The sequence below is a fragment of the Salmo salar genome, chromosome 13, assembly GCF_965601325.2.
Source record: "Salmo salar chromosome 13, fSalSal1, whole genome shotgun sequence".
NCBI classification, from domain to species: Eukaryota; Metazoa; Chordata; class Actinopteri; order Salmoniformes; family Salmonidae; genus Salmo; species Salmo salar.
Window position 1 is genome coordinate 23,851,082 of NC_138303.1, and position 143,798 is coordinate 23,994,879.

General features: G+C 44.0%; 7 protein-coding genes and 1 non-coding gene across 12 annotated transcripts in view; 3 read left to right on the top strand and 5 right to left on the bottom strand.

Moving 5' to 3' along the window:
• st1s3 (Cytosolic sulfotransferase 3) overlaps positions 1-1,793 on the bottom strand; it is a 9,028-nt gene extending 7,235 nt beyond the window's left edge. The window contains 4 exon segments of the mRNA NM_001141353.2: positions 1-75; positions 404-532; positions 653-791; positions 1,662-1,793. The exon segment at positions 1-75 is cut by the window's left edge and continues 26 nt beyond it. Of these exon segments, the coding sequence (NP_001134825.1) occupies positions 1-75; positions 404-532; positions 653-791; positions 1,662-1,670 (352 nt within the window). The 5' untranslated portion in view covers positions 1,671-1,793.
• A 6,432-nt stretch (positions 1,794-8,225) lies between these two features.
• On the top strand, positions 8,226-16,798 carry wdr46 (WD repeat domain 46). Its single transcript, XM_014134844.3, has 14 exons — positions 8,226-8,334; positions 8,862-9,020; positions 9,120-9,200; positions 9,343-9,455; positions 9,549-9,636; positions 11,558-11,619; positions 11,786-11,890; positions 11,996-12,146; positions 12,364-12,599; positions 12,814-12,967; positions 15,373-15,520; positions 15,653-15,843; positions 15,970-16,083; positions 16,228-16,798. Exons 1-14 carry the CDS (start codon positions 8,233-8,235, stop codon positions 16,345-16,347), a joined length of 1,824 nt encoding a protein of 607 aa, XP_013990319.1. The 5' UTR covers positions 8,226-8,232; the 3' UTR covers positions 16,348-16,798.
• A 2,405-nt stretch (positions 16,799-19,203) lies between these two features.
• LOC106566633 (uncharacterized) lies at positions 19,204-25,594 on the bottom strand. Its single transcript, XR_001319910.3, has 3 exons — positions 25,404-25,594; positions 24,375-24,609; positions 19,204-19,723 (listed from the first exon to the last, which is right to left on the bottom strand). It is a non-coding gene; the product is annotated as an uncharacterized LOC106566633 (transcript).
• Positions 25,595-29,097: 3,503 nt separating this feature from the next.
• Positions 29,098-46,305, top strand: nr2c2 (nuclear receptor subfamily 2, group C, member 2). Of its 3 annotated transcripts, none has more exons than XM_014134840.3 (15): positions 29,098-29,246; positions 30,636-30,810; positions 31,530-31,628; positions 31,871-32,071; positions 32,187-32,292; positions 32,374-32,553; positions 33,850-33,997; positions 36,541-36,631; positions 36,761-36,906; positions 37,043-37,220; positions 37,363-37,484; positions 37,705-37,844; positions 37,979-38,116; positions 43,538-43,643; positions 43,791-46,305. In XM_014134840.3, the coding sequence occupies exons 2-15, from the start codon at positions 30,751-30,753 to the stop codon at positions 43,963-43,965; spliced, it is 1,890 nt and encodes a 629-aa protein (XP_013990315.1). In that variant the 5' UTR covers positions 29,098-29,246; positions 30,636-30,750; the 3' UTR covers positions 43,966-46,305. The 3 variants fall into 3 exon arrangements, with proteins under 3 accessions (XP_013990315.1, XP_013990317.1, XP_013990316.1); XM_014134842.3 differs by having other exon boundaries at positions 43,547-43,643; XM_014134841.3 differs by having other exon boundaries at positions 30,716-30,810.
• A 2,086-nt stretch (positions 46,306-48,391) lies between these two features.
• Positions 48,392-53,837, top strand: mrps25 (mitochondrial ribosomal protein S25). Of its 2 annotated transcripts, none has more exons than XM_014134839.3 (4): positions 48,392-48,622; positions 52,422-52,528; positions 52,740-52,827; positions 53,558-53,837. In XM_014134839.3, exons 1-4 carry the CDS (start codon positions 48,489-48,491, stop codon positions 53,745-53,747), a joined length of 519 nt encoding a protein of 172 aa, XP_013990314.2. In that variant the 5' UTR covers positions 48,392-48,488; the 3' UTR covers positions 53,748-53,837. The 2 variants fall into 2 exon arrangements, with proteins under 2 accessions (XP_013990314.2, XP_045549004.1); XM_045693048.2 differs by lacking the exon at positions 52,422-52,528 and adding an exon at positions 52,273-52,370 and having other exon boundaries at positions 48,394-48,622.
• A 141-nt stretch (positions 53,838-53,978) lies between these two features.
• Positions 53,979-69,639, bottom strand: rbsn (rabenosyn, RAB effector). Of its 2 annotated transcripts, none has more exons than XM_014134838.3 (13): positions 69,477-69,639; positions 68,535-68,808; positions 68,275-68,409; positions 67,927-68,027; positions 67,605-67,650; positions 67,346-67,468; positions 66,871-67,142; positions 66,729-66,799; positions 66,531-66,617; positions 58,086-58,188; positions 57,786-57,890; positions 57,365-57,628; positions 53,979-57,221 (listed from the first exon to the last, which is right to left on the bottom strand). In XM_014134838.3, the coding sequence occupies exons 2-13, from the start codon at positions 68,695-68,697 to the stop codon at positions 56,406-56,408; spliced, it is 2,286 nt and encodes a 761-aa protein (XP_013990313.3). In that variant the 5' UTR covers positions 68,698-68,808; positions 69,477-69,639; the 3' UTR covers positions 53,979-56,405. The 2 variants fall into 2 exon arrangements, with proteins under 2 accessions (XP_013990313.3, XP_013990311.3); XM_014134836.3 differs by having other exon boundaries at positions 67,307-67,468.
• Positions 69,640-69,709: 70 nt separating this feature from the next.
• Positions 69,710-74,610, bottom strand: si:dkey-93l1.9 (Ninjurin domain-containing protein). Its single transcript, XM_014134834.3, has 3 exons — positions 74,232-74,610; positions 73,074-73,317; positions 69,710-72,924 (listed from the first exon to the last, which is right to left on the bottom strand). Exons 1-3 carry the CDS (start codon positions 74,292-74,294, stop codon positions 72,728-72,730), a joined length of 504 nt encoding a protein of 167 aa, XP_013990309.1. The 5' UTR covers positions 74,295-74,610; the 3' UTR covers positions 69,710-72,727.
• Positions 74,611-78,807: 4,197 nt separating this feature from the next.
• Positions 78,808-81,365, bottom strand: trh (thyrotropin-releasing hormone). The gene is given in 4 exon segments (NM_001141172.1): positions 78,808-79,094; positions 79,440-80,035; positions 80,831-81,042; positions 81,288-81,365. Coding segments are annotated over 2 exon segments (777 nt in total). The 5' UTR covers positions 81,024-81,042; positions 81,288-81,365; the 3' UTR covers positions 78,808-79,094; positions 79,440-79,451.
• Between the last annotated feature and the right edge of the window lie 62,433 nt (positions 81,366-143,798).

Below are 143,798 nucleotides of genomic sequence, written 5' to 3' on the forward strand. Positions count from 1 at the left end.
TGGGCACCAACTGGACTGGGAGGTGAGTCTTGATGAGGCGAGGAGAGGTGGATAACTTGTCTGCCAGCTCCGTTCCTGTGTGTACAGAGGGGTGAGGATCTGGATAGGTTACTTTATGGAGTTAAGGATGATTTTTACAGTAAAACTGCTTATTGTCATGTAGCTGGAATATGTGATTGGCACAACTTCTCACAGTATAAGATTTCAAGTCATTCAAAAAGTCCTTCAACTTCGTGACAGTAAAAAGGCTGTTGATGAGGACTTGGGTTATTGTATTGTATGTGGTGTTTTCCGGATTCAGTTTTCAAGCATGACAAAGATTTGATCTCCGCATACTTTATTGATGTGTAATCAAGATAAAGGCTTCACAGTGTGTGGAGTTATATCAGAGTTGTATTCTAACCTGGAGGGAGAATATGGAAGTCACTCTCCAGGAAAGGCACTCTCTCATAGATAGGCAGTGAAGTCTGACGCTCAGGGGCTGTCTGACCAAAATACAGCAGGTCTAGAATGTAGGAGACCCATGTGGTACCTGGGAGAGAGAAAGAAGGGGGAGGGAAGATGGAGAAATGGGGAGAGAGAGGCATGTCAAAGATTTATCTTTACAAAATGTTGACAACACACAAACACACACTCAAACACACACACAGACCTGCTTTGGGGTAAGTGGCGATGAGGATATCATCTGGCCTGGCCTGGAAGTTTTGTATGTTCTCCCAGTTGTCAGTGAAATAGTGGGTCATGGAGACTCCATGGAAGTCAAAGAGTTTTGGTCGAGGTGGCAGCTCCATCTGTAACAACAACACAGTCCACCGCTGATCAGAGAGATATTATCAGGGAGAGTTACAATAATCAACTATTCACTAATATTCTTGCTTCATTCAAGGATATTCTACAGGTGACAAGAGGTCCCAGTTTCCACTTATAATTCCTTGACAGTTCCCTTGTCAAAATACATACAGTACAGAAAATGATAGACTGTAGATGGTCACGATAACTTTCCAAAGCACAACTAGTTGACTATTAACATTGTATGTTTCCAACATAATGAGCCTGATATGTGATCTATAAAAAATAGGTTGAATAGGCCATTTGATCCTGTCTCTACAAAAGTAAGAAGCTGGTTATGTTACGTTAAAGGGAAAAGGTCTGCAGGTTTCCTGGCATGGTCTCTATAGGTAGATGGTCAGTAATTTCGGGCCAAGATCTTATCTGTACAGACTTCAAAACCAGAGCACAAACACTTTCAGACTTAGGCATGTAAATCCTTTTTCGGTCTCATGGAAAAGATCTAAGAAAAGGCAACAATCTCTTCGATTCTATCGAATAGTAAAATGTACATTTGAATACATTTCATAATATTTGCATTGGTGTCAGTAAAAATGTTGAATAACTTAAACAACTTTCTGCTTTATAACAACTTCCTTTTGACCCTTAATGAACTTAATGTTCACCACAGTCACATTTATTCATGCTAAATTACAAAGCCATCATGCACAAATACACAATAGAAAGCCATCTGCAGTAAGACAACACAATTTGTGAGCAGAGAAAATAAATAAGTCAGTTACATTACACTCAAAATGTTGAAATATGCAAATAAAATCATAAGATATCAGCTACTGGCACAGAACATTTCACCAAAAAAAAGAGAAGCTCACATTTTCCATGTTGAATGGAATTCAGTAGTATCCTGTTTGGCCACTCTTCTCAGCTTCTCAGTCTCTTCTGGTCTCTGTCCATGCATTCCTTCTGTTTCTCCTCCTGTTCCTCTCTCTTCCCTCACTACAGTCAATGTATTTTCTCTCTTGCTTTGGTTTTTATTTTCCAACCCAGCTTCGCATTCTTATCTTACCTCCACTCCTTCTTACATAAGTTCAGAACTCTCTCTCTCCCTCTCTCTCTCTCGTTACTGCAGTCACAGATGTATTGTGTCAAGCCACCCCCTCCATATCCTTTTATTCCCCCGTTAGTGACCACCCTCCTTCTGCTTCACACGCACACATACACTCACTCTGATACTTCTTTCTTCGAATGGTTTTTAATTCTTCTTTCCAGTGTGTGGGTTGGTTTTTATTTCATGCACACATGTATGTGTGTATTAGCACTCCTCTCACAAATTATGTCACAAAATGGGTAAGGTGACAAGAGCATAAAGCAACTCACTTCAATAAACACACATGACCCTGAGAACTGGTTTTTAATATAAGGGTTTCAGCTCTTTTGAAGCTCCCTAGAACATATGTTGTCAAAGAAACTGGAGAATACCCATTTTCTCAGTCCTTGATTCATTCCACGCCTGCTCTGATTGGTCAGGCTAGCAGATATGAGCAGATTTCAACAGCACAATGGATCCCCAGAGAGATGCGTAAGTCTGCATGGGTCTGGTTCTAGATGACCTCTCCTCTCTCTTGAAGTAATGCACTGGTTGGATCCTTTGTGCTCTGGGTCTGTGAATTACCACTTCACCATAATGTTCTTTAATCCTCAGGTACTTTCCCTCTTAATGTCCTTGTTAAGCCTAATTTAATTTGCCGCCCTCGTATGCCCTCTCTTTTACCCCTCGGCCTCTAGTCCACTGGGACACATTGTTGGCCCCTTTTCAAGTAAGCACTTGCTTTCCGAAACACTGGACCAAGCTACCCTCGAACCAAAGAATTTATCTACTCAGAGGAGGAGGGATTTGTGCAACCAGTTCCCATAAGATGTTGTCTACAGGCAACAGTATATGTTAAGGTGATTGCATGTGTGTGTGCGTGACACAAACTGAAAGTGGGAGTATGAATCTCGGAGGTATGTGCGTGACAGAGAGTAAAGGGTGGAACAGAGTGAGAGAAGGAGGGGCACTCTTCCACCACTCTCATGCAACAGAAAGATAAACTATTTAAACTCTTGCATGTCAGAGAGAAAGAGAATGTGTGCCTGTAATCAATCAATCAATCACATCTATTCATAAAGCCCTTTTTACATAGGCAGATGTCACAAAGAGTTTATACAGAAACCCAGCCTAAAACCTCAAACAACAAGCAATGTGGATGTAGAAGCATGGTAGCTAGGAAACACTTTCTAGAAACGTAGGAACCCAGGAACAAACCTAGAGAGGAACCAGGCTCTCTTGTACCCCTCTGCCTCTAGTCCGCTGGGACACATTGTTGGCCCCTTTTCAAGAAAGCACTTGCTTTCCGGAACACTGGAACAAGTGACCCTCGGACCAAACAATTTGTCTACTCAGAGAAGGAGGAGGGATTTGAGCAACCAGTTCCCATAAGATGTTGTCTACAGGCAACAGTATATGTTAAGGTGATTGCATGTGTGTGTGCGTGACACAAACTGAAAGTGGGAGTATGAATCTCGGAGGTATGTGCGTGACAGAGAGTAAAGGGTGGAACAGAGTGAGAGAAGGAGGGGCACTCTTCCACCACTCTCATGCAACAGAAAGATAAACTATTTTAACTCTTGCATGTCAGAGAGAAAGAGAATGTGTGCCTGTAATCAATCAATCACATCTATTCATAAAGCCCTTTTTACATCAGCAGCTGTCACAAAGTGCTTATACAGAAACCCAGCATATAACCCCAAACAACAAGCAATGTGGATGTAGAAGCACAGTGGCTAGGAAAAACTCCCTAAAAAGGCGGGAACCTAGGAAGAAACCTAGAGAGGAACTAAGCTCTCTTGTGCCCCTCAGCCTCTAGTCCACTGGGACACATTGTTGGCCCCTTTTCAAGTAAGCACTTGCTTTCCGGAACACTGGAGCAAGCTACCCTCGGACCAAACAATTTGTCTACTCAGAGAAGAAGGAGGGATTTGTGCAACCAGTTCTCATAATACGTTGTCTACAGGCAACAGTATATGTTAAGGTGATTGCATGTGTATGCGTGACACAAACTGAAAGTGGGAGTATAATTTTCTGAGGTATGTGCGTGTAAGAATGTTCTAAGATAAATACACAATGCAGCGGACTAGAGGTCAAGAGGGCTAGAGAGCAATAGAAGTGTTTTTCAGTTCAACATCTGTTTAGGATCTGTGTAGGAATTTCAGTCCGGGATAGCTACATGTGGAAGGTTTTCATTGGTCCAAATTGTCTATACATTGAACCTGAAATGGGATACTTGGTATTTGGCCACTGGCTCAATTTTACTGCAAGGAATTCTAATTGGTCAACCACAGGCTAGGCCTGGGTAGAAACTACATCCTGTCTCTTTGTTCAGTGGAGAAAACACTGAGGACAGGGAAGAATAAACATCTACTTTCCAGCATAACTATGATTTGTTCTCTTTCAATAAATATATTTTTCTACTCCTGATTTTCTTTGGTGTCTGTGTTACTGAAGAATAACATCAACTGCTAAAGTGCGACAGTGAGTAAAAGGTGGAACAGAGTGAGAGAGGGGCACTCTTCCACCACTCTCATGCAACAGAAAGATAAACCATTTGAACTCTTGCATGTCAGAGAGAAAGAGAATGTGTGCCTGTAATTAATCAATCACATTCATTTATAAAGGAGTTTTTACATCAGCAGCTGTCACAAAGTGCTCATTCAGAAACCCAGCCTAAAACCCCAAACAGCAAGCAATGTGGATGTAGAAGCATCGTGGCTAGGAAAAACTACCTAGAAAGGGAAGAACCTAGGAAGAAACCTAGAGAGGAACCAGGCTGTGAGAGTTGGCCAGCCCTCTTCTGGCTTTGCCGGGTGAAGATTATAAAAGTATATGGCCGTTAAAGCCAGATTGTTCTTCAAGATGTTCAAAAGTTTATAGATGACCAGCAGGGTCAAATAATAATCCCAGTGGTTGTAGAAGGTGCAACAGGTCAGCATCTCAAGAGTAAATGGCAGTTGGTTTTTCATAGCCGAGCATTCAGAGGTCAAGACAGCAGGTGCAGTAAAGAGGGAGAGAAAGAGGGAGAAGGAGAAATAGGGTAGAAAACAGTAGGTCCGGGACAAGGTAGCACATCTGGTGAACAAGTCAGGGCTCCAATAGCCGCAGGCAAAACAGTAGAAACTGGATCAGCAGCATGACCAGGTGGACTGGGAATGGGGACAGCCAGGATTTATGAGACATGGTCCTAGGGCTCAGGTCCTGAGAGAGAGAGTGTACTTAAGTTCACACAGGACACCAGATAAGACAGGAGAATTTCACCAGATAGGACAGACTGACCCTAGTCCCCCAGTGTCACGGTTGTCGTCTGGAATGGAGGACCAAAACGCAGCAGGAATGTGGATGCTCATCTTGAACACCAAAATAACGACCGATCAACAAAACAGTCTTGTAATGCTCACACACGCAAAACAAGAAACAATCTCCCACAAACACTACACAAAACAATTACCCATATATAGGACTCTCAATCAGAGGCAACGAGAAAGCACCTGCCTCCAATTGAGAGTCCAACCCCACATTAACCTAAACATAGAAATACAACTAACTAGACTAAACATAGAAATACATTAACAAGGAACAGTGCCCAAAAACCCCGGAATACATAAATCAAATACCCTTCTACAAAAACACCACCCCGAACCACATAAAACAAATACCCTCTGCCACGTCCTGACCAAACTACAATAACAAATAACCCTTATACTGGTCAGGACGTGACACCCAGCACATAGACTATTGCAGCGTAGATACTGGAGGCTGAGACAAGGGTGGTCTGGGGACACTCTGGCCCTGTCAGACAATACCCCCAGATTGGGCCAACCAGGCAGTATATAACCCCACCTACTTTTCCAATGCACAGCCCCCACACCACTAGAGGTATATCAACAGACAACTAACTTACTACCCTGAGATAAGGCTGAGTATAGCCCACGAAGATCTCCACTGCACAAGTCTGAAGGGGCTTCAAACCGGACAGGAAGATCACGTCAGTGACTCAACCCACTCAAGTCGAGTATTGCAAAAAAAAGCCTGGCACAACGTGACACACCCCTCCTAGGGACGGCATTGAAGAGAACTAGTGAGCCACTGACTCAGCCCCCCGTCATAGGGTCAGAGAATTCCAGTTGAGAGAGGGGAGCAGTCCAGGCAGAGACAGCAAGGGCGGTTCATCACTCCAGTGCCTTGCCATTCACCTTCACACCCCTGGGCCAGACTCAATTATAGGACCACCTGAAGAGATAAGTCTTCAGTAAAGACTTAAAGATCGAGACCGAGTCTGCTTATCTCACATGGATAGGCAGAGCATTGCATAAAAAATTAGCTCTATAGGAGAAAGCCCAGCCTCAAGCTGTTTGCTTAGAATTCTAGGGACAATAAGGAGGCCTGCATCTTGTGACTGTAGCGTATGTGTAGGTATGTATGGCAGGACCAAATCGGAGAGATATGTAGGAGCAAGTTCCTGTAATGCTTTGTAGGTTAGCAGTAAAACCTTGAAATCAGCCCAAGCCTTAAAAGGAAGCCAGAGTAATATGAAAAAAAATGTGGTTCTGGTCAAGATTCTAGCAGAGGTATTTAGCACTAACTGAAATGTATTTTGTACTTTATCCAGGTAGCTGGAGAGTAGAGTGTTGCAGTAGTCTAATCTAGAAGGGACAAATGCATGAATGAGCTTTTCTGCATCATTTTTGGACAAAAACTTTCAGAGTTTTGCAATGTTACGAAGATGGAAAAAGCTGCCCATTAAATATTCTTGATATATTCATCAAAAAAGAGATCATGGTCTAGAGTAATGCCAAGGTCCTTCACAGTTTTATTTGAGACAACTGTACAACCATCAAGATGAATTGTCAGATTAAACAGCAGATCTCTTTGTTTCTTGGGACCTAGAACTAGCATCTCTGTTTGGTCCGAGTTTAAAAGTAAAACATTTTCCACCCTCCACTTCCTTATGTCTGAAACAGACTTTCGGGGTTGGCAATTATGGGGCTTCACCATGTTTCATCAAAATGTATAGCTGTGTGTCGTCCGCATAGCAGTAAATGTTGACATTGTGTTTCCGAATAACATCACCAAGAGGTAGAATATATAGTGAAAACAATAGTGGTCCTAAAATAGAACCTTGAGGAATTCAAAAACGTATCATTGATTTGTCAGAGGACAAACCATCCACAGAGCCAAACTGATATCTTCTGACAGATAAGATCGAAACCAGACAAGAACTTGTCCGTGTAGACCAATTAGCGTTTCCAATCTCTCCAAAAGAATGTGGTGATCGATGGTGTCAAAAGCGTCACTAAGGTCTAGGAGCACAAGCACAGATGCAGAACCTTGGTCTGACACCATTAAAAGATTATTTACCACCTTCATGAGTGCAGTCTCAGTACTATGATGGGGTCTAAAACCAGACTGGAGCATTTTGTATACATTATTTGAGGTTCCTAGGTGTGAGAAGTGTGCAGAAGGGCATGAGACAAAGGAATGTGTAGCATTGGGGAAAGTAGTGAGGCTGGGGATCAGAAATGTCCCGTGGAGGTTGAGGTTTCCAGGGTTAGAGTAGTGCAGAAGTTGTCATATGCTGAGGCAGTGAAGAAAGTAGAGGAAGATGGGTAAAGGGGGAGGGATCCTGAGAGGAGTGGTGTGGGCAGTAGATCTGTACCAGTACAGAGGGATAGGCCAACTAGTGATATATGTTTCAGTAAGATTGGATTTTTTTGCATTTATAGCAATGGTTATCAACTGTACTGCAGGGATGGAACATAAGTCGCAGAAAATTGCGGTTGTGGTGGCAGCTGCAGAGAGGTATTTGGAGGTGCGAGACTTGACATCAGAAGAGTTACAGTGTATGTTAAGTGGTGATGTCCCATCCTTTCAGGTTGTTGGCATGAGGTAGGACTAAATATATTTAAATAGTGGAGTGTTTTTTATTTTACCTTTTATTTAACTACGCAAGTCAGTTAAGAACAAATTCTTATATTCAATGACGGCCTACCCAGCCAAACCTTAACCCGGGCGATGCTGGGCCAATTGTGCGCCACCCTATGGGACTCCCAATCATGGCTAGTTGTGATACAGCCTGAAATTGAAACGCGGTCTGTAGTGACGCAGATGCAGTGCCTTAGACCGCTGCACCACTCGTGAGCCCCTGATATGTAGGGTGATATTTAATTTAAATATTTTTTAAATGTCATTTTTGGTTGAGTGTAGTGTTAGATGGTAGGGTATTTGTTTATTTTATTTTTTTCAAGCAAAGTATAAGGGAGTTGTACTCCAGTCTAATAGGTGTCGGTAATGCAACATATTGGATGCCAACCGCCCTTAAAACTCATCGAAGAAGAAGTCAGCCGATTCGTATGACGTACCAGTTCTTACCGGAAGTTAAAAAGTACACAACAGAGATGGCGGCGTCCAGCGAGAAAATGTTGAAAAAACCACACGTGGGGAAAAAAAGAAAGGTAAAGTTCTACATTTACCATAACACGTTTACAAATAGATGACTTACACCTGATCAACTAATGTAGCTATATTCTACTCTCGGTCCGACTTTTTGGATCCCGCAACGCTGATTAAAGGCTACACACTGATTGTAACCCTGATCCCCTATCCAATTTTTCTCAACGCTTTCAGTAACATTACACTGCGAACGATTTAGTGACTGCAGCAGTTTCTCAAAACGTGTTGTTTGCTAGCCAGTTTGTTGATACGTTTTCATTTGTTTAGGATAGAGAGAATACTACTGAAATCCCTTTACTTTTAGCTAGCTACTCTGTCTTCTTGAGGGCTAACGTTAGTAACGTAAGCGTCCATGCCGCTACTGTCTGTCTAGCTACCACTGAAACTGGTGAAAAGGCATCTGAAAAAGTTATCTGTAACATATTAACCTTTTTCGTAATATGTATAATGGACAGCATGCAAAAAATCCAGCCTGCTCCAATTAATGTGTTATTTGACTTGATGATTGATATGTTTGTTCTGCAATCAGCCTCCAACGAGATACTGGGAGGGCACAGAGGAAGACGGGAAGAATGATGGAAAGAAACAGAAAGAAGGGGATAACAACGAAAAGACTCCGCAAAAAAATAAGAAGAGGACAAAGGGAGGAGGAAAGCGAGGAGGAGCAAGAGGAAAGGTCATATCAGGGGTAAGTGGCCAGTCAATCTGTAGCACTGAAGATTCTTGAAATGTTTCACCCTATCCTTTAAGAATGCGTTTTTCATGAATGTTTAATTAAATCCCGCAGAAATCAGATCCATTCCCAGGCTCAGCGCCTGTCCCTGAAGAGAAGTTGAAAAAGTTCAAGAGGGGAGTGAAGGGAGAACTGGTGAGGCATGTTTGAATACACATTTACCAAGACATTCTGCCAGAATAAGGTCAATTACTAATTTTGAAAATATACCATTGTTTTGTACATGTACTGTAACTTTAGTAAGTTATAAGGTTTTTCCCCATCCCTCTCTCCCCAGCCCCCTCGGCCACAGTACAAGCTCAGAGATGTGGTCATTCGATCAGAGGCAGCCTCAGACCTGGCCCAGAAGCAGAATGCACGATATGACCTTATGCTCCCAGAGGATGCTGGGTAATGTCAATACATTTGTAGGGCCAAGTTTAGTAGACCAAAATGGCTATCCCGCTATCATCTCTGCAACTTTCTGTTTTTCTCTGGTCTTAGGTTCCTGGAGGGAGACGAATATGAGGACACATGCACCATCTCACAGGATGACATCGCTGATGCTGTGGATATTACTGCCGGGGCAAAGGTGAGACACTGAAGGGGCAATACCTAGGTTTCCATCCAATTGGTGACAGATTTTCATGCAAATATGCCTATTTTCACACCAGTGCTGTGTTTCCACTAAATGGACTTGTTGCAGATAAAAATCAGTGCGTGATGATGTAGTGCACACAAAATGTACTTTTTCGCTTACGTTTTCATGTACCGAATAAAAGTCTAGATTTCAATGTATTTCCATCGCTTTTTCAACTCTACTAATAGTTTTGTCACAAAAACGTGCATTAAATAGCTAATGTGCATATCTGGTCTTGGCACATGCGCTCTAGCCAACAGCTCTCAAATACGGTGCGGGAAGGCTAGTCTACATGATATTATTATTGATATAAGAGCGAGAATATTCTTATTTGTGAAACGGTAGTCAAACATCGATCATCATGTCACCAGAATAAGACCCTTGATATTTATTGGAAAGGAGCATCGAGCTCATCACCAATCAATCAATCACATTTATTTATAAAGCCCTTCTAACATCAGCTGATGTCACAAAGTGCTGTACAGAAACCCAGCCTAAAAACCCCAAACAGCAAGCAATGCAGGTATAGAAGCACGGTGGTTAGGAAAAACTTCCTAGAAAGGCCAGAACCTAGGAAGAAACCTAGAGCGGAACCAGGCTATGAGGGGTGGCCAGTCCTCTTCTGGCTGTGCCGGGTGGAGACTATAACAGAACATGGCCAAGATGTTCATAGATGACCAGCAGGGTCAAATAGTAATAATCACAGTGGTTGTCGAGGGTACAACAGGTCAGCACCTCAAGAGTAAATGTCAGTTGGCTTTTCATAGCTGATCATTCAGAGTATTTCTACCGCTCCTGCTGTCTCTAGAGAGTTGAAAACAGCAGGTCTGGGACAGGTAGCACGTCCGGTGAACAGGTAAGGGTTCCATAGCCGCAGGCAGAACAGTTGAAAGTGGAGCAGCAGCACGGCCAGGTGGACTTAGTCCCGAGGCATGGTCCTAGGGCTCGGGTCCTCCGAGAAAAAGAGAGAGAGAATTAGAGAGTGCATACTTAAATTCATACAGGACACCGGATAAGACAGGAGAAATACTCCAGATATAACAGACTGACCATAGCCCCCCGACACATAAACTACTGCAGCATAAATACTGGAGGCTGAGACAGGAGGGGTCGGGAGACACTGTGGCCCCGTCTGACGATCACCAAGCACTTTCACCACCCTGTAACTTATTTATCTGTAGCCTAATAAACTGCATGGTTTCCAGAGTCGTAGTGGGAGGATCACATATCATCATGTGACTCCCAAGTTCCTTCGATATAATGGTTATTATATTAATATTTGCACATAAAGCAGTTTTCACCACCATTTCTCACATAATACATTTTACAGTCGCAAAAAGATCCAACCACGTCAAACAAACAAAAGATCTTTCTACATTTATAAAATTGTACCGAAACGTGCTGTTTACATCACAGCTGTCGTGATTTTTTTTCTCATATATATAAACTGTGGATGAAAATGTGTTTGTCATTTCAATTGCCCACAGGCAGAAATGATCTGAGTTCTCTTTTTTTATAACGATGGATCTGTCTGGGGGTGGTGGTAGCATTGAGTTTAGAGAGCCAGGCCAGTAACAAGGGTTGCCGGTTTGAACCCCCAAGCTTCCTGGGATGGAATCTGTAGGGAAGGATCCGTCAGCCGGAGGGTTACCAGCTTCAATATCCCTGTATACTACCACCATTGAGCAAGGCACTTTACCCCTAAGTGCTCCAGAGGCGCTGCTCTGCCACAGCCCCTGTGCTGCTCCCTGTGTGTGTGTCTGTCAGTCAGGTAGGGTACTGTGACAAAAATAAAGAATATCCATGCAAGTGGACCAATAAATCAAGTAGTATTATTATTGTTTTCTAACTGTCACTCTCTCTCCCTCCACAGTACTTTAGCCTGACCCTGTCTCAGTTTGGGCCTTACCGACTGGATTACAGCAAGACTGGGCGGTCAGTTTCATGTTCTGTTTGTTGACTGTTTTCTGTGCAAGCACGCCAGATATTCTGTTTGTGCTTTTATTGTTAGAGCTGGATTTGCTGGGTAAATTCATTGTGATTAGTTGTTTTAGTCCTGGGAAGTCTGATGTTTTGTATGTGTGTGTTCCCTCTATTCCAGACACCTGCTGCTTGGTGGCAGGAGAGGTCATGTGACCTGCCTGGACTGGCAGTCCAAACAGTTGATGTGTGAGATGAACGTGATGGAGACAGTCAACGACGTAAAGTGAGTTCACACTTACATTCACACACTCATTTACATTCAGTTTTAGGCATAATTTCCTCCTCCCATTGACTCATCCTAATCTGTATTTTTCTGTGCATCCACTAGGTGGCTCCACAGTGAGGCCTTGTTTGCAGTGGCTCAGAAGAAGTGGCTGTATATCTATGACAACAAGGGCATCGAGCTCCACTGCATCCGCAAGTTCAACGATGTTCTCCGCATGCAGTTTCTCCCCTACCACTTCCTGCTGGCTACAGCAGTGTGTAAACTTATACTAACGTTGTAATATGTGTGTTTGTGTCAGATGTGTCAGGGGAATCAATTGTGTAATGAGTGATATGTGAATCAAGATGTAGGCAAGCTCTGGGGGTTACACAAGTCTTCAGGTCTCGGGTTACTTGTCTCAGGTTACTCAACACAACAGGTGAGTGTAGTCTCACCCGTGAACTCATCCTGTCTCTCCCTACCTCCTCCAGAGTGCGACAGGCTTCCTGCAGTACCTGGACGTGTCAGTGGGTAAGGAGGTGGTGGCCATCTGTACCAAGGCTGGCCGGCTGGATGTGATGGCCCATAACCCTCACAACGCCATCATCCACCTGGGCCACTCCAACGGCACTGTCACCCTCTGGACGCCAAACCAGAGAGAGCCACTTGTCAAGATGCTCTGCCACCAGGGAGGTGTGCGCTCTGTCGCCGTCGACAAGACTGGCACGTGAGTCCCAGTCAAAGACATGATATAGTCCTGGTTTTGTTATGAGTGGTTTTGGTCTCTCAGCCATTGAAAAGGTGGCTATGTTGTGCAGTGTAGCTGTTGTATTCAATATGATATCCACATTTGGGTCAGTGTTTTGTGATTGGTCTTTTCCTTGTGTACTTCCCTAAAATGTCCAGCAGGGGGCTGTCCTGTAACACTTCTGTCTGTGCAGGTACATGGTGACCTCTGGCATGGACAAGAAGCTGAAGGTGTATGACATCAGATCCTACCGGCCCCTGCAGTCCTACTTCCTGCCTGCGGGAGCTTCCTGCCTGTCTCTGAGTCAGAGGGGCCTGCTGTCCGCCGCCACAGGAGACATAGTCCAGGTCATACATGCTGCTTATAATTTTGTCTAGGTATTTGTCCCATGCCTTTTGTATTTTCCTGTGGTCTTCTTGACACTGCTATTCCATAGTTCCATTCCAGCAAGCCATGGTAACGCCTCAGAACTATATTGACCTATATTGTCCACTGAATCTAGATCCAAGCATACTAATGGAATTGACAGAACTGGAACCGGAACCCAAATACTCATTAAGAGGGAGAGAATGGATTGATCTGAGGCAGCAACATTGTGCCCAGCTCTAACGCTGTCCAAACTCTGTACTTTTCCTGACCCACTTTTTTTATCAATGAGTATTCGTTGGAAAAATCTACCCAAAACGCCTCATTCCTTTCATTTACAGTGTTAAATAACACTATGTGAGGAGAATATTTTTTGTGAACAAATGTTTCATTTTGGTGTTATTATAAGGTTGTTAGCAACATGGAACATCATTGTGGAAATCTGCAGCTCAAGTCGACTACAAAATCCACAATGCAATGCTCTCTCTCTGGGCTGCTGTCTTGAGAAATTCTATAGGAAGAGAGACTGCAAACTTTTATCACCAAGAATGATAAAGAGTTGACAGCTTAACAAACATAATCGGGTCTCTACTTTTATAGAAAAGTACAACCTCTTTTGTCTACGTTGCAGTTTAGCAGATGTGTGGAAACGGGTGGAACATTGTGTAAAAGGAGATTGGTTTGTCTGCGCAGATTAAGATGGTGCAAGGGCTCAACCGTATAACTGCATTTGTCACAGTTCACACTATAATGTGCTCCTTCCTGCAATGTTCCACACAGCTGACTTCCTGCAGATAGTAAACCCACGGGATGTCGCACCTAAACGGATCGTAGCTATACGCCCAGTCACACAGACACGTTTGTATTAGGTTAGAAAAAACACTAGCAGATAACGAGACTAAGCAGTAAAACACGGGATAGCATGACTAATTATGTCATTTTCTACAACACTGCCTAGCTAGCTAGCTAGAAAACGTTGCTACACACAATAATACCAAAGACAATATCAGCATGTAACGTAGCTAGTTATCAAGGAGTGAATGGGAGTCTATTGGGCACTAGCACAACAAACAAAAAAAACATTAGCACGATTTTCGTCAACACTAAGTACAACATTACAAATCTTTTCTGAGAATTGAGATAATGAACTTGCAATCTGTAGTATCGTATAGCTTTGGAATCGTGACATCACATACTTGAGGAAAATAGGGACGTTTCTCGACATATACACTGACTTTGAGAAAGGATTGCGTGACGATTAGCTTAGCAACCGCGTGACAACAACATGAACGCGATTGGTCGACAGTATGCTGGGTGCGGCGTTATACGTTCCTTCTTCATTGGATTCCTATCTCATTTCTATAATATCTCTGGCAACGGCACCATGCAATGCGCACTGGACTAGAGGCAGACAAATAGGAAAAAATGTGCTAGACCCTCCATTAAATAAAACATTTCTCGAGGTAGGAATATCGCAAAAATATGATCAATGCCACATTCAAGCGAAGACATTATGACAGCGACCAGTGTTTAAATCTGACATGTATGATATATGTTTTTGTGATCTAAAAGTCTTATTCCTATTAACTTCCAGTGTAGTGAGAGCGACTTTATCACGGTGCTAGTGTAACCGATGTGAAATGGCTAGTTAGTTAGCGGTGGTGCGCGCTAATACCGGTTCAATCAGTGACGTCACTCACTCTGAGACTTGAAGTAGGGTTTCCCCTTGTTGCGAGGGCCGCGGCTTTTGTGGCGCGATGGGTAACGATGCTTCGTGGGGTGTCAGTTGTTGATGTGTGCAAGGGTCCCTGGTTCGAGCCCGGGTTGGGGCGAAGAGAGGGACGGAACCTACACTGTTACATTGGTGCCGTGACCCGGATCATTGGTTGCTGCGGAAAAGGAGGAGGTCAAAGGGGGGGGGGTGAGTGTAACCGATGTGAAATGGCTAGTTAGTTAGCGGTGGTGCGCGCTAATAGCGTTTCAATCAGTGACGTCACTCGCTCTGAGACTTGAAGTAGGGTTTCCCCTTGCGTTGCAAGGGCTGCGGCTTTTGTGGCGTGATGGGTAACGATGCTTTGTGGGGTGTCAGTTGTTGATGTGTGCAAGGGTCCCTGGTTCGAGCCCAGGTTGGGGCGAAGAGAGCTACGGAACCTACACTGTTACACTACGTCATACCGGCTTGAACGCCAATCACTCAGATACACATGAAAACGTGAAATGACCCAGAGAATCGATAGAACATCCCTCAGAGATGCACAAAAATAATATAACATTCAAAATGGGTGAACCTTTCCTTTAATGTCTGTGTCTGATTGTTTCTCTGTTGGAACCTCTTGTGCTCATATTGATATCTCTGTGGTCACGTTGTCTGCTTGTCTGTGTGTAGGTGTACAGAGATGTGTGGGGCACCCCAGTGACCAAGCCCTACATGGCCCACAGGGCAAAGGGCTCAGTGTGGGGTGTGCACTTCTGCCCCTTTGAGGACGTCCTAGGGGTGGGCCATGGAGAGGGCTTCACTAGCATGGTCGTACCAGGTCAGAATTAAATTCCGACTCAAATTCAATCCATATTCTCCTTCCTGTGTGGCGTGTCCAATTGATCTAAATTCTGATTGACCCCAACCCTGGTGAACAGTCTCTAACTCCATGCTCTCTCTCCACCATTAGGTGCTGGCGAGCCCAACTTTGACGGTCTGGATGCCAACCCGTACCGCAGTGCCAAGCAGAGGCAGGAGTGGGAGGTCAAAGCCCTACTAGAGAAGATCCAGCCAGAACTGATTGGCCTGGACCCTAGCCAGCTCAGCCAGGTGGACCACTCCACCTGGGAACAGAGACATGAGGACAGGGTCCAAGTACTGGTCAGTACTACCAAGGGATGGAAGCAGTTTATCAGAGGGATATTGCATATTGAGAATTAAGATGGTGACAAATCTGAACTTTTTCATAAATCATGCATTGATGTTGTGTGTGGGGTTTGATTTCAGGGCTTTGACCCGCTGGCCAAGGAGAAGTTTACACCAAGGTTAAAGACCAAAGGTCGGAGTTCAAGTGGAAAAGTGGAAAAGCGCAAGAAGCAAGTGGCACATGAGGACCAGAGGGTAAGTTCTATTACTACAAAGACACCATGCAATTTATATGGAATTATGTCTTCATTATTTCATCTTTTGATATTTTACAAATTATGTGCATCTCCCTTGGTCTTTCTGCTTCCTACCCGCTCTTGGTGGCTTTCCTCCACTCAGGATGTGATCAGGCAAACAGTGGAAGACAGGATGAAGATAGATAAAGAGAGGAAGGAGAAAGAGAAGAAAGAGGCGGCAGCAGCTGGTCAGAAGTCTGCTCTGGACAGATTCAGGAAGTAAGACAGAGGGACCAGTGTGTGTGTGTAGACGCCTCTGTGGGAATGAGCGTTGACCTTTCAGATAAAGGGCACATTCTGAGTATGGGACATGTTCCTCCGAAGCCCAGACAGCAGGCTCCAACAGCCACTGCAGACACACAGAACATGCATACCAAACTGTATGAGATGACTTGGAACTGCATCATAATCGGTGCCCTGAGCTCATTCTGTGTGACATTTATAAACTGTCAGTGCATTTCATATCAAAATCTAATTTTATTGGTCACATACACATATTTAGCAGATGTTATTGTGGGTTCAGTGAAATGCTGTCAGTGTTTTTATGTCAGTTGGAAAGGCTATCATTAAGTATTATCGCCTTCTCTATTGTGACAATTATGATGGGTGTTTTCAGCACAGTTTAATACTGTTACTTGACAAATGTTTTATATATAAAAAAAAATTAAAAAACATGGCATTTGTGAAATAAAAAACAACATTTGTTCACAAAACAAGTATGTGTGGTGTATTGACCAGTCCTTTTCCATCAGTGGCAAAAGATTCCACATTCTACCCATATAATGTTTCAATTAACTTTAATGTAATGCTAGAGACGTGGAAGTCAAAAGTAGGATGAAATGTCGTCTATCCCCGTTGCTCTCTTTCGGTCTGCTGGAAAGCAAAAACCAACCATCAGTTTCATCTACACAAACCCTACTACGACTAAGACTACTACCAGCATGTCATATCAATGCGGCATACTAGCAGTTTTACCAATGTTTTTTTTTTAAACCACTAAACAAATGCATACTTATTGATATTTAGATTCGTCCACAGTCTGAGAACATTGGGATAAAATGTTCTGATATGAACATTCTTATTACTCCTTGATGGATTTTATTACTTTATTTTTTACTTTCCCTGGCAGCTTTCTCATGCGGGTTTACTAAAACGTGTGTATAAAGAGGGGGACTGAGCCCTGTCGAGTACATCATTTGGGAAGAGGCATCGTCTCAGAATGATGGGTGCTGTAGTTGTGCTGGTGTTGCTATTCTGTCTGTCTGGAGCACAGCCTCAGGGTGAGAATGAAACTACTACAACAACAATCCAAGTTGACTGAATCTGGAAAGAGCTGAGAGACTTGGTGGACAACCAGGGAATCACAGTGGCGGAACAGAGTGGAGCTGAGGAACATGGAGGTCAGACTCGGACAGTGGAGGAGCTGAAGAGAAACAATGCAGCCCAAGCAGCACACCTGTCAGCCATAGAGGCCTGACTGAATGCAAGTGAAAGCCAGGTGCTGGAGCTGAGTGCAGCTAAGACCGTACTGCAGTGCCACAAGAACAAGGTGGTGGAACTAGAGAGAATGCAGCCTTGGACTGGGTGACAGTGAGAATGATGTAGAGGAGCTGAAGAAATACAAAACACCCTTAGAGGCCAGTGACAGCCAGTGAGAGCCAGGTGGAAGAGCTGAAGAAAGAACACAGACAGATCACAAGTGGCATTCTCTGCTGGCTTGGGTGACAGCATTGCAAGCCCCTTCAACATTGAGACATCACTGGTCTGCAGCAGAGTCTTCGCCAACATAGGCACAGCCTACAACCCAACTACAGGTATCATCACTAGTGAAAGGAGTCTTACTTCAGATTCACCGCCTGCGATTGGCATGCTTCTGCTGTAATGGGTGTGAGGTTATATAAGAATGTCCAGTCAATGATTTGGAATGGATCAACCACAATGGGAGTAATGAGTTTGTGACTAGATACTTTGGAGCTGGAGAAGGGGAATGTGGTCTACCTGCATTTCGCTGAAGGCCAGGGGCTCACTGATATTCAAGACAACCACAACACCTTTACTGGCTTCCTACTCCTCCCTATGTGAGGGTAACACCACCTCTGAATAATACAATTGCAACAGAATTAAGCATGAAATGTTTGCGTCTCTTTGGGTTTTTGTTAACATTTCTCAGCAGACCGGTAAGAAGTGTGGTCTACCTCACTCAGTAATGTTTTTGTCAATGCTCATTGACATTGGTTGATTAATTGCATGCAGGTCTTGCTTCAAGCCTGCTTTCCAGCTGACCACTTATAATCAAGTGTTTGTTGTCACAAATGACAGAGAATATTACTAGAACTGGTTAAGCATATAATGGGTAGAATAAGATACCTGTCCCATGGTTGCTAGGCAACCACAAGGGAAGGTTATACCTGAGGACGGACTTTGTTTTGCTTAATTATCTTTCCGGCTCACTGTTTGCATTCCTCTTGTCATCACCTATATGCATCTACCCGCAAGCCTCTACTCACACCCAGCTGTAATTGTCCTATCCTTATCTTATCCTGATATAAAGGTTTCATAGTTGGACAGAAAATCAGAGGGGGCAAAGTCAACTGTTAAAGATTGTGAGAGGGTGTGAGTGTGTGAGAGAGAGAGTTGAGTAAATGGGAAAGAGAAATAGAGAGTAGGTTGTTTAATAGGTAAGAGTGACTGTTATTGCAGTTCCAAAGATATTCAGTCTGAGAAAGGGTATGATTGAGGGCTTTATTAGTGATCAATCCATTCTTGCACACACACATTTTCTGAGTACATTCACACATCCTTCATACTAATACATCTTCACAGAATACAGTACTCAATATTCATTCTAGGTGAGGGAGGAGGAAGAACATACATGGCTACCCGGATCTGTCTTTGTTCAAACAATGCGAATTACAATGTTTCAGTTCACTTCTCACCACGTTAGTATTGAAAAGGTTATTGGAAACACTCCCCAAATATACATCCCCCCCAAAAAAAATCCAAGAGATGTCCCTATGTCTACAACATACACTCATAAATAATGTTGTAAACTGCATTTTAATTTGTAATGGATCTCCTCAGCTGCATTTACACAGGCAGCCCTTTTCAGATTTTTTTCTCTCACTAATTGTTTTTTTGACTAATCAGATCAACTCTGAGAAAGATCTGACGTAAAAAGATATACATTTGGTGAAAAGACCAATTAGTGGGGAAAATATCAGAATTAGGCTGCCTGTGTAAACGCAACCCTCTTGACTACAGAAGAGCCCTCTGCAGCAGTGGACTGAATCCCTCTCTGGGTCAGACAAATCATTACCCTCCCGGCCCAGAAAAAACAATGCATGTCTTTTATTCACACTCTACTCGCTAAACATGACAGTTACATAAGTTATTGGAGCGGGGTTATAAATACCGCATCTGTGTGTTTGTGTGTGTATGTGTTCGCCTATGGCAGTCCATCTCATCTGGTCTTCTTCATGTCTTGAGTACTGCTGACTGACCATAGCGGTTGAACCACCAGGGAAGACGGGCTGACTGTGTACTGAGGTGCTCCCTTTGCCTCTGTTTCTTCTTTTGTTCCTTCAAGTTTATCTATAGAACTGCACAGATGAAAGCAAATCATCTATTCAGAATTCAGTTCAGATGAAGGACAGGAGTCGATGAGAGGAAACAATGAAAGAACCACTTGTTTTGAATTACATTTCAGCTGAATACATAATAGAGAAAATGTTTGGTACTACTGGAGTGATCTGGAGTGGGTGGGGGAAGAGATAAACTATCATTTACATTTTTACCATATTATTAAAGTGGAAGCAAGAGTTAGTTGCATTTTGGCAACTTCATGCATCGTTAGTGCTAATTTTTCATAACTGAGGTGAAAGCAGCTTGAGTCTACTTAGGCAGTAAGTAATCTTACATAGTAGCTATACAGAAGAGACTATATACTAAGTCCCTTTGCAGGTTGTTTCAGTCTTACAGTAAGCTGATTACCTTATGCTTGTCTTGTGGCAGGGCTTGCAAACTATTACAGACTACAAAGGGAAGCACAGCCGCAAGCTGCCCAGTGACACGAGCCTACCAGATGAGCTAAATCACTTCTACGCTCGTTTCGAGGCAAGCAACACTGGTGTTCCAGACGACTGTGTGATCACGCTCTCCGTAGTTGATGTGAGTAAGACCTTTAAACAGGTTAACATTCACAAGGCCGCAGGCCTGGACAGATTACCAGGACGTGTACTCCGAGCATGCGCTGACCAACTGTCAAGTGTCTTCACTGACATTTTCAACCTCTCCCTGACCGAGTCTGTAATACCAACATGTCTCAAGCAGACCACCATAGTGCCAGTGCCCAAGAACACTAAGGTAACCTGCCTAAATGACTACCGACTTGTAGCACTCATGTCTGTAGCCATAAAGTACTTTGAAAGGCCGGTCATGGCCCACATCAACACCGTTATCCCAGAAACCCTAGACCCACTCCAATTTGCATACCGCCCCAACAGATCCACAGATGATGCAATCTCTATTGCACTCCACACTACCCTTTCCCACCTGGACAGATGGAACACATATGTGAGAATGCTATGCATGACTACAGCTCAGCGTTCAACACCATAGTGCCCTCAAAGCTCATCACTAAGCTAAGGATCCTGGGACTAAACACCTCCCTCTGCAACTGGATCCTGGACTTCCTGATGGGCCGCCCCCAGTTGGTAAGAGTAGGTAACTTGAAAATAAGGGAGAGCCGCACACTCTAGGATCTCAGATGCAAAAATGTTTATGTCCAACGTTTCAACAGCCAAGCTGTCTTCATCAGGATATGATCACAAACACTGCGAGATGACTCGTTTATATAGTGTCAAAAGACACACAGGTGTCTGTAATCATGGCCAAGTTTGGCCTAATATCATTGGTTAATTCTTAAATATAAAAATGGCATACAAAGAACACCATACAAAAAAACAAATGGATAGCATACGATCATAGATTCATTTTAGACTACACGAGCTTACAATTACAATGGCAAAGTCACAATAATCACAAGAATGGCTTAAGATCAAAGTCTATGTTGAGACCGAAGGGTGCAAGGGTCTTTAAGTTAAAGATCCAGGCAGCCTCTCGTTTTAACAATAAATTATCAAGGTCACCCCCTAACCTCGGGAGGGTGACATGTTCGATGCCAATATAACGCAGAGACGAAATCGAGTGGTTTGCTTCCAAAAAGTGGGCCGCAACTGGGTAAGTCAAGTTTTTGCACCTAATGGTGCTACGATGCTCTGAGATACGTACTTTTAATTCACGCTTTGTTTTACCCACATCATTTTTTCCATAAGGACAAGTTATAAGATAAATAACTGCCTTAGTGGAGCACGTAATAACACCTTTGATTGGGATCTGTTTCCCTGTTTGTGGGTGTTTGAAGGATCTACATTTATAAGTGCCATTGCATTGAGCACAGCCATTACACTTGTAATTTCCACCCAGTAGGGCGCAAATAGAGTAGGTAACAACACATCCGCCACGCTGATAGTCAACATGGGGGCCAGTCCCCTCCTGTACTCCCTGTTCACTCATGACTGCATGGCCATGCATAACTCCAACACCATCATTAAGTTTGCTGATGACACAACAGTGGTAGGCCTGATCACTGACAATGATGAGACAGTCTACAGGGAGGAGGTCAGAGACCTGGCATAGTCACCCGGCATAGTCACTTTAACTCTACCTACATGTACATACATATTACCGACCTGGCCAACACAACAACCTCTCCCTCAACGTGATCAAGTCAAACGAGATGATTATGGACTACAGGAAAAGGACCACCAAGCATGCCCCCATTCTCATCGACGGGGCTGTAGTGGAGAAGGTTGAGAGCTTCAAGTTCCTTGGTGTCCACATCACCAACAAACTATCATGGTCAAAGCACACCAAGACAGTCGTGAAGAGGGCATGACAAAACTTATTCCCCCTCAGGAGACTGAAAAGATTTGGCATGGGTCCTCAGATCCTCAAAACGTTACACAGCTGCACCATTGAGAGCATCCTGACTGGTTGCATCACTGCCTGGTATGACAACTGCTTGGGTAGTGCGCACGGCCCAGTACATCACTGGGACCAAGCTTCCTGACATCCAGGACCTCTATACCAGGCAGTGGTATAGACTCCAGCCACCCTAGTGATAGACTGTTCTCTCTGCTACCGCACGGCAAGCGGTACCGGAGCGCCAAGTCTAGGTCCAAAAGGTTTCTCAACAGCTTCTAAACTTCTCAACTAACCATTGGTACCCCCTGTATATAGCCTCGGTATTGTTATTTACTGCTGCTCTTTAATTGTTACTTTTATTTCTTACTTATCTATTTTTTACTTAACATGTATTTCTCTTAAAACTGCATTGTTGGTTAAGGGCTTGTAAGTAAGCATTTTACTGTAAGGTCTATACCGGTTGTATTAAGCGGATGTGAAAAATAAAATTAGATTTTAATTAGTATAACATTCCATTATGCATTAATAACATTACTCTAAATTCTTACATTAATGGCAAATATCCTGTAGGTTATGTGTTTCCTGGTCAGTAATATTTACATTTCTACAGCAGTGTTTCCCAACTCCAGTCCTCCAGGACCCCCAACAGCACACCTTTTTGTTGTAGCCCTGGACAAACTCCCTGATTCAACTCAATGAGGGCTTGATGATTAGTTGACAAGTTAAATCAGGTGTGCTTGCCCAGGGCTACAACTAAAATGTGTATTGTTGGAGATACTGGAGGACTGGAGTTGGGAAACACTGGTATGTGTCTGTGTGTGTTCTAACAGTCTTAAATATATCTTCACACTAATTCCCTTCAACTACTGATTCATATTCCTTCAGCTTTGACAAAATGCCAGCATTATAACATAACATAAAATACATTCAAATATTCCTAAAAAGCTATAAAAAATAAAAGCACATTTTCATAGGGCACAGTGATTCCTTACCGTTCCCAATGAAATAGAGCGCTTGTGCTATTCACAGTATTGAAATCCTGGCAGAGGCACAGCCCCCAAAACACAATAGTTTCCTATCCACGAGGGCAACACCCCACTCACAGCCCCTGATCCACCCCCAGAAAGGTCCCCAGCATGGCCCGGACTTTACAGACCCCCAGGGAGGCACGCAGGCCCAGCCAGGAGCAGGGGGGAGGGGAGTGGATGTCAGCCCAAAACCGGAGCATCTCTCTGGGGGAGATGTGGTGGATGGACACCATGGCCTGGTAGCAGCAGCGCCCGTAGGGCACTGCGGGCCCACCAGAAAACAGCGGGCAGTGGGAGGGCAGCACTCCAGCCGCACGGGCACACAGACCCACAAACACGTCCTCGGGGGGCAGAGGGGTGGGCAGAGGTGAGGCAGCGGCCGTCAAGGAGATCTTGAGCAGGGCGGAGCGAGAGAGGATGTAGGCAGTGCCACTGCAGTAGTCAGGGAAGACAGATGCAGGGTACGCCCCTCTAGGGAGGTAGTGCTTACTGTCTGGGTCTCGGTCTGGAGCCACATGAAGGTGGACCCGGCCAAGGTACAGGTCCCCATGCTCGTAGGTGTTGGTCACGGTACTCCTGTTCAGGTAGCGCAGCAGGGCCCCGGGGTTGAACAGGACATCATCGTCCACCTTGGCCAGGAAGTGGGCCTGGGGGCAGAAGCGTCGGGCCCAGTTCAGCATGGAGAGGGTCTTCAGGGTCAGGTTAGAGTAGGAGTCCCAGAAGCGCCCTTGGATCAGGTCCCCTCGTTCCCGGGCCTCCTCTATCAGCAGCTTGGCTAGCCCAGGGTCAGAGGCCACCCCGACCATGAACAAAGTCATGACCCTATGACCCCTGACCTCCACCTCCCCACCCCACGTGTCCCGGATGGCCTGGCGGGCCATCTGATTGGCTGGGGCGGAGGTCACCATGGCGATGAGGTAGGGTTTGGCACGCTGGCAGACGAGAGGGCTGGGCATAAGGAGGTACTCCTCGGGTCTGGTTGGGGGGACACTTTGTGGGGGTATGATCCCCCCCTGCGCCTCTACCATTGTGTTCATGTTCATGGAGGTGGCCCATGACTCAATGGAGTCCACAAAGAGCAGAGCTAGCAGAGCAGCACTGACTATCAGCACACAGAGAGCAGGCACCACCCCGAACCGCCCCCGCTTACCAAAGCGGGGCTTACACACCCACAGGCCCCGTCCCACCATGACCTCCAACCTCCACACTGCAGCACTCAGGCAGCTCCACAACTCACCCTTTCTCTCTTTATCCTCCTGTCTTCTTTCACTCCAGCTCTATAACTCAGAATTCTTATATTTCCTCGTTTTACTTCCTCGCTGTCACTTGTATGTCTTTCTCAACCCTCAGTTGGTTGGTTGCAGATGACTCTCCAGATTGTTGGTGGGTGTTTCTGGGATGTTGTCACTCTGCAGGTGGCACGAGTTGTCCATTCAGTGCTGCATCACTGTATCCAGAGCAGGACAGGGAAGCTGCGCGTTATAGAGGCAAATAGAATCGGGTTAACACACACATTGCCTGGAGCTGTCAATGGCTTCATATCCCACAACACTGTGCGTCAAAGCGTTGTCGTTATTCTCAGCGCAAATGAAAACAAAAGAGAGAAAGTATTTCCTAAAGGAGGGCCCTGGCAAAGCTTCTGAATGAGCGATATCCTTTGTCGCTTAGACCGATCCTTTAAAAAAATATAAGATGTGTAGCAGTTGATTCCTGCTATATAAATATCCTGATCATAAACATCACACTAACCCATAAGCTACACGAATAGGCTACACATCCAACTACACATCCACCACCAACTGAGACATCGTTAATGATTAACCTAATCTTAAAAACTCCACCCAACCACTTACAGGGAAAACAATAAGACTTACACTACAGAACATCCCCTACGTATAAAAATGCAGTTTAACAGTATGCCATGATTTGGTACTGATAGGCTACTGTATACTAGCCTACAGTTGTCATGAGCGTTTTGGCAACAAGAGCGTTACGCACGCAACATTGAAATATACTACATTTATTTGTTTTAAAATGTAAATATGAAGTTACTATGATTGAAGACACCCCAATCCTGATCTTATATTAGGCTACAAAGAAATTGATACATATCGGATGCCTATTGCTTATCATCGTTATGTAGTTATCAACTGTAGGCTCCAGCGAATTTGGGACTTTGAATATATGTATTATTGCATTATTATTATTATTATTATTATTATAAATGGTGCCCACTCTATAAAATAAAAACGCAATAACATCAAACCTTGAATCCAATGAAGACGACTATGTCAACACATCCTGTCCATGGTTCCGTTATCCTCCGCAATATTGTGTGGCTTCAAATATTCCCCACTGAGCATAATGCAGTAACAATCTCGTCACATCCGGATGCAGGCTGTACCATGCACTTGATGTTGAAGACAGACTGATAAGGTCAATTCATGCAAATATACGTATTCTACATAGACTGCTTGTGGTCGTGCGTTTCTCTTTTTAATGTAGGACTATTCGTAGGCTATAGGCTTAGTTGAGAATATATTAGAAGAAGATAGATTTAGAATATATTATTTCATTTGACAATTCTTCTGGTCTTGAAAGTTGCATGACATCTTGTGGACATGTTTGTAAATGTAGCCTATTTTGTCAAGTATCTTTGACCCTTCTGAGCATTATCACACAGTAAGGGTTATGCTACACTACTTGTATGCCTATAATTATTGCTTTTTGATGACCATCAGAATCTCAACATATTACTTAAGACTTATGTTTGATCATAATGTGGCCAATATTTCTTTATTAGCCCTACTAAAGCGTTTCCCAAACTTAGTCCTCGGGACACCAAGGGGTGCACGTTTTGGTTTTTGCCCTAACACTACAAAACTGATTCAAATTATCAAAGCTTGATAATTACTTGATTATGTGAAACAGCTGTGCCCTACTAGTACTAATCAGTGCTAAAGCTGTGTATGTGACATAAGCTTTTACAAGAAGAGATGGTCTGCAATTGAGCAACCTTTTCATGCCCAAAATAATTCAGGCTGTTCTGGAGGCAAAGGAGGCTCCAAACTGTACCTAATAAACTGGCCTAATAAACTTAGTGTCTATCTACCTCTTACCAGTTCAAAATGTTTATGTGTACAATATGGGGAAAGGGGGATGCCTAGTCAGTTGTACAACTGAATGCATTCAACTGAAATGTGTCTTCCACATTTAACACAAACCCTCTGAATCAGAGAGATGCGAGGGGCTACCTTAATCAGCATCCACGTCATTGGCGCCTGGGGAACAGTGGGTTAACTGCCCTGCTTTGGGGCAGAATGGCAGATTTTTACCTTGTCAGCTCGGGGATTTGATCTAGCCATCTTTTGGTTACTGGCCCAACCCTCCTACCCACCAGCCACCCACCATATTGCCTTTACCTAGCATGTGCTTTTAGATTATAGTAGGTAAATAAAACTCCTTAAATTACAGTCAGATTACACAGTCCACACAGTGTAACAGTAGAATAACAGGCATGTGTGGGCAGAGAGACCATGTGGTGGTCAATTTCTGTATTATCAAATGAGGAGAGACAAACTTATGACACAAGTCAGAGTTATACTTAAACTGAATCTTTATTAGTGAGAGCTCTGCAATAGCGTTGGCTGGTCAATGAAACACCCTCCGATGATTTGTTGAGAGCCCTGACACACAGGATACAAATATATTTTATAGCAAAGATACACCCCCTGTCTTCATGACAAACAACATATATGTGGAATGGGTCACAAGGTGAGAAAGGAGTATCACCCAGCCAGATAGCATTTGCTATGAAGACTGTTCTTATTGTACAGAGTTTGGCACCTAAAACAAGGCTCCAATTTCATCCCTGGTACTTCATATTACAGAAACACCATTCTATGGCATACATTAATTGTCAACTCCAGATACCCCTAACTCAAGTAAAACCCATGGCCTTGACCACACGCCTAGATGAGCTCACTGAGGGGAGTGAGCCTAAGTCATACACTATCCCAGGATAGGTGCAACATCAGAGATGACGTACATCAGAGATGACGTCCCTGTGGCTCAGTTGGTAGAGCATGGTGTTTGCAACACCAGCATGGTGTGTGCAATGCCAGGGTTGTGGGTTTGATTCCCACGGGGGGCCAGTACAAAGAAGAAAAAAAATGTATGAAATGTATGCATTCACTACTGTAAGTCGCTCTGGATAAGAGTGTCTGCTAAATGACTAAAATGTAAAACAATGGTTCCAGACACTACCCCACACATCCTACACATCCTTGTGGAGACAAGTAATTGGTTCCCCATTAATCACGCCATCCCTTCACATGGTTTGTAATAGATTAAGATACATATGAAGACAATGTTCCCTATTGTCCTCTTCTCTTTCTGACATTCTGCATAGCAACAGGGACATGTGATAGGCAAGCCTGACTTCTCCATTCTCTGGGCCCCAGGTGACTGAGGCCCATATGAGGAAGGAAGTGCAACTGCCAACACCAGAGTCCAAAGAGATATAATCTAATAACAAGAGTTCAACAGTTTTAATCATATAAGCATTTGAAGCAGATAAGACATCTTAATTATCTATGTTACCGAGCTAATTCTGATTCTCCCGCCACAACCACCAACCTGTTTTTGAGAATACATATTCAGAAAACACAAGAAAAATAAAGTGCCATGAATGATGTTCTGTCAAATTCTTCGGAAACACATTTTTATTTCAACAACAATAACCAATGAAGCCTGGAAAAGCAATGTAAAGCCAGTTGAAATATATATATATGCACCACACATGAACTAGGGCTTATAGCAAGAACCATATAGGGTGAATTTGGAATAAGTTGGACACTTTTAGTATTTACAGCTTCTGTAACCTTTTTCGACATCTATCCAACATATTAGCCCAACACATGATACATTTCTGAAATCCTCAAGATGTTTCCTAATCACCCACACACACACCAAAAAAATATGATATCATATTCACAGGAGGCATGACCCACCCATTTGTTTACACTGAGTCAAAACTGGGACAGCAGGTGAGATAAACTGGGACACCATTATTATAGTCCTAATGGTACCCCACTGACAATTATATTCAATTTTGTGTGATTGGGAAACATCTGAGGATTTCAGAAATGTATCATGTTGGGCTAAACTGGATCTCTTTCCTCCATTGGAGAAGCATTTAAGACTGTCCCAGTTAGCGACTCCATGCTGTCCTACTTTAGCTAGCTATGGTTGGTAAAGCAGAATAAAAAAAGACTGAATTACAAAATGTAAACAATAGTTTAGATTTCCTCTTGTCAGACCAATAAATAAAAGCCTCAGGATTCAGAGATGGGCAGTATTTATGTAAAACCAGAAATAAGGTTTTGTCTAGAATGGATACAGCTTTAGTCAAATTTGACTTTTCATAGCAGGTTTAGGAGAACTATACAGCAGGTTAGGATAATTCATGTAGCAGGTTAGGAGAATTATGTTAGACATGACCCCTAGACATTTAAATTTTCACATACATTTACATTTTGGTAATTTAATACACACTCGTATCCAGAGTGACTTACAGTCAGTGCGTTCAACTAAGGTAGATAAACAATTACATTTCACAGTCATAGCAAGTAAAACGTTTCTGTTACCATTAATGAGAATGTTCTTGATATGCGGGCTGGCTACTTGCAAATGTATTTTACATGATGTCCCATTCTATCCGAATTCCCCCTAGGTGGAATTATTAGGCTTATTACAGTCAGATTTAATAAATGGTCAGATTTACACATCATACTCACCTCTCTCCTTATTCTAAGGAATATTATATTATAAAGAATGTACGCAAGGATTAGGCCTATAATATTGACAACAAAATCTACCAATCAGCTCCCCTTCGAAGAAGGCAGACAGGCTGACGTCAGTGTGTCTGGCTCGCGCCGCGCGCTAGGAGGGAGAAAAGCGCAGAACGCGCGAGGAGGAAGAAGAAAAAACTCCAAGCATGCTGGCAGAATGGGGTCACGAACTATGACCTTTTACAGAAGAAAAACAAAAACAAATATTTTTTTTAAATAGAAGACCCAGACCTAAATCTGCAATCTTTCATCCGGTGGTAAGTCTCACCCAAAATATTTAAGCGGTTTAATGCTAGTGAAGGCATAGTCGAGACAAAAAAAACTGGATATTTTGTTGTAGCTTGATGCTGTGCCGTTCGAGGGAGAGCTCTAGCCGGTGGTGGGCTTGGGTCTGGATGGTTGTCAATCGTGGGCAGTGCTGTCATCTCTCATCTTATTTCAACGTTTAACTTATTACGTCAGGCAATTATAATATCCATTCAGTGACAACGCCTTTGAAAACCATGTCCCCCGTGTTAAACTTTTGATATCAACGGAGATATAAACGTGCCAAAATAAAGCTCTAACGCCGAGGACAAAAGATGAGCTGTAGCTGTCAGTGCAGCCTAGTAGCTAGAATGTTAGCTAGCTAGCCGGCTAGTACTACCGCGCAGATGAACCCGACCCTTTTACCTTTGCCATCTCGGGGACAAGGAATTTTGTTTTGATTGCGTAATCATATGCAGGCGCTACGTTTTTTTTATGTCAGGGTTTTATCATTGCAATAATATGTTAAATAACGGTTATCTCATCGATATAAACATATATATTTTTACATTTAATGAATGGCTGCCTGCCGTATTGTTGGCGAATTGCCAGGTTCTCCATTTTGTTCGTTTTGCATGTCGGAAGAAATTCGTTTTTGATAGACTTGTCGTTTGGCTAGTGAGCGAACGAACCCATGGCCTTCCTCCATCCTTTAGCAAATGTCAGTCCTCACCGCGGTTCAAATCATAGCCTTTTCTTCCTTTAATGAGAGAGAGAGAGAGAGAGAGACACTCTCCCAAACACACACAATATGATTGGTAAAATCCACAACTGGAAAGTGTGATGTGTAATTGTGTACACTTACAGCCTTATGCCCTCCGCTCCTTAATCAAATCACTGAATAAGATGCCCTCCCCGGGATGAATTGTCCTCAGACAGACATTACATTCTCCTTCAGAGGACAAATTGGTCATGATTGTGCATCTCTGACGAGATGGCATTGCATGCGAAGAGACTATCACATATCTTTACGAGAAAATGCAACAATGAAAATAGAATACCTGGGAAATAGGCAAGATGATACCAACGGTAGCTCTGGCAGGGCATAACCCTCGCCTGACATATCATTGGGACACTGAGCAGCAAGGGGCCTCCAATCCACACCATGAAATCAAAGTCGAAAAAGGAGAATGAGGGAGCTGGCCTTGGTGCTGAATTGCATGAAGTCAAGGGGAGAATTCTATGATAAAAGCACTTATCTTAAAGTTGCTATATTTTGTGGCTGTAGACGCACACTCTTGTTACGATCCAAATATAATGTACGAAGCAAATTAGGTATTACCTGAACTTGGTTAATGACAATGCTCACGTTTGTTTTCTGTTTGAAAACACTTGCTAAGGTTTGTTCTTATTGAACGTAACCCTTCCTGCTGATATAAGAGAGGTTGCACACTGCAGTTGACAGATGTCTTTGGCCTAGCTCCAGACAGGCCCCTCTAATGACCTTACATCACCATGATGACCAATGTGGAGGTGCTTTCTCAGCAGATAGTGGCGTCTGAGAAGGTGACAGAGGTGAGTGACGTGTCTGTGTGTGTGTGTGGTTGTGTTATTATGGGAGAGGATGTGTTTGTGTACTGTAAGGTAAATTGTGCTTGCATGTTGGTTGTCTGTGTTTGTGTGTGTGTGGTTATTTTGTTATTATGGGAGAGGATGTGTTTGTGTGCTATGAGGAGGTAAATTGTGTTTGCATGCTGGTTTTCTGTGTGTGACTGTGTCTGTACTGTGTATGTGAAAGGGCACCCTGACCCTAACCCATCCCACGCTTCCTGTTCAAAGATTATTTACTTTGCGAGACAAAGGCGATACACTTCCAGACACGCCTGTTTTTGTCTGGTTCAATGAAAATCAATGAACTAAGTAGACCAGACCCAGCTGCTATTGAATTGGTGTCTATGGGAGACACCCAGTTAAGTAGAACTGAACTGACCATTTTCAATAGTAAACGGCCTCAGTGAACTATCTTAGTTCATCCACCATCTTTGACGTTGCTGCTCTGTGTGGTCCGGCAGGTCGCTTCTGACTCCTTGGTTGCCGTGGAGACAGAGGCCACTCTTAACCTTCAGAAGAGAGGGGTCACTCTGAGGGCACAGTCAAGCCCCTCCCTCTGACTAGCTGCTGCTGGCTTCCCTGCTGCTCCCACATGTATTTTGTGTGTGGGTGTGTGTGTGTGTGCTTTGTTGCACATAATTCTTAGGATTTGACTGTTAATATGTTTGTATTGTGTGTTTCAGGTGCAGACCTCTCCCGCTGACTTGTCAGTGATGAGTGGCTCTCCACAACGCTTCCAGATCATCTCCACTGAGCCCTCAGCCACACAGCAGCACATTCAGGTAACAATACCCTACATTATTGACATGCTACTGCTTGAAGTCACTGCCACCTATTGATGGCCTACACACATTGCACCCTCGTGACAATTTATAATATACACAGATTCAGACAAATCCCACTAGAACAAAATATTATTTTAAAAACTATTTGGATACAGCTTAAATAATTATAAGTGCTTCAATTAAAGGGATAGCAGTTGTTTGGCTGGATGTGGGATTATGACCCCCTCCCTCCCTCTCAGATTGTAACGGACCAGCAGACGGGTCAGAAGATCCAGATAGTCACGACCATGGATCCCTTCAGCGGGCCCAAGCAGCAGTTTATCCTGGCGGCGGCTGATGGCTCAGGAACGGGCAAAGTCATCCTGACCTCCCCAGAAAACCAGGGCACCAAGCAGATCATTTTCACAACCGCAGACAGCCTGGTACCCGGCAGAATACAGGTACTGAAGTAGCCATAACACCACAAATCTAAACCACAGCATTAGATGACACACTGTGTTACCTTTGACCCCCTCAGTGACCCCTCAGCGACTTCTACTCCTCCTGGTGTTCTAGATTGTGACAGATGCAGCGTCGGTGGAGCAATTATTGGGGAAGGCAGGGGATGTGGGCCGGCCTCAACCTATAGAGTATTGCGTGGTGTGTGGAGACAAGGCTTCAGGTACGCATGCACACCGCACACACACTCACAGGCCATTGGCCCATTCATACCACTAACCCCTCCTCTCTGTTCTGTGTCCAGGGCGTCACTATGGGGCTGTCAGCTGTGAAGGCTGTAAAGGCTTCTTCAAGAGGAGTGTGAGAAAGAACCTGACTTACAGTTGCCGGAGTAACCAGGACTGTGTTGTCAACAAGCACCACCGTAACCGCTGTCAATTCTGCCGGCTGAGGAAATGCCTGGACATGGGCATGAAGATGGAGTGTGAGTCACACCAACGCATGCACATGAAGATGGGTAGAATTTTCTTCCCATCCCAACGTCAGAAACTCTGTCTAACATCCCACCTAAGTCATGTCTGCTCACAAGGTACCAGTAGGGCAGGGGGAGGCAACTACATTTAGCCGCAGGCAGATTTTTGTCAGAGTGAAAGACCGGAACATAATTATAATAATTTGTAAACTGCAAATTAGTGCCGAGCGATTAACCAACATTTTGGTTATTTTTCATTTTTTTAAACAACTAATTGACCAATGTCTGTTCAATTATTGGAATTCCATTTTGTTCGTTTTTTTCCTGTGAGCTCGATGTGCAGTTTCTGTAGAGATAAATCAGATGAGGCCTGAACTGTGCGATGTATTAGTTGTAGTTTCCAACAGGTCAATATTCTACATAGTTGAGTGCAGAAAACGTGGTAATCAACTACAATGACCATAATCCATTGCGCTCTCACTTAACCTTGTCCAGTCTGTGCGGCGCAGACACAGATAGATACTGAGAGAAGAGAGAAAGGGATAGAAAGCAGTTGATTCGTGAGTTTGAAAATAAATGATCTAAAGTGATTGATAGTTGGTATTCAGCAGTCGTAGAAGTATGCCTTATTGACTTTGAAGAATTACAAAATAGGGATTTTGTCAGACAGTATAGGCAGCAGCTCTATAGATATGAGATTATGTCTTGGAATTAAATAGTAAAGTCATCAAATAAACATTTTATTAAATTGAAGTAATGTAAATGATGGTTAATAACAGTGATAAGCAGTAATGGGCAGTCACTACCATCATGGACTTTTATTAATAGTTTTATTCAGTGTTGTTACAGCATTCAACAATAGTGCATTTAATGTAAAAAAAGAATCAAAAATTAATCAAAACTGAACCGACTTCAAAAAGCACTAATCGCTCAATGCTACTGCAAATTGACCAGAACTAAGCCCAAAAATAGATTATATTTGAAAATAACAATAATTTCAATACTTGATTACATTGAGACGTTGTCACATCCCACTGGGCACACACTGGTTGAATCAATGTTGTTTCCACGTCATTTCATTGAACCAACGTGGAATAAAATGCCCAGTGGGATATGTCTCTTTTATATTTGCGGGAATACTTGGTTGGGAACAGATTTCCTAAGTTACACTAAATTTTAGCTGAAATTCATTATTATTTTTTTTGCTAATAACTTTTGGGGTCCAGAAAAAAATCAACCTGCCTGTTGCCGACCCCTGCTGTAGGGTTTTAGTGTTGTTGATGGTGTTTCTGTCCTGTGTGTCCTCAGCCGTGCAGAGTGAAAGGAAGCCCATTGACCTGCCCAGAGAGAGGCCTGTTAACTGTGCTGCGTCTACAGAGAAGATCTACATTAGGAAGAACCTGATGAGCCCACTCATCGCCACGCCAACCTTCATCACCGACAGTGATGGCTCCAGGTCAGAGACTGAGATTACGACTTTGATTGGTACTTTGGGATCAAATCAAATCAAATGTTATTTGTCACATGTGCCGAATACAACAGGTGTAGACCTTACCGTGAAATGCTTACTTACAAGCCCTTAACCAACAATGCAGTTCAAGAAGTAGAGTTAAGAAAATATTGACTAAATAAACGAAAGTAAAAAATTAACACAAGAAAATGACCTAACAATAACGAGGCTATATACAGGTGGTACCGGTACCGAGTCAATGTGCGGGGGTACAGGTTAGTCGAGGTCATTTGTAAAGTGACTATGCATAGATAATAACCAGCGAGTAGCAGCAGTGTAAAAACAAAGGGGTGGGGGGTCAATGTAAATAGTCTGGGTGGCCATTTGATGAATTTTTCAGCAGTCTTATGGCTTGGGGGTAGACGCTATTAAGGAGCCTTTGGTCCTAGAATTGGCGCTCCAGTACCACTTGCCGTGCGGTAGCAGAAAGAACAGGCTATGACTTGGGGGACTGGAGTCTTTGCCAATTTTTTGGGCCTTCCTCTAACACCGCCTAGTATATATATCCTGGATGTCAGGATGCTTGGCCCCAGTGATGTACTGGGCTATACGCACTACCCTCTGTAGCGTCTTACGGTCAGATGCCGAGCAGTTGTCATACCAGGCGGTGATGCAACCGGTCAGGATGCTGTTGATGGTGCAGCTGTAGAACCTTTTGAGGATCTGGGGACACATGCCAAATCTTTTCAGTCTCCTGAGGGGGAAAAGGTGTTGTCGTGCCCTCTTCACAACTGTCTTGGTGTGTTTGGACCATGATAGTTTGTTGGTGATGTGGACACCAAGGACATTAACTCTTGACCCACTCCACTTCAGCCCCGACGATGTTAATGGGGGCCTGTTCAGCCCTCTTTTTCCTATAGTCCACGATCAGCTCGTTTGTCTTGCTCATATTGAGGGAGAGGTTGTTGTCCTGGCAGCACACTGCTAGGTCTCTGATCTCCTCTCTATAAGCTGTCTCATCGATGTCGGTGATCAGGCCTATCACTGTTGTGTCGTCAACAAATTTAATGATGGTGTTGGAGTCGTGCTTGGCCATGCAGTCGTGGATGAACAGGGAGTACAGGAGGGGACTAAGCACACAACCCTGAGGGGCCCCAGTGTTGAGGATCGGTGTGGCAGATGTGTTGTTACCTACCCTTACCACCTGGGGGCGGCCCGATCCATTTGCAGAGGGAGGTGTTTAGTCCCAGGATCCTTAGCTTAGTGTTGAGATTTGTGGGTGCTATGGTGTTGAATGCTGAGCTGTAGTCATTGAACAGCATTCTCACATAGGTGTTCCTTTTGTCCAGCTGGGAAAGGGCAGTGTGGAGTGCGATTGAGATTGCATCATCTGTGGATCTGTTTGGGCGGTATGCGATTTGGAATGGGTCTAGGGTTTCCGGCATGGTGGTGTGGATTTGAGCCATGACCAGCCTTTGGTCATGGCTCACATCACATACCGAGGTGAGTGTTACGGGGTGGTAATCATTTAGGCAGGTTACCTTCACTTTCTTGGGCACAGGGACTATGGTTGTCTGTTTGAAACATGTAGGTATTACAGACTCAGTCAGGGAGAGGTTGAAAATGTCAGTGAAAACAGTTGCCAGTTGGTCCGCGCATGCTCTGAGCACACGTACTGGTAATCCGTCTGGCCCCGCAGCTTTGTGAATGTTGACCTGTTTAAAGGTCTTGCTCACATCGGCTACAGAAAGCTTGATTACACAGTCGTCAGGAACAGCTAGTGCTCTCATGCATGCTTCAGTGTTGCTTTGCTCGAAGCGAGCATAAAAGGCATTTAGCTCATCTGGTAGGCTCGCGTCACTGGTCAGCTCACGGCTGGGCTTCCCTTTGTGGTCCGTAATATTTTTCAAGCCCTGCAAGATCCGACAAGCGTCAGAGCCGGTGTAATATGATTCAGTCTTAGTCCTGTGTTGACGCTTTGCCTGTTTGATGGTTCGTCTAAAGGCATAGCTGGATTTCTTATAAGCGTCCGGATTAGTGTCCCGCTCCTTGAAAACGGTAGCTCTAGCCTTTAGCTCGTTGTGCATGTTGCCTGTAATCCATGGCTTCTGGTTGGGAAATGTACATACGGTCACTGTGGGGACAATGTCGTCAATGCACTTATTGATGAAGCCGGTGACTGAGGTGGTATACTCCTCAATGCTATTGAATCCTGGAAAATGTTTCAGTCTGTGCTAGCAAAACAGTCCTATAGGGTAGCATCCGCGTCATCTGACCACTTCGTATTGAGCGAGTTACTGGTACTTCCTGCTTTAGTTTTTGCCTGTAAGCAGGAATCAAGACCATTAAATTATGGTCAGATTTGCCAAATGGAGGGCGAGGGTGAGTAAAGGTGGTCTAGAGTTGTTTTTTCTCTGGTTGCACATGTGACATGCTGGTATAAATGAGGTAAAATGGATTTAAGTTTGCCTGCATTAAAGACCCTGGCCCCTAGGAGCTCTGATTGGTCCTGTGGATAGAGTTTGGTGTCTGACTGGTGTTGTGTCCAGATCCAGTCTGCTAGACCCAGGGATGCTGGTGAACATCCAGCAGCCTCTGATCCAGGCTGACGGGACTCTACTGCTGGCCACAGACACCAAGGTACAACTCTGTTATTCCTCAACATTCTCAGTGTAATCCGTGTCCTAACATGCTGTGAATGGGACCGGTCATTGGAATCAAAGTGTGTTGTTCTCATCACTGGCTCACTGGATGTACCCCCCTCGACAGTCTGAGTCGGGGCAGGGGGACTTGGGGACCCTGGCCAGTGTGGTGACATCTCTGGCTAACCTGACCGACTCCCTCAGTGAGTCCCTGAACAACAGTGATACCTCAGACGACCAGCAGGAGGAGCAGTCTGCCAGCGAGATAACACGGTACGCATGCTGTGTGTGTGTGTGTGTGTGTGTGTGTGTGTGTGTGTGTGTGTGTGTGTGTGTGTGTGTGTGTGTGTGTGTGTGTGTGTGTGTGTGTGTGTGTGTAATTGCTCCTGTATTGTGTATGTGTCTTCAGTGCCTTCGATACCCTGGCCAAAGCCCTGAACCCATCTGAGTTGGGGGTGGGGCAGAACCTGGCGGAGGGTGGGGAGTGTGTGGGCGGGGCCACCATCCAAGTGATCAGCCGGGACCAGGTGACCCCCCTCATTGAGGTGGAGGGCCCACTGCTCACAGACACACACGTCAGCTTTAAGGTGGTGGATCTAAACTTTAAACTTTTAAATGTTTTCACATTTTGCTGGTGTTCAACCATTTATTTTTGTATGCACGTAACCTTTGAGTTTTCAATAATCTAACATCTCTATCTATCTCGGTTCCTCTCTGTACCTCCTGTAGCTGACCATGCCCAGCCCCATGCCAGATTATCTGAATGTGCACTACATCTGTGAGTCAGCATCCCGCCTCCTCTTCCTCTCCATGCACTGGGCAAGCTCCATCCCTGCATTCTCCGCTCTTGGGTAAGAACACTCATATCAAAGTGTTATTACGCTTTTGGTATTTATGCGTGTGACTTGAACTGTTTGTGTGCATCATCTCAACCAATCATGATTCAGTCCTGTGTGTGTGTGTGTGTTTGTGTGTGTTTGTGTGTGTGTGTGTGTGTGTGTGTGTGTGTGTGTGTGTGTGTGTGTGTGTGGTGTGTGTGTGTGTGTGTGTGTGTGTGTGTGTGTGTGTCAGTCAGGAGAGTAACACCAGCCTGGTACGTGCCTGTTGGAATGAGCTATTCACTCTGGGGCTGGCTCAGTGTGCTCAGATCATGAGTCTCTCCACCATCCTGGAAGCCATCATCAACCACCTCCAGAACAGCATCCAGGACGGTACACCATCAAACCTCCAGATCTCCAAACAAAACAAAACGCACACCCTGATACAATCACACACACAGTCCCCAGAAAACAAGTTAATTTCTAATTATTTCTGTTGTAAGGTGTTGTCTGCTGTTCCCCTGTAGATAAGGTGTCTGCGGAGAGAGTGAAGCTGGTGATGGAACACATCTGGAAGCTGCAGGAGTTCTGTAACAGCATGGCTAAGATGGAGACAGACAGCTATGAGTATGCTTACCTGAAGGCCATAGTGCTCTTCAGCCCTGGTGAGCATGGTTCAATTAACATCATACATTATGTTAGAAATACATCATAAATCACAGGCAATGACTAGGGACCCAAGTTCTCCTGGTCAGGTCACATGATCGAGACAATATAAATTCCCTAGTTATGAGAAACATCAGACTTATCAGATAACAGTCAATTTACTCAGATAAATTATATTTTACATATACAGTACATGGGTCATTCCACAAAATGAGTGCCTTTTGCGTCACTTTGATATTTTAAGTAGAAATTGTGCACAGAAATGCAAGTTTAAAAGCCTGTTCAATTAAATGAAGTGCCTGTTTTTAATATAGACCACATGGAAAATAAATCATATATGAATAAAGAATTTCTAAAGTGGCAGCATTTTTATATGTCCCTCTTTGCATCCTCAATGACTTCTAGGAAGATTTTAAATCACTTAACCCTGACATTTCTCAGTTTTCACCATCACTGTAAAGCCCTAGTTATTTTGATACTCTGACAAAGTCATTTCTGAAGATTATTATTTATTTAATGTGATTTATTGATTCATTTTTAAGGTAAAAAAAAAACCTTGTACCTCATTTTAAAGTCAACCCTGTTACTTGAACTGAAATCAAATTTTAATACGGTGAAACTATTCCTTTAAAAAAACATTTTTTTCAAAAGAAACAGTCAAATCATAGTGTAAAAGGAGGTGCTCGGGTTCTTCTCTTTTTGTCCATTTTCTGGTGTTTTGTGGTGGAAAACTGAGCGGGTCGAGCGGGTTAAGCTTGCATTCAAGCTTGCATACCCCTATCTGTTGCACACAACAAGCTTCCATTCCCCTGTCACAAGGGGATTTGCCACTTACTATAGTATTTTTTTTATCTTTAACCTCTTGAGATGGGAAAACTTGTTTTTTAATTACATTGAACATGTGTTCTTTATGACAGAATATAAAAATGTGTTGAAATAAAACATTTTCTTTTCACCAAGTTACACTACTCAATCTCACACAAAATATCAATGAACCTACCAGGTACAACCCCAAATCCGTAAACACGGGCCACCTTATAGATATCATCTTGACCAACCTGCCCTCTAAATACACCTCTGCTGTCTTCAACCAGGATCTCAGCAATCACTGCCTCAGTGTCTGCGTCCGTAATGGGTCTGCGGTCAAACGACCACCCCTCATCACTGTCAAACGCTCCCTAAAACACTTCAGCGAGCAGGCCTTTCTAATCAACCTGGCCCGGGTATCCTGGAAGGATATTGACCTCATTCCATCAGTAGAGGATGCCTGGTTATTCTTTAAAAGTGCTTTCCTCACCATCTTAAATAACCATGAACAGATATAGTCCTTGGTTCACTCCAGACCTGACTGCCCTTAACCAGCACAAAAACATCCCGTGGCGTACTGCATTAGCATCGAATATCCCCCGCTTTATGCAACTTTTCAGGGAAGTTAGGAACCAATATACACAGGCAGTTAGGAAAGCAAAGGCTAGCTTTTTCAAATAGAAATTTGCATCCTGTAGCACAAACTCCAAAAAGTTCTGGGACACTGTTAAGTCCATGGAGAATAAGAGCACCTCCTCCCAGCTGCCCACTGCATTGAGGCTAGGAAACACTGTCACCACCGATAAATCCACAATAATTGAGAATTTCAATAAGCATTTTTCTACGACTGGCCATGCTTTCCACCTGGCTACCCCTACCCCGGTCAACGGCCCTGTACCTCCCCACAGCAACTTGCCCAAACCTCTCCCATTTCTCCTTCACCCAAATCCAGATAGCTGATGTTCTGAAAGAGTTGCAAAATCTGGACAATTTGGATCCTCTCTAAAATGATCTGCCGCAATTGTTGCAACCCCTATTACTAGCCTGTTCAACCTCTCTTTCGTATTGTCTGAGATCCCCAAAGATTGGAAAGCTGCCGCGGTCATCCCCCTCTTCAAAGGGGGAGACACTCTAGACCCAAACTGTTACAGGCCTATATCTATCCGACCCTGCCTTTCTGAGGTCTTCGAAAGCCAAGTTAACAAACAGATCACCGACCATTTCGAATCCCACCGTACCTACTCCGCTATGCAATCTGGTTTCCGAGCTGGTCATGGTTGCACCTCAGCCACGCTCAAGGTCCTAAATGATATCATAACCGCCATCGATAAAAGACAATACTGTGCAGCCGTATTCATCGACCTGGCCAAGGCTTTCGACTCTGTCAATCACCACATTCTTATCGGCAGACTCAACAGCCTTGGTTTCTCAAATAACTGCCTTGCCTGGTTCACCAACTACTTCTCAGACATAGTTCAGTGTGTCAAATCTGAGGGCCTGTTGTCCGGATCTCTGGCAGTCTCTATGGGGGTGCCACAGGGTTCATATCTCGGGCCAACTCTTTTTCTCTGTATACATCAATGATGTTGCTCTTGCTGCTGGTGATTCTCTGATCCACTTCTACACAGACGAAACCATTCTGTATACTTCTGGCCCTTCTTTGGACACTGTGTTAAAAAACCTCCAGACGAGCTTCAATGCCATACAACTCTCCTTCCGTGGCCTCCAACCGCTCTTAAATACAAGTAAAACTAAATGCATGCTCTTCAACCGATTGCTGCCCGCACCTGCTCGCCCGTCCAGCATCACTACTCTGGACAGTTCTGACTTAGAATATGTGGACAATTACAAATACCTAGGTGTCTGGTTAGACTGTAAACTCTCCTTCCAGACTCACATTAAGCATCTCCAATTCAAAATTAAATCTAGAATCGGCTTCCTATTTTGCAACAAAGCCTTCTTGACACATGCTGCCAAACATACCCTCGTAAAACTGACTATCCTACCGATCTTTGACTTTGGCGATGTCATTTACAAAATAGCCTCCAACACTCTACTCAGCAAATTGGATGCAGTCTATCACAGTGCCATCTGTTTTGTCACCAAAGCCCCATATACTACCCACCACTGCGACCTGTATGCTCTCGTTGGCTGGCCCTCGCTTCATATTCATCGCCAAACCCACTGGCTCCAGGTCATCTACAAGTCTCTGCTAGGTAAAGCCCCGCCTTATCTCAGCTCACTGGTCACCATAGCAGCACCCTCCCGTAGCACGCGCTCCAGCGGGTATATTTCACTGGTCACCCCCAAAGCCAATTCCTCCTTTGGCCCCCTTTCCTTCCAGTTCTCTGCTGCCAATGACTGGAACGAATTGCAAAAATCACTGAAGCTGGAGACTCAAATCTCCCTCACTAACTTTAAGCATCAGCTGTCAGAGCAGCTCACAGATCATTACACCTGTACATAGCCCATCTGTAAATAGCCCATCCAACTACCTCATCCTCATATTGTTTTTGTTTTTTTCTCCTTTGCACCCCAGTATCTCTACTTGCACATTCATCTTCTGCACATCTATCACTCCAGTGTTAATTGCTAAATTGTAATTACTTCGCCACTATGGCCTATTTATTGCCTTACCTCCCTAATCTTACCTCATTTGCACACACTGTAGATTTTTTCTATTGTGTTATTGACTGTACATTTGTTTATTCCATGTGTAACTCTGTGTTGTTGTTTGTTACACTGCTTTGCTTTATCTTGGCCATGTCACAGTCGTAAATGAGAACTTGTTCTCAACTGGCCTACCTGGTTAAATAAAGGTGAAATAAATAAAAAATATTAAAAAAGGCACCTAATTGGTGGAATGACCCACAGGTGTATATATATGTACAGGTGTATATATATATGTAGGTATATATACACTGCTCAAAAAAATAAAGGGAACACTAAAATAACACATCCTAGATCTGAATGAATGAAATAATCTTATTAAATACTTTTTTCTTTACATAGTTGAATGTGCTGACAACAAAATCACACAAAAAAAATCAATGGAAATCCAATTTATCAACCCATGGAGGTCTGGATTTGGAGTCACACTCAAAATTAAAGTGGAAAACCACACTACAGGCTGATCCAACTTTGATGTAATGTCCTTAAAACAAGTCAAAATGAGGCTCAGTAGTGTGTGTGGCCTCCACGTGCCTGTATGACCTCCCTACAACGCCTGGGCATGCTCCTGATGAGGTGGCGGATGGTCTCCTGAGGGATCTCCTCCCAGACCTGGACTAAAGCATCCGCCAACTCCTGGACAGTCTGTGGTGCAACGTGGCGTTGGTGGATGGAGCGAGACATGATGTCCCAGACGTGCTCAATTGGATTCAGGTCTGGGGAACGGGCGGGCCAGTCCATAGCATCAATGCCTTCCTCTTGCAGGAACTGCTGACACACTCCAGCCACATGAGGTCTAGCATTGTCTTGCATTAGGAGGAACCCAGGGCCAACTGCACCAGCATATGGTCTCACAAGGGGTCTGAGGATCTCATCTCGGTACCTAATGGCAGTCAGGCTACCTCTGGCGAGCACATGGAGGGCTGTGCAGCCCCCCAAAGAAATGCCACCCCACACCATGATTGACCCACCGCCAAACCGGTCATGCTGGAGGATGTTGCAGGCAGCAAAACGTTCTCCACGGCGTCTCCAGACTCTGTCACGTCTGTCACATGTGCTCAGTGTGAACCTGCTTTCATCTGTGAAGAGCACAGGGCGCCAGTGGCGAATTTGCCAATCTTGGTGTTCTCTGGCAAATGCCAAACGTCCTGCACGGTGTTGGGCTGTAAGCACAACCCCCACCTGTGGACGTCAGGCCCTCATACCACCCTCATGGAGTCTGTTTCTGACCGTTTGAGCAGACACATGCACATTTGTGGCCTGCTGGAGGTCATTTTGCAGGGCTCTGGCAGTGCTCCTCCTGCTCCTCCTTGCACAAAGGCGGAGGTAGCGGTCCTGCTGCTGGGTTGTTGCCCTCCTACAGCCTCCTCCACGTCTCCTGATGTACTGGCCTGTCTCCTGGAAGCGCCTCCATGCTCTGGACACTACGCTGACAGACACAGCAAACCTTCTTGCCACAGCTCGCATTGATGTGCCATCCTGGATGAGCTGCACTACCTGAGCCACTTGTGTGGGCTGTAGACTCCGTCTCATGCTACCACTAGAGCGAAAGCACCGCCAGCATTTAAGTGACCAAAACATCAGCCAGGAAGCATAGGAACTTAGAAGTGGTCTGTGGTCACCACCTGCAGAACCACTCCTTTATTGGGGGTGTCTTGCTAATTGCCTATAATTTCCACCTGTTGTCTATTCCATTTGCACAACAGCATGTGAAATGTATTGTCAATCAGTGTTGCTTCCTAAGTGGACAGTTTGATTTCACAGAAGTGTGATTGACTTGGAGTTACTTTGTGTTGTTTAAGTGTTCCCTTTATTTTTTTGAGCAGTGTATATGTACAGTATATCAACTAGAAGAGTAGATAAGCATAACATCATGATAACGTTTCCATATTTACCTCGTAGTGTATTGTTAGGAAACAGCTATTGTGTGTCTCACTAATCAGACCATCCAGGCCTGAACAGTTGCAGCCAGATAGTGAAGTTCCAGGAGAAAGCCCAGATGGAACTGCAGGACTATGTGCAGAAGACTTATCCAGATGACACATACAGGTATGCTGTATGCAAATCAGGATCTTGATATATCCTTAAACCCTCCCCACAGGTCCCATAAATTCATATGTGAATCTGTCTTTTTCTCATTGGATCCATAAATCACATGTATTAACTTGTCTCTTTCTCTCCGATTGCTTGTCCCAGGTTGACGCGTATCCTGATGCGACTCCCTGCGCTGCGTCTGATGAGCTCCAGCATCACAGAGGAGCTATTCTTCACCGGCCTGATCGGCAACGTGCCCATTGACAGCATTATCCCTTACATCCTCAAGATGGAGACTGCCGACTACAACACCCAGATCACCGGTCCCACAGCGTGACCCCCCCCGCCACCACCCCTATCCACCCCCAAACCTCTCCAGCCCATCTCTAGACTGGTACCACGTGCCCCCCAAAAAACACCCTAATTCTGAAACCCCCATCTTTTGTCCTGCAAACATTTGATGTAATTAAAATACCCTTCGCAAGATGCAAAGTCATGGAGAAATCCCTTTCGGGCCGTGTTGTTCCCAGAAAGTCCGCTCCTCATCGTTTGTGATTATGGGTCGTAACCATGGGGACCCCTGGATGAGGGTTTGATGGTTCTCTGAAAGCGATGCATGATGGGACTGTGAGTCTCTTGTCCAGATTCCGTAGTTCAGAGCACTTAACCCCCTGGAGAGGGAGCGGTACTGTGGCTAACACGTCACTGTCACCTCTACTGCTTCAGCAAAATGGCTTCAATGTACTGTAAAGTTGACCTTTTCGCTCAAGCCTTTCAATATCGTTTTATCTTATGCAGGCCTTACTGTACATTCATGCTCAACAAAAAGTATATCGATTGAGTTATCGCTTGCTTCTGCCTCTAATCTCGATAACCTGTATTTAACACTTAGCCGACATAGACTAAGAATGAGCGACGCTTGCCTGAATGTCGTTACATGAGTAAACTGAGACATGAATTGGTGTAAAGGTTTGTTGTGTTTTTGTACTTTGAACTTTTCACCAGGTATTACAATGTAAAAAAGAAACATTTAAATGTATGAATAGCCTATGTTATGATGCTGGTCCATGCCTCAAGCTCTGTCTGTCCCTGAAACGTTTTGGTTGAAAAGACGACCAATTCCTCTAAATCAGGAATATGACTTAATTCACAGTTTAATAGCAGCTAACCTGGATCCTTAATCTACAGAGTATACGACGATGGACAAGCCATTTGTGTACTGAGCCACTCCATTCAGGATAATATTACATGTACTCTCCACTTCAGATAGAGCATCAAATCTATTATTTGTTTCAAACCGAACAGGAGAACGGTTAGAATGGTTACATTTCATTTTTTGGGGGGTTCATTTCACTGCAATTGTTATGGAACTTTCCCTAAACCAGTCCATATGATGACAGCCTGTTGCTGGGGACGGTCATCCATCCTACAGAGAGGGAGTTTAAAAACAGTCTTGTTACTATGTCTGCCTAAAGCAAATGCACATTCATTATATGGTTTAACTTGAACCATTTAGATAATGTATTTGAAGATTTTGTTTGTTCAATCACCACATGACCCTGGCTCCAGGTTAAAGTTGCCCTTACCCATAGATATAAGATCAGATTATCCTGGTAGTTCTAACCTTTACTGTTAGAGAGGTCAAATAAAGTCTAACATCAGTGGTTAGGGGCAACTTTATGGCCACCATTTTATTTTGCTGTCATGACAATCAAGCCTTGTGTGACATGATGTCCTGTTCTGTGTCCAGTATTTCTCTTTTCTGTTTATTTATTTCCATCCAGCTGGTATTATACAGTGCACTGAGTGCAGTAACACGCTCTGCATACTGTAGTGATCTCAGTCCACTTCCAGACTTACTTTACAGTGACTGTTTTATTCATATGCAGGTATTCACACCATAGGAAAAATATATATTTTGAGTTCTCAAGACAAAATGTGTTTTCCCTTTAATGTTAGCATGATTTATCTATAGTTTCACTATTGAATGAACATCAAGCAGGTATTTTCCTTTTGTATTCTTGCACAGTATATCGTTCTGTGATATAATAGTTTCCAAAATGTAAAAATGTGGTTTGTTGAGAACAAATGTATTTGTTCCATGTTAAGTGTACTTAAAGTACCACACCTCTAGTACCACATGAAAATATGTGTACATTGTCCAACAGCAACAAAACCAGTAGCACTAACTTATAACATGTAAAGAAGTCATAAGTAGGTATGTACTCTAAAATTATAGGTGTACTGTTGTAATAGCTGGTTTTAAAACCTGCAAAGACTGTTATTTTGACTTCTGTGAACTGAGCTCTGTACTACATGTATTATCATTCAAATGAGTGCATGTCCTTTTTTTAATCAGAGTTTTATAATATTGCAAATTGCCAGTATTTGCCCTGAAGAAAATGAGCGTTGTTATTGTTTTTGTATAGTGCATTGCTGTGCATGCAATTGCTTATGCATTTTAGTAAATGCTGTACGAAAAATGTGGAGTTTTAATGTTGTGGCTTATAAATGTTATCAGCCTGAGCAATTTCAGTGCATTAACTACTAAATGCAACAAAAACAGTTTTCTATTGTTTACATATGACCAGGGGGGATATGGACAGTGTTTTTTGGTTTGTAAAAGCCTTTGTTTCAAGTCTGTAGCTTTTTAAATACAGTACATATAAAAAGTGTCTTTTCCTGTCGAATGTGATATTGTATTTGGAGAAAAAAAGAAACATATTCCTTGGCCTGAGGAACTTCACCTTTCACACACTAACCAATGAGCCTAGTAACTTGATGTTTTCTGAAGGTTATTGTAGGCAGACATATATTCTACCTCTTAACTTGACAGTGAAGACAACAATTTGATTCCTGTATCACAGCATTCCCTCTCAGGCCACTGGAACAGCAGTTATCAGTGTAATAAACATATCTTCATATATTTAAAAGGTATGTGCTTTTATTATGAATTTTTTGACACTACTCCGGAACACGGATGCCATCGCAGCAGGAGAGGATCCTATTGGATATATCTTTCCAGGGTTGAGGACGATGAGAGTGGTTGAGAGGAAGAAGGCAGCCGTTCTGGTTGAAACTGATAGCACATCAGAAGAAGATAAGAGCACAGACGCGGATGAAGGAAGGATGGCGGCGGCGGATGTGGAACATGGATCGGATGGCGGTGGAAGGAAGAATGGACCTCTGTCCAAAAGAATGGGAAAAGAAGCAAAGTTGGGATGGGAAAGAAGACACTTAGTGTTGATAATACCTCATATCTGGTGGGAGTCTGGTTTCTGGGAGAATTGGAGCCCGAATTGTCAACTCTGTTGGTGGAGAGAGGTATGGGTAAAGTGGAGTTTGGTGAGGGTCACGAGGAGTGGGCTGGTCTTGATTTTTTGTGTTTCTGCTGGAAGTGTGTGTTGCTTATCAGGTGAATTGATTACCATGCTGTGTAATGCTTTGAGCTAAAGGAAAAGTACCTTTCAAGGTGGTATTTCCAGGCCGTTGCAGTGTAAACGGTGTAGAATGGTTGAACATGGGCCTCCCAAGTGGTGAAGCGGTCTAAGGCACAGCATCGCAGTGCAAGAGGTGTCACTACAGACCCGGGTTCGATTCCGGGCTGTGTCGCAGCTGGCCGCGACCGGGAGACCCACAAGGTGCCGCGCAATTGGTCCAGCGTCGTCCGGGTTAGGGGAGGGTTTGGCCGGCCGGGATGTCCTTGTCCCATCGAGCTCTAGCGACTCCTTGTGGTGGACCGGGGGCATGCCCGCTGACTTCGGTCGCCAGTTGTACAGTGTTTCCTCCGACACATTGGTGCGGCTGGCTTCCGGGTTAAGCGAGCAGTGCAGGGTCGTGTTTCGGAGAATGCCTGGCTCTCGACCTTCGACCTCTCCCGAGTTCGCAGCGATGGGACAAGACTGTAACTACCAATTGGATATCACGAAATTGGTTGGACATGTAGAGTGTCTGCAGGCAGAAGAATCCAAGATGTGGAAGTTGTGGCAAAGAAGCTGTGAAGTGTTGCAACTGTGGTGGAAAGCATGTAGCTACATCTTTAGAGTGCCTGATGAGCGTGAAAGAGAATTTCAGGGCCGTCCAGAGCATTCCACATGCAGAGGCTGTCAAAAGGTGGAGGGAACGAAAGGTACTCATATGAATTCCATGGTGTTGAATAGGCCTTCAATGCATGCTGCATAGTTGTCTTCCCACCAGCAGGATCCAGCGATGTTAAGTTCAAAGAAGGTGGACTTTGCTGATTATTTTTGGCAATGGTGATCAAGGGTACGGCTAAAGTGGAGGGAAAGTCTAGGAAGATGGACATTATTGTGGATACGGCAGAGCAGATCCTGGGAGTAAAATATTTTTCAGGGTAGGAGTTAGATGATGCGCTGTGACAAGCAGTGATACCCTCTCAGGCCCCAGAGCCTGAGGAGGGAGCTATGGAAGATTGATAAAATGAGGGATTGGGTATAGATCACCATATTGAGTTTCCCTTTTAACCCCCGTACAGTTGGTGGCGGTAATGCACCCTAAACATTGGCTGCCAACTGCCGTTAAACACCACTGAAGAAGAAGACTAACCTTTGGTTTCCACTAGTTATCACAGTCACAAAGTCGAATTGGCTTTGTCACAAAACAATCATGAAAACAAACGTTAGTTTTTGGTCTTAATTTAAGGTCAGGGTTAGCAGCGTGGTTAAGGTTAGGTTTAAAATCAAAGTTTAGAAATAGGCAGGGTTTATGACTTTCTGGCTGTGGTAACTAGTAAAGGGCCTTAAACTTTACGCATATAGTTTACGTCATCAAAGAGCGCCTAACTGGAGCGCTGTGTGTCTTTTCCAATTCCAAATTATAACGTGAAAATAAAGACTAAAAATGCCTATGAAAGGAAGATTCCCCATTAGACGAACGCTGGAGTATCTCCAGAAAGGAGAAGTTGTATTGAAAAACAGAGTAAAGATTTTGACAGTAAATTACAACACACATGGACAGCTCAGCGACGGAGCAAGGTCAGTTTGTTATACTAGCTAGTTAACCTAGCTGTTGGATAAGTCTTTCAATGCAGAGAGCAATGATATTTCAAAATGATATTTATGTTTCATTGTTAGAATTGTACAGATATGCAATATAAATTGAACCAGTAGTTGCCGAGTTAACAGTGCGTTCAAGACAACTGGGAGCTCAGACTGGGAAAATCGTTTAAAACGGTCATCCGACTGAATTCCAAGTCGGAAACTCGGGCATCTTTCTACAATTCCGACTTTCTGATATGGATCGAGATAGTTGCCAAAAGGTTGAATTTAGGTATCTTAAAAAAAGCGTGAAACGTAAACGTAAAATTTGATCTGTTTTACGACTATTAGATGGGATAATCTAAAATTCAAAGGTCTCCTCTCCCAAGATACTCATGCTAGTCCCTGTATTATCAGTATCAATATTTGTATAGAGAAGTGAGGGGATGGTGATTCAAACCGTAGAATAAACTTTAAAGTTACTGAAGTTAAATAGTCTCCCTCTCTCTTTATGTTTCTCTCTCCCTTCACTGTAGGGGACAGTAATTCATACCGTAGCTCTATTGGAGTTAAGGAGTCTGAAGTTTTTACACAAGTTGAAGCTGGCTTGACGCTGGGCTGAGGGTGTAAACATTGGCATGGATGTTGCTCTCTTTCTTACTAGTCACAGCGACATAATAATTAGGGCTACTAGTAGGGTTGCAAAATTCCAGGAACTTTCAATAAATTCCCTGGTTTTCCAGAAAACCTGGTTGGATGCTACTGGATTTACTGCTTATTCCCGCTTGATTCTGGGAATTTATTTACATTTTATTTAACTAGGCAAGTCAGTTAAGAACAAATTCTTATTTACAATGGCGGCCTACCAAAAGGCAAAAGACCTGCAGAGAAAGGGGGCTGGCATTAAACAAATAAAACATAAATAACCTATAAATATAGGACAAAACACACATCACGACAAGAGAGACAACACTGCATAAAGAGAGACCTAAGACGACAACATAGCAAGGCAGCAACACATGACAACAACATGGTAGCAGCTCAAAAAAATGGTACAAACATTTTGGGCACAGACAACAGCACAAAGGGCAAGAAGGTAGAGACAACAATACATCACAAAAAGCAGCCACAACTGTCAGTACGAGTGTCCGTGATTGAGTCTTTGAATATCTTTCAACAGTAATACAATCAAGGCACGGCATAGTACAGGGAGAGCTCTGCAGTGCTGATTTATGACATCTGAATGTGCATCAGATGGCAACAAGATCATATTATACAGCAATTTCATCAGGTAACATGAATACAAAGCCAGCGAGAGGTGGTTAGAATAGGATGGGAGGCCAAAAGTCTGAAACCAATAGAGAGTCAGAGTCCCTCCAACCAGGGAAACCTCCAACCAGGATTTCTGGAAAACCCAGGTCATTTATTAAAGGTTCCTGTAATTCTGCAACCCTAGCTACTAGTCACAGCTACATAATAGTTAGGGCTACTAGTCACAGCTACATAATAGTTAGGGCTACTAGTCACAGCTACATAATAGTTAGGGCTACTAGTCACAGCTACATAATAGTTAGGGCTACTAGTCACAGCTACATAATAGTTAGGGCTACTAGTCACAGCTACATAATAGTTAGGGCTACTAGTCACAGCTACATAATAGTTAGGGCTACTAGTCACAGCTACATAATAGTTAGGGCTACTAGTCACAGCTACATAATAGTTAGGGCTACTAGTCACAGCTACATAATAGTTAGGGCTACTAGTCACAGCTACATAATAGTTAGGGCTACTAGTCACAGCTACATAATAGTTAGGGCTACTAGTCACAGCTACATAATAGTTAGGGCTACTAGTCACCGCTACATAATAGTGAACCGAATGTAGCTAGTCGAAGTTAGCTAGTCAATCAAGCAACGTGCCTAGTTAAATAAAGGTTAAAAAAAAATAATAAACTCTAGCCCAGGCATTAGTTGCTTTGCAGCTCCCAGTTTCATTTCCAAAATAAAAGTCTAGAGCTTGTTTTAGAACTACATTCAATAACGACGTTATACCAGTAGATGAAGTAGTATAGTCTTGGCCTTCAGCAAATTACTTGTGTGAGAATTATAAAGGCACAGAAGAGCCTTGTCTTGAATAACTGCCTGAGCTGCAAAATAGAAAGTTAATATGATTTAGGCTGTCCTGAGCGAAATAGCCAAGGGGTCCCAAATGGTTAAGACTATAGTCTATTATTATTGCCAAATCTGTTTTCCCCATCAGCCACTGCATGTGCTTCTTCAACTATTTTGTTTAACATTTATTTAGAGGCCTGTGAGCTAGGGTCTCTTTTTAAGTGGAGCCTTATAATAAAAAGTTATAAAACACAAATAGAGTTCTACAATTATTCTGCAAGGCACCAGTACCCAAAATGATAGCCTAAATTGCAATGCCTACAAGTTGAAGGACAATTTTTTTTGGGGGGGGGGGGATAGGCCTAAATTAAACATTGAATTATTAAAGTGGTAGGCTAAAGAACTTGAGAATTTAGCTAATGTTGAATACTCACATGGATTTCAATAAACAAATGGATAAAACTGTTCTATTCTCTTTGATTTAGTTCCTATCGCAATTCACAAATGACTGAATGGATGACATGCTGACTGAACTGAATGAAGGATGAATTAAATGTCGTAATGATGAGTTGCACGCGTCATGCTCTACACTTTATTTGGCTAATAGGCCTCCAGAAGGGCATTTTCTGAGGGTGAGGGGTGCTTTTCTGAAGGCACATGGAGATCACAAGCGCTTCAACTGGGAATAGCCTATACAGAGACTACCTAAGACAACCGCAACAGAGTTATTGTAAAGTGTGGGAATAAGCTAATGGCAGACTTTGCCTACGTTTAACCTCTCCCTTGTTCATTTCAACGTCCATATGTTCATGACCTGATTCATATAAATCATGTCAAATTGTTTTAAATTCATATTAACCCCTCCTACAGAATATGCTTTGGCAAGATTGAGTGATTTGAAATAAAAATATTCTATAAAAAATATATTTTGAGAGTCCAGTGGTCATACATAATTGATAGATTCACGAAACAGCTATTATTATTGTTTCATTATTCCTGGTATATTCTACCGGTTCTGATTCATTATTCCTGGTATATTCTACCGGTTCTGATTCATTATTCCTGGTATATTCTACCGGTTCTGATTCATTATTCCTGGTATATTCTACCGGTTCTGATTCATTATTCCTGGTATATTCTACCGGTTCTGATTCATTATTCCTGGTAGATACTACTGGTTAATGCATACTGTGTTGTGCTTGTTCGCGTAGCACTCCTCACAGGGCATTTGGTGTATGTTTTTTGTTTGTTTGTTGGTGACATGAAACTGACAAAACCTTAAGTTATTATTGTACGTCAGAATTGCTGCACAAGATTTGTTCAAGCCTAAAATGTTAGGCCGTAATCGTAACATGGCGTTTGTATGTTCACAGATTTTCTGCATGGCTTTTCTTATGATCCTAACAATTTACCTACGGATTTTCTTACGATCCTAGTGATGCGTACGTTCAATATTTTGGCAGGTATCTCACTCCATATTCCGACCTGAAGATCACTCTGTCAACGACTTGACCTCGTTTCTTTTTGAATTCCCAGTTGTCCTGAAAGCACAAACTGTCCATGTGACAACGAGTTGTTCAGCATTAGCAAGACGCCCTGGATCAGAGCTATAACCCAGTGGTCAGGATCTGTGAGTGAGTTGGTACAGCCTGGTTGGCCATCATGCATCTTCTCTTTTTCTGCAGAAAATTTGTGTTCTTCAATGTTCCACAAATTCAGTACAAAAATCCTTGGGTTCAAATTATGATGTTTAAGAACATGACACCATCGCCATTTCTAAAGTTCTACCTAGGTGGGTCCAATTCTGTACTTACTATGATTGATAGAAACTTTAACTATGCCTCTATTTTACATATTTGTGCATCTGTCATTACTGCATAAAGTCAGATTTTATCAAGTCTATTAGGCCTATGTTTTGTTTTGAAGTCTGACATGGTATATCCTTAAAATTAGAATATAATTTGTACATTAATAGGACCTCTGTGTCCATCTCTTCCATATAGATGATGGAGAGCAGGTGTTGGTAGATGTGGAGGGGAAGGACCATAAACAAATCACCCAACATGTCAAGACTATTCTTGGCAAGACCGAGTAAGTACTGATAGTACCATAACCTCCGATACCCATTCTCATCACAGCCCACTGCTTGATTTGGTTCTATAACAGGGATGTATTCATTAGTCGAATTCCATTTCAAAACGTTTGGTCTGTCACAAAACGTTTTGCAACAGAAACTGTTTACTCTAGGAATCAAACGAAGCGAACAAAACAAAAAGGGGTGGGACCTACCTGCATTTGTCCAATAGAAACTCGTTTTCATATGCAAAACGTTTTGTAACAGAATCTGACTAATGAATACATCCCAGAAGTGTAGATGTGTAGGCCTCCCTGGGTTGCAGCAGTCTGTTTGGCATGACAACCACAAATGATTTGGCTAAGCTAAAGCATAAACAGACTGGTCCTCAGGCAAGATGCCAGTGAATAAGCCACTGACAGTAGCCTAATGTCAAGAGTAATGTTTAAAAGGTCCACTGCAGACATTTTTATCTCGTTATCAAATCATTGCTGGGTAACAATTAAAGTACCTTAGAAAGGTTTGAAACTCTCCCACCAAAACGGGCTGAAATTTCAGGCGGTCTTGTCAAACAACTCTTACACTAAAAGGGCATTATCGTTTTCACAGAATTATTCCAACCTCAGTGTGGAAATATACACAACACAGGAAACTCACATTTGACTGCACTAGCCGTTACTCTTGTCTAAGTGTATAATACAATATTACTGGTCAATTTGTCTTCCCCTCTATTCTCTCTCCTTACAGTGAGGTCCTGCAGGCTGAGGCTTTAGCCAGGATGGAGGCTGCTAACCCAGCCAACTTTGGGCCAAAGAAGTACTGTCTGAAGGAGTGTATCTGTGAGGTGGAGGGCCAGGTTCCCTGCCCTGGCACCACACCGCTGCCCAAGGAGATGACTGGGAAATACCGTGCACAGATGGCAGCCGCACAGGACTGAGACTGGACAGCAATACTACTATATCAAATATGTTTCACTGGAAACACTGTAGATTTGTTTTTGTACATTAAAGGAAATATTTCGATTTTATGTCATTGGTTGTAAATACGGATAATTGAGACTGATGATTTAATTAATCTGAAGCAGATTCTAGTTCAAGTGTGTTGAGTTGATGCATAATATTTGCAACACACTCACATCCTGTAATGTCGATGAATGAAAATACCACCGTTCCAATTGGTCATGTCTTTAATTAGTGTTGAGTGATCGAGCCTCAATAGCTGTGTTTATACAGGCAGCCCAATTCTGAAATTTGTTTCAATAATTGGTCTTTTGTCACTCAGATCTGATGTGATTAGTCAAAAAGACCAATTAGTGGGGGGGGGGGGGAATCTGAATTGAGCTGCCTGTGTAAACAGAGCCAGTGACAACTAAAGGTAAACAGGCAACATTATGAAAAAGCGCAACAGTTCGTTAACATTTGCCACAAATTGTTTCAAAAGGTTCTGTTTAGCTACAACACAGTTGAGTACATGAGACTACAGCGAACAATACTGCTTTAGTTCAACTTAATATCAAGTACTGGTGTATACTTTAAGGCAAGGAAATTAGTACTTGGATACAACATCAAAGTACTTCAACAGTTTGTGATAATACTAGGTAGCGTTGAATCGGTTTAGTGTTTTTTCATTACCTATGAGAAATCAGAATCCAAAGAGGCAAACAAATATTAAATCTTACATCTGAAGTTTTGCCAAGACCTTATGAATACAGAGTAGAAGGCTAATGCTATTACAGATGGAGCATTCTGGGTAAATTAACCTATTATTCTGTGCCTCGGACCTAAACATCTCCATTGCAACAACGGTGTTATGTGTTAATTGGTAAGTGCTGTTAAGAGAGACTTGGTTGAATCAGTAAGTTCAGAGCAGGACAGATTCTGACCCTGCCATCATTGGTGCACTAAAAGGGAAAACACAGGGTTAGAACTAGTGTCTCCACTGTGTTGGGAGGAGAAAACAGCACAGGGAGAGAGACTAGGACAAAATCATAATTGAAAGACTAGCCTACTTTGGACCACTGCAGAAGTGTCTCAGTGATATCATGCACACTCACTGAAAACAAATGAATCTATCCTGCGCTTCAACTTAGTCATTCAATCGACATAACCAGCTAACAGAAGGAGTCCCTGAAAGCAAAGCAGGATTTGAAAACAGTTTTTTTTTTTGGTGTCGCTCACCATGGCTTAATGTTTTGTTCAGCAACATTCTCTTTCTAGCGGTCACTGGACCCCCAGGGATGACAGAGAAAAGATGTCTTAACGGCAATGGGTCCCATACAAACTCAAACATACATGTGAAGATCTGATAGACAAAATGTAGCAGTAACAAGTTAGTCATGCTTAGTATTCAGGTGCCGACGACAGCTGTCATTCCAAACTCTTCAGAGTGAACTTTTTTGTTCAAGAAGACCATAACATTTCCAAAAACTTTGCGACCTTCAAGGCAACCCTGGTTCTACATAAGGTATCGGTATTGAATAGCAGGACTACAGATGTCAGGCCTCTGTTACCCAAATATGACCCCTTGGATCCTGCCTTCTGTGGCTGACTATGCACAACTGTCTGGAAGTGATGACTTACTCTGCCCTTGTGCTTCTTCTTACCATACAGATAGAATTACAAAAACAACAGGGCTCCTAAATGAGGCCTTCATAGAGTGTGAGTGTTATTAGTATGTACAAGAGTGAAGAAATGAATGTAAATGCATCTCCTTTTAGTGCTAGACTGCATAACCCTGAGCAGGGTCTCAATAGACTAGTTTTGCTTTCTCTCCTTGTCTCCTCTCCTTGACCCTGCACTTACATGGTAGGATGATAAGGATCGGCAAATAAATTATGCTAGGTGCTGTCACCTGTGCAGTTCATTCACATCAATACAGATGAAGGAAAGGGACAAGGAGAGGAAGTATAGACTATTGAGATGCGGCCCTGGGTCTAAAGGGGGAATGGGGGGTGGTTCCTTCACAAATGTTTTAACCCACCTAACACTGACCTTAACCAACCCAGAATCAATGAGATCATTGGCCATTTAAAGCTGGAATCCTTAGCGGTGAAACTGCCACGTCTGTTTGCGATATTACAACAACAAAGACGTTACTTCAAACAAACACTTTTTTCATTGGACATCATTGCACGCGAGAACCAGTGGAGGCTGGTGGGAGGAGCTATAGAAGGATGGGCTCATTGTAATTGCTGGAATGGAATAAATGGTATGTTATCAAACACACAGAACATATGGAAACCACGTTTGACTCCGTTCCAATTATTCCATTCCGACCATTACAATAAGCCTGTCCTCCTATAGCTTCCCCCACCAGCCTCCTCTGGATATAACAGCAGAGTATGTACTACAAACAGTTTTTATCATGATGCTGGATGCTCATCTCCTCCGTTTGAAAAACAAAACAAAAACAAAAACAATAAATGCACCTGGGGCGACCAGAGGCGCGGTTTCACCTTTTGCGGATCCCAGCTTTAAAGGGAACTACTGTAGAGTCTCAGGATTAGCTTCTAGCCCTGGGTGGGCAGCCCTGTTGTAAGTATCAGGTGATGGCATGGAGGATGGGAAAAGTAGAGACGGAGGAGGTGGTGTCTCTGTCAGTGTGTCTTACTCTTCTGTTCCTGCAGGGTGCGCTGCAGCTCTCTCAGGTTCTCTGACAGCAGCTCCACCTCATCTAGCCTCCCGTTGAGCTTGGCATCGAAGATGTACGCCCGAATGTTATCGATCTGCTGAAGCAGCAACTCCTCCTCGATCAGGTCAACGTCCGGCATCGCCGCCTCACCCTCCTCTTCAAAGGGATTGGTCGAGGCTCCCGGCGGGGTACCCCCAGAAGCCTCTTTAAAAGGGTTACCTTCATCGTTCTCCTCCTCCTCTTCGAAAGGGTTGCCTGTGGCGCCCTCAGCCTGCCCTTGCACCCCGCCCTCCTCAAACGGGTTGTACTCCTTCTTCCCGTTAGCTACCTCCTTGTGCTCCTTCTGGATCTCCTCGGAGAACGGGTTGGACGGATCCTCCTCCACAGGGGTGGAGTCTTCCTCCTCAAAGGGGTTGAGGGAGGCGCTGTTCTGTCCCTCTACATCTCCCCCCAGCCGCGGGGGCGACTCCTCATCCTGGTCTGTCAGGGCAGGGAAGGCCCTCATGGACGGGGGGCTCCTCTCTGCTTTAGGGGTCAACTCTTCCTCCTCGTTCTCTTCCTCCCCCTCCCTATGGAGGATCCCTGTATCAGTTAGGTTCAGTGAGCCCTGCCAGGTGTATGTGGCCTGGGTGGATCCTGGGGCTTGGCTCTGAGCCCTGTGCTTCATCTTCCCCCTCTCCCTGTCCTCCAGGCGCTGCAGCTCCTGTTGTAGGCTCTCCTCCAGGGCCAGTCTCTGAGACAGAGTGATGGCCAGGTGGGTCTGCTGCTGGTCGTACTCATCCTGGAGAACACACAGTTCAACAAATCACACCCTAGTCCCTATACAGTGCACTATTTCTGACCAGAACCCTGTTACGGTCCATTGCATTGTAATCGCAGTACATATAGCAGCTACATTTTGTAACATTATGTAGGTTTCCCCACCTGCAGCTGCCTGAGGTTCTCCTCCAGCATGGCCACCTCGTCATGCCTCTGGGCGGCCTTGGCCTGCCGCAGGAACGACCGGATATTCTCTATCTGCTGCAGCATGGGGTCCTCCAGCTCCCCGTGGGTGTGGAGGGTGTCTGAGGAGGGCAGCCAGCCTCCAGCTTTGGTCATGCGGGGGACTCTGGGGGCCTGGGGAGGCTCCCCGTTGGTGCTAGAGGCCGGGCGGTTCTTCTCAGAGTCCTGCCTTCTCTTCTGGGCAGCCTGGCAGGAAGATAGTAAAGCTGTCTCTAAAAGCGTACCTTCCTATATAGTACACTACTTATAAAAGCATTTGCTTTTAGCTTCCCTGGTATCAGACATCAGACCCTTTTTGGAGTATCATTATTGGGTCTTTAGTTTAAACAATAAGCAGCCTCACCAGTCTTTCCTGGGCGAGCCTCTTCTCCTGCTCCTGCTTCTGCTTCATCTTCAGCTCCTCATACTTGTCCTTAGTGGGCAGAGACATCAGACCCAGCAACTTCTCCTGCAGGAGGGGGGAAGGATAGGGAGATGGATGGAGAGAAAGAGAGAAAAGGGTTGAGAAAGAGAGGGAGGTGTTTGAATGTGTTGTGTAATGAGCTATTATTCTGGGGAAAGTGACTAATCATTCACTCTTCACCACACCATTCAGCTTATCCATAGTTGCTCTTTATGTACAGTAGTGTACCCTCTGTCTCACCTGGACGAACAGTGTGGCTGTGTATCTGACCATCCTCTGCAGCTGGAGATTCTTTGGATGGGGCTGTGGCTCCTCCTTCATTCCCAGTGTTAAGATCCTCTTACTGACAGAAATACATAGAGAATGTTACAAGAATATGGTTATTTAGCAGACACTTTTATTCAAACTACAGTTGGGCCAAACTACAGTTGGGCCAACATATATATATACACACAAAAGTAGGTGGACACCCCTTCAAATTAGTGGATTCAGCTATTTCAGCCACACCCATTGCTGACAGGTAGGGTTATAAAGGGTCTGAAACTTTGGGAATTTTGCTTAAATTCTTCTTCTTCAAAAAAAAGTTTGCTTAGAACAGTAAACCTTTTTTGTGGGATACACATAAGGCACTTCTAGGTCTTGTGGCATACTGTGGTTAAACTATCCCCAATTCAATGGAATTGCAACCCTCTACCTGCACAGTGCATTCTTCCATCACATGTACAACTGATTCTCAAGATCTTGCACACTAATGAGATGCTATTGGGCCCACACTACTATACGGTCTGAGTCAAGGACTACATGCTTTCTGGTAAGTTTTGATTACAATACTGGCAGGAGTGAATATATTTTATATGACATTTTTTGTTAACTAGTAAATAGTAGCCTACAGCAAAGTGTGTTTAAATCATTTCTAACTTGTTAACAATTTATGCTAGTTAGTTTTTGCTACCATGTGAGTTTTAGCTTGCTTGAGGCTGCTAACTAAGGAGTGTTAATTCACCTGTTTCCATACATGTTTCATTTTAAAACATTTATCTTATCTTACAAAGGAGTTGTTTAATCTAACTGCTTAACTATTTATCTGAACATGGAATTGTATTTGGTTTTATTTACTCCTTTTTTTCTAATCTTTACAGGAAAATGCCACGGGCACTATCTGATGTGTGGAGACATTTCACTTCAGCTAATGTAGAAGGAAAAGTGTACATTTGTAAATACTGTGCCAAATCATGTGTGAAGAATGCAACAAACATGCAGAATCATCTGGCCAAGTGCATAAACTTCCCTCAGTGCTCACAAGCAGCAACCTCTGACAAAAGTCCCTCTACTTTCTATTCGAGGTGAAAATGATGAATCAGACACCTTATCGATAGTAACAGCTCATGGTCTTCCTGGAATCAGAAGTTTTTTTGACTCAATAGAGGAACGTAGTCAGAGAAATGCTGATGAACATCTTGCTCGAGCTGTGTATGCAACATAGGCAATGTGTATTGGAAGAGATTTCTGAATGTTCTTTGCCCAGCATACACCCCTCCAACCAGACATGCCATATCTACTTATTTGCTGGATGCAGAGTTCAAGTGAAGATCAAGCAAATCATACAGAAAGCAGACTATTGCAATCATCTCTGATGGGTGGTTGAATGTTTGTGGGCAAGGAATAATTAACTACATCATCTCCAACCCTCAAACAGTATTCTACAAGAGCACAGACACAAGGGACAACAGACACACCGGTCTCTACATTGCAGATGAGCTTGAAGGCAGTCATCAATGACCTTGGACCACAGAAGGCATTTCCTACCCTCACATCACACCCATTGACTGTGCTGCTCATGCACTGAATCTGCTCCTCAAGGACATCATGGCACTGAAAACAATGGATACACTACACTCTACAAGAGAGCCAAGGAAATGGTTAGGTATGTGAAGGGTCATCAAGTTATAGTAGCAATCTACCTCACCAAACAAAGTGAGAAGAATAAGAGCACCACATTGAAGCTTGCCCAGCAACACCCGTTGGGGTGGTGTTGTCATCATGTTTGACAGTCTCCTGGAGGGGAAGGAGTCTCTCCAAGAAATGGCCATATCACACAGCCCCATCAAGAGGATCCTCCTGGATGATGTATTTTGGGAGAGAGTGGTAAGCAGCCTGAAACCTATTGCAGTAGCCATTGCACGGATTGAGGGAGACAATGCCATCCTGTCTGATGTTCAGACTCTGCTTGCAGATGTAAGAGAAGAAATCCGTACTGCCCTGCCCACTTCACTGTTGCTCTAAACAGAGGAAACTGCAGTTCTGAAATACATCAAAAAGCGTGAAGACTTCTGCCTGAAGACCATACACGCCACAGCGTACATGTTGGACCCCAAGTATGGAGCAGAGATCAACAAGGCCTATGGTGTCATCACTACTGTGTCTCGCCACCTTGGCCTGGATGAGGGCAATGTTCTTGGCAGTCTGGCGAAGTACACTTCCAAGCAAGGGCTTTGGGATGGAGATGCAATATGGCAGTCGTGCCAATCATATCTCATCAGCCACCAACATCAGCCACCTCAGAGCGCAACTGGTCCTTGTTCGGGACACACACACACACACACACACACACACACACACACACACACACAGACCAATACAAAGGTTGAAAAATTGGTGGCCATCTGGGCAAATGAGGCTTTTTGAGCCTGACAACGAGCCATCCTCAACAAGATTGGAAAGTGACAGTGAAGATGAGGCCTCAGAGTCTCATGTTCAAGAGGTGGACATTGACGAGGTCCAGGGAGAAGACATGGAAGCCTGAGAGAAAGACAACCAAAGCATTCGTTTCTAGATTATCATTTTACAGATGTTTGTTGAAAACAATATTCCCTTTCAACTCCAAATCGATCCCCCTCCAGAGTACAGGCCTCATTCCTTCGACGATAAACACGAATCCGACCATCACCCCTGGTGAGACAAAACCACGACTCGTCAGTGAAGAGCACTTTTTGCCAGTCCTGTCTGGTCCAGCGACGGTGGGTTTGTGCCCATAGGCGACGTTGTTGCCAGTGATGTCTGGTGAGGACCTGCCTTACAACAGGCCTACAAGCCCTCAGTCCAGCCTCTCTCAGCCTATTGCGGACAGTCTGAGCACTGATGGAGGGATTGTGCATTCCTGGTGTAATTCGGGCAGTTGTTGTTGCCATCCTGTACCTGTCCCGCAGGTGTGATGTTTGGATGTACCGATCCTGTGCAGGTGTTGTTACACGTGGTCTGCCACTGCGAGGACGATCAGCTGTCCGTCCTGTGTCCCTGTAGAGCTCTCTTAGGCGTCTCACAGTACAGACATTGCAATTTATTGCCCTGGCCACATCTGCAGTCCTCATGCCTCCTTGCAGCATGCCTAAGGCACGTTCACGCAGATGAGCTGTGAGCCTGGGCATCTTTCATTTTGTGTTTTTCAGAGTCAGTAGAAAGGCCTCTTTAGTGTCCTAAGTTTTCATAACTGTGACCTTAATTGCCTACCGTCTGTAAGGTGTTAGTGTCTTTATGACCGTTCCACAGGTGCATGTTGATTAATTGTTTATGGTTCATTGAACAAGCATGGGAAACAGTGTTTAAACCCTTTACAATGAAGATCTGTAAAGTTCTTTGGATTTTTACAAATTATATTTGAAAAGACAGGGTCCTGAAAAAGGGACATTTCTTTTTTTGCTGAGTTTATAAGTGGCAATAGGCTCAAGTGATGCAAATCAGTGAAACGACTATCAAACTCAGATAAGATGCTCTGGACTTGCTCCACGTAACGTGCACTGTCAAGCTGTGCTGCATCCTTGCCCTGACGTTCAAGTTCTGAATGCATGTGTTGAAAGAAGTGCAGGTCCTTATGTTGCAGCTTTCTTGTGAGCAGTTGTAGTTTGCATTTAAAAGTGTTCACAGAGCTGATCATGTTGATTGCATGTTCGCCTTTTCCTAGCAGCTCTACATTCAGTTCATTATGCATGCAAGTTAGGTCAGTGAGAAAAGATAAATCCAGGAGGCACTGTGTCCTCTAGCTGTGCATATACTGCATGCTTGGAGACCTTGAGAAACTCCTTGATTTCAGGCAACAACTCACTGAATCTCCCTAAATATGTACCTCGGCTCAGCCATCGCACATCCGTGTGTAGCAGCAGGTCTGTGTGCTCCGCTTCAGTCTCTTCTAAGTGAGCGTGAAATAACTTCCGCCGTAGCCTTCTTGCTCGAATAGAACACACAATCGCAACATCCATCACCTCTTTCATGTTTAACATCTCCCCGCACAAAGCTTGCTGATGAACTACACAGTGAAAACGAAGTCCCGTTTGCACAATGCAACGAACCCACTAATGCGGCCTACCATAGCGGGAGCCCCATCGGTAGTAATGGAAACAAGCTTACAAAAGGGCAGTTGGAATTTGTTAGCAAACGCCATAAAAGCTCGAAAAATATCTTTGCCCCTTTATGTCCTTTCAGTGGCAAAATGGCGAGTAGTTCCTCCTTTGTAGTTCCTCCTTTGTACTCATGTTGTCAAAAACCATTCTGATGAAAATGCATAACTGTGCCACATCTACCATATCTGTGGACTCGTCAAACTGGAGGGAACAACACTCGCAGTTGTCAATATCCTTCTTCAGTTGATCCTCGAGGTTCTCCGCTATTCCCTCACATCTTGTCACCGTATTTCTAGACAACTGAATGTCATTGATGGAAGCCATCATTTCAGTCTTATTCTTAGAATCCCCAAACAGAGAGTCTGCAGCCTCGATAAATGCTTCCTTCATCTCCCCAACTTTGAACAACTTTTTATGCTTAGCAAGAACGTGACTCACACGATAAGATGCTATGGTTGCCGCCTTCGCTTCGGTCACTGGCCTTGTGAAAATTGACTGCTGCACTGCCAGTTGATTTTTTTTTAGTTCTTGTACCTTTCTTCTTCGTAATTCAGTCTTTGCTGGAAAATCTATTTCCTGGGTTTTGTGTGTGGTTTTAAAATGTTGTTCTGTTACCTTTCTTTGGGATAGCGATGCTATTATGGCAGATGAGACACATTTTTAGTTTGACATGACAAAAATAATCATCCTCCCATTCTTGTGGAAATTATACAATTGATGTTTTTTGTATCGTTCCTTTCACTCATTATTGCTGCTGTCTACCACACAACTTAAGAACAATTTAAGAACGAATCTGACTACAAAGTTAGCTAGCTAGCTACCTACCTGGCATCACCGTTACCTCGACTTGGAGTTGGCGGGCGGCATCTGACCACGCTAACTAGGCATACGTCAATAAGTGGGCAGGGACTGGTCATATTTTATGTAAATCACGTGACTTTTCAGACATGGCTATGAATGGAGGACTGTCAAATGTTAATACAGAAAGAGATTATACAAATTGATTTGTGGGGCTGAATTTTAGTAGATGTATAATCATCTCACAATCGACTGGCAAGCATGCCGCGATCGACCAGTAGATCGCGATCGACTGGTTGGGCACCCCTGTTCTAGACGATTCTGTGCTTCCAACTTTGTGGCAACAGTTTGAGGAAGACAATTTCCTGTTTCAGCATGACAATGCCACCGTGCACAAAGACAAAATGGTTTGTCAAGATCGGTGTGGAAGAACCACACCTTGACTGGCCTGTACAGAGCCCTGACCTCAACCCCATCGAACATCTATGGGATAAATTGGAACGCTGACTGCGAGCCAGGCTTAATTGCCCAACGTCAGTGCCCGACCTCATTAATGCTCGTGGCTGAATGGAAGTCCCTACAGCAACGTCCCAACATCTAGTGGAAAGCCTTCCTAGAAGAGTGGAAGCTGTTATAGCAGCAAAGGGGGAACCAACTCCATATTAAATTCCCATGATTTTGGAATGAGATGTTCGACGAGCAGGTGTCCACATACTTTTGGTCATGTAGTGTATGATGAAATCGAATATCATGATATTTGACTGACTCTATATTGTGAAGTGCAAGACTATACTCTATTTGAAGTTTACAAGTCAAAACTGTTATCAGTTAGGCTGTATCAATATGTTGAAAATGAAGTCTAAATGAATGAACTAAGCCTTATATTTTCCCCATATTAAGATTATTTAATGTGACTATAATAGGGCTTGGCGATATGGCCAAAATATCATATCATGGTATTTTTCAAATTTTTGACGCTATTTTATGTTTTTTGATTAATGAAAGCCCTACATTTGCTTTATGAGTAGTGTGACCCTAGGGTGGCAACACATACATTCTAAATGATTTTAATGGGTCTTTCTCCATTCGGATTGTTTTATACTGTTCAATTCAACCTAAAATAATTTCCTGCATTTCCATCAATTTCTACATTTCCTGCACTCACTTGAGATCATTTCCACACTGCCACGATATGGGCAAAAAAAACAAGGCCTTATTTTTAACCAAATGTTGCAATTGCGATTTAGATCAAAACACTTGGGTGAACTTTTGGAATCATGGAAATAGAATGTTTATTCTAATTATATAGTTAGAATATAAATAATAGTGGGCACTTTGAATACAGTGTTGTTTGACATGACAACGAATGAAAATTCCATGGACGAGTTATTGTGACAGGGTAGGAACCAAAGTGATATTCAGTATTTCCTAGGGGCCCCGATAATCTTTGGCTACATTCATGTAGCCAACATATTCATGCCTCGCCTATTCCTCTTTGATTTAGAAGATACTGTTGCACAAACAACATACTGATTTAAGCCTCCACAAGCACTGGTATCAGGCTTAGCTAGCTACATTTGCTCTGACTCAGTACTTTTATTAGCTAGTTAGCTAGCCAGCTAACACGATTTAGTTTAACTTGCTAAGAAAATACAAAATAGCTGTTTGCAGATGTAAGAAACACAAACTAATATTGTAATTATAGAACGCTTGTGGATTTATATTAAGATCAAAGTGGAAACAATATCGTTGTCATCAACATTGTTGCATGTGCTGCATTGACCATGCAGACTGAACGAAAGTGTCTGGTGGTCAAGCAACAACAAATGCGCTCCTTGAGTGACAGGGGGTGGGACTAGGTCTGTGTGGAAAGCGTCATGGAGAGAGAGAGCGGAGGGGGATAACTCAAGTAGCGGAGTAAACTATACAAATGGACGTTACACACGACGGCGTATCACATTTAACAAACCAAACATTCAAATACCCTTATAGAAGGTAACCCAAAACGGTCGGTGCATCCATACCGGAATAGAGTAAAATACGGTATACCGCCCAGCCCGAGACTATAATATCGTAAATAAGCAAAAAAATTGCAGTCTGGAATCTAATCATTAATGGCGCAAAGCGATTATATACACTACCGTTCAAAAGTTTAGGGTCACTTAGAAATGTCCTAGTTTTTGAAGGAAAAGCACATTTTTTTGGTCCATTAAAATAACATCAAATTGATCAGAAATACAGTGTAGAGATTGTTAATGTTGTAAATGACTATTGTAGCTGGAAATGGCTGATTTTAATGGAATATCTACATAGGCATACAGAGGCCCATTATCAGCAACCGTCACTCCTGTGTTCCAATGGCAGCTAATCGAAGTTTATCAAGGCTAACTGATCATTAGAAAACCCTTTTGTAAAATATGTTTTAGAGTGGGAGGCCCCGGTGCACAACTGAGCAAGAGGACAAGTACATTAGTGTCTAGTTTGAGAAATAGACACCTCACAAGTCCTCAACTGGCAGCTTCATTAAATAGTACACGCAAAACACCTGTCTCAACGTCAACAGTGAAGAGGTGACTCTGGGATGTGGGCCTTCTAGGCAGAGTTCCTCTGTCCAGCTCGTTCTTTTTCCCATTTTAATATTTTATTTTTATTGGCCAGTCTGAGATATGGCTTTTTCTTTGCAACTCTGCCTAGAAGGCCTGCATACTGGAGTCGCCTCTTCACTGTTGACGTTGAGACAGGTGTTTTGCTATTTAATGAAGCTGCCAGTTCTCAAACTAGACACTAATGTACTTGTCCTCTTGCTCAGTTGTGCACCGGGGCCTCCCACTATTTCTATTCTGGTTAGAGCCAGTTTGCAGTGTTCTGTGAAGGGAGTAGTACACCGTGTTGTACGAGATGTTCAGTTTCTTGGCAATATCTCGCATGGAATAGCCTTCGTTTCTCAGAACAAGAATAGACTGATCAGTTTCAGAAGAAAGGTCTTTGTTTCTGGCCATTTTGAGCCTGTAATTGAATCCACAAATGCAGATGCTCCAGATACTCAACTAGTCTAAAGGCCAGTTCTATTGCTTCTTTAAATCAGAACAACAGTTTTCAGCTGTGCTAACATATTTTACAAAAGGGTTTTCTAATGATCAGTTAGCCTTGATAAACTTCGATTAGCTGCCATTGGAACACAGGAGTGATGGTTGCTGATAATGGGCCTCTGTAGGCCTATGTAGATATTCCATTAAAATCAGCCATTTCCAGCTACAATAGTAATTTACAACATTAACAATGTCTACACTGTATTTCTGATCAATTTGATGTTATTTTAAATGGACAAAAAAATTGCTTATCTTTCAAAAACAGGGAAATGTCTAAGTGACCCCAAACTTTTGAACGGTAGTGTAGGATATCGCGATATTTAGAGTAGCATATCATAAAAGAGGTGTCCCTCAAATATCGGCAACCCTACATACACGTAACACATTCTGTATATAGTATGTACCTCAGTGCATCGATGAGTTCGTAGTATTTCTGGACTTCCATTCTCAGTCCACCAGCCGTGTCCAGGTTATAGGTGGTCTCTCCAGCACTGTGAGAAGTTAAAGTTTGACCAAACAGAACCACAGCCACATACATCTCTGGTAAAATGTAGTACACTATATAGGGAACAAGGTGTCATTTCAGACAGACTACGTCTTACTTAAGAGACTCAGCCATTCTGATGTACTCTGGAGCTCTCTCGTCCACCTTGTCCATGCACTGCCTCAGCCTCTGGAAGGTAGACAGGAGGATGAATGGTGAATGACAGCAAGCTCACTACACAGTGAACAACAGTGTGTTACCTCATAGAGCTTGACGATGTCAGGCACGTGGTCCTTCTCCTCCAGTTTCTGCTGTCTCCTCATCAAGGTGTCCATGCAGTGGCAGCAGCAACGGATCCTCTCGTCGTCCTTCTCTTCCAGCATGGAGGTGACACTGCTCAGGCTGCTGATGCTGCCTCTCCTGGAGCCCATTCCGCTGACGCTGCCCCCACCGCCCCCTGTTGGAGGGGACTGAGACTGGCCCGGGCTGCCTGGAACACTCAGGGCCTCCCGTGTCCCACTGGTCAGCTTGTCTGGAGAGAAGAGAACTGGTTGGTGAGTCACTAAGCAAGAACAATGCATTAACTAACTAATTCTGAGAAACACTGATGTCACTGTTGATTTTCTGGTTAAATATGGGTGTAATATTGCTGTGTGTGTGTGTGTGTGTGTAAGTGTGTATATACAGTGTACTCACAAGCCAAAGGCAGGGGCACAAACTCCATGCACTTCTTACACATGATGGAGCCACAGAGACGGCAGTGGTGTCGTCTGTTCCGGAGGTTGAACTTGTTCCCGCAGTCGGGACAGAACGGGACATCAGAGTCGCTCACCCACGACACAACAGACTTCTCAATCGCTGGAGAGAGGAGCGGATTTTCAGCCGTTCAAATTCACACATGGAGGAGCTGTACTCAATAAGAACAAATGTGGGTCCTGTATAATGTGATAATGAAAAACAAAATATACTACAATATGGCCCCCTCTCAACTCACCTCTAATCTTGCCTGCATCTATGTTCATCCTGTCAAATGAGGTCAGCTGAAACACAAGACAGGATACCTGGGATAGGATAAAGTAATCCTTCTAACCCCCCCTTAAAAGATTTAGATGCACTATTGTAAAGTGGTTGTTCCACTGGATATTATAAGGTGAATGCACCAATTTGTAAGTCGCTCTGGATAAGAGCGTCTGCTAAATGACTTAAATGTAAATGTAAATGTCCTGACAGTAAGGGTGTGTAACTGCTACTGTATGTGTCAAACCCACATCGACAAACCAAAGGGGGAAACGACTTGTGATTATTTGTGTGCTCACTTTCTCCAGCCTGATAATTAGCTTGTTGATCTCGATGACGTAGTGGTCGATCCTGGCAGCTCTGTGCTTCTTGAAGAAGTCCAGATGACTTCTGGTGGCTCCTACGGAGGAGAAGAGGGGACACCATCAGACTGTATGGAAGCAGTCTCTAAAACTAGAGACCATAACAATGCAACACTCTTAGTTACAATTCAGGTGAGATGATGCAGTAGCATGCAATGACCAGACCAATAAATATCTTGTTAACTGTGGAATGTTTGAGCAGCAGATGCAAAGCCCTTTACCACACCACCCCACCACTTTGCTCTTCTCCCAGTTTCCCCAAAAGGCACCCTGACCCAGTCTCACCCAGCTCCTGAGGCTCCCACATGTAGGGGTCCACTCCACCATAGTAGAAGGACTCATAGCTGTCCGTCTCTGGCTTGTCCTCTCCATCCCTCTTCAGCAGCTTGTCTTTGGCTTTCTTAGCCTTCTGGACTAGACCTGCAGCCAACAGGATGACAGTAGTGATTACTTCAAGGAAGTGGGCAAGGCTACCCGGCTATGAGACTCACTCTTGGGTCATTATTAGCTGACCTAAATGGAAAGACAAGCATTAACAGACTCACTCTTGAGCTGTCCCCTGACATGCCTGTCATCCCCAGAGTGTTCCTCCTCATAGTGCTCCTGCAGCTGGTAGAATGACTGCAGGTCCTTCAGGCAAAGCGGGCACAGGAAGCCCTCCTTCACCTCCCCTGTGCCCTCGAAGGGGGGCATGTAGCTGGAGGCCATGTTGATGGGGTGGGGTGGTAGCAGTGACACCCACGGTGTGCCCCTGTCTCATGCCACGCCCAACTGGGTGTGACGCCCACCCCTCATCTGCGTTATACACCAGGAGAAAGCCTGAGGCAGAAACGGACAGCTTGAAGCAGTAGAGGGGTCAAGGGTTCTGACAATAACATACTGGGGCATATTACGCCGATTCTGTTGTAAAACATTTCTTAAACGGAAGCAAATGGAACGAAGTGGGGAGGGACCTACCTGAATTTGTCCAATATTAACTATCGTTTTAGTTGCATTGTTTGGACTAATGATTACACCCTAGGTAAGAAGTCCAGACCGTTGTTTATGGAAGTCATGGTTTACTGAATGACAACCCTAAAATCATCCAGCAAGACTAGTCAGGTGACATGGACATAACGGTCTTTGATCATTGAACGCTTACTACTCACGTAAATCCTATGCATGGCTAAATGTATACCGTGTAAGAAATAATAAAGTTAGCTAGCTAACAACGAGAGCAGTAGGCTGTGTTTACATTGTCAATAGGGAGGGAAATCATTTGAGTAGAACTAGCCAGTCCAGACAGACAGATATATAACCAGCCAGCTGGCTGGCTACTGAACAATTCACACACATAAAGCAACCATGGGGGGAAAAAAACTAGCTAGCTGACTAAGTTAGCAAAAGGCTAACGAGATAGCTATAGTTCTGGTTCTGACGTTTCGCCAGTACCAAGCTCACACCGTTTCCAATGACACAAACAATCCAAAACAGATTGATTTACTTACAGATCGCAATGTAAGTCTGCTAACGGTGTAGTTTATGTATGAATATTTGACAGCTCGTTGCTAATCTCCAGCTGCAACGCTCTCTCCACGGGTGAAAAGTTAGCAGTCTAGTCCACCGAGCTACAAAAAGACGGTCTCGTCACACACTTAATGTGGTACGGTCAATGGTCTAGTCATGTGATTAGCATACAGCCGAGACGGGGTGTGAGAATGGACAAAAAGCACGTTGAAGCCAAAAGGCACCCTGACCCTAGGTCTGCGACCGTGCTATCCGGGAACATCGGGACGTCCCTAACCCATCGAAGTTTACATTTAAAAAGGTTTAGGTAGGGGTTAGTGTTTAGGGTATGGAGGTCCCAAGGATCCCGGATTTCACTTCTGTCTGTCCTGTCTTACAATAGGAAGAGAGACATTTATCAGAGGAAGCACATGTTATTGGACACACACAGGGGCGAAAATCTGATATCAACTTTGGAGGGGACAATTACATGAAATTTTCTCAAGAGCAATTCCTGAGGGGGACACCAAAAGTAGTGCTGTAACACATAGCCTACATTGTAATATGGTAAATGTATATTGAGGAACCAAAGAAATAAGGTGTTTGCCGTACTCCTAACTACCGGTACCCAAAACTACACAACAGCAATACCATTGCCTTTAACAAATCTTAGTTCAGTCACCAGTTTAAGTTGAGAGTGGGGGTATCCATGGCATTTTCCAATTATGTTCCTATTTTACAAGTCAAAAAATTGTAGAACCTTTCATAATGTTCCCAAACAAAGACTCAACAAACTTACCTGAGACTCCCTGTCTCTGCCAGTCTGTCCCTGCATATCTGTCCCCAACTCTGCTGTCTGTGTGCCATCTGTTGCCTGCTCTGCCTAATGACATCATTGTGAAACATTTCCATTAGAATTTCATTTCTTTCTTATGAACATTTTATCAACTAGTCTTTGAGATATTAGGCTACAAGGGTTCTTACTATGCGTTTTGGTGTACTGAAAAATACTCTGATGTCCGTCTTTTATTTTTCTGCCATTTTTCTACCGGGCTGGCTGGCTACACACACACACACACACAGTGTGTAGGTTATTTACAGTAGGAGATGGGCTTCTATCATCTTATCTTTTATCATTCTATTTGGGCTTCGATCTAAAAGGTAGCTAGCAAATGTGAAACGGATTAAAATGACAAGAGTTGACAGCTGTATGAGTTCACCATTTACACAACATATGCTGCAACCTTTTGTAATTTTAATAGTTTGTTTCATATTGGCTGGCTTCCAACAATAGCTGAATTTGCAAAGCTAGCGAGCACCAATTCCGTTTCAGTGGTGTTTGCTATAATCTTTGCTACCCGGGTTAAATAAAGGTGAAATTAAATAAATAAAAGTTCACTTGCGACAATTTAGCTTTTGCAACGAGACCATTAAATATATTTAAGACAATGGTAGAAGAGAGTGTAGTTCTGTTCAGTTTGGATTTCAGTTTATCGCTAACCTTATCACAGGGACTTTGAAGCACTAACTTACATCATCTGCATGCTGATTCCATCTTTGACGACGCCACATAAATGGAATAGGTACTAGCTAGCTTAATAGTTAATATTTGCGCGCTAGCTCTGCATATTCAGCTAGTGTGTGTGCGCGATTGACTGGATTAACCTCACGCCAGTTACGTGCATTGAGTGCCTTTCAGACAGTAGATACGACCTCTCTGTTACCTAGCAAGCTAAGGAACTGGCAGTGGATCAAACCATTGTGAGGCAAAGAGTGGGGGGGTTGCAATCTTTTGAAACTTAAAAACGCGCTATTAAGTGTCTATAATCAGCACAATTGCTTTCATTGCGTATTATTAATATTATTTAAATTACATAGTTATGTTTCAGTGATATATTGGGGGGGACAAATCATATTTTTCCCAGGATGGGGGGGTCATCCCCCCCCGTCCCCCCCGGGATTTCCGCCCCTGGACACACACACACACACACACAAACACTGAGTGGTGAGGATAGATATTCATGGTGGACTGGAAGAGAGGAGGGAAGAGAGAGAAGTGAGAATGTCCAGCCTGGAGAAGATCTGTGAGGTCTTCAGCCTAGAGACCTGCCACCCATACTTCAGACTGTTGCTCAGCAGCTACCTCTCGCACAAGGCATGGTGCAGTAGGCCTAAACTGTGTCCAGCCTGGTGAACCAGTGTAGAGTAGGCACCATGCATTACCGTGCATTTGTAACCCTCTTCCCTGTGTCAGTTACCAATGGCCTTCCTGCAGAATGGGGTGAAGATGACCAACGAGTCGCCCACAAGTCTCAACCTTCAACCTTCTGTAGTCCTACTTGTCAGACCCCATCTCAGACCAGGACTTCTTCAATGCCACACAGACAAAGAACTGGTGAGTGTTCGTAACATGGTACACACACTGCCTTTTCATTTTCATTCCGGCTCTGACCAAGGGAGAGTAGTGTAATCAGTCCAGAAATTCCTGCTGTTTATTCACAAAGAGTTGTTTATTTGGATTCAGCAGTTGTGTTCTATTGAGTCCCAAACAACTGAACAACAACAACACATTTATAAAGGCCTATTTACAGGATACAAAAACTCAAATGTAACACAATAAAATAACAATAACGAGGCTATATACAGGGCGTACCGGTACCGAGTCAATGTGCGGGGGTTCAGATTAGTCAAGGTAATTTGTACATGTAGGTAGTGGTAAAGTGACTATGCATAGTTAATAAACAGCGAGTAGCGGGGGGGGGAATTGATTGTTCAGCTATTTAGGAGCCTTTTAGACTTAGACTTGGCGCCCCGGTACCGCTTGCCGTGTGGTAGCAGAGAAAACAGTATGAATTGGGTGACTGGAGTCTTTGACAATTATTTGGGCCTTCCTCTGACACCGCCTAGTATATAGGTCCTGGATGGCAGGAAGCTTGGCCCCAGTGATGTACTGGGCCGTACGCACTACCCTCTGTAGCACCTTACGGTCGGATGCCGAGCAGTTGCCATACCAGGCGGGGTTGCAACCGGTCAGGATGCTCTCGATGGTGCAGCTGTAGAACTTTTTGAGGGTGCACACCTTTTGCACATGTACTGCCCTGTCACTGTAGAGAGAACTGGTTGGGGTTAGGTTCCGGGTTTCTGCTGATGTTGTGTTCAGGTTGTGCAAGCCTCCGGTTAAATTGAGGCCAGGTTGTGCTAAGCTTGTGCTCTACAACCTGCCAGTTGTCAGAGGATGATCTGAGGTTGTGGTCTAGAGGCCTCCGGTCTGGTTCTGTTCAGTGGTCAGAAGGAAGGATTGGTGTTCTGGAAGTCCTATCACAGCACCCTCAAAGCCTAGCGCAGTGATGAAGATGTTGATGACGACTGTGAAGAAAACAAATACTGTTGCTGTGTTGTTCATCATGTTCAGCTTTGAGTGTTTCCTCACATCATTCAGATCATGCTTCACTAGAGAGAGAGAGAGTAGGAGGGTTATTCAACATGTTTACCTTCCTGTTTACAGATAGCCATATAGTGTGTGTGTGTGTGTGTGTGTGTGCGTGCGTGTTTATGTGTTAGTATTTCTGAATGAGTGACAGATAGAGTGTATTACTAACCTATAAAGACCAGCAGTAGTCCTACGACAACCTGTAGCGTAATAGACATGGACAGCAGTACTATGAGAGGTTTGTAGAATCTGTACTGTGACCCCATGTATAGAACAGTCTTCAGCTGGGATGAGTTAGCCATGATTAGAGCCACATCAAGCATACTCTGAGCTGCACTCTTCTTAGTGGCATAGTGATTCATGTTAATCCTCCGGTACACCTTTCCAGAGGGGTCAAGACGGTCGAGGTTCGCCTGTGGGTTAGAGGGTAGACCATCAGGCTATGGGTCACACATGCTCACACACACTAATGCAGTGGATTAAGTACAGGCACTGCCTTTCCTCTACGGCAGAGGGGTGTGTTCTATAACTACACAACACACGGGTGTCCACATCGTCTCACGGAAGTGGGGTTGGGAATTGTCAAGTACGGATAAAGGTAAATACGAGATGTCACAAGTGGGTGCGACACTCCGAAACACAAAGGGCATAGTCAGCTCCTCGTGTAGGCGAGAAATATGGCGAGGAGCCAGACAGTGAAATGATTTCCGTAGTCAAAAGGTTTGATCGCTTCATGTCTCCACTATAGGCTATGAATGCTCTTTAATGAAGCTAATAGACTAGGAGCAGTAAATTATATTGGATTGTAGGTCTGTTATTTTATCAATGACTTGGGGGAATACATTGTGAAGTTTCCATACCAGTAGGAGTTATACAGTCCCCACTGGGCACAGACGGCAGTTCAACATCTAATTTTGATTGACCTTTTGTTGTCTACTAATGTGAATTCAACATGAAATCAACAACAAAAAATGCACCATGTCATTGGATTTAGGTTTTAAGGTTAGGTGAAAAAGAGACTAAATACCCTTACGTTGATGATTTTTTTCTCCAAATCAAATCAGTTTTCCACGTTGATTCAACGTCACCACATTGATTGAAATGATGTGGAAACACAACCTGGACTCGGGGGTAGACGTAACATAGTAAATATAAATCCGGGACTACCATTTTTTCCCCCAGTGGGTCAACTTATCTCCTTGTAGCCCAAATCCGAATGTTCAGTCAAAATGTACAACGTCCGATTTAGTTGCTTATGACACAGTTAAAAATGCGCTAGGACCCCGCCACAGCAACCTGAGTCTTGAGGTTAGAATGTTTAACTTACTTCTATGTCGTCTAGTTTGTTGAGAGTGATGTCCTCCCCGTTCGCCCGCGCTTCACTGTCCATGCTGGCCGAGACAACTGCGGTTCCCGATATAACTGACACTGGAAAACTAGTTCAGAATAGTTACATAAGTTACACACGGTTGGCTACCGTGCATCTCGCAAGTAGACTAAAGATCAGCTGTCATCTGCAGTTTGCCGTAGCCTTTCTTGTCACCGGCTTCACGCAGCCAAGCTGAAAATGTTGTATTTCCCAGGGGTGTGAGCTTTGCCTATTCAAAACTACCCCTCCCACTGTCTAATCTTACAAACCCAGTACACTCAATCGCTCTCTCTTTCTCTCTCTCTTTCGGTCTTTCTCTTTCTTAAACACATACAAACACACATACTGTACACACACACACACACACACACACACACACACACAGCTCTGGAGTGGGAGGGGTTTTCCCTCAATGAAGAACATAATACTTGCTCTTCTGGTTTCATTGTCTCAATACGTTCTGACCTTTAGATGGATGACAAACAGGAATGAACAAGATGTGATTTTAGTTATCATTAAACAACATTACCTTCAAGCGTTTAGTGTGGCGTTAGACAAACAAAAGTAGGATATCAAAACAAAACGTTGATCACGTTTGACAAGCACGCACGCACACACACACACACGTGCGCATGTACACACATACGGATGGATGTGCGCACACACACACACACACACACACACTTCCAGGTATCCAGTGAGACAGACATGATGAGTGGTGATGAGAGTTGGGCACGGCTGCTCTGTTGGCATTCACTCCTATCACTACAGTAGTGAGGTGGAGAGGAGAGTTAGTAATGAAGTACTTAAGTACTTTTTTATGTGTTACTTCAGCCATGTCTGTGATAAATGTGATTGGCTATGGGCACATCTGTTGGAGCAGATGTGTATTATGCGTCATCACTGTTGCTTTATGGGGATCGGCTGTCTGATTCAGCTAGTTGGAGTGCTTTTAGAGTAACAACATGAGAAAAAAAGTGTTAGCTCATGGACGGGTTGAGATTGATGTGTGTGCACCAAATATCAGAGGATAGAGTCGAATTTAGTCAAAGAGAATTCAGCAAGCAACAAGCTTTATTAAAGACACAAAGAGAGAGAGAGAGGGAGTGGAAGACAGAGGGGCAGAGAGGGAGAGAGGGGGAGAGAGGGGAGAGAGGGAGAAGGAGAGAGACAGAGAGAGTGGGAGAGAGAGGGAGAGAGAACATGAATCATTATTTAGGTACACTGTTAAAAGAGAGGGTTTTAAAAACAACTAACAAGTGGCAGGTCCATCATGAAAGATATTATTGCCCTGGAAATGTCTTTGTAAGCAAACCCCATCTCTCTCCCACGCAACAAGAACTTGTCTTCAAGGCATTTCAGGGAGTATAGAGGATAAGAAGGAGGGAAACAGTGACACATAAAGTGTTCAGTGTATAGGAAAGAAGCAACTCCTTTCACTTCCTCTTATCGCCCAGACACCAACAACCTAGGTTACTTTCACAGTTATTCTCTCTTTCCCACTTTATAAACCTCTCTCTCCCTCTTTCTCTCTCCCTCTCTTTCTCTCTCAATTCAATTCAAGGGCTTTATTGGCATGGGAAACATATGTTTACATTGCCAAAGCAAGTGAAATAGAAAATAAACAAAAGTGAAATAAACAATAGTACATTTTTTATCTCCCTCTCGCTCTCTGCCTCTCTCTCTCTCTCTCTATCCCTCTTTATCTCCCTCTCTCTCTCTCTCTCTCTCTCTTTCTCTCTCTCTCTCTATCTCTCCTTCTCTCTCTCTCTCTCTCTCTCTCTCTCTCTCTCTCTCTCTCTCTCTCTCTCTCTCTCTCTCTCTCTCTCTCTCTCTCTCCTCTCTCTCTCTCCCTCTCTCTCTCTCTCTCTCTCTCTCTCTCTCTCTCTCTCTCTCTCTCTCCCTCTTTCTCTCCCTCTCTCTCTCTCTCTCTCTCTCTCTCTCTCTCCCTCTTTCTCTCCCTCTCTCTCTCTATCCCTCTTTCTCTCTCTCTCTCTCTCTATCCCTCTTTCTCTCCCTCTCTCTCTCTCTCTCTCTCTCTCTCTCTCTCTCTCTCTCTCTCTCTATCCCTCTTTCTCTCCCTCTCTCTCTCTCCCTCTCTCTCTCTCTCTCTCTCTCTCTCTATCCCTCTTTCTCTCCCTCTCTCTCTCTCTCTCTCTCTCTCTCTCTCCTCTCTCTCTCTCTCTCTCTCTCTCTTTCTCTCTCTCTCTCTCTCTCTCTCTATCCCTCTTTCTCTCCCTCTCTCTCTCTATCCCTCTTTCCTCTCTCTCTCTCTATCCCTCTTTCTCTCTCTCTCTCTATCTCTCTCTCTCTCTCTCTCTCTCTCTCTCTCTCTATCCATCTTTCTCTCCCTCTTTCTCTCTCTATCTCTATCCCTCTTTCTCTCTCTCTCTCTCTCTCTCTATCCTTCTTTCTCTCCCTCTCTCTCCCACTCTCTCTCTCTTTCTCTCTCTCTCTCTCTCTCTCTCTCTCTCTCTCTCTCTCTCTCTCTCTCTTTCTATCTCTCACTCACTCTCTGCCTCTCTCCTTCTCCCTCTCTCCCTCTCTCCCCCTCAGTCTCCGCCCCCCCTCTCCCTCTCTCTCCCCCTCTCCCCCTCTCTCCATCTCTGCCCCTCAGTCTCCCACCCCCCTCTCAGTCTCCCACCCCCCCTCTCCATCTCTCTCTCTTTGTGTCTTTAATAAAGCTTGTTGCTTGCTGAATTCTCTTTGACTAAATTAGACCCCATCCTCTGATATTTGGTGCAAATTAGACTCATCTGGGATGCATAGTCTTTGGGTCTATAATGCTCTCATTCAGGCCTATTTCTGTCAGTTAACAGATGGCATCTGTTGCTCAACAGCCTGACTCTTCAAAGTCAAAGTGACTTGATATAGCAACAAGCTCTGGGGCAATCTGACTGAAATGTAGGAACTATGTGTGGGTCGTGATGAGTTGTACACTACATGACCAAAGTAATGTGGACATCTGCTCGTCGAACATGTCATTCCAAAATCATGGGCATTCATATGGAGTTGGTCTCCCCTTTGTTGCCATAACAGCCTCCACTCTTCTGGGAAGGCTTTCCACTAGATGTTGGAACATTGCTGTGGGGACTTCCATTCAGCCCCAAGAGCATTAATTAGGTGATGTTGGGCGATTAGGCCTGGCTCGCAGTCGGCGTTCCAATTCTTTGTGCACGGGGAAATTGTCATGCTGAAACAGGAAATGGCTTTCCCCAAACTGTTGCCACAAAGTTGGAAGCAAAGAATCATCTAGAATGATATTATATGCTGTAGCGTTAAGATTTATCTTCACTGGAGCTAAGGGGCTGAACCATGAGAAACAGCCCCAGACCATAATTCCTCCTCCACCAAACATTACAGTTGGCACTATGCATTTGGGCAGGAGCGTTCTCCTGGCATCCGCCAAACCCAGATTCTTCTGTCAGACTGTCAGATGGTGAAGTGTGATTCATTATTCCAGAAAATGCGTTACCACTGCGTCAGAGTCCAATGGCGGCAAGCTTTACACCTCTCCAGCCGACACTTGACATTGTGCATGGTGATCGTAGGCTTGTGTGGGCTACTCAGCCATTTCATGAAGCTTCCTCTGATGTTCCTTCCAGAGGCAGTTTGGAATTCGGTAGTGAGTGAGGACAGGTGAATTTTACACACTACGTGTTTCAGCACTCTGCAATCCTGATATTTTCACTTCACAATAACATCACTTACAGTTGACCGGGGCAGCTCTAGCAGGGCAGACATTTTAAGAACTGACTTGTGTGAAAGGTGTCTTCCTATGATGGTGCCACCTTCAAAGTCACTGAGCTCTTCAGTAAGGTCATTCTATTGCCAATGTTTGTCTCTGGAGATTGCATGGCTGTGTGTTCGATTTTATACGCCTGTCAGCAACGGGTGTAGCTGAAATAGCCAAATCCACTCATTTGAAGGCGTGCCAGATACTTTTGTATACATAGTGTGTGTATATTTTGAGTTTCCCAATCACGGCCGGTTGTGATACAGTCTGGAATCGAACCAGGGTCTGCAGTGACGCCTCTTGCACTGAGATGGAGTGCCTTAGACAGACTCGGGTAAAAGTGTTGGTAAGGTATTGATGGAATGAGGCCAATTAAATGAGAGGCGAGCGTAACTGACAAGCAGACGGTCTGCTATCAATTTACTTTCATTAATACGTGCGCAGAACGATTGCGCTGTAATTGCTTTGTTAGTTCGACCACATTGGTCTCCATATTTTTGCAGGAAGGCTAGCTCACTGCACCTGAAAACCCTCGGGGAGGGTTAAAATATTTAATGGACCATCGCATGTACATTGCTAGGCTAAGGATAGAGGCTTTCTCTGAATGTCAAACGAAAAACATACTGTAGGAGACCAAACCTCAGTCATCTGTACCAATGCGTTTTAATGTATAGAGTTGTAGAGTCATAATAGGCTTTAAGGCAAAAGTAACAGAAAATGCACAACAATTAATCAGTTGTTATACCATGCAAGAATATTCAAGTAGAAAAGTAATCAAGAGACCCACTAAATTATTTTGCAGGTTTTTGCAAGTGTATATCCATTTTGCAAGTGTATATCCACTTATATTTTACATCGAACGCATTAGGCCTAAATCATAAAACAAACTACAGGTCAATATGTCGTATATAACACATTTGTTTTATATAACTCTGAAAATTACACTTAGCCTATTCAATTCAAGGTCAGACAGAAGAGAGCAGATTCCGAGCCTGCGTCCTCAGTTGGATACAGACAGACAGACTGCAGAGCCAATAGCTAATCCCGTCGCTTTAGTCTTTATTTCTTCCCCACATGGGCTTCATCTGGAAAAAGAATATATGGTTGAGCATCTCATTACAAGAAGATATGGTCAGCAACCAACACAGCTACTCATTAACTTAAAATCCATATGAGCGTTAATCATTTTGACAATCAGCGTGCGTAATTACCAACAAGCTTCCGCAAAAAAAATGATATCTAATTTAAACTTTTCGATCTAGATGCTTTCTGAGCGTGTTTTCTGGATATTCATCATAAAAGCAGCTTTCCAGAGACACAGTAGTCTACCCGTGATAGAGGGGTCCGTACTATATTCATAATAAATCATTAATTATATCAATTTACACATTTTATTCTTTACATCACAGTAATTCTCACACAGCACCCACCAGCCCCGCTTGTTACTCCTGTTCCGTCAAATCCTCGACAGGTGCGGACCTTTTGCCTGGGTGCTGTCTCTTCTCCTCGCGACTCTTGTTCACGTTGTCTAATAGCTGGAGCAACAGGTTGGCCTTACTGCAGCCAGGGTCCAGCACGTCACAGGGACTGTTTGCGCCCAAATCCGGGCTCGTGTTATCCAAGTAGCGTTTGCCGGGGTGTTGGCGCTTCTCCAACTCCTTGAGGTCCCCTGCGTCTGACTCTTCGTCCACCTCTCGCCTGCCGGGATGCTGGCGCTTGCTGTAGTACATCATGTAGCGCTTGCCCGGGTGCTGACGTTTGGAGAGTTCACTTAGAAATGCGGGGTTCTCTGTAATCTGCTCCAGCATTAAACGCTTGCCTGGATGCTGTCTTCTCTGCAGCTCCACAAAAGAGTCAAATTCGTCTTCGCGTTTTCCCGGGTGCTGTCTTTTCTGAACCTCACCATAGTCTTCGTCCTCGTCCTCCTCTCGCTTTCCAGGGTGTTGCCTTTTTTCCAGCTCCTCCTGGTACCTCTTACCGGGATGCTGCCGCTTCACCAGCCACTCTGGCTGAGAGGTCAATCCCTCTGTAAAAATAATTAATACATTATTAGTTTAGGGACAGCGGAAAATATCAATCTACCACCACTTGTTATGACATGCGTACATGCATTTCCAATTGAACACACAACGTGTTAATGGCATTTACTTGTGAAAGTTAGAAAAAATATATTTGAGATAATCTATGTAAAACTTTTTTTCTGTTTGTATGTTTTCTGTTTTCATTCTTCCACCATTAAACTGTGTGCTTTGGTGCCAGGATAAACTGCGGGAAAATATTGGATGCGTTTTACGCGCGCTTTGCAGATTGCCCTCTCCAAATTGATTTTCATCCGAACAAATAAGATAATCTATTAATTTATTCACGTTAATCTTGCACAAAACACGAATAAAACATATTGGAAATGGTGGGTTATTTCTGTATAAATACCATCAAATCGAAATAATTTAGTTTATCTGTCTTTGTGAAACTATACAATCGAATGATTTGTCTTCCTACAAGTTACTATAAACAGGCATAAAAAGGCATGACTTGAATTTGTGTGTTCAGTGGGTGGCATGTAGCCTAGCGGTTAGAGCGTCGTTGGGCTAATCAACCGAAAGGTCGTTAATTCTGTCGATGTGCCCATGGGCAAGGCACTTAACCCTAATTTGCTCCATACTACTATGACCGACCCTGTAAAACAGCACATTTCACTGCACCATTTGGTGTATGTGTTCATTTCTTTGCTTTGTAATTCATTGTAAAACACCACAGCTCTCTTGTCAAACGCGGCCACTTTGCCAAAAACATCAAATAGATCAAAAAGCAACTTAAGCACCGTTCGCGCCATCCTCATCCTCTATATTTTTGAGAATGGAGCGGAGCAGGAGGCTCTCGGCTCTCTGTAGGATGATATCGTCTATAGTCTGCCGGTCCCCCGTCTCCTCCTCGGCGGGGATGCCCTGTCCTCGAGCCAATGTCAGGTTGCAGACCACTAGAGATGCCAGAATGATCAGGCAGGCGGACTTCATGGTAACTTGGCTAGTCGTTCTAAAACAAGAGAATATATCATTATTAGTGGAGATATACTACTTTAAAAGCATGCAGGTTGCATAATAATTCATTGACTTGGCGTTGCATAACGAATTTTGAGTTTTCTATCTGTTTTACGCACATAATACGTTTCAATATTGGTGCGTAAAACTGGAAATTCCTTTTTTGGAATAGATATTTGCAAATAATTTTTGGGAGCACGTCCATGTACAAAAATACGAATTGAAGTGACCCAAACTTACCTTAGATTTGTTTTCTGGCTAGTGTCACTCACAGCACCTTCAATAACCTAAATTGCAGCAAACCAACTAGAAAGGTTGTTCTTTGCCTCTTGCAGCGCTTGGAGACCGGTTGAGGCCAAGTTTAGAGGTATGTGCAGATACAACAAGTCCAGCCATTTATAGTCAGTGGTTACCATCGTCACGCCAACCACGTTGTAGTAATTTCATAGGATTCCTTTCATAGGATTCAAATGATGTCACAAATTCGTGCGCAATTGGATTAAAGTCAGTTAGAACCTCTAGAGGACGATGTCCGGTTATTCTCTTGGGCGCCAGCTGGGCCGACCAGCCTAATCTGAGGGAGTGAAATTGGCACTTGATGATGATAACTGCGAGAGAGGATTCATTCATAAATCTTCTTATCATATGTGAGTGTGATAATTTGGCAGAACACCGATTAAAATAATTTACTTATTTTGCTAGTGTGGCTTTCCTTACTAGTGGTTTGTTAAGATTAGTCCCACACTAAATGTCAATGATGAAAATGTTTGGATTCATTCATAAACCTACTAGCTACAGCCCCCATATCTGTATTTTATTTCCAATTATGGCGTTGTCATTATTTTCCAAAATTCTCATCGAATTTAACTCTATGGTAATATAGCTATGCTCCTGTGCTGTGAGTCAATAAGAAGAAAACCACATTAAGAATAGATGGCCAGAAGGCTCTAGATCAGCCCCTCGCGGTCACAGGTGCGAGATGTGGTGCCTCTCATGCGCCTTGTGAGCTCACCACGTCCCTCAAGCGCACATTTATTAATGCACTCGTGGTCCCGCCCGCACCTGATGGAATCTTTGAGGAGCGCAAACAATATTATCCTAATTTGCGAAGCGGCTGGACTGGGATCATTATGCACTGTCTGTTCAAACAGCTAACACACAGCTCAGACCTCTTTACTTTTTCCACAGTTTGATACGTTACAGCCTAATTCTAAAATGGAAACAATATTATCCTCATTTGCGAAGCCGTTGGACTGGGAACATTATGCACTCTGTTCAAACAGCTAACACATAGCTCAGATACCCATACAGCGCCTTCAGAAAGTATTCATACCCCTTGACTTTTTCCACAGTTTGATATGTTACAGCCTTATTCTAAAATTGATTCCGTATTTTTTTAATCATCAATCTACACACAATATCCCATAATGACAAAGCGAAAACAGGTTTTTAGAAATGTTAGCAAAAAACCCCAGAAAGGACAACCTTCTCTGCAGCACTCCACCAATCAGGCCTTTATGGTAGAGTGGCCAGACAGAAGCCACTCCTCAGTAAAAGGCACATGACAGGCCACTTGGAGTTTGCCAAAAGGCACCTAAAGGACTCAGACCATGAGAAATAAGATTCTCTGGTCCAATGAAACCAAGATTGAACTATTCTGCCTGAATAACAAGCATCATGTCTGGAGGAAACCTGGCACCATCCCTACGGTGAAGCATGGTGGTGGCAGCGTCATGATATGGGGATGTTTTTCAGCGGCAGGGAGACTAGTCAGAATCGAGGGAAAGATGAACGGAGCAACGTATAGAGAGATCCTTGATAACAACCTGCTCCAGAGCTCTAAGGAACTCATGTACTTGATTAGCGTTGCACTTTTGTTGTATTCTGATGAAAATTAAGCTATTTTCTGCCGAATGTTGCACTGATGTATTTTCTGTGAAGGAAAACAATGGTTGCATGTCCCTGATCACCTATTGAAGCAGAAAACACTGACTTTCAATATAAAACGCGACCCCTGTCAATACGTACTGCCTAAGCCTAGCGGAAATACAAGCACCTTTAATTCATAGAACAAGATCTTACTGATTTCTAGCCAAACCTCCACACCTTACGTAGGAGATATACTGTAGCTTATCTAGTTAAACCACATCAGGGACATTCTGCAGAACTGAAGTTAGGTCCTTCTGTGAAACATCACTCAGGGCCTGGACCGGGGTCTATCCACCCCCCACTTGATTCAGAGAACAGACATTTAAAGCGGGTGTCCAGACTGGGGGTGATTACTTGCTAAAGTACTCTTCTGTGAGGGACACGGCTAGCGACAGAAGCACAATTAACAGCAGAGCATGTCTAACCTGTGAGGCCTCCTCTTCTGCAGTCGTCTCCGCGCCTCACACTGTAGTCACAGTGTGTAAAGACATAGGTCTACATGCTGCACGGGGACCAATTAATTATGCACCCAGCACAGCAGATGAGAAACCATGTGTTTGTTGGTTTTTCTAGCCTACGGAAGACCAGTGCTCGCTAACCCTGTAAGACGGTGAAAGTGGAGTTGTGATTTGATTAATTCTGTGCTCATTTGAAGCCTATGTAAAAGCAGATGAGGGAGAGCTTCTAAATGAGTAAAATACTGTACATGGAGTGGATGTGTTCTAATAGGATAGCTTTAGAATCTAGAAAACTCTGTCGCATCTGACCCACCTGTGGAGTACGATAAGAATTTGCACTTGTCTTTTCCTATACTTTGCTGATAACTACTTTGTTGTTACGCTTGTGATATGTTGTCTCACCTAGCTATCTTATGATGAATGCACTTATAAGGACACAAGGCGAGACCCAAATGTAGACACAGGAAGCAGATGGTTGAGCCCCGAAATGTATTAATCCAAGGGGTAGGCAAGAGGTAGGTCAGGGACAAGCGAGAGTCATAAACCGGGTCAGAGTCCAAAACAGTACCAGACGAAGGGCAGTCTCGAGGTCAGGCCAGGCAGGGGTTCAGTAACCAAATCCGAGTCCAAACAGTACAAGGGGATAGGCAGGCTTGAAGACAGAACAGGCAGAGTGGTCAGGCAGGTGGGTTCGGTATCAGGACAGGCAAGGGTGGAAACCAGGAGGACTAGAACCAAAAGAGACTGGGAAAAAATCGGAGCAAGGAAAAATGCTGGCACAGAGAGACAGGAAACACAGGGATATATACACCGGGGATAATAAGCGACACCTGGAGGGGGTGGAGACAATCACAAGACAGGTTAAACAGATCAGGTTGTGACAGCCCTAATGTAAGTCGTCTGCTAAATGACTAAAATGTAGTTATAGCACTCTTTATATCTAACAACTCTATGATTCAGATATTTAAATATGTGCATTGAAAAAAAGGACTCGCTGATAGGTGACACATGTTCCCCTCATGTTACTGTAGGTCTAGTCTGCTGTTCCCTCATGTTACTGTAGGTCTAGTCTGCTGTTCCCTCATGTTACTGTAGGTCTAGTCTGCTGTTCCCTCATGTTACTGTAGGTCTAGTCTGCTGTTCCCTCATGTTACTGTAGGTCTAGTCTGCTGTTCCCTCATGTTACTGTAGGTCTAGTCTGCTGTTCCCTCATGTTACTGTAGGTCTAGTCTGCTGTTCCCTCATGTTACTGTAGGTCTAGTCTGCTGTTCCCTCATGTTACTGTAGGTCTAGTCTGCTGTTCCCTCATGTTACTGTAGGTCTAGTCTGCTGTTCCCTCATGTTACTGTAGGTCTAGTCTGCTGTTCCCTCATGTTACTGTAGGTCTAGTCTGCTGTTCCCTCATGTTACTGTAGGTCTAGTCTGCTGTTCCCTCATGTTACTGTAGGTCTAGTCTGCTCTTCCCTCATGTTACTGTAGGTCTAGTCTGCTCTTCCCTCATGTTACTGTAGGTCTAGTCTGCTGTTCCCTCATGTTACTGTAGGTCTAGTCTGCTGTTCCCTCATGTTACTGTAGGTCTAGTCTGCTGTTCCCTCATGTTACTGTAGGTCTAGTCTGCTGTTCCCTCATGTTACTGTAGGTCTAGTCTGCTGTTCCCTCATGTTACTGTAGGTCTAGTCTGCTGTTCCCTCATGTTACTGTAGGTCTAGTCTGCTGTTCCCTCATGTTACTGTAGGTCTAGTCTGCTGTTCCCTCATGTTACGTGCACTTGCAGGGTGTTAAAGTTGTGGGTAGTTCACATTTTAAACAGCCATGCTTTTTGGCAGTTGTTTTTTTCGTGACAATGTTCTGGAGGCGCTCTGTCCCTAATGGAGTTCCCTTGTGCGATGCTTATAGGCACTAGACTATAATTAAGGCAAGCGCTTCCTTCCTTCACCTCTCGTCAATAAGACCAAATACAAAGGAGGTTGGAGGAGGGTTATTAAGAGTGGGGAATCATAACAATTAGAGAGCAGGTCTACAGTATATGCTGGCGAAGAGGACATCTTAAATATACACTCTGCAATGATGCTTGTCTTCCTCAACAGCCACTATTTACTTTCCACTGTCCTTGTTATGAATTGTTTTCAGTCGTGAGGAAGTTTATAAAGTTTTGGTTTCCACTTGCATATCTGATAAACGTTTGCGTGATAAAGTAGGAAGTTGGACACAATCGAGGGAAATTATTTTACTTAATTAACTCTTGAAGCTGAGTCATACAGCCCCTGACTGCTCCCAGCTTCAGTAATGGCTAGAGTTTGGGTTTGTTTTTCAGAGTTTTCTCCCATGGAGAAACAGAATGACACCAGTGGCTGTTTGGAATGTTCTCTCAACACTCAGGACGAGAAGGAGAAGTTTTGCAAAAGTGAGCCCAACAGAGCAAGGGAAACACACATCAAAAGATAGGTGAGTCAGAAAGAGAGGCGGCAAGTGTTCCCGAAGCCTAATATGTGGGTGTAAGTGAGAGAACAGTGAAGCAGAGGTGGAATCCAACTAAGAGGGAGAGTGTGAGAACAAGAGAGAAAGAGAGAGCGAGAGGGAAAATAACACAGAAGCCTAACTGAAGCAGTCAGAGGTAAGAAATACTGACCAGACAGCTGTCAGGGACAGAAGGCTCTCTGTGTGGTGGCTACTAGCTGCTGTGAGACAGACAGGATGGAAACAGACAGATTCAGATAGAGAAAAAGTTAAATAAACAAATAAACAGAAGAGCTGGTGTGTGGATGGAGTGACAATGTGACATCCACCTCTAACCTGGCATTGACACTGCCCTGACAGGGGTCACTGTGGCTGGATGTGAGTGATGGGTACAGGCCCTGGTCATGGAGGTTGCTGGGTGGGGGACTGGTGATGAGGCGATATCTGGACACTGAGGTCAGAGGGGGTCTGGAAGGCTGGTTGTTCTCTGTTGCTCTTCCGGCTCTGAGTCAAACCCAACACACTAACTGCATACTAACTATGGACTGATGGGCTAATAGAGTGTAATGGACATTTACTGTTAAAGCCAAAGGTTCTGAGAAAGACCTTATTCTATCCCTGACAAGCGGTTAAATGTTGTGTTTTAATTACAGGTTTTGTATTTTACATTTCGGTGGGGTTCAACAGAAAAAAGGGTTCCAAGGGTTCTTCAGCTGTCCCAATAGGAGAACCCTATTTGGAGGGTAGGGTATTAAAGTATAACTCTCTCAGGTGTATGTAGTGCCTGATGAAGCCTAAGTGAGTTACAGTGAGCACATCTTCAGCCTCACTGACTCCCTCTCACTAGTCAATGCGGCCCACAGATCCATCCATCAGCTGCAGGCAGCTCACGCCTGTCTAATACCATGGGGGCTGGACGCACATGAGAGACCAGTTCTACCTCACTCCAAGAAGTGTTACATGTACCAAAATATATACTGAACAAAAATATAAATGCAACATGTAAAGTGTTTCATGAGCTGAAATAAAAGATCCCATACAAACATATTATTTCTCTCAAATTTTGTGTACAAATTTGTTTACATCTCTGTTAGTGAGCATTTCTCCTTTCTCCTGCCAAGATAATCCATCCACCTGACAGGTGTGGCATATCAAGAAGCTGATTAAACAGCATGATCATTACACAGGTGTACCTTGTGCTGGGGGACAATAAAAGACCACTCTAAAATGTGCAGTTTTGTCACACATGTCCCATGTCCCACAGATGTCCCATGTTTTCAGAGAGTGTGCAATTGGCATGCTGACTGCAGGAATGTCCACCAGAGGTGTTACCAGATAATTTAATGTTCCTTTCTTTATCATAAGCCACCTCCAACGTCGTTTTACAGAATTTGACAGAACGTCCAACGGGCCTCACAACCTTAGACCACGCCAGCCCAGGACCTTCACATCCTGCTTCTTCTGAGACCAGCCACCCGGACAGCTGATGAAACTGAGTATTTTTGTCTCTAATAAAGCCCTTTTGTAGGGTAAAGCCCATTCTGATTGGCTGGGCCTGGCTCCCCAGTGGGTGGGCCTATGCCCTCCCAGGCCCACCCATGGCTGCACCCCTGCCCAGTCATGTGAAATCCATAGATTAGGGCCAAATGAATTTATTTCAATTGACTGATTTCCTTATATGATCTGTAATTCAGGAAAATGTTTGAAATTGTTACATGTTGCGTTTATATTTTTGTTCAGTATACATGACCTTCTTACACTAGATGGCTCACCCTCATCATGTAGAGAAGCTCTAAGATGGTGGATCTCTGAGATGACCTCATAGGGCTGGGCTTGTCTGTCAAAGGCAGTGACTGGTGTGTCTCTCTCCTGCAGGGGGCGAGAGGACAGGCGTGCATCACAAAGTATGGGCTCTGAGACAGAAAACATGGGAGAAATGTGAGAGAATCAGCGGGGTTTGCTTAGGCTGTGCCCCTAAACTTCCTCACTGGATCGAGGTGTTTCATTTCACAAACATGTTTTATCCTGAGATCTTAAAAAAGAAATCGTAGCCCTATATTTAGGTGCTACTTTAGGCCATTGTGGCTTGTGCCCACATGTCAGGCTCTTCGCCAGGTTGTTGCTGGGAGGCCAAAGTCACTACTCTGATTTCTTTCGCTGTTTATCTCTCTCCTCCAGTAGAATGAATCTCTTTTAGTAAACTGATGGAGAGAATTGTGTTTGACCAAATGCAATGCTATTTTTCAGAGAACAAGTTAACTACTGACTTTCAGGATACATATAAAGAAGGACACTCACTGTACTCCAATGACTCAGATGACATATGATTGGTTAAAATAAATGGATAATAAAATGATAGTTGGAGCTGTATTGTTAGATTTTAGTGCAGCCTTTGATGTTATTGATCATAAATTGTTATTGAAGAAACTCACTTGCAATGGCTTTACATCACCTGCCATCTTATGGCTGGAGAGTTATTTATCATATAGAACCCAAATAGTATTCTTCAGTGGAAGCTTCTCTAACATCAGATACAGTACGGTGTTGCCTTGGGCCGTTACTCTTCTCTATTTTTACAAAGCTAGAATGACTATGTATGCAGATGATTCCTCACTCTACATGTCAGCACCCAAAGCCAGAGAGCTCACAGAAATTCTAAATAAGGAGTTACAGTCAGTGTCAGAATGGGTGATTAATAATAAACTGGTCTTAAATACATCTAAAACTAAAAGCATTGTATTTGGTTCAAAACATTCTCTAAGACCTAAACCTCAGCAAGTTGAGGAAGCTCCTAGGTATAACATTGGATGGTAAATTATCATGGTAAAGTCATATTGACAAAGTTGTTGTGAAGATGGGGAAAGGTATGTCTGTTATAAAAACATGTTCTGTGTTTTTACACAAAAATCAACTGTACTAGTTGTTCAGTCTCTGGTCTTGTCCCATCTTGATTACTGTCCAGTAATATGTTCAACTGCAGCAAAGATAGACCTGGCAAAGTTGCAGCTGGCTGGAAACAGAGCAGCACACCTTGCCCTTAACTGCACATACAGAACTAACATCAACAAAATGTATGCCAGTCTTTTCTGGTTGAGGGTTGATGAGAGATTAACTGTTTCTCCTAGTTTTTATGAGAAACATTACTGTGATGAAAATTTCAGATTGTCTACACAATCAAATAACATACAGCTCAGACACCCACACATATCCCAACAAGGCATGCCACCAGGGGTCTCTTCACAGTCCCCAAGTCCAAAACAAATTCACAGAGCCATGATCGCATGGAACTACCTTTCATCACCAATTACTCAAGCAAAAAGCTAAATTACATTTAAAAAACGGATTAAACCACATGTCATGGAACAGCAGGGACTGTGAAGGTCACACACACACACACACACACACACACACACAGACACACACAGACACACACACACACACACACACACACACACACACACACACACACACACACACACACAGACACACACACACACACACACACACACACACACACACACACACACACAGACACACACACACACACACACACACACACACACACTTTTTTGTTGTTGTTGTATTGTTTGTATATTGTTGTATTTTTTTATTTGTGTGACTGTCCTTGTCTGTCAGTGTATCAGTGTTTCGTTACATGTCATGTTTTTTGTTTTTTGTGGTCCCCAGGAAGAGTAGCTGCTTCTTCTGCTAAAGCTAATGGGGATCCAAATATACAAACAAATTCTCCATCTTTCACCACACCCAAGGGTGCACTGGAATCCCAACACACAGACAGAGAGAAACAAAACAAAGTTTGCATTATTTCTCTTCAGATTGAATCTCTGTCTTAAGCTGTGCGACGTGTCTCTGAGAATTCCATTATCCCTCAATAACCTGAGAGGCGGCTGTGTGTTCCTCGAGACGGAGAACGTGATTGGCACTCCGCTACCACATGCTACAGCGCACTCATCATCTCTTTCATCTTTCTGTCTTTCCTTCCCCCCCTCTGTCACAGTCAGGTACTGTCTGACACCATGTGTAATAGAGGAAGATTGAGCTGATCTTTCCCTCTCAACGCCTGAGTCAAATGCAGATGTAAGATTCAGATATTCGATTTTGGGGAATTTAGTGTGGCTGCTTAACTTGCTTGGAGAAGAAATTATAACGTTTTGGGGGTTTTGTACTGAGATCAGACAGAGTCATGTGGAATGTCTAATACTGTACTGTAGGTAGGCACTCGGTAACAGTGTTCTTCTGAGTGCTGGGATTCTAGGAATAAAAGCTTGTCTTGCAGCAACACACGGGTACACGCAAAGCCATGGCATCAGTTATAGCCATGACCGTGTGACCCTTTGACCTGTCAGTTGTCAAGGAGATTACCTTCCTTGTTCTCAAACAAAGAGGTCTCCCACATAAAAAAAATACTACAGTTTACTATAGAATACTATAGTACTTACTATAGAATTATGTAGTATACTGTAGAATGCTATACTCCACATTGTAGTATCCCTTGATCGTGTAGTGCTTACTTTAGAATGGTGTAGTATACTATAGAATACTATACTACACACTGTAGTATTCCTCGGTTGTGTAGTGCAGGGGTGTCAAACTCATTCCATGGGGCCCTAGTGTCTGCGGGTTTTAGGTTTTTCCTTTCAATTAAGACCTAGACAACCAGGTGAGGGGAGTTCTTTACTAATTAGTGACCTTAAGGGAGGAGCGAAAACCCGCAGACACTCGGCCCTCCATGTAGTGCTTACTTTAGAATGTTGTAGTATACTGTAGAATACTATACTACACACTGTAGTATTCTGTGATCACGTAGTGCTTACTTTAGAATCTTTTGATCGCTTGGACTGCTATCTGCGTCGATGCTGTTTTGATTTTTATGTGCTCTCCTTGGGGAAGTCATGCCAGGGATTTAGTCTAAGGATCCCCCTCGATCATGTAGTGCTTACTATATAATTGTGTAGTTTACTGTAGAATACTATTGTCCACACTGTAGTATCTCTTGATTGATTGATTTGATTTGACAATTTTAAAACATAATACAACCACAAATGTAGATACAATGCATTTAGAAATTTGATGAGAATAACATTATTTCCGTTGTGGTCCTAGTTGTGGTCCTTTTTTTTTTTACACATTTACAGCTAACCCATATAAAAAAAATAGTATAGTATACTATGGTCTAAATGAGGGATCATCAAGTAGATTCAGCCGCGGGCAGATTCTTTTTCTTGAATGGATGGTCAGGGGGCCGGAACATAACAAATCATTTGTAGACTGCAAATTGACAGCAAGAAGCCCAAACAGATATAACATTTGACTAAAAACAATATTTTTAAACCTTTCTTACGTTTGTATTTGATCATATATCACTATTTTACACGTGGGAATACATTGAAGCATATTTCCAATTTTTTTTTTGTGGTGTTTTTACGGGGGGGGGCAAAATAAATCACCCGCGGGCTGCCATTTGGGGAACCCTGGTCTAAATACTGTAGTATTACTATATTTATATACTATATTATTCACTGTAGTCTTATTGCAGACTTTACCGTAGTACTCACTGTAGTGTTTTTGCAGACATGACTGTAGTATACTATAGCATTTACTGTAGTGGTTTTGCAGACGACTGTAGTATACTGCATTATTTACTGCAGTGTTTTTGTGGACATGACATTGTAGTAACACCTGTCGATAAGGGTTAGCTAAAATAGCACAACTACCAAACTACGGCAGTTCTTTTTTAATGAGGGGAACACCTCAACCAGAACATAAGACACAGGTTCGACACAGGTTCGACACAGGTTCGACACAGGTTCGACACAGGTTCGACACAGGTTCGTGACAGGCCACGTGTTGAGGTGGCTAAACAGCTTTGAGAAATGCAACAGACCAGACACCTTAGCAAAAATAAATGTTTATTACAATTGTAACATCTAAACGTTAGACACAGGTTCTAGGCCCATTAACGGGAAACAGTACAGAGGCAGATAAAGAACAAGCAAAGTTTATTAAAGCTTAGAGGATCAGGTTTGCTTGTTTGAGACCGATAAATAACATATATTAACAAGTGTAAGCCAAAAAGTATTCTTAGAACTTCCACTAGATAGCTATCTGAAATACAACAGTGCTTTCACAGAGATTCAGCTCACCAAGATCACAAGATGACCAAAAACAGTGAAAAGCAATTCTGTACTTCTGATGGTAGAAAAACAGTTAACCACTGCATTTACATAAACAACAGATATTTTACTTAAAGACATCACCTTATTTATTGGAGGGCGCTGCCAATAAACTGCCTGGACCTCAAACCAGCAAAGCCTCTCCAAACAAACCAACTGAAAACAAAAGGACATTATTGCAGTGGCTTTACATATTGAACATCTTGAATATTGTCACACAAGTAAACTCACTGATGGTCAAACTCAACACATACCATTCAGAACAATTGACCACACACCAAACATTTCCTCAAGACAGCATGGTCACAAAAGGATTGCTCAGAAATAAACCAATCGCAACAATACCGCACGCACTTACACACACACACACACACACACACACACACACACACACACACACACACACACACACACACACACACACACACAGGACCTTCCAGGTACAAAGCTCTCACTTGATGTCACGTCCTGACCAGTAAAGGGGTTATTTGTTATTGTAGTTTGGTCAGGACGTGGCAGGGGGGTGTTTGTTTTATGTGGTTCGGGGTTTGTTGATATATGTGTTTATGTAGAGGGGTGTTTGTTTAGAGTATTCCGGTGTTTTGGTTATGTTCTATGTTGTGTATTTCTATGCTCTATCTATGTTGTGTATTTATTTGTGTTGGCCTGGTATGGCTCTCAATCAGGAACAGCTGTACATCGTTGTTGCTGATTGAGAGTCATACTTAGGTAGCCTTTTTTCACCTGTCCCGTGTGGGAAGTTGTTGTTGCACTGCTGTGTTAGCCTAATAAAAGATAAAATGAGCACTCAACCTGCTGCGCCTTGGTCCAGTATATACGACGACCGTGACACCTGAACATGACCAAGGGATGCTTTTAAACATTTCCTGCATGTCCTCCCCTAATAAAGGTGCCCAGGGAAACACTAACCAAAACTTTGGTTCCTAATCTGTCACACATTATTCTTCAATTACGAGATTGTAACTGACTGAGTTTTAGGTGAGGGTTATGGTGATGCCCATCTACTGTGGGACTCCAGTTAAAGTGCAGGCAGAGGCAGAGATGCAGTTCAGTTTAAGAGTCTTTATAGATTCAGGTAATGAGATGATACATGGCAGGGAATGATTGACAGTTGTTGACATGAGACTCTTGTCTTGAACTGAGACTTGGATGGTTTTGTATGGAGTATGGTTTATCTAAAAGGAGACACAAAAGGTGCAAATAATTATAGGCAATAACAGCAACGAACATACATAATTGTTTGGTTATTGTTTGTTTTCTTAAATAGTATAGTCATGTCCGCAAAAACACTACAGTGAATACTATAGTATACTACTGTCATGTCTGCAAAAACACTACAGTGAATACTATAGTATACTACTGTCATGTCCGCAAAAACACTACAGTGAATACTATAGTATACTACTGTCATGTCCGCAAAAACACTACAGTGAATACTATAGTATACTACTGTCATGTCCGCAAAAACACTACAGTGAATACTATAGAATACTACTGTCATGTCCACATAAACACTACAGTGAATACTATAGTATACTACTGTCATGTCCGCAAAAACACTACAGTGAATACTATAGTATACTACTGTCATGTCCGCAAAAACACTACAGTGAATACTATAGAATACTACTGTCATGTCCACATAAACACTACAGTTACTGCTTAGTATACTAAAGTAATGTCTGTAAAAACACAAGAGTGAATACTACAGTAATGTCTGGCACCTATTGACATCGATTCTTCTTGTGTCTGTGGACGTATGGATTTTATTTTTTATTTGCACCTAAGGGCGTTTTTACCAGGAGTTCACCTTTATCTCACTGCATCCAGGTGATTATAATCCTCTGAATATCTCACCAATTATTTCAAAGGTCAGTTTTTCATGCCTCGTTGTAAATAAGTGACGTGAGAGACTAGCGCTGAGGGATTCATTACACATCTGCTTACAAAGAGAGTTTGTGTGTGTCTGTGTGTGTCTGTGAATGTGTATGTGTGTACATGTGCATGTGTGAATGCAAGGAGAGAGAGGGGTTCTGCCCGGAGGCTGAGACACATCCATCTCCTCCTTGGTTGGATCCGGAGGGGTTCCCACTAACTGAGATACTCTCCCTCAGCCTCTGGCTCTTTACGTCGTCACGCCCAGTGGCTGAGAGAGTTCACTGGGGAGGAACGAGATACTGGAGATACCATGCCCTCAGGCCATTTACCAAAGCATGGAAATATCATCCTCTTACTCCTCTTCCTTCTACTGTTTCTCCCAGGATATATATTGTGCCCACATGCAGCAATAGAGAAAATATTCTGCTTTGTTGTGCGCTTTGCGCCATGCTTGACTCATGAACTTTAATTCATTCATCTCTTTAATGCTGGCTCTGACTCGCTACAGGCTGTCCGGCAATTACAAGGCAGATGTGTCCAGAGTTTTATTCTCTTAGTCACGACCACACAGTTGCATACACACCCTTACATAAGAAGTGATCATGTGGTTCTATAAGGAAAGGAAAATATATGTATGTATTAACAGCAATAATGCAGCTATACAATTGGAACTGTAGACTACATAGCCTAGATAGCATATCATTGCAGACACATATTCACACAATTACAAATAAGATGTCAACATCTTGGTGGAGAGAGAGGCTAATTACTGCTGCCAGTCACGATTTATGACCTCTCTCCAGCCAGCTAGAGATCTTATCTAATAGGCCACGAATCAAGTGCGCATGCGAGAGCGCACCAGGCCATCTAGAATCTTCTTCTAATTTAGATGAAACATAACACACTTTCTTCACGTAATAGTAACATGCACCTCATACTCATAATAATAAATACAACCATACAATAGCCACATTACCTTTCAATTCTGTACTTAGACAACATGCATTAGCAGGGTAGGGGAGTAACAGATTATATGTAATCCGTAAGGGATTACAAAAAATGGTAACTGTAATCCGTTACCAGCAAAAATATTGTAATCAGATTACAGATACTTTTGAAACACTGGATGATTACTTCGAAGATTACTTTTAAATTCATAAAGGATGTTTACGAATGGACATTCAAATCAGCATTGAAAAAAGGCTTGAATTTAAGTGTGTTCCACCTGAGCGAGTCTGACCACAAGTCAGAGACCACTATGATGACACACCTAATGTGTTTGATGGATCACGGGAAAAGAGCAGGAATAGGCTTTTGTAGGCTACAGTCCAAGCTATGTCTTCCAATGCTGCTGTTGGCATCCAAAGATTATCCAATTTGAATAAACGCTTGGAGGTAAGGATGACAGCAGTGGTTTAGTCTACGGTGATACGGATATCACTTATTATTGATATCTACATAGCGCATTGATGTGAATCACACTGCAGCTCTCTCATTTAGCTATTTGCGCCTTACGGATTGTGGTTGTTGTGGAAGGCTGTTCACAAATCTAAATGTGTATTTGAACCCAATAATGGTTGAATTCAAGAAGTTTAAGCTGGCTATAAATCATTGTTTTTGAAACCAGTGGACAGCCAGTGAAAAAATGCGGTCTTGCAACAGCTGCATAGTGCCGATCCAAGCCTATGGAATAAAAGTGGGGCTTTTATTGCTTAATCTAATTCATGCTAATAAAAAAACATCCATAGGCCTAATGGACACATGCTCAAACTTGCACACTTTTGATAGACTTAAAGGGGCAATCTGTAGTTGCTACATCAATTTTTGGACTTATATATATATATACAGTTGAAGTCAGAAGTTTACGTACACCTCAGCCAAATACATTTAAACTCAGTTTTTCACAATTCCTGACATTTAATCCTAGTAAAAATTCCCTGTCTTAGGTCAGTTAGGATCAGCACTTTATTTTAAAAATGTGAAATGTCAGAATAATAGTAGAGAGAATGATTTATTTCAGCTTTTATTTCTTTCATCACATTCCCAGTTGGTCAGAAGTTTACATACACTCAATTGGTATTTGGAAGCATTGCCTTTAAATTGTTTAACTTGGGTCAAATGTTTTGGGTAGCCTTCCACAAGCTTCCCACAATAAATTGGGTGAATTTTGGCCCATTCCTCCTGACAGAGCTGGTGGAACTGAGTCAGGTTTGTAGGCCTCCTTGCTCGCACACGCTTTTTCAGTTCTGCCCACACATTTTCAATAGGATTGAGGTTAGGGCTTTGTGATGGCCACTCCAATACCTTGACTTTGTTGTCCTTAAGCCATTTTGCCACAACTTTGGAAGTATGCTTGGGGTCATTGTCCATTTGGAAGACTAATTTGCAACAAAGCTGATGTCTTGAGATGTTGCTTCAATATATCCACATAATTTTCCTCCCTCATGATGCCATCTATTTTGTGACGTGCACCAGTCCCCCCTGCAGCAAAGCACCAACACATGATGCTGCCACGCCCGTGGTTCGCGGTTGGGATGGTGTTCGTCGGCTTGCAAGCCTCCCCCTTTTTTCACCAAACATAATGATGGTCATTATGGCCAAACAGTTCTATTTTTGTTTCATCAGACCAGAGGACATTTCTCTAAAAAGTATGATCTTTGTCCCCATGTGAAGTTGCAAACCGTAGTCTGGCTTTTTTATGGTGGTTTTGGAGCGGCGGCTTCTTCCTTGCTGAGCAGCCTTTCAGGTTATGTCGATATAGGACTCGTTTTACTGTGGAAATAGATACTTTTGTACCTGTTTCCTCCAGCATCTTCACAAGGTCCTTTGCTTTTGTTCTGGGATTAATTTGCACTTTTCGTCACAGTAAATTTCCGACTTCAACTGTATATATCCATTGACTCTTGAAGAATATGACTTAGATCAACTGTCACACTCCATGAGAACCCAAAATATAAGCTTGTTTTACTCCAATGTTTGTAAACATTGTAAATGTAAACAAATACTGTATAGCCTCATATGGTTTAAACAATACTTTGTATATTATGGATGGTTAGTCCTTGCATCCATAGCTATTAATCTGAGAGTGGTTATGTTTCTCCAGGCCATCCCTCAGCTTTTTACCAAAACAGAGGCGGGGCGACCCTTTCGTTATTGTTTCACCTGTGGATTTGCCCTTTAAAAAGCCGCATATTATCAAGATATCAAAGTGTCACCAACAAAAAAGGTAAACATCAGGCCTATAGCAAATGAAACATCTTGCATTAATTTTTCACATGTAAATAGCACTTTTCGGTAGTTCTCAAAGCATGCCATTCCATGAGCGCAGCATTTATTTTTAAACTCGAATCAATGAGCCCAATCAGTCCTCCATGACAACACAGTCATAAACAACACAGTAGGGCTGGCCAATAAGTCCTTAGTTTTGGGGTCATGCTCAGGTAAAACAATTTGGCTAATCTATACTTCCATATTTCCAAGTTCTATTCTTGAAGATCAAGGGGTATAACATTTATTGGAATGACTGGAGTTCTGATGACTGGAGTTATTAATGTAAAGATATGATTTAATTGTTTTATTATATGTTGTAGAAAGTGATGGGTTAGAAGAAGCCTACATAACCAACCCATAAAATAAAATGTAACATCCATATATGGCCAGCTATGTAAACTTTAACATTGATTTATCCTGCAATAGATATTGTTCAATTGGTAACATACATTTGTGTCTTCTTCTAATGCCTCTTAAGGGGAAAGTAATCTAAAAGTAATGGAATGTAATCAGATTACGTCACTGATTTTGGGTAATCCAAAAGTTATGTTACTGATTACAATTTTGGACAGGTAACTAGTAACTAACAGATTACAATTAGAAAGTAACCTGCCCAACCCTGTGCATTAGTTAAACAGGTAAACAATGCTACCAGCTGATGAGAAAATAAATAATTTACAGATGTAACATGATAACCAACATTAGCCAGGTTTCAATAGCATGCAATAATCATTATAAACAATCGCCAAAAATATAAACCCCAACTTACATTGTGGATGCACAAACAACACTTCTAAAATAAACACAGGAAAAAAACTTGTTCGCCAGCCAAACTTGCGTCTTCTCCTGTGGAAGAATAAAGAGTTAGAGTGGGCGGAGCCAGAGTCCAAATGAAAAAGGAAACACAGGGCCTGACAGGGCGGGGTCTTGGAACCTACTACTAAGACTGAGGACTGCAAGCCAGGTATGGTGGGAGGCTGTAAACGTAGCTGAGCAGGGAACTTATAGCTTAGTGCTAGGTCAGGCGGCTGGGCACTGGCTGAGTCTGGGGGCTGCGAACTTGTTATGGGCAGAGACTGCACACTTAGAGGGGCAGATAACTCAGAGCCTAGCGGGACGGGAGACCCAGGGCCTAGAAGGGCAGGAGGTTTGGTGTATAACACTAAGGGAGTTGACTGCTTGCGGACTGAGGCCGGGGGCTGCAGACCAACAGAAGGCAGAGGCTGCGGCACTAGTGGGGCAGAGAATCTGAAGCCTGGTGGAGCGGTGGACTGTAGGCCGACTAGGGCTGGAGACAGCGAAACTAGAACTAGTCTGGGAGCCTAGTGCTGATAACTTTGGGCCTGACAGGGAAAGCGACTCTGAACCTGAGAGGGAAACTAACTCTGGACCTGACAGGGAAACTGACTCTGGACCTGACAGGGAAACTGACTAATAGAAAGGAAAGCGGGCCTACTAGATGAACTGGTAACTCTGAGCCTAGCTGGGCATGAGCCTGATGACCCACCTGGGCTAGGTATTGAGGGCAGACTAGTGCTGGAGACAGCAGACCTAGCACGGCTGGAGAATGATGACTTTGTGCTAGGAACTGAGGGCAGAAGAGGGCCGAGGACTGAGAAACTAGCATAGGTAGCTTGTGGGCTAACAGGGCAGGAGGCTGAAAACCTGGTGGGCTGGGCCTAGTGCAGCAAACTCTGGGCCTAGTAGGGCAGGGGGCCCTAAACCTGGCGGGCTAGGCTACTGCCTACCAGCTAAGACAGGGGGCTGCGATCTGTGCAGGGCAGGAGACTGCAGACCTGACGGCAAAGTAAGCATGGGTCCTAGCTGGTAGGATACCTAGGGCCTGGCAAAGCAGCCATATTAGGGGTCACTAGTACAGGGAACTGTGGACCTATAACAGTAGAGGATTGGGGGCCTAGCACTATGGCAGGAGTTCGGAAATCTAAGTCAAAACAGTGTGAACCTGCAACTACGGCCGGGCAACGGCCCGGAAACGGAGATCCTACCGGGCGGAAACGGAGATCCCACCGGGCAGAAACGGAGATCCCACCGGGCGGGGGTTGGACAACTTACCAGGAAGACTGGACTTACCAGGAAAGCAGGCCACTTTAGACCTACCGCTGGGGCAGGATGCACTGTACATACTTGAGGTGCAAGACACTCAAAGCCTGGACACTTTACACCTGCAAGGTAGGCAGGAAACTGAAACTCTGACCCTACCTGTCAGGAAGGGAACTCAGACCCTACCGGTAAGGAAGGGAACTCACACCCTACCGGTAAGGAAGGGAACTCACACCCTACCGGTAAGGAAGGGAACTCACACCCTACCGGTAAGGAAGGGAACTCAGACCCTACCGGTAAGGAAGGGAACTCAGACCCTACCGGTAAGGAAGGGAACTCTGACCCTACCGGTAAGGAAGGGAACTCTGACCCTACCGGTAAGGAAGGGAACTCTGACCCTACCGGTAAGGAAGGGAACTCTGACCCTACCGGTAAGGAAGGGAACTCTGACCCTACCGGTCAGGAAGGGAACTCTGACCCTACCGGTCAGGAAGGGAACTCTGACCCTACCGGTAAGGAAGGGAACTCTGACCCTACCGGTAAGGAAGGGAACTCTGACCCTACCGGTAAGGAAGGGAACTCTGACCCTACCGGTAAGGAAGGGAACTCTGACCCTACCGGTAAGGAAGGGAACTCTGACCCTACCGGTAAGGAAGGGAACTCTGACCCTACTGGGAGGGAAGGGAACTCTGACCCTACCGGTAAGGAAGGGAACTCTGACCCTACCGGTAAGGAAGGGAACTCTGACCCTACCGGTAAGGAAGGGAACTCTGACCCTACTGGGAGGGAAGGGAACTCTGACCCTACCGGTAAGGAAGGGAACTCTGACCCTACTGGGAGGGAAGGGAACTCTGACCCTACCGGTAGGGAAGGGAACTCTGACCCTACCGGTAAGGAAGGGAACTCTGACCCTACCGGTAAGGAAGGGAACTCAGACCCTACCGGTAAGGAAGGGAACTCAGACCCTACCGGTAAGGAAGGGAACTCAGACCCTACCGGTAAGGAAGGGAACTCTGACCCTACCGGTAAGGAAGGGAACTCAGACCCTACCGGTAAGGAAGGGAACTCTGACCCTACCGGTAAGGAAGGGAACTCTGACCCTACCGGTAAGGAAGGGAACTCTGACCCTACCGGGAGGGAAGGGAACTCTGACCCTACCGGTAAGGAAGGGAACTCTGACCCTACTGGGAGGGAAGGGAACTCTGACCCTACCGGTAAGGAAGGGAACTCTGACCCTACCGGTAAGGAAGGGAACTCTGACCCTACCGGTAAGGAAGGGAACTCTGACCCTACCGGTAAGGAAGGGAACTCTGACCCTACCGGTAAGGAAGGGAACTCTGACCCTACTGGGAGGGAAGGGAACTCTGACCCTACCGGTAAGGAAGGGAACTCTGACCCTACTGGGAGGGAAGGGAACTCTGACCCTACCGGTAGGGAAGGGAACTCTGACCCTACCTGGGTCGAAGGAAGGGAACTCTGACCCTACTGGGAGGGAAGGGAACTCTGACCCTACTGGGAGGGAAGGGAACTCTGACCCTACTGGGAGGGAAGGGAACTCTGACCCTACCGGTAAGGAAGGGAACTCTGACCCTACTGGGAGGGAAGGGAACTCTGACCCTACCGGTAAGGAAGGGAACTCTGACCCTACCGGTAAGGAAGGGAACTCTGACCCTACTGGGAGGGAAGGGAACTCTGACCCTACCGGGAGGGAAGGGAACTCTGACCCTACTGGGAGGGAAGGGAACTCTGACCCTACTGGGAGGGAAGGGAACTCAACCAGCATGGGGTCCCCACTGGAAGAAGAGGACGACTCCGCAACGGCAGCCAGTACAGGACCAATGGCAGCGGCTGGCTATGTCTCCAGAACTGGAGTGGAAGTCTCCTTAACTATAGCTTGATCTGATGGGTAGTTAGGCCCCTCTGGACAACAGAAGCGGACCCAACGCACTGGTGGCTCAAGCCGGGGGTCTAGAGGGACATCGGTCGGGAGAGTGGCTGGACCACTTCAGGGGAGGTGGCGTTCCTGACGCTCTGGTAGATGTGACAGTCAGGGTAGCTTGGAGCGACAACGATCTGGTGAATAGTTGGGCCACCTCTGGATGTAGTGGAAGAACCAATGGTCCCGTAGAGGTAGTGAATACTCTGGACGGGGAAGCCTGAAGTAGTGTTTCTTAGGGGACTAGCCAGGCCGACTAGGGCAGTATCGACTGCAGTGGCGCTCCCACTACGATGGCTCTAGCTAGGGGGGCCTAGAGCGGTGACGGTTAAGAGAGTAGTGGCGGTAACGGTGCTGCTGTGGCAGTGACTCAGTTAGGGAGGACCCAGAGTACATCCCTCCTGAGCTATTCCTGTTCATAGTGCAGCTCCTTGTAGTCCCCCTGCAGCTCCCAACTGGAGAGGGTGTGGTCACTCCCTGACTACTGAGGAGACCTAGGTCAGGGCTGGTTGACAGTAGGATGAGAGAGGTGTGTGTGGACTGACAGCTCATCTTTTGGGAAGTGGCAGTTTTGTATGCGTGGCGACAGCAGCCCTATATGGCCTTGGAAGGCAGGAAAACGGGTCTGCATCTTGGGCACGGAAACGGCTCTTCTTCTGGGTACTGGAACATTTTCACTGAAGCCAGGTAAGAATCTGTCTCGAAGGACCATTGTAGAGTTTTATTCTCTTAGTCACCACCACACAGTTGCACACACACACACATCAAAAATAAAATGTTATTTGTCACATGCTTCGTAAACAGATATAGACTAACAGTGAAATGCTTACTTACGGGCCCTTCCCAACAATGCAGAGAGAAAAATAATAACACGAGGAATACATACACAATGAGCAACAATAACTTGGGTACATACACAGGGTACCAGTACCAAGTCAATGGGCAGGGGTATGGGGTAATTGAGATAGATATGTACATATAGGTAGGGATAGAGTGACTAGGCAGGATAGATAATAAACAGTAACAGCAGCGTATGTGACGAGACAAGAGTTAGTGCAAAATGGGTCAATGCACATAGTCCGGGTAGCTATTAGTTAGCTATTTAGCATTCTTATGGCTTAGGGGTAGAAGATGTTTAGGGTCCTGTTGCTTCCAGACTTGGTGCATCGGTATCGCTTGCCATGCAGTAGCAGAGAGAACAGTCTTTGACTTGGGTGGCTGGAGTCTGACAATTTTTAGGGCCTTCCTCTGACACCCCCTGGTATAGAGGTCCTAAATGGCAGGGAGCTCGGCCCCAGTGATGTACTGGACCATACACACTACCCTCTGTAGTGCCTTGCGGTCGGATGCCAAGCAGTTGCCATACCAAACAGTGATGTAGCTAGTCAAGATGCTCTCAATGGTGCAGCTGTAGAACTTTGAGGATCTGAGGGCCCATATCAAATCTTTTCAGCCTCCTGAGGGAGAAGAGGCATTGTTGTGCCCTCTTCAAGACGGTGTGATGTGGACATTGAAGAACTTGAAGCTCTTGACCTGCTCCACTACAGCCCCATCAGAAGAAATCTTGTGGTTCTAGAAGGAAAGGAGAATATATGTTCATATTAACAGCAATAATGCAGCGATACAATTGGAACTGAAGGCTACATAGCCTAGAAAGAATACCATTGCAGACACATTCACAAAACAACAGATAAGATGTCAATATCTTGGCTGAGAGTGAGAGGCTAATTACTGCTGCCAGTCACGATTAATGACCTATCTCCAGCCAGCTAAAGATCTTATCTAATAGGCCATAAATCAAGTGCGCATGCCAGCACACACCATGCCTTCTAGAATCTTCTACTAACTTACTTGAAACATAACACACTTCCTTTACATAATAGTAACATGCACATCATACTCATAATAATAATACATTAACCATGCAATAGTCACATTAACTGGCAATTCTGTACTTAGACCATATGCATTAGGTAAACAATGCTACCAACTGGGGAGAGAAAAAACAAGTTACATATGTAACAAGATAACCAACACTAACCAGGTTTCAGTAGCATGCAGTAATCATCATAAACAGTCCCTAACAATATAAAGCCCCAACATTGCAGATGCACGCATAACACTTCGAAACTAAATACTGAAAACTTGGTCGCCAGCCAAACTTCTCTTCTTCTGTCGATGACTAAAAACACTCTGAGTTAGAGTGGGTGGAGCCAGAGTCCATCAAAAACCCACTGATTGGCTGAAAGGAAGGGCCTTCTTTTTACAATTAAAAGGTAGGGTCATATAGCTGTTTCTCATTTAGTGGAGAGAGGGAGATTCACTCAATCCCCTGCACAAAGATAGATAGCCTATTCGATTGCCTTTATTGCTATTTGCCTTTAATTAGTGGGTGTATGACATCCTGAGTCACAGAAAATATTGTATTTGTTAGCAATGGCTAGTGACAGTGACATTTTTACATTGACATTTTAGTAATTTAGCAGAGCTCTTATTCAGAGCGTGTGAGTGCATACATGTGCTTTTTTGGACTGTTACCACGTCCTGATGGTATTGATCCTAATTTAAATAATGAGATTGGCTTGTGAGAGCCCCTACTCACCCATATGGCATCAAACCAATATATTCAACTTTGTGTTGTGGCTAAAGGATGTTGCATTGCTGTTGTGTCGGTATTGAATGACTCAACTATAGATCAGACTGTGTCAATACAGAGATATATTGAAATATACTTGAGTGAGGAGAAAAAGACGTATGTGCATTTTTCACAGACTTAAATTGTAAATTCTATCATATTGAGAACGATTCAGGGAAAAGATAAAAGGAAGACAAAGTGTCAGGGAAGAAAATTCATTTAGACTAATGAGAGAGAGAAAGAGAGGAATTGAGAGACAGTAATCAGGATGATAAAGAGAGAAGAGACAGACGGAGAACAAGAGAGGAGAGAGAGGGGGGAAAGAGAGAGGAGACAGGGGAACCAAGTGACAGGGAGCATGAGGTAGATGGCGGGAGGTAAGCCAGACACCCATCCCCATTTGGTTATCTCCAAATCAAGATTCACAGTGAGTCACTCCAGAGGGTTCATAACTATGCTGTGGCAGAGGCCTCCTCCACAGGATCCCTGTATGTCTGTCTTTCTGTCCCTTGTAATCTGATCACAAACACACACAGACAGACTGAACTGCTTATTACTACCTATCAGCCTGGGATAAACAATACACAATAGAATAAATTACACCCTGTGACAATACCAGATACTACTGCACTGTTGGAGCTAGGAACACAAGCATTTCACTTCACCTGCAATAACATCTGCTAAATATGTGTATGTGACCAATGAATTTGATTTGAAAATATTGTGTGCTATAGCTTGGAAAATAAATGAATGTGACTCTGGATGACAACATAATGACGTTTGTTTCCAACATTAGGGCTGTTTTCCTAAAGATTTAAATCTGCTTTGTTTCCTTGCCACGATACTAACAAGTATCAGGATACTCGTATCCTCCCGGCCCTATCAACTCCCAGAACAGCCTGGGATTAACAATATACCGTAGAGTAAATGACACCCCACAATCTTTAAGGGGTTCTTTGTCAGAGATGAGGGTTATATGTTTAACAATTTTCACAAAATGGTTAATTGCATATCAGGAAGGGTTCTTTACTTTCTTTTTTACCCAACCGTAGGACAGACTGTTTGTTACCACACTCGGGATTCTGACTCTCTATTGGTTAAACAGACTTTTGGCCTCCCATCCTATTCTAACCACCTCTCGCTGGCTTTGTATTCATGTTACCTGATGAAATTGCTGTATAATATGATCTTGTTTGCCATCTAATGCACATTCAAATGTTATAAATCAACACTGCAGAGCTCTCCCTGTCCTCTGCCGTGCCTTGATTGTATTACTGTTGATGATATCTGGAAATGTGCATGTACACCCTGGCCCATCTACTGTTGCTAGCCCCAATTCTGACTTGTGCTCTGATATCTGTTTCACTGATTTCTGCTCTCGTAAAAGCCTGGGCTTTCTGCACGTTAACACGAGAAGCTTATTACCTAAAATGGATCAATTGAAAGTGTGGGTTCACAGCTTCAATCCAGATGTGTTGGTCATTACTGAGACGTGGTTAAGAAAGAGTGTTTTGAATACTGATGTTAACCTTTTTGGTTAACTTTTTTCGGCAAGACAGATCTTCCGAATCAAATCAAAATCAAATCAAATCTAACTTTATTTGTCACATACACATGGTTAGCAGATGTTAATGCGAGTGTAGTGAAATGCTTGTGCTTCTAGTTCTGACCATGCAGTAATATCTAACAAGTAATCTAACAATTTCACAACAACTACCTTATACACACAAGTGTAAAGGAATAAGAATATGTACATAAAAATATATGGATGAGTGATGGCCGAATGGCATAGGCAAGATGCAGTAGATGGTATTGAGTACAGTATATATACTGCTCAAAAAAATAAAGGGAACACTTAAACAACACATCCTAGATCTGAATGAAAGAAATAATCTTATTAAATACTTTTTTCTTTACATAGTTGAATGTGCTGACAACAAAATCACACAAAAATAATCAATGTAAATCCAATTTATCAACGCATGGAGGTCTGGATTTGGAGTCACACTCAAAATTAAAGTGGAAAACCACACTACAGGCTGATCCAACTTTGATGTAATGTCCTTAAAACAAGTCAAAATGAGGCTCAGTAGTGTGTGTGGCCTCCACGTGCCTGTATGACCTCCCTACAACGCCTGGGCATGCTCCTGATGAGGTGGCGGATGGTCTCCTGAGGGATCTCCTCCCAGACCTGGACTAAAGCATCCGCCAACTCCTGGACAGTCTGTGGTGCAACGTGGCGTTGGTGGATGGAGCGAGACATGATGTCCCAGATGTGCTCAATTGGATTCAGGTCTGGGGAACGGGCGGGCCAGTCCATAGCATCAATGCCTTCCTCTTGCAGGAACTGCTGACACACTCCAGCCACATGAGGTCTAGCATTGTCTTGCATTAGGAGGAACCCAGGGCCAACCGCACCAGCATATGGTCTCACAAGGGGTCTGAGGATCTCATCTCGGTACCTAATGGCAGTCAGGCTACCTCTGGCGAGCACATGGAGGGCTGTGCGGCCCCCCAAAGAAATGCCACCCCACACCATGACTGACCCACTGCCAAACCGGTCATGCTGGAGGATGTGGCAGGCAGCAGAACGTTCTCCACGGCGTCTCCAGACTCTGTCACGTCTGTCACATGTGCTCAGTGTGAACCTGCTTTCATCTGTGAAGCGCACAGGGCACCAGTGGCGAATTTGCCAATCTTGGTGTTCTCTGGCAAATGCCAAACGTCCTGCACGGTGTTGGGCTGTAAGCACAACCCCCATCTGTGGATGTCGGGCCCTCATACCACCCTCATGGAGTCTGTTTCTGACCGTTTGAGCAGACACATGCACATTTGTGGCCTGCTGGAGGTCATTTTGCAGGGCTCTGGCTGTGCTTCTCCTGCTCCTCCTTGCACAAAGGCGGAGGTAGCGGTCCTGCTGCTGGGTTGTTGCCCTCCTACGGCCTCCTCCACGTCTCCTGATGTACTGGCCTGTCTCCTGGTAGCGCCTCCATGCTCTGGACACTACGCTGACAGACACAGCAAACCTTCTTGCCACAGCTTTCATTGATGTGCCATCCTGGATGAGCTGCACTACCTGAGCCACTTGTGTGGGTTGTAGACTCCGTCTCATGCTACCACTAGAGTGAAAGCACCGCCAGCATTCAAAAGTGACCAAAACATCAGCCAGGAAGCATAGGAACTGAGAAGTGGTCTGTGGTCCCCTCCTGCAGAACCACTCCTTTATTGGGGGTGTCTTGCTAATTGCCTATAATTTCCACCTGTTGTCTATTCCATTTGCACAACAGCATGTGAAATTTATTGTCAATCAGTGTTGCTTCCTAAGTGGACAGTTTGATTTCACAGAAGTGTGATTGACTTGGAGTTACATTGTGTTGTTTACGTGTTCCCTTTATTTTTTTGAGCAGTGTACATATGAGATGAGTAATGTAGGGTATGTAAACATTATATAAAGTGGCATTGTTTAAAGTGGCTAGTGATACATTTATTACATCCAATTTTTAATTATTAATGTGGCTAGAGATTTGAGTCAGTATGTTGGCAGCAGCCACTAAATGTTAGTGATGGCTATTTAACAGTCTGATGGCCTTGAGATAGAAGCTGTTTTTCAGTCTATCGATCCCAGCTTTGATGCACCTGTACTGACCTCGCCTTCTGGATGATAGCGGGGTGAACAGGCAGTGGCTCAGGTGGTTGTTGTCCTTGATGATCTTTTTGGCCTTCCTGTGACATCGGGTGGTGTAGGTGTCCTGGAGGGCAGGTAGTTTTCCCCCGGTGATGCGTTGTGCAGATGTCACTACCCTCTGGAGAGCCTTACGGTTGTGGGCGGAGCAGTTGCCGTACCAGGTGGGGATACAGCCCGACAGGATGCTCTCGATTGTGCATCTGTAAAAGTTTGTGTGTGTTTTTGGTGACAAGCTTCTGAGGTTGAAGAGGCGCCTTCTTCACCACGCTGTCTGTGTGGGTGGGGGAGTGGCAATCTTTACCAAGGATCACCTTCAGTGCTCGGTTGTCTCCACCAAGTCTGTCCCCAAACGATTTGATTTGTTGGTTTTAAGCATTACACTAATAGCTCTTTGTTGTCTGTTGCTGGGTGTTATCATCCTCCATCGGCACCAGCCTGTACCCTACCTGCCCTAAGCTCTCTCCTGGCCCCTTACACTAAGTCTGAATTTGTCCTGCTAGGTGACTTAAACTGGGACATGCTTAAACCACCTGACCAAGTCCTAAAGCAACGGGACTCCCTAAATCTTTCTCAGATTATTACCAATCCCACAAGGTATGACTCCAAACACCCAGAAAAGGCTACTGTCCTCGATGTTATCCTCACAAATAATTCTGATAGGTATCAGTCTGGTGTTTTCTATAATGACCTTAGTGATCACTGTTTTACAGCCTGTGTTCGTAATGGCTGCTCAGTGAAATTACCTGTCCTGATTTGTCATAAATGCTTGCTTAACATTTTTTAATGAGCAAGGCTTCCTTCATGACCTGGCCTCTGTAAATTGGTAAAGAATCAGCTTGATCCCCTCTATTGAAGATGCTTGGACCTTTTCTGATATTTTCAGTGATATTGTAATTACTTTGCCACTATTGGCCTATTTATTGCCTTAGCTCCTTACTTCATTTGCACACACTGTATACAGATTTTTCTATTGTGTTATTGACTGTACGTTTGTTTATTCCATGTGTAACTGTGTTGTTTTTTTTGTCGCACTGCTTTGCTTTATCTTGGCCAGGTTGCAGTTGTAAATGAGAACTTGTTCTCAACTGGCCTAACTGGTTAAATAAAGGTGAAATATTGTTTAATTTTATTTTTTATAACACGCCCCGATAAAGAAAATGAGAATTAAAAACAGGTTCAGCCTCTGGTTCGACTGTGATCTTGCAGAGTTACTCCACCTCAAGAATTGCATTTGGCGAAAGGCTCGGCCCACGCATACTCAGGCTGACTGGCTCTCGTTCAGGCAAATGAGAAATAAGAACACTCAGGCTATCCGGAGGCCAAAGTTAGTTACTTTAAGGAGCAGTTCTCTCTCTGTGGGTCTAACCCCAAGAAGTTCTGGAAAACTGTTAAAGACCTGGAGAATAAACCCTCCTCCTCACAGGTGCCCATGTCCCTTAAAGTTGATGATGTGGTTGTTACTGACAAGAAGCACATGGCTTTTTAATCACTACTTCATTAAGTCAGGATTCCTATTTGACTCAGCCATGCCTCCTTGCCCGTCCAACATTTCCTCATCTCCCACCCTTTCTAATGTGACAAGCTCCGATGCTTCTCCCTCTTTTTCCCCTCCCTGAGTCCGAGCTGCTAAAGGAGCTCCTTAAACTCCTCTCTGGGGAGGTTCCCATTGGGGGAGATCTGTTATAGGCCTATTTCTATTTTGCCCTGTTATCAAAAATGTTGGAAAAACTTGTCAATAATCAACTGACTGGCGTTATTGATGTCTATAGTATTCTCTCTGGTATGCAATCTGGTTTCCGCTCAGGTTATTTACATTTACATTTTAGTCATTTAGCAGACGCTCTTATCCAGAGCGACTTACATTTACATTTACATTTAAGTCATTTAGCAGACGCTCTTATCCAGAGCGACTTACAAATTGGTGCATTCACCTTATGATATCCAGTGGAACAACCACTTTACAATAGTGCATCTAAATCTTTTAAGGGGGGGAGGGGGGGGGGGGGGTTAGAAGGATTACTTTATCCTATCCTAGGTATTCCTTAAAGAGGTGGGGTTTCAGGTGTCTCCGGAAGGTGGTGATTGACTCCGCTGTCCTGGCGTCGTGAGGGAGCTTGTTCCACCATTGGGGTGCCAAAGCAGCGAACAGTTTTGACTGGGCTGAGCGGGAACTGTGCTTCCTCAGAGGTAGGGGGGCCAGCAGGCCAGAGGTGGATGAACGCAGTGCCCTTGTTTGGGTGTAGGGCCTGTTATGAATGTGTCACTGCAACCTTCAAGGTCCTATTTTTATTGACTTGGCCAAAGTTTTTGATACGGTAGACCATTCCATTCTTGTGGGCCTGCTAAGGAGTATTGGTGTCTCTGAGGGGTCTTTGGCCTGGTTTGCCAACTACCTCTCTCAAAGAGTGCAGTGTATAAAGTCAGAACATCTGCTGTATCAGCCACTGCCTGTCACCAAGGGTGTACCCCAAGGCTTGATCCTAGGCTCCATGCTCTTTTCAATTTACATCAAAAACATAGCTCAGGCAGTAGGAAGCTCTCTCATCCATTTATATGCAGATGATGCAGTCTTATACTCAGCTGGCCCCTCCCTGGATTTTGTGTTAAATGCTCTACAACAAGCTTTCTCTGCCCTTCACCTTATTCTGAACACCTCCAAAACAAAGGTCATGTGGTTTGGTAAGAAGAATGCCCCTCTCCCCAAAGGTGTGATTACTACCTCTGAGGGTTTAGAGCTTGAGGTAGTCACCTCATACACATACTTGGGAGTATGGCTAGACGCTACACTGTCCTTCACTCAGAACATATCAAAAATGCAGGCTAAAGTTAAATCTAGACTTGGTTTCCTCTATCGTAATCACTCCTCTTTCACCCCAGCTGCCAAACTAACCCTGATCCAGATGACCATCCTACCATGCTAGATTATGGAGACGTAATTTATAGATCGGCAGGTAAGGGTGCTCGCGAGCGACGAGATGTTCTTTGCCATTCGGCCATCAGATTTGCCACCAATGCTCCTTATAGAACACATCACTGCACTCTATACTCCTCTGTAAACTGGTCATCTCTGTATACCTGCCGCAAGACCCAATGGTTGATGCTTATTTATTAAACCCTCTTAGCACACTCCCCCCATCTGAGATATCTACTGCAGCCATCATCCTCCACATACAACATCCGTTCTGCCAGTCACATTCTGTTAAAGGTCCCCAAAGCACACACATCCCTGGGTCGCTCGTCTTTCCAGTTTGCTGCAGCTTGTGACTGGAACGAGCTGCAACAAACACTCAAGCTGGACAGTTATCTCAATCTCTTCATTCAAACTCAATCATGGACACTTACTGACAGTTGTGGCTGCTTTGCATGATGTATTGTTCTCTCTACCTTCTTGCCCTTTGTGCTGTTGTCTGTGCTCAATAAAGTTTGTACCCTGTTTTGTGCTGCTACCATGTTGTGCTGCTGCCATGTTGTGTTGCTACCATGTTGTTGTCATGTTGTGTTGCTACCATGCTGTGTTGTCATGTGTTGCTGCCATGCTAAGTTGTTGTCTTAGGTCTCTCTTTAAGTAGTGTTGTGTTGTCTCTTGTCGTGATTTGTGTTTTGTCCTATATTTTTATATTATTTATTTTTTATTTTTAATCACAGCCTCCGTCCCCGCAGGAGGCCATTTGCGTTTTGGTAGGCCGTCATTGTAAACAAGGATTTGTTCTTAACTGACTTGCCTACTTAAATAAAGGTTAAATAAAATAAAATAAATAAAACTGCTGTGATGGTTGTGAAGAACCATCCCATTCTACCATTTTCCACCATGTTTTCCTCAGTGCCATGAAATGCTGCTCATTAGGCCTGTTTCCTTCTATTTTATTGACTAACCTATTTGAACTACTCTCCATATGGTGTCCTTTACAGTCCTATTGATTAGATTATTTTAATTCACGATTAATAAATATAAATGTATGTATTGGCAGAATATATTTAAAGTAAAAATGAATTGGAAAGGTATTATAAGGTTGATAGCCATACTTTTTGTTATCAAATCAAATTTATATAGCCCTTCTGACATCAGCTGATATCTCAAAGTGCTGTACAGAAACCCAGCCTAAAACCCCAAACAGCAAGCAATGCAGGTGTAGAAGCACGGTGGCTAGGAAAAACTCCCTAGAAAGGCTAAAACCTAGGAAGAAACCTAGAGAGGAACCAGGCTATGAGGGGTGGCCAGTCCTCTTCTGGCTGTGCCGGGTGGAGATTATAACAGCACATGGCCAAGATGTTCAAATGTTCATAAATGACCAGCATGGTCAAATAATAATATTCACAGTTGTCGAGGGTGTAACAAGTCAGCACCTCAAGAGTAAATGTCAGTTGGCTTTTCATAGCCGATCATTGAGAGTATCTCTACCGCTCCTGCTGTCTCTAGAGAGTTGAAAACAGCAGGTCTGGGACAGGTAGCACGTCCGGTGAACAGGTCAGGGTTCCATAGCCGCAGGCAGAACAGTTGAAACTGGAGCAGCAGCACGGCCAGGTGGACTGGGGACAGCAAGGAGTCATCATGTCAGGTAGTCCTGAGGCATGGTCCTAGGGCTCAGGTCCTCCGAGAGAGAGAAAGAGAGAAAGAGAGAATTAGAGAGAGCATACTTAAATTCACACAGGACACCGGATAAGACAGGAGAAATACTCCAGATATAACAGACTGACCCTAGCCCCCGACACATAAACTACTGCAGCATAAATACTGGAGGCTGAGACAGGAGGGGTCAGGAGACATTGTGGTCCCATCCGACGATACCCCCAGACAGGGCCAAACAGGAAGGATATAACCCCACCCACTTTGCCAGAGCTCAGCCCCCACACCACTAGAGGGATATCTTCAACCACCAACTTACCATCCTGAGACAAGGCCGAGTATAGCCCACAAAGATCTCCGCCACGGCACAACCCAAGGGGGGAAAGTGGGAAAAGTGCCACTCTCCTAGCGGCTGTGAATCCCAGCAGTCCGCATCAAAGACTCACGCCTTAACCACCTCCCAATAAGGGATATCTCAATTGGGAGAAATGCTAAGACACCCATCACCCAGGGTCATCACTTTATTTGTACTACCGCAACCGCTATTGTGCCGATTCTGCAAGAAACACATTCAGATTAGTGGCATGTTTTTGATCACCCTCACCTTACTATAACAACAATTTCAAATATTATGCTGATGTTGGGGTGGTGCTGGAAATTATGAATATGAAATTGAAAAGGTTTTACATTTCCCTTTAAGTTACAAATGGAATAGTAGTCTGGTTACTTGAGGACCCCTTCGAGATACAATCCCGCTAAAGGGATTGGTTAGACAACAACCAGTGAGATACCACGGCGCAAAATTTAATTTAAAAAAATCTCCAAATTAAAATTCAAGTACTATACGGCATTTTAAAGATACTCTACTCGTTAATCCAATCACATTGTCCGATTTCAAAAAGGCTTTACGGTGAAAGCAAAACATTAGATTATTTTAGCAATTAGCATTAGCAAAAAAAAAGCAATTTTCCAAGCACGGATAGCCATCACAAAACCAGATATACAGCTAAAATTAAGCACTAACCTTTGACAATCTTCATCAGATGACACTCCTAGGACATCATGTTAGACAATACATGCATTTTTTGTTCGATCAAGTTTATATTTATATCCAAAAACCCAATTTTTACATTGGCGCGTGACGTTCAGAAAATGTTTTCTCCCCATAACGTCCAGTGAATAGGCACATTCATTTACAGAAGAACTCATAAACGTTGACAAAATGTATAACAATTATTTAAAGAATTAGAGATAATCTACCCCTTTATGCAACCACTTTTCAGATTTCAAAATAACTTTACGGAAAAAGCACATTGTTCAATATTCTGAGTACAGAACTTAGCCTTCAATGCTAAGCTATACAGTTAGCCTACAACCACGGCGTCGACAAATCTCTAAAAATATGTTTGAAATATTTACTTACCTTTGCTGATCTTCGGCGGAATGCACTCGGAAGGGCACCCACTTCCACAAGAAATGTTCATTTGTTCTGCAAAGTCCATCATTTATGTCCAAATACGTCCGTTTTGTTGACCCATCCAGAACACTTTACAATGCCATGTGGCATGGACGCAAATCCATAGACGAAATGGTCAAAAGTTCCATTACCGTTTGTAGAAACACGTCAAACGATGTTTACAATCAATCCTTTAGGGTATTTTTTTTACGTAAAATTGCGATAATTTTACAACCGGGCAATAGGTATTCATCCCTGAAGAAAAATAAAAAACAACGAAGTCACGTGCATGCGCGTCATAAGACACCTGTCCTCAGACTGGCCAGTGATTGACTGAGCCACAATTTTCTGCCCGGTAACAGGTGACGGATGAAACCAGTTCCTAAAGATTGTTGACAGCCAATGGAAGTGTTAGGAGGTGCCACGTAAATCCTATGTCACTGTAGTTTTTCAAGGGATTCAAAAGAAAAACTACATTTCTAATTTCTCCCACTTCCTGATTCAATTTTTCTCAGATTTTTGCCTGCCATATGAGTTCTGTTATACTCACAGACACCATTCAAACAGTTTTAGAAACTTCAGAGTGTTTTCTATCTAAATCTACTAATAATATGCATATTCTATTTTCTGGGCCAGAGTAGTAACCTGTTTAAATTGGGTGCGTTTTTCATCCGGCTGTGAAAATACTGCCCCCTAGCCCCAACAGGTTTTAAGACAAAATCAAAAGTAGGGAGGTTGGTCAGGGAGGATGGGACCGTATACACAGACTGTCTAGCAGTCCAAAGGTTGCGTGTTCGAGTCGTGTTGCAGACAACTGTAGAATTTTAGCTAACTCTTACCCTTTTACTAACCTTAATCTAATTCTCCTTACCTGCTACTTTAGTTCTCCTAACATTTGTCATTAAGACACAACAAGCACCCTGGTCTCAGAGTAAGACGTATAATATTATACATTCCTCCAAGATGTATGAAATGCACCTTTCAGGTAGAATAGTCCCATCTGTCAGTCCCATCTGCAACATTGTATACTCATTAAACCCAGGCGTGGACGTTAAGGTTTGGTGGATATGTGTCACGTCCTGACCAGCAGATGGAGCTAGTGTTTTAGTTTTGGTCAGGACGTGGCATGTTTGTGTTGGGTATGTTTGTATTGTTGATTGGGACTTCCAATTGAAGGCAGGTGTGTTGAGTTGCCTTTGATTGGAAGTCCTATATAGGTGTGTGTGTTTTTCTTTGGGGTTGTGGGTGGTTGTTTTGCACTGCGTTTTTTAGCCTGCAAACTGTTTCTGCTGTCACGTTTATTGTTTCCTGTGGATGCTTTACTCCTTTTGTTGGGTAATTAAAAAATGAGTATTCACATACCTGCTGCGCCTTGGTTCATTTCAGAAGACAGTCGTTACAATATGATCTATAGTAAGGTATAAAGTAAAAAAAAAAAAAAACATTTTTGCATGATGTATTCATGCAAAAATCATTGATTTATTTACCACATTTAACTAACTAATAAGTTGAATTGCCTCATCTATTTTCTATTTCTGTTTTTCAGCTATGAATTCATACAGAGGTCTGCCAGTAGCAAAAAAAAGGAAAGCTATTTTTGCATGTTTTTTTTGTTTGTTTTGTGACTGGAACAAGGTTTCTTGTTTTAGCCTAATAATCTGTTATTGTAACAAATAAAAAAATCTGTTCAAGTTTTCCTACTCATTTTCATTTCAACCATTTTCTATCTATAATGTACTTCATACTTGATCCCTTCGTACTGTAGCTCTCTGCCCCACTTATTGCAGAGTAATTAACCTATAATTTGACTTAACAATTGTTTCTGGTGTTATCCCTAAGATATAGAAAGCATCTCCTCCCACTAAACAAAAGAGGAGTGCCTTCTGACTTAAATAACTACAGTCCAATTTCAAAGTTATCTTGCTTTTCCAAAGTTTTAGACTCCTGGCCAACACCCAGCTAACAACTTTTTAAACTTCTCATTCTATTCTAAATGTGCACCAGTGTGGGCATAGCACCGTTTTAGCTGGTATTCTTGATCTAGATTATGTGTTAAATTGCTTAGATCATAAAAACCATTGTGCTGCCTTATTTATAGACCTTTCCAAGGCATTCGAACCTGTTGACCATTACATTCACATTCAGAGGCTGATTGAAATAGGCCTGAATCAGGCTTCTTGCAAGTGGTTTGAGAATGATCTGTCAATGAGTGATTTCAGATTGTGTCAAGTCTAGTTTCCTAGATATTACAAAAGGTGTACCGCAAGGGTCAGTATTGGGACCTTTTCTCTTTACTGTTTATATAAATAATATTGGTCTCTCTGTTAAAACTTCTAAGATTAATCTGCATGCAGACGACTCTGTTACAGTGCATTCAGAAAGTATTCAGAGCACTTGACTTTTTCCACATTTTGTTACGTTAGTCTTATTCTAAAATTGATAAAATATTTATTTTTCTCATCAATCTACACACAAGGACAAATGAGGACAAAGCAAAAACAGGTTTTTAGACATTTTTGCAAATGTATTAAAAATGAAAAACAGAAATACCATATTTATATAAGTATTCAGACCCTTTGCTATGAGACTCGAAATTGAGCTCAGGTGCATCCTGTTAGCATTAATCATCCTTAAAATGTTTCTACAGTCCACCCATGGTAAATGCAATTGATTGGACATTATTTGTAAAGGCACACACCTGTCTCTATAAGGTCCCACATTTGACAGCGCATGTAAGAGCAAAAAACAAAAACAATAATCATGCCTTTATGGTAGAGTGGCCAGACGGAAGCCACTCCTCAGTAAAAGGCACATGACAGCCCGGTTGGAGTTTGCCAAAAGACACTTAAAGGACTCTGATTATGAGAAAATAGATTCTCTGGTTTGATGAAACCAAGATTGAACTCTTTGGCCTGAATACCAAGCATCATGTCTGGAGGAAACCTGGCACCATCTCTACGGTGAAGCATGGTGGTGGCAGCATCATCCTGTGGGGATGTTTTTCAGCGGCAGGGACTGGGAGACTAGTCAGGATTGAGGGAAAGATGAACGGAGAAAAGTACAGTGAGATTCTTGATGAAAACCTGCTCCAGAGTGCTCAGGACCTCAGACTGGGGCGAAGGTTCACCTTCCAATGACCCTAAGCACACAGGAGTTGCTTCGGGACAAGTCTCTGAATGTCCTTGAGTGGCCCAGCCAGAGCCTAGACTTGAACCCAATCGAACATCTCTGGAGAGACCTGAAAATATCTGCGGAGCGATGCTCTCCATCCAACCTGACAGAACTTGAAATGATCTGCAGAGTGGAATGGGGTAAACTCCTCAAATACAGGTGTGCCAAGCTTGTAGTGTCATACCCAAGAAGACTTGAGGCTGTAATCACTGTCAAAGTTGCTACAACAAAGTACTGAGTAAAGAGTCTGAATACTTATGTAAATGTGATATTTCAGAAAGAAATGTGGAAAAAGTCAAAGGGTTTGAATACTTTCCGAATGCACTGTATGTATGCCATTGCCACAACTGTTGGTCAGGCTATGTTAGAGCTGCAATCTGACCTTATTACCTTACAGAAAGCCTTGGTTGTTTTAAAACTTGTGCTTAATGCGGTGAAGACTAAATATAGGTATGTTCTGTAATTTGCGCAAAAAAAATTCAGATGGACAACATATTTATTCATTGGATGGTTCTCCTATCGATCAAGTTCCTGCCTATAAATATCTCTGCATTTGGATTGACAAAGATTTAATGTTTAAAAAAACATACGGATGAGGTAGTTAAAAAGCTAAGATTTAATATATGCCATTTAGCAGATGCATTTGTCCAAAGAAACTTAGTCATACATGTATACATTTTACATATGGATTTCCCCAGGAATCAAACCCAAACTCCTGGCGATGCAAGCATCATGCTCTACCAACTGAGCCGCACAGGACCATTTATAATGGGCTTCTTTTTTAGAACTAGATCTTGCCTCTCCCTAAACAGCAGGAAGCAGATTGTACAGTCAACTTTTCTGCCTGTTCTTGACTATAGTGACACCATTTACCAGATTGCAGAAACCACTACTCTTAAACCTTTGGATGCCATCTACCATAGCGTCCTTCGCTTTATCACAGGTGACAGTTGTAATACTCATCACTGCACCCTGTGTCAAAAGGTTGGCTGGTCCTCATTAAAGTCCTGTAGATCACTTAATTATTTCATTTTTGTTTACAATGCTCTACTTCACAAGCTTCCGACTTACCTCACTTCGCTGGTAAAATATAAAAACATGAGATACCAAACTCGTTCACAAGGTTGGTTAACTCTTGATGTTCCTCAGATCTCCACCAAAATAGGTAAATCCGCTTTTGGTTTTAAAGCACTTCATTGCTGGAACCAACTACAAAATACATTACAATAGGATGTTCTGTTGCCCCTCGGGCAAATAAAAAATATTGATTGGGGACCTTCTTATTGAGGAATGTAATTGTTTTTCTTGAATATTTGTGTTGTGCTGTATTTAAAAAAATGGTCAACTTATCCCAATATTATCAAGGTTTGAAATGATACTGTTTTTGTCAAATACTATATCAATTTGGGATTCTTGTGGTAAATTTGCATTGTATAAATTATTTATAACTAGGTTCCGGCATCCCGACCATCTGCTCAAGGAAAAATCGGGTGTCATTAGAGATTGCCCTAAAAACAGAGCCCTTCTACAACACCCAACACCAACACCTACGCCATCAAACATCACCACTCACAGTGGCCCTGACAGCCTTAACAAGGTTCCAAATTGGTTCTTCAGCTGTCCCTGTGGGAGTACCCTTTGAAGAACCCTTTTGAATCCCATGTAGAATCCTCTGTGAAAAGGGTTCTGAAAAGGTTCTACCTGGAACCAAAAGGGTTCTACTTCGAACCCAAAAGGGTTCTTCAAAGGGTTCTCCACAGGGATAGCTGATGTTTATCCCATGTGTAACTCTGTGTTGTTTTTGTCGCACTGCTTTGCTTTAACTTGGCCAGGTCGCAGTTGTAAATGAGAACTTGTTCTCAACTGGCCTACTTGGTTAAATAAGGTGAAATAAAAATAAATAAAGATGAACCCTTTTAGTTTTTTTTTCTCAGAGTGTAATACCTTTTTCATACCTTTAAATTACAACAAGTTAAAAAACAGCTGGATCAGTGTCATCTTATATATGTCTGTCTAAACCCCCATGACTCAGCTCAGAGAACAAATAATTGGCATTTTTCCTAGTTTGTTACCTTACAACCTGGAATGAAAAAAGATTTTATGGGGGGTGGTATCATTTGATTTATACAACATGCCTACCACTTTGAAAATGCAAAATATTTTTTATTGTCAAACAAACAAGAAATAAGACAAAAAAACTGAAAACTTGAGTGTGCATAACTATTCACCCCCCCAAAGTCAATACTTTGTAGAGCCACCTTTTTCAGCAATTACAGCTGCAAGTCTCTTGGGGAATGTCTCTATAAGCTTGGCACATCTAGCCACTGGGATTTTTGCCCATTCTTCAACGCAAAACAGCTCCAGCTCCTTCAAGTTGGATGGGTTCCGCTGGTGTACAGCAATCTGTACAGCAAGTTATACCACAGATTCTCAGTTGGATTGAGGTCTGGGCTTTGACTAGGCCATTCCAAGACATTTAAATGTTTCCCCTTAAACTACTCAAGTGTTGCTTTAGCAGTATGCTTAGGATTATTGTCCTGCGGGAAGGTGAACCTCCGACCCAGTCTCAAATCTCTGGAAGACTGAAACAGGTTTCCCTCAAGAATTTCCCTGTATTTAGCTCCATCAATCATTCCTTCAATTCTGACCAGTTTCCCAGTCCCTGCCGATGGAAAAACATCCCCACAGCATGATGCTGCCACCACCATGCTTCACTGTGGGGATGATGTTCTCGGGTGATGAAAGGTGTTGGGTTTGCGCCAGACATAGCATTTTCCTTGATGGCCAAAAAGCTACATTTTAGACTCATCTGACCAGAGTACCTTCTTCCATGTGTTTGGCATGTGTTTGCCCACATGCCTTTTGGCGAACACCAAACGTGTTTGCTTAGTTTCTTCTTTAAGAAATTGCTTTTTTTCTGGCCACTCTTCCGTAAAGCCCAGCTCTGTGGAGTGTACTGCTTAAAGTGGTCCTATGGACAGATACTCCAATCTCCGCTGTGGAGCTTTGCAGCTCCTTCAGGGTTATCTTTGGTCTCTTTCTTGCCTCTCTGATTAATGCCCTCCTTGCCTGGTCTCTGAGTTTTGGTGGGGGCCCTCTCTTGGCAGCTTTGTTGTGATGACATATTCTTTCTATTTTTTAATAATGATTTAATGGTGCTCCGTGGGATGTTCAAAGTTTCGGATATTTTTTTATAACCCAACCCTGATCTGTACTTCTCCATAACTTTCTCCCTGACCTGTTTGGAGAGCTCCTTGGTCTTCATGGTGCCGCTTGCTTGGTGGTGCCCCTTGCTTTGGGGTGTTGCAGACTCTGAGGCCTTTCAGAACAGGTGTATATACTGAGATCATGTGACACTTAAATAAAGTCCACCTGTGTGCAATCTAACTAATTATGTGACTTCTGAAGGTAATTGGTTGCACCAGATCTTATTTAAGGGCTTCATAGCAAAGGGGGGAATACATATGCATGCACTACTTTTCCATTTGTATTATTATATATTTTTTTTTAAACAAGTAATTTTTTTAATTTCACTTCAAGAATTTGGACTATTTTGTGTATGTCCATTAATTGAAATCCGAATAAAAATCAATTTAAATTACAGGTTGTAATGCAACAAAATAGGACAAACGCCAAGGGGGATGAATACTTTTGCAAGGCACTGTACACCGTGTGAAAGAGCGAGTCAACTTTAGTTTGAACTGATTAATGCAAACAGGATGAGTCTGGGAAAATTAGCAGTGTGGAGGAATAATACCTGTTTCTAGGCGGTTTTCTCTCCGTTGAGTGTCTCCCCAGGCAGGCAGGTTGACAGTCACTTAGCCAGGCCAAAGCCCCCGTTGGATAAACTCTGATTCTCCTACACTTTAAGTTCCACTAATAGGACACGCCACTTTGAGTCTCAGCTACTTTCCCTCTTATTAATGAGTTCTGTTAAAGTCTCCCACCTCCAGTTAGACCCTAATGGCCGCCGCAATAACTCACACCCTCTATATACTAATGTCTATGTTCTATTCTCTCCATCCTAATCATACTGACTGTTACACTACTGTGGAAAAGGATGTAGCCAGCCACGAAAGAGGAATAAGGAAATGCATAAGGATCTTTACAGTAATGACAAGTGTGGCCAAAAATACAATTTTCCAAAGTGCATATTAAGAAATTCATTTATGATTTGAACACTTCTGACACAGTATGAGAGAGCTGTACTCGTCACAACCAATTAGCAACAACAGCTGCAGGGTGACTGTCACGTTGTATAAATGATTGGAGACAGGCACAGGAATTCGTAATAGGGTGGTTTAATACTCCACCCAGAATATACAACATGCCATGAAAAGGCACGGGGACGAAGCCAAACAAAAATGCGAGATAAAACCTCTTATAAATACACAGGACGAGACCCGCAATGCACTACATGGGTGAGACCCGTACTAACAAGTGCACAACAATACACGGTACGAGACCCGTACTAACAAGTGCACAATACACGGAGCACGAAAGCCGAAATAACAAAGCACAGGTACTCACAAGACCAACGGACATGGGAACAATAACCGACAAAACAATGGTGAACAGAGGGTACATATATACAATTGCTAATCAGGAGGAATGGGAACCAGGTGTGCGTAATGAAAAAGTTCAGTGACGCCTAGAAGCTGGTGACGTAGACCTCCGGAGCTGGTGCACGGAATCTGCAGCAGTACCGGGGAATCCGTGACAGTGACCCTTAACCTATCCCTGACACTGTACACCAGACACCCGACAAACAATCCCCTACTCACACAGGTCTGGCGGGGGCAGGGGTCCATGGCAACAGGTGCATCAGGAGCATCACTATGACAACCTGGGAGTTGATTGTACTGAGGGTGTTCCATCAGTGTGGTTGATTGATAGCACTAAAGATACCTGCAGGAGGTAGTCATAAACTAGACAGGTGATAGATTCATTCAAAACATATTCACTTTGTTCAAGATCCAAGCAGTACATACACGAGTTACAGATGAGATAAACATTGAGCTCATGAATGTTCCATTGATGAAACAATGTGTTGAGGGTCCCAATACTTCAGGTTATCACATCAAAATCGGCAAATATATGACCATTTGAGTAGCTATAACTGTTTAGTACTACAGAGAATCCCTGTACTTTGAGATCTCACTTCAAGTGATATGGTGTTAAGACAATCCATTGTGTTTATGTATGGGTCATTTAACTAACTGCATGACTCATATCATCTCTGGTAAAGAAGCTGTGCGGGACTGGAGTTTTAAGTGTGAGTGCATGCGTGTGTGTGTGTGTGTGTGTGTGTGTGTGTGAGTGTGTGTGAGTTTGTGTGTGCCTGGGTGTGTAAGTGTGTGTATGTGTGTGCATGACTGTGCCAGTGTGTATGTTCCCTCTCACCCGGGCGTTAGAGCGAGAGCCAGGCCTAGCGGCTGTGTAATCTGTCCTCTGAGGATTGGTCTATTATATGTCTCCTCTGATTGAGTGAGGAGCAGCACTGGGCTCATTGGTATGGCTGAACTCGTTGGCTCTGTCTTAATCAATCCAGAGACCTCAGACTTGTGCAGGGACATACACTCACTGACTTGCAAACATGCACGCACGCACACACACACAGGACATCTCTGACCTTCCCTCTGACGGCACGGGAAGACCTGCGCCACCTAATCACTCGCACAATTAAAGACATGAGACAGGAGCGCCGAGCGACAGAACTTTAAGTGTGTGTGTTTTACCAGACTAATGAAGTACAGATCTATTGCACCACGGCTGATATGAGTGTCACACTAATCTCTATTGATTGTTTCAATCACACTTACATCTGTCGAATTACATTCCCACATCTAGGGGGAGGATCGAGAGATAGATGTACAGAGACAGATTTACAAAGTGACCGAAGTGGAGGAGGATTTGTCGCATGATCGCTGCTTGAGAGAAACAGAGAGAGAGAGCAAGCGGGAGAGGCAGAGAGGGAAAGCGAGAGAAGGGGGAGAGAAAGAGAAGGAGAGGAGTGTGTATGCAGGTTCTCTGGTCATAACTCCAGTGTGTCTGTGTTGGGGTAGTAAAAAGAAATATGATATGAATTGTAAAAGTGAGAGCACAATCTACCCAAATGTTAAAACAGAGACAGACTAGCAGTCTACTACATAAATAATGACAAGGAGAGGGGCGTAGAGGAGAGGAATACGCAGCCCTGATTTAAGATTGAAACCCTGGGAAAAAGTTCCAGTACAGCCACCTTGATATGAGGCTCCGTGCACTGAGACACCAGCGCTGTGAAATCTAAATAAACAGGCAGACAGAATGATCCATCTGCAACACTCCTGTCCTCCTGACTGATTGGAGAAGCACTGCCAAAAACAGGAAGGTTTATGCATAGTGTCTACTCAACTGCTATCGAACCAACACATTTAATATGATCATTTAGTATAGGAAATATGAATGCTGTCTATGCAAATTCAGTGGTCGATGGACTAAATTAGGGATTCCACAAGAAGTGCTAAAATTGGAATGGCACGTTCTGGTGGCAGACACACAAACACACACAGTGAGCACTCTAAATAAAATGAGCTATCTTATTATCATTTGTTTTATTCATTTATTCATGGGTTGGATCCTTAACTGAGCCCAGTAGACTGATGTCAGCTCAGAGATGAGTTACTCCCTAATACAGACCAGTCAACAGATACGGACTGAGAGACAGACAGAGGGAGAGAGGGATGGAAGGATGGAGAGAGAGGGATGGGGAGGGTACACATTATTACTAGCGCTGGGAATTGCCAGGGACCTCAAAATACAATGTTATCACAATACTTAGCTGCAAATACGATATGTATTGCAATTCTATATACACTACATGGCCAAAAGTATTTGGTCACCTGCTCAACGAACATCTCATTCCAAAATCATGGGCATTAATATGGAGTTGGTCACGCCTTAGTTGCTATAACAGCCACTCTTCTGGGAAGGCTTTCCACTAGATGTTGGAAAATTGCTGTGGGAACTTGCTTCCATTCAACCACAAACACATTTCTGAGGTCGGGCACTGATGTTGGGCCATTAGGCCTGGTTCACAGTTGGTGTTCCAATTCATCCCCAATTTTTTTTTATGGGGTTGAGGTCGAGGCTCTGTGCAGGCCAGTGAAGTTCTTCCACATCAATCATGACAAACCATTTCTGTATGGATCTCGCTTCTGCCACAAAGTTGGATGCACATAATCATCTAGAATGTCATTGTATGCTGTAGCATTAAGATTTCCCTTCACTGGAACGTAGGAACCTAGCCCAAACCATAAAAAAATCCCCAAACCATTATTCCTCCTCCACCAAACTTTACAGTTGGCACTATGCATTCAGGCAGGTAGCGATCTCCTGGCATCCACAAACCCATATTTGTCTGCTAGATGGTGAAGTGTGATTCTTCACTCCAGAGAACCCATTTCCACTGCTCCAATGGCAGCGAGTCCAACGGCGGCGAGCTTTACACCACTCCTGCCTACGCTTGGCATTGCGCATGGTGATCTTGGGCTTGTGTACGGCTGCTTGGCCATGGAAACCCATTTCATTAAGCTCCCTCTGACGTTGCTTCCAGAGGCAGTTTGGAACTCGGTAGTGAGTGTTACAACCGAGGACAGACGATTTTTAAAAGCTACGCGTTTCAACACTCGGTGGTTCTGTTCTGTGAGCTTGTGTGTCCTACCACTTCGCAGCTGAGCCATTGTTGCTCCTAGATGTTTCCACTTCACAATAACAGCACTTACAGTTGACCGGGGCAGCTCTAGCAGGGCCGAAATTTGACGAATTGACTTGTTTGAAAGGTGGCTCCTATAACGATGCCACCTTGAAAGTCACTGAGCTCTTCAGTAAGGTCATTCTATTGCCAATGTTTGTCTATGAAGATTGCATGGCTGTGTGCTCTATTTTATACACTTTTCAGCAACGGGTGTGGCTGAAATAGCCAAATGCACTAATTTGAATGTGTGCCACATACTTTTGTATATATAGTGTATCTTTTGAGTTGAAGTTGTTTGTCAGCATTTGCTGTAGTTGTGGGCAGGGTCAATTGGCCAATACATTGGTAATTTCAATAAACACACATGTAAAAAAGGGGGTGAGTGTAACTTGTGTGAAATGACTAGCTAGTTAGCGGGGTGTGTGCTAATAGCGTTTCAATCGGTGACGTCACTCGCTCTGAGACCTTGAAGTAGTTGTTTCCCTTGCTCTGCAAGTGCCGTGGCTTTTGTGGAGCGATGGGTAACGATGCTTCGTGGGTGTCAGTCAGTTGTTGATGTGTGCAAAGGGTCCCTGGTTCGAGCCCAGGTAGGGGCGAGGAGAGGGACAGAAGCTATACTGTTACACCAACCCTATTCTTAGTGTGTTTCCCCAACATGGCTGAAATTGCCGAATCCACTAATTTGAAGGGGTGTCCACATACTTTTGTAGTGTATTTCACGATTCTATATATATTGCGATTCAATACTGCCATTTTTTGCGTTGCAAAGGGAGGGTATATTATTGGAAACTTTCGAAGTTTACCAGTAAACTACCAGAATTTTGGTATTTTTACAAGGAATCTATCACAAGACATCTAGTGGTACCTTTGGGTACTTCAGATTTCTACAGGCATCTGTAACTATCTCTGGCCCTCTGTGGCCTCATCACATGTAAAATATATGGAATAATTAAATAAGATAATTTTCAAAATATAAAATGTAATGACAAAGCTGTAAAACATTATCCTAAATGTAAACCATCAATTTAGTGAATACTACTGGTGTTTAATATGAAGGTTTAAAACATTATCCTAAATGTAAACCATCAATTTAGTGAATACTACTGGTGTTTAATATGAAGGTTTCAGCATGAAAAATCCTTTATATATTTTTTGTTACACACTATTTATATTACTATGTCAGTATGTATTTGTGGTCAGTGTTTTGTTGTCAAACTGTAGGCAGTTGTAAAAAAAGTGAATAGTTTGAGTTGCAAAGTTAATTGAAAATAATGCCGTTGTTGATTTTATTTTTAACCGTATGGTCTATCTACTAGAAACTCATGGACAATACGGACAGAGATATAAAAAAAATAGTATATATACACTCAGCAAAAAAAGAAACGTCCTCTCACTGTGAACTGCGTTTATTTTCAGCAAACTTAACATGTGTAAATATTTGTATGAACATAACAAGATTCAGCAACTGAGACATAAACTGAATAAGTTCCACAGACATGTGACTAACAGAAATTGAATAATGTGTTCCTGAATAAAGGGAGGGTCAAAAAGTAACAGCCAGTATCTGGTGTGGCCACCAGCTACATTAAGTACTGCAGTGCATCTCCTCCTCATGGACAGCATCAGATTTGCCAGTTCTTGCTGTGAGATGTTACCCCACTCTTCCACCAAGGGACCTGCAAGTTCCCGGACATTTCTGGGGGGAATGGCCCTCACCCTCACCCTCTGATCCAACAGGTCCCAAACGTGCTCAATGGGATTGAGATCCGGGTTCTTCGCTGGCCATGGCAGAACACTGACATTCCTGTCTTGCAGGAAATCACGCACAGAACGAGCAGTATGGCTGGTGGCATTGTCATTCTGGAGGGTCATGTCAGGATGAGCCTGCAGGAAGGGTACCACATGAGGGAGGAGGATGTCTTCCCTGTAACGCACAGTGTTGAGATTGCCTACACGTGGTCTGGCACTGTGAGAACGATCATCTGTCCGTCCTGTCTCCCTGTTGCGCTGTCTTAGGCGTCTCACAGTATGGACATTGCAATTTATTGCCCTGGCCACATCTGCAGTCCTCATGCCTCATTGTAGCATGCCTAAGGCACGTTCACACAGATGAGCAGGGACCCTGTGCATCTTACTTTTGGTGTTTTTCAGAGCCAGTAGAAAGGCCTCTTTAGTGTCCTAAGTTTTCATAACTGTGACCTTAATTGCCTACCATCTGTAAGCTGTTAGTGTCTTAATGACCGTTCCACAGGTGCATGTTCATTAATTGTTTATGGTTCATTGAACAAGCATGGGAAACAGTGTTTAAACCCTTTACAATGAAGATCTGTGAAGTGATTTTGATTTTTACGAATTATCTTTGAAAATCAGTGTCCTGGTAAAAGGGATGTTTCTTTTTTGCTGAGTTTATATGAATATATTTTTTTAAATAAATTAACAAAGTTACAATAGATTGTCACAGATGTTCCGTTAATAACCAAAGATTCTGATGACTTTCGTAAACTTTGCAACACTATACATTTGATTGCGTTTCAATGTTCCAAACATATTTCACACTTTATGTCTGCTCCAATGGGACAAGAGAGAGCCATAAGAAAACAAGTTTTAACCAGTCATGGAAATAAAAGTGCTGAAAACATGTTGGCTCTTTATTTAACCTGTTGGGGCTAGGGGGCAGTATTTGCACGGCTGGATAAAAAAATGTACCCGATTTAATCTGGTTACTAATCCTACCCAGTAACTAGAATATGCATATACTTATTATATATGGATAGAAAACACCCTAAAGTTTCTAAAACTGTTTGAATGGTGTCTGTGAGTATAACAGAACTCATTTGGCAGGCAAAACCCTGAGACATTTTCTGACAGGAAGTGGATACCTGATGTGTTGTATTACCTTTAAACCTATGCCATTGAAAAACACAGGGGCTGAGGAATATTTTGGCACTTCCTATTGCTTCCACTAGATGTCACCAGCCTTTACAAAGTGTTTTGAGTCTTCTGGAGGGAGATCTGACCGAACAAGAGCCATGGAACGATGATGTCCCATTAGACACCTGGCGCGCGAGTTCATGTTGGGTACCCTCGTTCCAATACGTTATAAAAGAGAATGCATTCGTCCACCTTGAATATTATTCATGTTCTGGTTAAAAAAGGCCCTAATGATTTATGCTATACAACGTTTGACATGTTTGAACGAACGTAAATATATTTTTTCCCCTCGTTCATGAAGTGAAGTCCGGCGGGCTTAGATCATGTGCTAACAAGACGGAGATTTTTGGACATAAATTATGAGCTTTTTTGAACAAAACTACATTCGTTATGGACCTGTGATACCTGGAAGTGACATCTGATGAAGAGAATCAAAGGTAATGGATTATTTACATAGTATTTTCGATTTTAGATCTCCCCAACATGGCGGCTAGTCTGTATCGCAACGCGTATTTTTCTGGGCGCAGTGCTCAGATTATTGCAAAGTGTGATTTCCCAGTAAGGTTATTTTTAAATCTGGCAAGTTGATTGCGTTGTTTGAAAAATTTGAATTTTGACATTTATTTGGATTCAAATTTGCCGCTCTTGAAATGCACCTGCTGTTGATGGAGTGCACCACGGGTGGGACGCTTGCGTCCCACCTAGCCCATAAAGGTTAAAAGAAGACGGAGAACAAGCTATAGGATGAGAAATAACAGAGTTTTGGCACAGTCGACTAGTGCTACCTAACTTTAACTACGTCGATAAATATATACAGTATATATAGTGCATTCGGAAAGTATTCAGACCCCTTGATTTTTCCAAATGTTGTTACGTTACAGCCTTATTCCAAAGTGGATAAAAAAAATGTACCCCTCATTAATTTATATACAATATCCCATAATGACAAAGCAATAAAAAAAATTACAAATTTTTGCAAATTTCTAAAAGAAAAATAACAGAAACAGAAATATCCCAATTACCTTTCAGGATCGGCCCCTTTTTTACAATTTTCGCCTAAAATTACATACAGCGGAAATTCTACGCTTTGGGCGATGGAAGTCCCACCTTTGCTGGAATCCCGTGTGATTTCAGTTTTCAGGGTCAGTGACCTCTTGTGGTGAAGAATCGCCAACAACCTTTTTGTGCTTGAAGTGAACATTATTGTACAAGAACGGCTAACTTTGCATTAGAAGCTAAGCTGACAAACAGAGAAGACATTTTCTTTGTTTACAGTGGAGAACCCGTGCTTTGGGCGACGGAAGGTCCGCCTTTGCTGGAATTCTGTGTGATTTGATTTTTCAATGACCCCTTGTGGTGAAGAATCGCCAAAAATTCAATGTGAGAGCAAAGTGTCTTCTCACATCTGTAACAACTGGTTACACTTTTTAATATTCAACCAATCTCAACTGATAGGATATCGTTATCTCATTCGATTTAACAAGGAAGTTAAATTGCCAAACAAACCTTTTTACCAGGTTGATCATTCGGCTAAGGACTAAATTAATTTGTTCCAACCAATGAGACATTTTAATCTTCTCCACCTTAACCGAGATACAGCGACACTTTCAGGTTAATTACATGTATAGATAGCCTATACATGTATGATTAATCATTAACATTGCTAAATCAATTACATTTGCAAGTTCATTGAAGTCCAAAATTGTTTTGAAGCTTCCAACGAGTTAAAACCCAAACTTTAAATAAAAATAATAATAATAATGAGCAATCAGAGGGGGTGCCCCCCATTCCCCCACTAATAAGTGAACCCTCACCCAAGGAAAGATTGATCACTGACCTCAGCAGCGATGTAAACCCAAACTATGCCAAAGGCCTGAGAATGTTAGATCACAATGCCAAAACAACAGAAATTGCGATTCCCTCACCGTGTTGACCATCTGTATTGATGGGCGATTATGGGAACGACGGAGGGAGAAGAAATTTGATTTCGCTTGCACATCCAAAGATTCCACCTTGTTTCCGAGTCATCCCGGAAGTCCCCGACGGTCCCGTTGCTGAGAGAACCCGAGGTTTCCTGACCTCCCCTGAGAGTCACAGAAGACGGCCGAGTCAGCGCTTCCCGAGCCTGTGCAACTAGGCAGAGCTGGGCTGTCGCCAGCGGAACGGCAATACACGGATCAACATGAACAGTTGTCTGTATTGCCGAACTCTTGATCATTTTGTGTCCTCTTGTCCTTTAACCTGTTATGGCTAGGGGGCAGTATTTTCACGGCCGGATAAAAAAACGTACCCGATTTAATCTGATTATTACTCATGCCCAGAAACTAGAATATGCATATAATTATTAGCTTTGGATAGAAAACACTCCAAAGTTTCTAAAACTGTTTGAATGGTGTCTGTGAGTATAACAGAACTCATTTGGCAGGCCAAAACCTGAGAAGATTCCATGCAGGAAGTGCCCTGTCTGACAATTTCTTGGCCTTCTTGATTATCTCTATCCATTACAGGGGATCTCTGCTGTTACGTGACACTTCCTACGGCTCCCATGGGCTCTCAGAAGGCGGCAAAAAGCTGAATTGTGGCTTTGCAGGCTCTGGCTGAAAAAAAGTAGCGCGTTTGGATAGTAGCTGGTCACAGTACTGTGAGACTCAGGCTCGTGCCCGAGTCGACCCCATGCTTTATTTTCTTTCGTCTTTTTAACTAAACGCAGATTCCCGGTCGGAATATTATCGCTTTTTTACGAGAAAAATGCCATAAAAATTGATTTTAAACAGCGGTTGACATGCTTCGAAGTACGGTAATGGAATATTTAGAAATCTTTTGTCACGAAATGCGCCATGCTCGTGACCCTTATTTACACTTCAGATAGTGTCTTTAACGCACGAACAAAGCGCCGCTATTTGGATATAACAATGGATTATTTTGAACCAAACCAGCATTTGTTATTGAAGTAGCAGTCCTGGGAGTGCATTCTGACGAAGAACACCAAAGGTAATCAAACTTTTCTAATAGTAAATCGGAGTTTGGTCAGGGCTAAACTTGGTGGGTGTCTAAATAGCTAGCCGTGATGGCTGGGCTATCTACTCAGAATATTGCAAAATGTGCTTTCCCCCGAAAAGCTATTTTAAAATCGGACACCTCGATTGCACAAAGGAGTTCTGTATCTATAATTCTTAAAATAATTGTTATGTTTTTTGTGAACGTTTATCGTGAGTAATTTAGTAAATTCACCGGATACTGAACGTCACATGCTAATGTAAAAAGCTGGTTTTTGATATAAATATGAACTTGATTGAACAAAACATGCATGTATTGTATAACATAATGTCCTAGGTGTGTCATCTGATGAAGATCATCAAAGGTTAGTGCTGCATTTAGCTGTGGTTTTGTTTTTTGTGACATTATATGCTAGCTTGAAAAATGGGTGTCTGATTATTTCTGGCTGGGTACTCTGCTGACATAATCTAATGTTTTGCTTTCGATGTAAAGCCTTTTTGAAATCGGACAGTGTGGTTAGATAAAGGAGAGTCTTGTCTTTAAAATGCTGTGAAATAGTCATGTGTTTGAAAAATGGAAGTTTTTGTATTTTTGAGGAATTTGTAATTCGCGCCACGCCTATCATTGGATATTGGAGCAGGTGTTCCGCTAGCGGAATGTCTAGATGTAAGATTAAAAAGACTAGGCTCACCGGTAGGAGCGATTACTTTGGTGGGCCATATGGAGAACCTTTCTGCTTCCCTTGCTCGCATCCCTTTTCATGCCATTTTGCTGTGGGGAAACCAGTCTCTCCAGGTCCTCATTGACTCTGGGGCGATGAGAGCTTTTTGGACGCGACCCTGGCTTCCGAGCTGAACATCCCCACTCAGCCCCGCTCCATTCCCATGGATGTTAGAGTGCTGGACGGGCGCGCTATAGGCCGGGTCACTCATAATACCACTCCCATCAACCTACGGGTGTCAGGAAATCAAAGCGAGACTATTCAACTTCTGCTCATCAAGTCTCCTTAGATTCCCGGGGTTTTGGGATTCTCCTGGCTCCAGTGACACAATCTCCTCATCAACTGGTCTACGGGTGCCATCATGGGCTGGAGTCCGTTCTGCCACGCCCATTGTCTGAAGTCAGCGCAACCTGCCCTGGGGCGTCTTCCTGGGGGCTTGGAAGGTGCCCTGGACCTCTCCGCCATCCCCGCGGAGTACCAGGACCTCCGGGAGGTGTTAAGCAAGGCCCAGGCAATTTCGCTTCCTCCGCACCGACCCTATGACCTTCTCCCTAGCACCACACTGCCCCGGGGACGTCTGTACTCTCTGTCGGGACTGGAGACCAAGGCTATGGAGGCCTACATGGGGGACTTCCTAGCTGCAGGATTTATCCGTCCCTCTTCCTCTCCCGCTGTTGCAGGGTTCTTCTTCGTTGTTTTCACTATATATTTTACCTCTTGGGGATGTCATTCGAAAACATAATGTTAAATTTCACTGCTATGCGGATGACACACAGCTGTACATTTCAATGAAACATGGTGAAGCCCCAAAATTGCACTCGCTAGAAGCCTGTGTCTCAGACATAAGGAAGTGGATGGCTGCAAACTTTCTACTCTTAAACTCGTACAAAACAGAGATGCTTGTTCTAGGTCCCAAGAAACAAAGAGATCTTCTGTTGAATCTGACAATTAATCTGGATGGTTGTACAGTCGTCTCAAATAAAACTGTGAAGGACCTCGGCGTTACTCTGGACCCTGATCTCTCTTTTGAAGAACATATCAAGACTGTTTCAAGGACAGCTTTTTTCCATCTATGTAACATTGCAAAAATCAGAAACTTTCTGTCCAAAAATGACGCAGAAAAATTAATCCATGCCTTTGTTACTTCTAGGTTGGACTACTGCAATGCTCTACTTTCCGGCTACCCGGATAAAGCACTAAATAAACTTCAGTTAGTGCTAAATACGGCTGCTAGAATCCTGACTAGAACCAAAAAATGTGATCATATTACTCCCGTGCTAGCCTCCCTACACTGGCTTCCTGTTAAGGTAAGGGCTGATTTCAAGGTTTTACTGCTAACCTACAAAGCATTACATGGGCTTGCTCCTACCTATCTTTCCGATTTGGTCCTGCCGTACATACCTACACGTACGCTACGGTCACAAGACGCGGGCCTCCTAATTGTTCCTAGAATTTCTAAGCAAACAGCTGGAGGCAGGGCTTTCTCCTATAGAGCTCAATTTTTATGGAATAGTCTGCCTACCCATGTGAGAGACGCAGACTCAGTCTCAAACTTTTAGTCTTTACTGAAGACACATCTCTTCAGTAGGTCCTATGATTAAGTGTAGTCTGGCCCAGGGGTGTGAAGGTGAACGGAAAGGCTGGAGCCACGAACTTCCCTTGCTGTCTCTGCCTGGCCGGTTTCCCCTCTTTCCACTGGGATTCTCTGCCTCTACCCCTATTACGGGGGCTGAGTCACTGGCTTACTGGTGTTCTTCCATGCTGTCCCTGGGAGGGGTGCGTCACTTGAGTGGGTTGAGTCACTGACGTGGTCTTCCTGTCTGGGTTGGCGCCCCCCCCTTGGGCTGTGCCGTAGCGGAGATCTTTGTGGGCTATACTCGGCCTTGTCCCGGGATGGTATGTTGGTGGTTGGAGATATCCCTCCAGTGGTGTGGAGGCTGTGCTTTGGCAAAGTGGGTGGGGTTATATCCTACCTGTTTGGCCCTGTCCGGGGGTTTCATCGAATGGGGCCACAGTGTCTCCTGACCCCTCCTGTCTCAGCCTCCAGTAATTTATGCTGCAGTAGTTTATGTGTCGGGGGGCTAGGGTCAGTCTGTCACATCTGGAGTATTTCTCTTGTATTTTCCGGTGTCCTGCGTGAATTTAAATATGCTCTCTCTAATTCTCTCTTTCTCTTTCTCTCTCTCGGAGGACCTGAGCCCTAGGACCATGCCTCAGGACTACCTGGCTTGATGACTCCTTTCTGTCCCCAGTTCACCTGGCTGTGCTGCTGCTCCAGTTCCAACTGTTCTGCCTGCAGCTATGGAACCCTGACCTGTTCACCGGACGTGCTACCTGTCCCAGACCTGCTGTCCCAGACCTGCTGGAACCCTGACCTATTCACCGGACGTGCTACCTGTCCCAGACCTGCTGTTTTCAACTCTCTAGAGACAGCAGGAGCGGTAGAGATACTCTCAAAGATCGGCTATGAAAAAGCCAACTGACACTTACTCTTGTGTTACTGACTTGTTGCATCCTCGACAACTACTATAATTATTATTATTTGACCATGCTGGTCATTTATGAACATTTGAACATCTAGGCCATGTGCTGTTATAATCTCCACCCGGCACAGCCAGAAGAGGACTGGCCACCCCTCATAGCCTGGTTCCTCTCTAGGTTTCTTCCTAGGTTTTGGCCTTTCTAGGGAGTTTTTCCTAGCCACCGTGCTTCTACACCTGCATTGCTTGCTGTTTGGGGTTTTAGGCTGGGTTTCTGTACAGCACTTTGAGATATCAGCTGATGTAAGAAGGGCTATATAAATTCATTTGATTTGATTTGATTTGATTCTTCGTGTGGAAAAAGGACAAGATCTGTGCCCGTACATTGACTACCGGGGACTCAATGACATTACTGTTAATAACCGTTACCCACTAGCACTAATTTCCTCGGCCTTCGAGCCGCTCCAGGGGGCCACTGTTTTCCAAGCTGGATCTATGGAACGCCTACCACCTGGTCAATTTGTAAGTCGCTCTGGATAAGAGCGTCTGCTAAATGACTTAAATGTAAATGTAATGTAAATGGTGCGGATAGAAGAGTGGGACCAGTGGAAGACCGCCTTCAACGCGGCCAGCGGCCACTATGAGTATCTGGTCATGCCTTTTGTTCTCTCCAACACCCCTGCTGTGTTCCAGGCTCTGGTATATGATGGTCTCCGCGACATGTTAAACTGGTTCATCTTTGTCTACATTGATGACATCCTTCTCTTCTCCTGCTCCCCCCAAGAACACGTGCTCCACGTCCGGATGGTTCTTCAACGCCTTCTGGAGAATCAGCTGTTTGTGAAGGTCGGAGAAGTGCAAGTTCCATCGCTCCACCATCCCCTTTCTGGGTTACATCCTCTCTGCTGGGAGTGTCCAAATGGATCCTGGGAAGGTGAGAGCAGTGGTGGATTGGCCTCAGCCTACGTCCAGAGTGCAGCTGCAACATTTCCTGGGGTTTGCCAACATTTATCGCTGCTTTATCCGGGGTTACAGCACCCTGGCTTCCCCCCTGTCTGCACTCACTTCTACTAAGGTTCCGTTCACGTGGACCTCTGCCGCTGACTGGGCGTTCCGGGACCTCAAACACCGCTTCACCACTGCTCCTATCTTGGTTCATCCATCAGTTCACGGTGGAGGCCGATGTTTTGGATGTCAGAGTGGGGGCTGTCCTGTCCCAAAGTTCTGTCCTGGACCTTAAGCTGCATCCCTGTGCCTTCTTCTCCCAACGCCTCAACACCACGGAGAGAGGAACAAAGATGTGGGGAATCGAGAGCTTCTCACGGTGAAGATGGTGTTGGAAGAATGGAGGCACTGGCTGGAAGGGGCAGAACATTCATTTATTGTGTGGACCAACCACAAAAACCTGGAGTATCTCCGCACCGGCAAGTGCCTCAACTCCAGGCAAGCGAGATGGACCTTGCTGTTTACCCGGTTCAACTTTTCCCTCCGTTACCAGCCGGGGTCCAAGAACATCAAGCCGGATGCCCTGTCTAACCGCTATAGCCCCACAGTTACCACCCCTGAGCCCGAGATCATCCTTCTCACCTCGTGCCTGGTGATGGCACTCAGCTGTGGTATAGGGAAACAGGTCCGGGAGGCGCAGCGGTCCCAGCCGAACCCTGGGGGAGGCCCAGATAACCGAATGTTTGTGCCTGACGCTGTCTGCTCCGCGGTCCTGGAGTGGGCCCATTTCTCCAGGCTTGCCTGCCACCCGGGCTCCTGTCGGACCCTGGCCTTCGCGCGACAACACTTTTGGTGGCCTACAATGTTTCAAGATGTCACCGCGTTTGTCTCCGCCTGCATGGTCTGTGCTCAGAACAAGACTCCTCGACAAGCTCCGGCTGGTCTTCTGCAACCACTGCCTGTCCTTCACTGTCCCTGGTACCACATATCCCTGGATTTCGTCACGGGTCTCCCCCCGTCTGAGGGCAACACTGCCATCCTGACTGTGGTTAACCGGTTTTCCAAAGCCGCCCACTTAATTCCTCTCCCCAAAATGCCCTTGGCCAAGGAGACGGCCCAGCTCATGGTGCAGCACATCTTCCAGATCCATGGACTGCCCGTAGGCATGGTCTCCGACCGGGGTCCTCAGTTCTCATCCCGGTTCTGGAAGGCATTCTGCACCCTCATTGGGTCGTCGGCCAGCCTGTCCTCTGGGTTCCACCCCCAGTCCAATGGCCAGTTGGAGTGAGCCAACCAGGATCTCGAGACTACTCTGCATTGCCTGGTCTCCGCCAACAACAACCACCTGGAGCCAGCAGCTTGTGTGGGTGGAATACGCCCGCAACACCCTTCCCTGCTCTGCCACGGGCCTATCGCCATTTGAGTGTACCCTGGGGTATTAACCCCCGCTCTTCCCCCAGCAGGAGGAAGAGGTCAGCATACCTTCTGCCCAGATGTTTGTCCGCAGCTATCATCGTACCTGAGGAGAGCCCGGTCGGCTCTCCTCAAGACAATCTCCAGGAATCAATGACAAGCGGATCGCCATCGGACTCCGGCTCCCCGGTATTGTCTCGGACAGAAGTTATGGCTATCCACCCGGGATCTGCCCGTCCGGGTGGAATCCCGCATACTCTCCCCCCAGTGTATTGGCCCATTTCCCATCTCCAAAATGATTAGCCCCTCTGATGTTACTTCGACACAGTCTGCATTTGGGTCTTACCTGAAACGTGATACAAACAAATACTTCTGTTGAACATGTATCCCAACTTCATTAACTACTTGGGCCCTACAGCCCACGTTGGTTTGCCAATCTCAGAACTCAAGAGAGCTTGCGAGCACAGCTTTTGTGGCATCAAAAGTGAGCCGCGCTAAGAGCCCTGACAACTTGGTTTTCAATATTGAACAGAAGCACTCAATCCAGTTAGCGGGTGCGTCATCAGGGATAGGAGCGGTGAGAGAGGACACACAACAACGGTATCTACCACTAAACCACAATACCAATAACCACCGCGGTCAAAATAACTTTAAAGAACGTTACCAGCGAAACGACTCCACTACAATCAACCTGATCGCTTCGTTCCTGCACCCAACCCACACAAAGGGTCAGGACACAAGGGTAACAAGGGTAACAAAGGGTTCAATGACAATCAAATCGTAGACCAATGCTCTCTAGAAGTTCTGCTAAGAGAAGTACAGAAGCGCCAAAAATGTGAGAAATAGGCTTTAATCATGAACACCATGAACAATCACTCCACTTTGTGGGCAATATGACCTCGAAATGCAACTCTGAAAGTTGCTACTTGGAAACAGTCCTAGAGGACTGCTTAACCTGTGATGTACTAATTGTTTCGGGCTCAACAATATCGCTCATCTCTCAAACATTGTTCAATGATCTCAAAAGGGCTGTGAACCCAGCTAAACATTGGTTAAAAACGGAACGAAGCGACACTAAACTTTGAGGTTTCCCTCAGACTGCCTTGCCTCTCACAATGCGACTCATGCTGAAACTACACTTACAAAACGTATCGGTTGTTCACCCTGTGTATGTTACCAGTCTTGACACTGAACACCTGCTACTCGGAGCAGACTTGATGGATCGTTTGGTTCCACTGATGGACTGGAAAAACAACCAATTAACCGTGCCGTCTCCACTGACCACACTTTTTTCTCCTAACGCTTGCTGCAACACAGTCATCCACAAGGAGTATCTGTCGACAGAACCCTTTGGGAGAAAGACGTTTCGATACCTCTTGGTGCAGAATCTGACTCAAGCAGATATTACGATATATTGCCACATACAATCAGCAAACCTGATAGACTATTATTTTCATGATTTCGTGCCAGCAGTCTCTGTGAGGGAGCAACTTCCCTCCTCCTTGGAGTCATGCAATACTGTAGCTAAGATTAGCTTCTCTTGTCCTTCAGACACTTCCGCAAGCACCGCAACCGTCTCAGGAAACAAAGCATCAACGTTCAGAGTGGACTCTACTTCCGATTATACATTTTCCACTTTGAGGGGGGCTGAAACCCCTTACAATGCAACTAACGGTGTCAGTCTCGCCACTGACCCGGTGACTCCAACTGGTGAAACACTGCAATATCGCCAAAAGATATCCTTGTCTCAGTTTGCAGGTACTGGAATGGTTGCCACATACAGACACTGTGGTGAATGGCAGGCCAGGACAGCCACTGAGCATTTTGAAGCACAGACACCCGGACGTTTGGTTGAAAGCTTACAGCCAATGGAGTGCTGCATCACATGAGCTGGCCTCCACAATCACCCGACCTCAACCCAACTGAGATTGTTTAGGATGAGTTGGACCACAGAGTGAAGGAAAAGCAGCCACCAAGTGCTCAGCATAGGTGGGAACTCCTTCAAGACGGTTTGTAATTTTTTCCACCATAATGTTTCCCATGCCAATATGGCCCTTAAATTGAATTGAATTGAGAGAGAGAGACTGTTTCATCCTGGTCTGAGGTCATCTGCCTTTGTCCTAAAGAGCAGGAACACAGACTTCATCAAAGAAATTGGAAATACAGATATTGTCATCCTACAAGAAACATGGTATAGAGGAGACAGACACACTGGTTGCCCTCTAGGTTACAGAGAGCTGGAAGTCCCATCCAGTAAATTGCCAGGTGTGAAACAGGGAAATGACTCAGGGGGTATTCTAATTTGGAATTATGATATTAAACTTCTGTGAGTGTAATGTTTACTGTTTATTTCTGATTGTTTATTTCACTTTTGTATATTATCTATTGCACTTTCATATGTTTCCCATGCCAATAAAGCCCTTTGAATTGAATAGAGAGAGAGAGAGAGAGAGAGAGAGAGAGAGAGAGAGAGAGAGAGAGAAACAAGGGAGTGGAGAGACGTGAGGAGAAAAGGAGGAGTTGTTTGGAGGTCTAGAGAGGAGGTGTGATCGCACCATCACACTGCTGATTACAACAGAAGGAGGCTCTGTGGATTTATATTACATCTAGCTGCTGCCTGGGAGCTCTGTGTGCCTGTTCCTCTGCAAGCCCTATTAACACACACATGCTCTCTCTCTCTCACACACATACACACACACACAAACACACACACACTATTATCTCCTCCTTGTCTCACATTTTCCTTTTCTTCCTTATTTAAATGTTCAGCTCTCATACCTACTCTCATACCAACATACTGCATTATCTCCCGACTCTCATAACAACATACTGTATTATCTCCCTACTCTCATAACAACATACTGTATTATCTCCCTACTCTCATACCAACATACTGTATTATCTTCCTACTCTCATACCAACATACTGTATTATCTCCCTACTCTCATACCAAAATACTGTATCATCTCCCTACTCTTATATCAACATACTGTATTTGTCACACCCCGATCTGGTTCACCTGTCCTTGTGATTGTTTCCACCCCCTCCAGGTGTCGCTTATTATCCACGGTGTATATATCCCTGTGTTTCCTGTCTCTCTGTGCCAGTTCGTCTTGTTTGCCAAGTCAACCAGCGTTTTTCCTTGCTCCTATTTTTTCCCAGTCTCTGTTTCTAGATCTCCTTGTTTCGACCCTTGCCTGTCCTGACTCCGAACCCGCCTGCCTGTTCTGACTACAAGCCTGCCTATCCCCTTGTACTGTTTTGGACTCGGATCTGGTTTCCGACCCCTGCCTGGTCTGACCTCGAGACCTGGTTTATGAACTCTCGCCTGTCCCCGACCTGCCTTTGCCTGCTCCCTTTGTTATAATAATATCGGAGCTCTACCATCTGCCTTCTGTGTCTGCATTAGGGTCTTGCCTTGTTCCCTTATAGTACGAACTGGCCATGACAGACCTAGCAGACTTGGACCAGCTCCATCACGTTGTCTCCCTGCAGGGAGCCACCATTGGCTCCCTGCAGGGACCTTTTGGAAGGGCTTCGTTCCAGGACGGAATGCCACGACCAAGGGTTCAAGGCAATAATAGAGCAAATCAGTGAATCAGCTCATAGGCAGCACGCCACATCTGAGACCTCCCAACCACCCAGTAACCTTCCTACTAGTGGTGGATTGGTTCAACCTACCCCAGCTCCCCGAGAACCCCACTTAACTCCTCCGGAACGTTATGCAGGCGATTCTGGTACCTGCCAGGCATTCCTTTCCCAATGCTCTCTCATCTTCGAACTCCAGCCCTCTTCATTCCCGTCGGACCGATCGAAGATAGCGTATTTAATCACGCTAATGTCTGGAAGGAGGCTCTTCCTGGGCAACAGCTGTGTGGGAGCAGCAATCTGCTGTGTGCTAGAGCTTGGAGGAATTCATGGCAGAAGTGAGGATGGTTTTTGATTCTCTGGTGCCCTGGAGGGAGGCGTCTCAAAAACTACTGCAGGTACATCAGAACTTCCGAAGTGTGGCAGACTACGCAGTAGATTTTCGCACATTGGCCGCCGAGAGTTCCTGGAATCCAGAGGCTCTGTTCGACACCTTCCTCCATGGACTGTCGGAGGGAATAAAGGACGAACTCGCAGCTCGGGAAATACCACTGGACCTCGATTCCCTTATCGCCCTTTCAATTAGGATTGATGGCCGTCTACGAGAACGCCGGTGTGAGAGGAGGTCGGGCCTCGGGAACACTCGTTCATCTGATGATGGCATTGGTCCTAAAGAATCCAGAAATCCCCGAAGTGTGTATTCGAGGTTCCCCGAGAATTATCAACGCCGGGTGAGTTGGATACTCCTGAGCTTATGCAACTGGGAAGAGCTAGGTTATCGGTTGGGGAACACTCACATAGGCTGAGTTCAAACTGTTATCTGTACTGTGGAGGGGCAGGACATTATATAACTACCTGACCGGGTAGGAAACCCTTGTCTCTGGTGGGTACAAGTACTCTGGTGAGCCAGACTGAGAGTTCCCTAATTCCCATCACACGCACTCCTTTTTTTGTGCTTTTTCTGTGGGGAGACCAATCTAAGTCTCTCCGAGTGCTCATTGACTCTAGGGCTGATGAAAGTTTTATGGATGCTACTATTGTTTCTGAACTTGGTATTCCCACTCAACCCCTCTCTGTCCCCATGGATGCAAGGGCACTAGACGGCCTCTCAATTGGAAGAGTCACCCATAGTACAGTGTCCGTTCATATATGGGTTTCAGGAAACCAAAGTGAGACCATACAGTTCCTCCTCATTGCATCTCCACATGTTCCTCTTGTTTTGGTATTGTCCTGGCTCCAAAAACACAACCCTGTTATTGACTGGACCACGAGCTCCATCCTGGGTTGGAGCCCATTTTGCCATTTCCACTGTCTTAAAGCAGTACATCCGTCACCAAGACGTCCTCCTCAGGGCATTAGCAAGGTTTTGGATGTCTCTGCCATTCCCACTGAATACCATGACCTCCTGGAAGTGTTCAGTAAGGCACCTGCTACCTCCCTTCCCCTGCACCGTCCTTATGATTATGCCATTGATCTCTTCCCAGGCACTACACCACCTCGTGATCGGCTATATTCTCTATCCGGCCTGGAGACCAAGGCCATGGAGGAGTACATAGAGGAGTCTTTGGCTACTGGAGGCGTCCGTCCATCTGCATCTCCTTCCGGCGCAGGGTTTTTCTTTGTGTAGAAGAAGGACAAGATCCTGTGTCTGTGCACTGACTACCGGGGTCTGAATGACATTATGATTAAGAATCGTTACCCTCTACCACTCCTCTCCTCGGCTTTTGAACCTCTCCAGGGGGCCACCATTCTTTCCAAGCTGGACCTTCGGAATGCCTACCACCTGGTTCGGATACGCGAAGGAGATGAGTGGAAGACAGCATTCAACACAGCCAGCGGACATTATGAGTACCAGGTCATGCCGTTTCGTAAACGATGTGCTCTGGAACATGCTAAACCATTTTGTGTTTGTCTACCTTGACGACATCCTGTTTTTTTCCCAGTCTGCCCAAGAACATGTTCTTCATGTCAGACAGATCCTTCAGCACCTCCTGGAGAACCAATTGTTCGTGAAAGCCGAGAAGTGTGAGTTCCACCGCTCTACAATCTCCTTTCTGGGATATGTCATCGCTGAGGGAAATATCCAAATGGATCCTGGAAAAGTGAAAGCTCTGGTAGATTGGCCTCAACCTATGTCCAGGGTGCAGTTACAATGTTTCCTGGGTTTCGCTAACTTCTATCATTGTTTTATTTGGGGCTACAGTACCTTGGCGGCCCCCTCTCTGCACTCACCTCTCACAAAATACCGTTCACATGGTCTCCAGCTGTCGACAGAGCCTTTGTGGACCTGACGCATCGGTTCACCACAGCACCCATCCTCGTCCATCTGGACCCGTCCCGTCAATTTGTGTTAGAGCTTGATGCTTCTGATGTTGGAGTGGGGGCCATCCTGTCTCAGCGATCTGCCCAGGACCAAAAGCTTCATCCCTGTGCCTTCCTGTCCCATCGTCTAAATCCTGCGGAGAGGAACTACGACATAAGCAACCGAGAACTCCTGGCGGTCAAGATGGCGTTGAAAGAGTGGAAGGAGCAGAACAGCCATTCTTGGTCTGTACCGACCATAAAAATGTGGAATATCTCCATACAGCCAAGTGCCTTAACTCCAGGCAGGCCCGGTGGGCTCTCTTGTTTACAAGATTTAACTTCACTATTTCCTCCTGCGCAGGGTCCAAAAAATGTGAAGCCTGACACCCTGTCCCACCTCTGCAGTTCATCTGCCACACTCTTGGTCTCCGAAATCATTCTCCCTACCTCATGCCTTGCAGCCTCAGTGGGTTGGGGGATTGAGACCCTGGTTCACAAGTCACAACGTTCCCAGCCTGGACCTGAAGGGGGCCTGGCTAACCGGCTGTTTGTCCTTAACTCAGTCCGGTCCCGGGTCCTGGAATGGGCTCATTCCTCCAGACTGACCTGTCATCCAGGTTCCCGCCGTACCTTAGCATTCCTCCGACAACGTTTCTGGTGGCCCACAATGGTTCCTGACGTCACCGCGTGCACGGTGTGTGCTCAGAACAAGACTCCATGGCAAGCTCCTTCTGGCCTTCTTCGGCCACTACCGGCCCATCATCCAAGGTCCCATATCTCTCTGGACTTTGTCACTGGGCGTCCCCCGTCTGATGGCAACACTATGGTTCTCAAAGGCCGCTCATTTCATCCCTCTCCCCAAACTTCCCTCTGCCAAGGAAACGTCCCAGCTCATGGTGCAGCACGTCTTCCGGATCCATGGACTCCCGGTGGATATGGTTTCCGACCGGGGTCCTCAGTTCTCGTCTCAGTTCTGGAAGGCGTTCTGCACCATAATTGGGGCGTCGGCCAGCCTATTCTCCGGATTCCATTCCCAATCTAACGGCCAGTCGGAGCGAGCTATCCAGGACCCTAAGATGCCTGGTCTCAACCAACCCCACTACCTGGAGCCGACAACTGGTCTGGGTGGAACACTCTTCCCTGTTCAGCCACGGGACTCTCCCCTTTTGGGGTACCAGCCTCCACACTTCCCAGAACAAGAACCAGAAGTCAACGTACCCTCAGCCCAGATGTTCATCCGCCACTGTCGACGTACCTGGAGAAGAGCTCGGGTAGAAGAGCTTCTCAAGACCAACTCCAGGTATCGTCAACAAGGGACCGCCGTTGGACTCCAGCTCCCCGTTACCGCATTGGGCAGAGGGTATGGTTGTCCACACTGGAACTGCCCCTTCGGGTAGAGTCCAGCAAACTGTCCCTCCATTTCATTGGTCCTTTTCCCATCTCTAGAGTCCTTAGTTCCACTGTTGTCCGTCTCTTGTTACCCCATACCCTACGTATTCACACTACTTTCCATGTGTCTAGGATTAAGCCCGTGTCTCACGGTCCTTTGTCTTCTGTCCCCAGGCCCACCCCCCCTCCCTCTGTCATTGATGGCCATCCAGCATACACGGGGGGGGGGGGGGGGGGGGGCTAGGTGTTCGATCATGGGGCAGGGGTTTCCAGTACCTAGTTGACTGGAAGGGTTACGGCCTGGAGGAGAGGTGCTGGGTTCCCGTTAGAGACATCCTGGATCCAGCCCTCATCGCCGACACCCCGGTCAACCAGGTATGCACCCAGGTTGGACGCCAGGTGGCACATCTGGGGGGGGGGGGGGGGGTACTGTCACACTCTGATCTGGTTCATCTGTCCTTGTGGTTGTCTCCACCCCATCCAGGTGTCGCTTATTATCCCTATTATCCTGTGCTTACTGTCTATCTGTGCCAGTT

What these genes read in the sequence shown, in the direction of transcription:
- wdr46 (XM_014134844.3), top strand. Translation starts at nt 8,233, where the DNA reads ATGACGTACCAGTTCTTACCGGAAGTTAAAAAGTACACAACAGAGATG. An exon ending in ATATTACTGCCGGGGCAAAG is followed by an intron (nt 9,637 to 11,557) that starts GTGAGACACTGA and finishes CTCCCTCCACAG; the next exon opens with TACTTTAGCCTGACCCTGTC. An exon ending in GCCGTCGACAAGACTGGCAC is followed by an intron (nt 12,600 to 12,813) that starts GTGAGTCCCAGT and finishes CTGTCTGTGCAG; the next exon opens with GTACATGGTGACCTCTGGCA.
- mrps25 (XM_014134839.3), top strand. Translation starts at nt 48,489, where the DNA reads ATGCCTATGAAAGGAAGATTCCCCATTAGACGAACGCTGGAGTATCTC. An exon ending in CAGCTCAGCGACGGAGCAAG is followed by an intron (nt 48,623 to 52,421) that starts GTCAGTTTGTTA and finishes CTTTTTCTGCAG; the next exon opens with AAAATTTGTGTTCTTCAATG. An exon ending in ACTATTCTTGGCAAGACCGA is followed by an intron (nt 52,828 to 53,557) that starts GTAAGTACTGAT and finishes CTCTCCTTACAG; the next exon opens with TGAGGTCCTGCAGGCTGAGG.
- nr2c2 (XM_014134840.3), top strand. Translation starts at nt 30,751, where the DNA reads ATGATGACCAATGTGGAGGTGCTTTCTCAGCAGATAGTGGCGTCTGAG. An exon ending in CGTCTGAGAAGGTGACAGAG is followed by an intron (nt 30,811 to 31,529) that starts GTGAGTGACGTG and finishes TGTGTGTTTCAG; the next exon opens with GTGCAGACCTCTCCCGCTGA. An exon ending in ACACACACGTCAGCTTTAAG is followed by an intron (nt 37,221 to 37,362) that starts GTGGTGGATCTA and finishes TACCTCCTGTAG; the next exon opens with CTGACCATGCCCAGCCCCAT.
- si:dkey-93l1.9 (XM_014134834.3), bottom strand. Translation starts at nt 74,294, where the DNA reads ATGGACAGTGAAGCGCGGGCGAACGGGGAGGACATCACTCTCAACAAA. An exon ending in ACAAACTAGACGACATAGAA is followed by an intron (nt 73,318 to 74,231) that starts GTAAGTTAAACA and finishes TCTAACCCACAG; the next exon opens with GCGAACCTCGACCGTCTTGA. An exon ending in ACTACTGCTGGTCTTTATAG is followed by an intron (nt 72,925 to 73,073) that starts GTTAGTAATACA and finishes CTCTCTCTCTAG; the next exon opens with TGAAGCATGATCTGAATGAT.
- rbsn (XM_014134836.3), bottom strand. Translation starts at nt 68,697, where the DNA reads ATGGCCTCCAGCTACATGCCCCCCTTCGAGGGCACAGGGGAGGTGAAG. An exon ending in GTGGGAGCCTCAGGAGCTGG is followed by an intron (nt 68,028 to 68,274) that starts GTGAGACTGGGT and finishes TCTCCTCCGTAG; the next exon opens with GAGCCACCAGAAGTCATCTG. An exon ending in AGAATGGCTGAGTCTCTTAA is followed by an intron (nt 66,618 to 66,728) that starts GTAAGACGTAGT and finishes AACTTCTCACAG; the next exon opens with TGCTGGAGAGACCACCTATA.